The 144,179-nt window shown below is 37.6% G+C and overlaps 2 protein-coding genes and 1 long non-coding RNA gene across 3 annotated transcripts; 2 read left to right on the forward strand and 1 right to left on the reverse strand.

Moving 5' to 3' along the window:
- The first annotated feature begins 420 nt into the window (after positions 1-420).
- Positions 421-6,630, forward strand: LOC127976979 (uncharacterized). Its single transcript, XR_008158062.1, has 2 exons — positions 421-3,743; positions 6,022-6,630. It is a non-coding gene; the product is annotated as an uncharacterized LOC127976979 (long non-coding RNA).
- Positions 6,631-11,621: 4,991 nt separating this feature from the next.
- Positions 11,622-118,991, reverse strand: LOC127976983 (alpha-1,3-mannosyl-glycoprotein 4-beta-N-acetylglucosaminyltransferase C-like). The gene is made up of 5 exons (XM_052581583.1): positions 118,597-118,991; positions 72,875-72,964; positions 17,505-17,656; positions 16,563-16,710; positions 11,622-15,635 (listed from the first exon to the last, which is right to left on the reverse strand). The coding sequence occupies exons 3-5, from the start codon at positions 17,631-17,633 to the stop codon at positions 14,479-14,481; spliced, it is 1,434 nt and encodes a 477-aa protein (XP_052437543.1). The 5' UTR covers positions 17,634-17,656; positions 72,875-72,964; positions 118,597-118,991; the 3' UTR covers positions 11,622-14,478.
- On the forward strand, positions 38,328-42,731 carry eps8b (epidermal growth factor receptor pathway substrate 8b). The gene is made up of 4 exons (XM_052581774.1): positions 38,328-38,419; positions 39,512-39,674; positions 41,107-41,241; positions 42,496-42,731. The coding sequence occupies exons 1-4, from the start codon at positions 38,328-38,330 to the stop codon at positions 42,700-42,702; spliced, it is 597 nt and encodes a 198-aa protein (XP_052437734.1). The 3' UTR covers positions 42,703-42,731.
- Positions 118,992-144,179: the final 25,188 nt, after the last annotated feature.

Consider the following 144,179-nt stretch of genomic DNA (forward strand, 5'->3'; position numbering starts at 1 on the left):
TGGGGGTTAACTACACATTTATACTCAACCTCAGATGTTATTCTGAGGCAAACAAAATGGTACACTTTAGGAGTTTTGATGTTTTCATCTGATTAGTTAAATTCTACCAGATTTCCAGGTGGAAACAAAGCTGTTAGCAACTGTACATGTTATGCCCCTAAACATGTTGAACAAAATCAACTGTAACTGGCTGCTTTAAAGGTCAGTCAGATGGTCTCTTGGGTGGTCCTTGGCCAATGAAAGTCCAGACTTTCTGCTGTTAGTATACCACAACTTTGAGAGGTTTTTCTGCCCCACAATTCCAGTGAAGTCACAGTGAAGCTGAATTCAGAGATATTTTCTTATTGGTACTTGCAACCAAGTGTAACTTATTATCAAAAAAGAAAAAAGAAATTACTTGAAACTGGTTCTGTGCAGAAATGGAAGCTTTAGCCTAAGTTCTGCCAGGAAGACTCAATCACTTCGTCACTAATTACCTTCATCATTATCCAATCACGTCTTTATACTCCTGTATAAAAGATCGTACTTACACATGTTTGAGTTCGCAGATGCCAACGCGACAACAACCGCAGATTCCGACGCGATTGTACTTGCTCAAGCTGTTGTGTTTATTCATCTACTTGCTGTAATTAAGTTCGTGCCCCGCAAACTATCTAGAGTTTGACGTTCCTCTAAGATGCACACGGGATCGTTGGCTTAGCTCCGTGTCGCGGTGATTATCTGAAGTCGTTTGTGTTGGATGATTTACAAGCTTTTCTCGGCAGCGGATGTGAACATTGGCGGAGTTCCGTGTGCTTTCAGGCCAGGGTTGCCAGGTTCTCAAAACCGCCAGTTACTACTATTAAAAAAAAAAAAAAAAAAAAAAAAAAAATAGCCCAATCGCGTTCAAAAGGGATTTATCGGTAGAATTCACATTCTAGGGGCTATATATAACACTATTGGGGTCACCTCAAACCCAGGACTGAAAAGGCATCCCACAAAAAAAAAAAAAAAATACGGTCTTGGCAACGCTGGTGCTTTCCGAGATGTCGCGTCAGTGCTGCTTGGGTCTCAACACCTGAAAAGACTTTGGTCTCAATCAACAAATATTCATCTGTACGCTCACGTGAACCTGCACGAATGAAGTCTCTCCGGACCAGCAGACAGAATTAAGGCTGCCGGTCTCTTCGGCATCTCGCCTCCATCACTTCACAAGTCTACAGCATTATAAGTATCATTTCGTTCTATGCACTTGCGGCGCCTGGGCATTAATTTATTCTCTGCAAGGATTTATACTTACACGTTCAAATAAAGCACTGGGCGTTTCGTGCTTGTTTATCTAGCAGACTTGCACAGCATAATTAAGATGTTGATCATAGTGCATGCAATTTTCTGAATAACTTCTTCGTAATGAGGCACTTTAAGGCTTATCATAAACGCTACAATCTTTATACTGATAAAGCTTTTTCGCATTTCTTATTTAAAAAAAAAAAAAAAAAAAAAAAAAAGCTCTGTCTAGCACACTTGAGATTCGCTGTTTTAATCCTATGCTTTAATATTTGTTTATTCAGTCTTTCATTTGCGTTATTCCTGAAAAGTTCATACTCTAATGGGATTCTATGGTTGCAGATGCAGGGAACCGCTGCTCTCACCTCATCTTTACATGGCTTACTTTGGGCTAGCGAATTATGAACACTGGATCTACCAAGCTGATGCGTATGGACCCTTCTTTTGAGTCGTAGGTAAGATTCGGCTCAATGCTCAGTCAGCAGGCATATATTACTCCACGTGACACGAGTTGCTGCTGACCTTATTTCAGAGTAGTGGCATATCTCCAGTTTAAACCGAATATTAATTAGCAGGCATGGTTTGTTTGCACTCCTGGTCTCCGTCTCAAGGCGCGGTCTCACTAGACTTTAAACATGCGAAATTATTTCGAACGCCACTGCGAATATGGGCGGGAGCAAGATAAACAGTCTCCCCTCAATTCACAAGATGGATTATTATGTTTCTAGCACTGTGTCTTTTGCAACGGCGTCGAAAGCGTTTTATATTGTAACGTTACTCTGTATCTCTCTATAAATATATACACCCTAAGGGGAGGAGGGGGAGAAGAGAGAGAAAAAAAAAAAAAAAAAAAAAAAACCAACATTCTAAAACGTTGTAATTCCAATGTATCACCTGTTCCCGTCGACACTACAAACCATGCAGCTTCTTTCTTTTATAAATCTGTTAATGTAATATAAAATAGGACGCTGCGCAACAGCTAAAGTTATATAGCGCTTCCTTTTTGAATTTTTGTACAGCGAGGTCATGCAGCAATGTATCGCTCTTCTACTGGTCCACATCCTCACGTTATGTCAAATTCCCTGGTCAGTTCACCAAACTTGAACTTTGGAACGCAGCGAAATGCAAAATTTTTCGCATAAGCTTGCGTTTCCGGTCCGACGCATTCGCATGCGTATGAATGGAAGTCAATGGAGAGAAAAGTGCAGTGTGACCGCCCATCACTCATAACTAACTAACGGCTGTTTAATTGTTTACATCAAGATTAGCAATGTGTGCTAATAAGCTTAAGTCCCTTAGATTTATGCGTATTTTAAACTTAACCTCCGATACCTCAACTTAATATTATAATAAAAAAAAAAAAAAAAAAATTGGGGCGTGACAGTTAAGGGGTTAAGCTACAATCAAGGCTTGTTTATATTCGCGCATCTACTGGTGTTGGTTCATCACTCTTACTCGGCTGTTGCGGCTTTCACTTTACACTTTTAAACTTTCAGACAGCTGTGCCCTCAGCCAACCCGGATTCTTCAGTCTGCCTCCGTTAGCAGACATAATACTAAACGAAGTGCTTACGTCAGCTGGAAATCACATTTCTAAGGCGTTGCTCCCTCTACAATCAAGCCTACACGTTTGCATGGTCCGCTTCTAATGTTTTTCCTTCCAATTTTTGCGTTCCTATTCTAATTTCAACCGTTGCTCCCTTCTTGTTTAAATAAAAAAAAAAAAAAAAAAAAAAAAACGCAATCTTAATTTCTCTATTCGCAGACTCCTTGCCAGCATCTAATCCACGCTAAATTTTATAATCAAATTTTCAAGCCTTTTGGTTATTCAGTTCTATTACTACTTGAGGGGGTTAGCTAAATCTTCCAACAAATTAAAGACAAATGTCTGCCTATTACCCTGCCCATATTGCAAAATGAATTACTTCCATCTGCTACGGCCTTCCTTCAAAGTACCTCAATATTCTTCTGGAGGCAGTGTTTATCTGCTTTCTACAGGTTATGCTTCCAGGGGAATTCACTTCAAACCAATCAATTTGATCCTGCTCGTGGCATTTCCTTCAGATCTATGATTCGGACCAAAAATTCTTCACACTCTCCTCAAGCACTCAAAAACCAATGTGCAAGGTTCTGGAGTCACCTTAACAATTCTAAAATCAATAATCCTGTCCCTTCTCTGCATGGTGAAATTTCTTAAAAATCCGACCTAGAATTTCTAAAACGCACCAGCTCTATTTTCCTAACGGAGCCCCCTTTCCAAGGCTGTTTAGAACTCACTTAACCACTGTTCTCAAAGCTGCAGTCTCTCTACTGGCCATTCATTCAGAATTGGGGCAGCTACTTCAGCAGCTGAATGAGGGATCTCTACATCAGCTGTTAAGATCATGGGCAGATGGTCTTCCTAAGCATTTGAATCATACATCAGACCTGATTCAAAACCATTATTGAAGCTCAGCAAGCTCTCCTGTAACTAATCAGGTAAATTCATGCAATTACTGGTGGTGGTGTTACTATATCTGTTTGGTCTTTCAAGGCCTGTCTGTGTCTGCCTATCGTGACTATTTCTGTACGGTCTATCGAGACCTGTCCGTGTCCGGCTATCATGGCTATTTTTCTGTATGGTCTATCAAGGCCTGTCCCATGTCTGCCTATTGTGGCTATCTGTGTCTGGCCTATCGTGGCTATTTCTGTACGGTCTATCGAGACCTGTCCGTGTCCGGCTATCATGGCTATTTTTCTGTACGGTCTATCAAGGCCTGTCCCATGTCTGCATATTGTGGCTATCTGTGTCTGGCCTATCGTGGCTATTTCTGTACGGTCTATCGAGACCTGTCCGTGTCCGGCTATCATGGCTATTTTCTGTATGGTCTATCAAGGCCTGTCCCATGTCTGCCTATTGTGGCTGTCTGTGTCTGCCTATCGTGGCTATTTCTGTACGGTCTATCGAGACCTGTCCGTGTCCGGCTATCATGGCTATTTTCTGTATGGTCTATAAAGGCCTGTCCCATGTCTGCCTATTGTGGCTATCTGTGTCTGGCCTATCCTGGCTATTTCTGTACGGTCTATCGAGGCCTATCTGTGTCTGGCTATAATGGCTATTTCTGTACGGCCTATCGAGGCCTGTCCGTGTCTGCCTATCGTGGCTGTCTGTGTCTGGCCTATCGTGGCTATTTCTGTACGGCCTATCAAGGCCTGTCCGTGTCCGGCCATCATGGCTATTTTTCTGTATGGTCTATTGAGGCCTGTCCTGTGTCTGCCTATTGTGGCTATTTCTGTACGGCCTATTGAGGCCTGTCTGCGTCTGCCATTGTGGCTGTCTGCGTCTGGCCTATCGTGGCTATTTATGTACGGCCTATCGAGGTCTGTCTGCGTCTGCCTATCGTGGCTAATCATGGTCTATCGAGGCCTGTCTTGCGTCTGCCTATCGCGGCTGTCTGCGTCTGGCCTATTGTGGCTATTTATGTACGGTCTATCGAGGCCTGTCTGTGTTGGCTATCATGGCTATTTCTGTACGGTCTATCGAGGCCTGTCCGTGTCCGCCTATCGTGGCTGTCTGCGTCTGGCCTATTGTGGCTATTTCCGTTGGTCTATCGAGGCCTGTCCGTGTCTGGCTATCATGGCTATTTTTCTGTATGGTCTATCAAGGCCTATCTGTGTCTGGCCATCATGGCTATTTCTGTACGGTCTATCAAGGCCTGTCTGCGTCTGCCTACTGTGGCTGTCTGTGTCTGGCCTATCGTGGCTATTTATGTATGGTCTATCGAGGCCTGTCTGTGTCTGGCTATCATGGCTATTTTTCTGTACGGTCTATCGAGGCTGTCTGTGTTCTGCCTATCATGGCTATTCTGTATGGTCTATCGAGGCCTGTCTGCGTCTGCCTATCGTGGCTATTTCTGTTGGTCTATTGAGGCCTGTCTGTGTCTGCCTATCGTGGCTGTCTGCGTGAGGCCTATCGTGGCTATTTATGTTGGTCTATCGGGGCCTGTCTGTGTCTGCCTATCGTGGCTGTCTGCGTCTGGCCTATCGTGGCTATTTATGTACGGTCTATTGGGGCCTGTCTGTGTCTGCCTATCGTGGCTGTCTGCGTCTGGCCTATCGGGCTATTTATGTTCGGCCAATTGGGGCCTGTCCGCGTTTGCCTATCGTGGCTGTCTGCGTCTGGCCTATCGTGGCTATTTATGTTCGGCCTATCGAGGCCTGTCCGTGTCTGCCTATCGTGGCTATTTCTGTTGGTCTATCGAGGCCTGTCTGTGTCTGCCTATCGTGGCTATTTCTGTTGGTCTATCGAGGCCTGTCTGTGTCTGCCTATCGTGGCTATTTCTGTTGGTCTATCGAGGCCTGTCTGTGTCTGCCTATCGTGGCATTTCTGTTGGTCTATCGAGGCCTGTCTGTGTCTGCCTATCGTGGCTATTTCTGTTGGTCTATCGAGGCCTGTCTGTGTCTGCCTATCGTGGCTATTTCTGTTGGTCTATCGAGGCCTGTCTGTGTCTGCCTATCGTGGCTATTTCTGTTGGTCTATCGAGGCCTGTCTGTGTCTGCCTATCATGGCTGTTTCTGTTGGTCTATTGAGGCCTGTCTTTGTCTGCCTATCGTGGCTATTTCTGTTGGTCTAACGAGGCCTGTCCGTGCCTGCCTATCGTGGCTGTCTGTGTCCTGCTATCGTTGCTGTCTGTGTCTGGCCTATTTCTGTAAAACTTAAGAAGTTTAATCTAACGTCATTATACTGGTCATGCTAACTCTCTTCTATTTCTTCCAGGAACCTTAGGATTCACAACTGGTGGGTATACTTCATCTACTTTTTGGGGGGAAGGCTGGCCCCGTCTGGAGGTCTCATAATCCACCTAATTTTGGGGGTCTGCTGCGCCCCTGCCTTCGTCTTCAGGCAGGAAATGCAGATTCGCTACCCTCGGATTACGAACCATGGACGGGGCCTTCCGCCAAAGAAATTTATAATTGTGCTCGCTGAGCTGTCAATAAATGTATGCTTCGTACATTCCTCTATCTCCCGAGTCTTTCTGGTAGAAATGGAAGCTTTAGCCTAAGTTCTGCCAGGAAGACTCAATCACTTCGTCACTAATTACCTTCATCATTATCCAATCACGTCTTTATACTCCTGTATAAAAGATCGTACTTACACATGTTTGAGTTCGCAGATGCCAACGCGACAACAACCTCCACCCTCCCCACCACCACCAGGATGGTCCTGTCCTTACCTTCCAGGGGGGGTCTGCTGCGCCCCTGCCTTCGTCTTCAGGCAGGAAATGCAGATTCGCTACCCTCGGATTACGAACCATGGACGGGGCCTTCCGCCAAAGAAATTTATAATTGTGCTCGCTGAGCTGTCAATAAATGTATGCTTCGTACATTCCTCTATCTCCCGAGTCTTTCTGGTAGAACTAAGGTGTTGAGATGTCAACATTGCTATCAGTAGTAGAGTATGAACACAAACTTGCAGGGGTAAAGTTCAAGCAGAATAAATGTTTGGAGATGTCCTGCATGTGTCCCCAGAAAGGGATCCAAATTTGATTAAGCATTACAAGGTCAAAACAATATATAAATAAAAAATTAAACCTGCATGGATAAATTGGTTCACAAAAACACCAATAACATGCATTTGTGTATTTTCACTTCTTGCCGACTTTAACTGTGCTGAAAGACCCAGATATTATAATCATTCCTTCAAGTTTATGTAGCACATGTTTGTTCTTTAAAGCAGGAGTGCAGAGGTGGTTTGATGGAACATGGCCCTTCTGTCTCAGCGACTGTTTGTTTCACAATGACACACCCACCACCAAACACATCAACACACAGATCACATCCTTGTCATCGCAGGTTCCCCGTGAGCGTGAGAGCGTCTAATCGCAAAGGGACCTTAGATCAGTGGCCGTCAGACAGTCGCCGGCTTATTACAAGCCATTCATCACCCACATCTCTGTTTTGAGCTCCTCTGCTCCTTGGGGAACAGCTTTTTATGGCCCTTTGTTTACCCATCAATCTGTTCATGCTTTTCTTTTCCATCCTCTTCATCACGTCTTTCTCTGACATCCATATCACTAGGCCCTAAACCAATCAAAAACCTATATACACGCCAGCAACTTCCTTTGTTGTTTTGGATGTTGCACCACAAAACAAATCAAATACAATTACAATCATGCCTTGATTCCTGTTATAGGGGCAGAATAGCTGTTAAGTGGAGAATTATTTTACAGACAAGATATATAGAAGTTTATGGCTAGCACATTTCATTTTTAGGTTATGATCGTGTTTGTTTAATTGCTAGTAATGGAAGCTCTGATTTGCTGCTGCCGCCATTAATATATATATAGCTTAAAATATTCACGGATTGGTGGTAATCCAAGCCACTGGAGAGATGTGAAACAAGGTGGGTTCAATAAAATTCAATAGATACACTCATGTTTCAACGTATTTGATTTCCTCCACACTTTTAAAGTTTTATCTAAGGGTAATATTTGAAAAATTCCTGGCTGGCAACCAAGAATGGTTGGCACTGTAGGCATTTTACTTGGAAATGCTTCAATGTGGCAAAACTGTTTAAAACTCTTTATTGTCAAATTTGGTTTTATTTCGTAGCATATTACATAAAACCATCTAAAACTTGTTTAAAGGCAACTGCAGCAACACACTTAGGGCTTGTGTAATGTTTCCATGCATTTATTTCACAGAAACGTTTGGTTATCTATGCCTTGCAAAGTTACTGTCCTCCTTATAGCTCAATCACAAATGTTTAGGTGATGTGACGTACATGCTTTTATAATCCCTAAAGGGGTCAACTATTTAAAGCTTTTATTAGCTCTTCTACTTAGACATCCCTGAGGCAAATGTGGTATTATTTCTATCTTAAAGCGATATATTTATCTTTCAAGCTAAAGTTCTGCTGGAGAGACGCATTTGTTGCAAATTCAACCCCCATATTGTCAGATTAACAGTGTAATATTGAAGTTCTGATAAATCTATAGTTTCACTGTAGTGCTCTGGGGCTTAATCAGCTTGCAGTTTGAGACAGATCGAAGTGGAATTACTTTCATATGAAACTCAGCTGAACTTTTTGAGTAAAAAACAATCGATTGGTTCCCACTCCCTGCCTATTATCTTCTGCCTGCCTCTCTGAAGGTATTAACATCCATAATGATTTTTCTTGGGAATCAGATCTTGAGCACGGCAGAGCATTTGGGAATAGGATAAGAGAAGCCTCTCCGCCTCAGATTCACATCATCTGATTGTATGGTTTGCTACCTTATTTACGCAGACCGGCTGCTATGGAAACCTGGAATCGATTGGGTGATGCTCCGCGCGGGGCCAGGAGTTATTATGGCATATTGGTTTTTCTGGACCATTCTGACACCTTTTAAAATGCACATTAGCTACGGTTTCCCACATATCTCGCCTGCCATATGGACTCACCTCAGCATTAGTTCCACTCCACTTTGAAAGGCAGTGTTGCTGTGGCCTCAGCATTCTCTACCTGTGCTGAAAATGCGGAAAATGCTGGGTCTGAAATATAAAGGTCTTTCTAGTACACTCTGCATATGTGTGTTTGCCTAAAGAATGTAATGATCTTTTGAGATACAGTTGTTAAGATATACATAATTATGATGAGTGCTTTTTGTACATGTTAATGTTACCTATGACTATGTGTCGACTGTAATGCCTATACTGTATGAAATATTGCAAAGTTTAGTATTACTCTTGATCTGCTGTATTAAAAGATACATGATAAGGAAGACAACATGATTTGCTCAAAATATCAGACACTGAAAAAAAAAGATTAAGCAAATATATTTTCATACATCAAAGTTTTGCTTAAATATTACCAAAAAATAAAACAAAATACTCCTTTTTCAAGCAGAAACTGAATTTTACAAATCATCTGCTTAATAAGTTCCATCACTCTGATTTATCTGTGATTGAAGAAGTTCAGTGTGTTACAGTTGCCTGGAGTCTCTTCTGCTGTACCCATCATTTTTCATGGTAAAATTTATTTTATTAAACAAAGAAAGGAATTTGCTAAGTGCTGTAAATTTATTTTCAGTTTCGCTTTCATTTTTGTCTGTCAAAAACCTTTGTGTAAAACATTGTAGTACTTGAATAAAGTGAGAGAACGAAAAGTAATAACGTTGGTGAACTCTCTATGAAATGTGCATTACTTATTGAGAGCCAGCTTCACTGGAAGGGTGATGCACAGTAGCTTTTTAGTGATTGGCATTTTATGCTTTTCCAGAAATCCTTAAATTTATTTAATGTTTTGTGGAGGGGGTGGATAAAAGAATGAATTACTGCAGAAGAACGAGTTTCTACCATTATCTTTGAAGTGATTGTCATCTGCTTCCAAGAACCAAACTTTACATTGAACATCAAGACTCAACACAAAATCAGAATGGTCTGTCATGCAATCAATTTAGCAATCAATCAGTTTAAAAACACATACACAATATTAAATTGATCAATATCACTATGAACTGCACATGCCTAATAATTTCCAACGCTATTAGAAAGGGCTGAATAAGGAGAACTAGGAGACATACTGTAGTCTAGTAACTCACTTTGCAGAAACAGAAACAATGCTAGAAGTTTAATTTACCACAACTTTGCTTTGTCAACACTTTCATGGTCTCAGTTGTGAGAAATGTAAATATTTATAGTTGCATACAGTCATTTTGCTTTACTGCATTTTGAACTGTCAACATTTATTAACTGTAATTTATTAACTGACTGTAATACATTTATGTTGAGAAAAATCAAAACATGCACAATCAAAACAAGACTGAGACATTTTATAATGAAGGCTAATAAACCAGCACCTGTCAAATGAGCTCTGGTGAATCTGTCCAGCTCCATTAGGGATTTTAGTCCAAATTGTTTACCTTAAAGGGTTAATGGATTACTTAACATTTATAAATACTTAACAAGTTTTGCTTATCTGGTCAAACACTTTCAAATGGTTTGGGCCTTTCTTCCGCAAAGCCAGAGGATGCTCTTGAGCTGTCATGTCCAACGAAGAAGATATATACTCTACATTTTATGACATTGGTCCTAATTCAGAGATAACATTAAAGTGCCTTTTTTATATACAGACAAACATATTCAGGATTTAAGGACAAACAGAAAGGATTTAAGCCAATAAAAAATGTAAAAAGTTAAGAGAATTTTTTTATCTGTGATCTCAGATGTTTATCACAAAAAATATTAAATATTTCTATTAGGGTAATGACTCTATTGACTTTATTGATTGTACGACCAGGAAAATACGTTTAAAATAGAAAAATATTAAAATGAGCTTTGAATACAAGAAAAAAACTGTACTGTATTTTCTTCTAACTTATGTAGTTTGTTCATGGTTCTTGAAAATGTCAAGCAACCCATAAATGTTGCCATCTGTCGAATTTGTTTAACTTTTAATGTCAAAAGCAGATATGAAGATATTTTCCCCTTTTTAAAAAAGATGTGTCAGGTTATCCATGCACAGTTATATTATCAGTTTCATTATATTATTTGAATTTATCATAGCTTTTTTTTCCCACTGTCCCCCAAACAGACCTGCAATCCAATTTCTGCAATCAACTAGTTAAGGATTTCTTTAAAAACACAGCCATCCACAATCTGAAATGTATCAGCAAATGTGTTGCAAAATCCTTGACACTCATCATAAGAGCAGCACTTCAAGATTTACTCAGAGGGAAAAGATAGCAATTGCACAGCCTTGGGAAAATATTTGTTATACTGTGGCAGTGTGTGTATATTTTATATATGATTATGTTTGCAATTCTTTTTTAACTCGTGCAACAACTAGAATAATTTTAAGAGAAAATCATACATTGTTTGTTTCTACAAAATACTCTAAGCTGAAGTAATTTATTGTGGAGCAGAAACAGAAAATCCAGCCAAATAGCCTAAGCACTGTAAATTCATTATGAATGCATTAACATGACACAAAGCATATGAATAAACAAATAAATAATGCATGAGGCACTTTCTGCTTTGGGCCATGGTTTGATAGAATCCACTGACATATGTGATCATTTCAAGACTGTAAAATTACTTTACATACTTTATCACACAAGCTTATGTTTATTTCCACAGCAGTGAGGAATTTCTGAATCGGGTGGCTTATTTGAACTTGTTTTCACCCGTATATACACAAAAGCAGGCCTAAGAACTTATAAGGAAATATTCAAGTGGATCCATGCTGTCTAATACTGTGTGTCCAGACAGTTTACTACAAGAGAGATGTGTGCATCTGCATGCAAATGTATTTAGACCTCTACTAAAAAGTATTTTGTTTTCCCAAAAGTGTTTTACTTTACAATCTCTGGATTTCCAATGAAGAAATGGCATTCATTTTTGTCAACTCAGCACTTGAGTCAATGTATATTTAGGTACAATATACAAGGCAAACAGTTCTAATGATAAATGTAAAAAAATATATGTCATTTTACAATATAGTTACAGTACCATGTGACAAACAGTGTGGGAGAAATACAACAGAACTCTACATCATAACACATTCTCTTCACCTATGCAGCACAATACGTGAGATGTCCATTGCTGAAAATGTAGTATTAGTACAGTAAAATTACAAATCAATTACAGTACAATGCCAGTCAAGTTCAGAGTAGACACTTGAAAACAAGTCATAAAGCCTAAAACCGACAGGCGTACTAACACTGCGGCATTCTTTCTTAGCTCATGCATGAACAATTATTTAGTCAGTTGTTTTATTAGGAAGACAAAACCTTCCAATATTTTAATTTGTAACATTTTATTACACACCCAGCCCTAAAATGTAGCTGGCTGTTTGAAAAAAGGACCTGTGCTTTGCTCACAAGAAAGCATTACAAAACTATCGAAAACATACTGTGACATTAAATAGCCATAGAAGTCTGAAATGCATCCAAAAGACCACTCACAAATACAATTGGGCAAGAGGTATTCACTTTCAATAAACTGAAAAAAAAAAAAAAAAAAACTGACAAGGAAACTATGCAGTTCTTACCTGGGATTAAAATTAATGTATACAGATATGTAACACATTTCTAGCCTGAGAAATAGTGCTAGTAATGGCTTCTTGATAACTATGGCAAAGTCAACTTTTGACATGTGTCGGTGCAAAGCATCTTTTAATGCAACGTCGATTTTGAATTTTGGGTGTTGGCAAAGACAACTTCAAAAATCATGCAAAGTACGGATTATTGTTATGATACTATAAACTACTACACACATATATGAACTGCCGTATGATAACACAAAGAAGACCAAAGAAAACATGTTGTTTTCAATGGGAAAAAAATGCCTTGTCTTGTAATTAAGAAAGAAAAACAGGAGATAAACACATTCTGCAACATTACAGAGTCATGTAAACAGTTGTCTTATTATTGCATTTTTCATGTGACATGTCCAGTCTAACAGAGTAATTAGATGGTTGTGAAATTAAGTTTTAATGTTTTTTATAACATCTTTTGACAAAGTCATTTGGGTAAACAAATACTCATAGTGACAGATATGGTCTACACTCACACAAAGACACAAAACTGCATTTAGATGAGGCAGCCAACAATTCCACTCAGGGGTTTGCTGTGAGAATGGTCTGCAATAGGGTGGTTGTTGCTGGTGTAATTTTATGGGGGAATGAGCCAAACAAAATCCAATTTACCCTGGTAAAATTGCGCTGAGCAACAAATAGGAGGAAAATATTGAAAAGGGGAAGGAGGTTTACCTCATTTGTCACTGTACTGTCCAATCACAACACTTCAGAAGATGGGCGAATAGCCACACTGTTCCAGTCCATGCCTCTGAAGAAATGCACTAACAAAACAGAACTACACTAAAGAGACCCTTTTGGCCCAAGGTTGATTGAATAACATTTTTTGTTATCATTCAGTGGCGAGATAGTATGAAATGTTGCTGAGTAGATTCATGCCACAATACATTGTATATTGCAATAGGCAATATTGACCCTGTTTTGGCAGAAAGAAGAGCATGATAAGCAAATATTGAGAGGTATAGAAGAAAAGAGTAAACAAACCAAAAAAATAATTAATTAAATAAATAACCGAAATTAAGTGCTTAAAATTTAGCTTCAAACTACTTTTTCAATGACTATAATAGTATATGTCTGTCTGTTAAAATATGGAAAACAGCTAAAAGAAACACAGAAAAATAATTTCGTAAAACATATATTAACATAAAAAAACAGGACATATTTACTTAAAAGCAAAATTATGCAAGATATTAAGAGTTGTTTTTCAGATTTTTTTTTTTTATGTAAGTTTATTTTTCTTACTTCACTGGCAAATATTTTTTTCCTAATATTTTTTAAGCCTAACCAGACCTCTACATCAAGCAAGAAAAACTTTTAATAAAAGTGTGTGTGTGTGTGTGTGTGTGTGCGTGCATGTGTGTGTGTGTGTGTGTGTGTGTGTGTGCTCTTGTTTTTGTGACATATCAGGACTCAACTTTGTATAATGACATGGGTATGACACAGGTATTACAAGGAGAAGGTGACTTATGAGGACACAACCCACGCTTATAAATCATACAGAATGAGTTTTTTTAGAAAGTAAAAATGCACAAAGTTTCCTGTGAGGGTTAGGTTTGGGTGTAGGGTTGGTGTAGGGCGAATATTCAGTTTCTACAGTATAAAAACCATTACGCCTATGGGACCCCACTTTTCACAAAAACAAATGTGTGTGTGTGCTTGTGTGTATATATATATATACATACACACATACTTAGTTTTACTTATAAATGTGTCTGGGTTGAATATAAGGGGCAAAAAAAAAATTATTATTATTATTTGATTTTTTTTTTTTTTTTTTTTTGCAGTGTATGCCTTGGCCAAAGGAGAGTCAAAACAGTGTAGCTTCTCAGAGTTTTTTTTTGTTTAGTTTTTTTTTTTTTTTTTTGCTGAGGAGTACACATTATGTAGTAATAATGGAAAAAGAGGGTACATACTGTATACAAATATGTACCTTAAATGTCTTGATATATAAAAAAATATTTATTGTCTGAATAGTTGATGTCAGAATTAGCTGAAATGCCTCAGATGCGTGAAATCTTGTACTGCATTTAAATGAGTCTGAATGAATGAATAAATTTGAATAAATAAAGATTTCTCAGGTGAATAAATAATTTAGAAATAAATAAATAGATAAATAAACAGATACTTGTGCCTTTAGCTACGGTTGAAAAAAAGTTCTCATTGATTGGCACCTTGTGTAGTCCAGAGGCTTATGCTTCTAATGATAAGCCACTCTTTCTGACTTGCCGTTACCACAATGCGAACACACTCAATATCAAACGCTATCTTGTGGTCCACATCATGAACCTCAATGTTTCCATTTTTAAACTCCCCTAAAGTAATATAGGCGGAGCACTGCCTTCCCTTTTTGGTTCCTACTAATTTCTCCCCCACTTCCAGAGCTCCGTGATGCAAAATATCATTCTGCCGATCATCCGTTCCCGTGATGATCTTGATTTTGCTGATTTTTGTTGCCTTGTTGAACACTATTACATAAAAGTCCCCGGTGGACGGAGCCTTGCCCCAAAAGTACTCATCCACGCTACTGTAAGCTTTGGCAGCATCATAGCTCTCAAATACATTTATGTTTGTATACAAACTGGCAGGTGGGTTGTCTGGGATATCAAGGGAGTCTTCCTCAAAGTCATCATCCTTAAGTTTATTTTCTGCCCCCTTATAGGAGGAATAGTAGCCCATGTGTTGGAAAAGGGAAGGCTTGAAGCGAATCGCATCCTTCTGGGCCAGTAGGCCTCGGAAATGGATAAGAAGCCAATCGCAAGGCATCTCCTGATAGAACATGAGCAGGAAATGGGCAAGTCTAGGAAGGTCTCGCGAGTGATACATCTTCCCTATGTAGCCCAACTTAGAGAATTCAAGCATCACCCAATATGATCCCTCCCTAGATGCCACCACTTTCTTCAGGGCGGTGAGGAAGTTTCGAGAACAGCGCACATCATCCTCCAACATCATGTAGAAGTCTGACAGGTTGGTGCAGAAGTTGAGCAGGAACGCATAATCTACATTCTGTTTGGAACGGAAGCGTACTCTATCCTCTGGATCATTGTAATTTCTCTTCAGCCCATCCAGTGATGGGTAGTACTCCTCAGGTGCATGGATAACTAGCAGCCGTCCTGCAATGATATGGTGGCCGAACTTCCTTGAGATTTCCTGAACTAGGCTCTCACACCATGCCAGGTCAAAGTCTGCCAAGTGGACCACCACAACGATCTCTTTGAGCTCCTCATAGCTTGATTGGTCAAAAATGGACTTGATGGTTTCCAGCAGATAGTTTCCACGTTTTCTTTTCACAGATGACAATCCAATTGTAAGATACTCTGCAAAAGAACATGAAAAATCATGGAGTAGGAGAAAGTATGCCTTGAACTGATCTGACACCTTGTCTACGCTGTGAGTACTATATTTTTTTTTTACTTATGCAAAAATCTCACTAGACCACATTAAATGTAATCTTAAAGCAAGAAAAAGCTATTTGCTTATTCATTTTGCTTAGGAAGTAAAGTGATCAAATTTTATGGATGTTCAACTTTTTTACTTTTTACATTGTTTTGACATTTCAGAAAAGCATTTTTAAAGAGATCTAGACGTGTGAGGCCTCATTTATAAAGCATGCATATGCTCAGATTTGACCTTAGAGTGTGTCTAAGCTTAAATACATTTGTAAAAACTGCCTTTGACATGGAAAAGTGCTTAGCGTCACATCAGGGTCTGAGCAGACATACAAACACTTTTCTTGTCAGAGTACTGCAGGTTTTTGAAAATGTAAGCTATTCTTGCAGCCCGCTGTTTGGACGATGACAGGTGATCTTTTATCTTAATGACATTAATTAGGAGTCATTTTCAAAGCAGAAAGCTGAAACAGTTCAGTTGCATGCAAGTTCAAGATCATTAGCGATTCGTAGATTTCATATCTGAAAGAGAGACGTATGTGAGTTTTCTGTGCATGCGTTCATTCTGTGAATCAATATGCATATTTGAGAGATGACTGTAAGATCAAATTTAGGATGGTTTCTGTGCAACATTTTATAAATGAGGCCCATGATTTAGCATTTTTAATTGTGCATTTCTTAATTGTGTTCTGTATGTATAGTGGTATGTTTGTGTGTGTGTGTGTGTTCCTTACACATACTGTACACATACAGAAGAAGGCTAATAAAAGCACAAATAAATATATATATTATTTTACTTTGTTTAACCATGTGTGTACTGATAATACAAATGTGTATTTAAGAAAGCGATCTTACTCTTTCGGGGTAAAGGTGTTCCAGCGAGGTAACGATAAGTCACATTGATCATTCCAGAAAAATTGGTGATATCTTTAAAGGTATGAACATATCGCTCTGAGTTCAGTGGATGCATTGAGGTTTCTCGTAACTGACGTTTGTCTTCCTCCTGAAACACATGACATCCAAGACAGACAATTCGAAAGTTTGTCACAAGTCTAAAGAAGTCAATGTTTTTCACAGCATTCCTTAAGTTATAAAGAGACTCCAGAATTTAAGTCTAAATGCTGCAGGCCATTATTTTTGGATGTGGCAATATTCTTGCACGCTCTTGTATAATCTCATTAAATGTAAATGATGTCCTTTGAATAATTAATTGTACACACAATATTACTCACTCAACTTTTTAAATAAATTATCTGGTATTAAATGGTGGCATCGTTGCTAAACTTTAATGTCTTTTACCACACAGGAAATGTTCGCACAAAAAAAAAAAAAAAAAAAAAAAAAAAAAAACGGCTGTGACTGTGTTTGTATTTCAATTATATGGGTTATCTAGAAAAGTGACTTGGGTACAACTTTTGAATAATTCAACAGACAAACACACGCGACATGTTATGATCACAAAGTTTTGATCATAAAGTTGGCCTCATGAATAATAAGTGTGTCTCTTGAATTTGGACTGCCTCTACATCATCAAATTTTAAATAGGCTGCAGCGTGAGCTCTGATAATTATACATGCACAGCACAGCACCGGCAGCCTTACACGCAACATTTGGTAATTAAAGCATATAAACAAAATAACTTTTCAGCACAGAGATAATTAATGCTAAATCACATGCAACAACAGTAGTCAAGTTGTTGTGAAGCCCGCTATTGTCTTGTTATCTGCTCTACTGATGTTGTAAATAAATTGACCTCTGTAATTTACCTGCTGGATTTTAACAGGTAAACAAACTCACCAGCACATAGCCATCTTCGATGTAGAGGTTTATGAAGAGCAGGAAGGTAATGAGAGCCACCAGAAAAGGAATGGTGGAACGTTTCCGGAAACACCTCATCTTGTCCAGGTACTTCAACACCAGTCTCATGTTGGAAACACTGCCGGTGTGATCTGATAGAAAACAAAGAGAAAATACTACATTAGGATGTACAGTATCAATAATATGCTAAATTTGAAAGATAAAGGGCAAGAGCTGAAACACCGACTACATATGGTCATTTTATTGTGCTTTTTGGAACTTGACAATCATAATCGTCTCATATAAAATAAAACCAAAAGGAAAAAAGTAAAAGATAAATCAATCAATCAATCAATCGGTTAAAAATAGGAAAATCAGAACTGTGCACCATTCAGAAATGAATTGAAAATGCATTTGAAATTACAGTTAAATTCCTGAATTTTAATTGAATTTAAGCTAAGGTATAAAACTTAAAGAAGTATAAAATATAAAGGAAGTAACATCAAAGGGATGAAATTTGAATTTAAATATAAGGAAGGAAGAAATTCAAGTATGAAATTTGAATTTAAGGAAGAAGCACATTCAGCGAAATTCATATAACAAGTGTATTTATTTGTTTGTTTTAATATAAAAACAAAGTCAAATGCAAATTACAGGCTTGATAAACTGTAAACGTATTAAAATATTTTAAAAAGCCTTGAAGTCAGATGGACAGACAGATTGGATATCTGAAATATGGATATCTTATCATATTTAATAAATGTTTTGTGGACCAGGCATTTCTCAGAATGCTGTGTTGATTGAATGCATAAACCTGATAGAAGTATACAGGTGCATCTCAATAAATTAGAATGTTGTGGAAAAGTTCATTTATTTCAGTAATTCAACTCCAATTGTGAAACTCTGTATTAAATAAATTCAATGCACACAGACTGAAGTAGTTTAAGTCATTGGTTCTTTTAATATAGTTCTTAAGTATCGATTCCTGGCTATATCCACATCAGATAAGTCTATTTAAATCTAAAATGTTTTAAAAACTCTACAGTAAAAATTAAGTGCAGCTCACTAAAATGATCATGTCTTTATTATTCAGGAAAAACTGCCACCAATTTCTGGCGGTGCAGCAATCGAGAAGCACTTCTTTTTGTATATAAGACAGGGCATTCTCTATAAGGTTACACTAAAAATAAGCAGTAGACTTGTGTGCTTCTAAGCCCAGTAATTAACCGACAATGATGTATAATACATACTTCCGCTGAAGAACACGCTGTGAGGTTAATATCCCAACCTTGCTCACAAGACATTAGCAATGTATGCACTCTGTGCCTTTAAATCCTTTTGTTTTGCCCTTTCTGAGGTTTGTATGTCAAGTACAAAGTATGGTTCTTAAGAGGCTATACTGCAAATGGCATTTCAATTTTAGCTATCTCCATTTGAAGATACATAGTTGGAGTGACTGTCTTTGAAACAGAAGAAAAAACATTTCAGCTATGTGCATAAAATAGGCCCCAGGCATTCTTTTATTCCTGACCTCAAATTACATAGAGTAATCCAAGAATAGAAAGAAGGATGCAAGTGTTTTGGAAGGCTTGTGTGTATCAGCCTTTTTGATGGCTCTTGCTAAGCACCTTAGACCACTAATGGAATACAAAATAACTTTACAGCCGATTCCATGACCAGATGCGTATCGATTCTGCCTACTGCCAACTTGTTTCAACTGGGGATTGTCAAACCAATATTCTGTGAGCTCTTGCTTGTACATAAAAAGCAGAGAACACATTGAGACCACACGTGTGTGGTTTTATATACTATGCCATTTAAGGGTTTGGGGTCTTTTTTTTAATGAAATTAACACTTATAATAAATAAAGCAAAAATTCATTAAATTGATCAAATGTAACATTAAATAGACAGTGAACAGTAAATGCTACAAAAACACCAAATCAGCATATAATAATTATTTTTGAAGAATCAAGTGACACTGAAGAGAGGGGTATTGCTGCTGAAAATTCAGCTTTGTATCACAGGGATACTTCACATTTTAAAATATATTCGAAATCGAAACAGTTATTTCAATTTGTACTTACTGTATTTAAAAGATAAATAAATGCAGCTTTGGTGAGCTTATTTTATAAACATTTCATTTAAAAATGTAAAATTAATGGTAGTGTACATCATATCTTTTAAAAGCATATTTTAATAATTCACAGGATAATGACATTCTTGTCAAATAAACTTTTAATCAAGACACAAGAACATGCTATGCATTAATACACAATTTGTATAAAGACACATCGCATTCTTGGAATATGTTGTACAAATACCAACAATGCAAATACAAATGCATTTATTATAATTGAAGATTTAACCCTTCTTAAACCAAAGGATTATAAAAAAGGCAGAATGTAGACAGAAAAACATGTTGCCAAACTGATAGTTGTACTGCACATTTCATTTTCTTGGGCATTTAATTACACAAGTGGCTGGCTTTTAAATTTTCCAGTTCAAACCATTTAGCATTTTGATACATGCAGGTGGATTCATGTAATGTTAATGCAGAGTAATACCAATATTGGATTGATTCAGCCTGAAAACCTGCTTCATCCTCCACTGGCAGTGAAGTGAGGAGAACCAGAGCAGACCCCTAACGGACCACTGATGGATTTGCATAACATCAAATGGTACCTAATTTAAAACTTTACCTTGCAAACCAATTTGAAGATCATAGAAACTTCTGATTTTAACAAAAAAAAAATTGTTTGTTTTGTTATATATGGTGATATGAATGCTAAAACACATCGAGGTTGACTTAATAACATCTCAGGTTATGCATGTAACAATGGTTCCTCAAGGGAACGAGACGCTGCGTCGGAGGACGCTTTGGGAACGCCCTTTAGCGTGACCACATCTGAACCACATGTGTAATCAATAGTCATAGGCAGGTGACATCAGAGACCAGGAAGCTTAAAAGCATTTACGGCAAAGCAACCATTTAGCCTCTAGGAATGAAGCAAGTGCCGGCAGGGATGCAGGAAGTATGGCCCAAGACACAGCATCTCGTTCCCTCAGGGAACCATGGTTACATGCGTAACCTGAGACGTTTCTCTTCAGGAACTCGAGCTGCATTGGAGGATGCTTTGGAAACAACTATGCCCACGCCGCCAGACTTTCAAATCTCTGCCTTGTGTGGAAGAGCACAGCTAAAGCGAGAAAGGGAGCCAGGAGCCTGACAAGTAATCGGGGACATCCCGCCCAATGGCCAAACTTCAGAAGGAGTGAGTCTTGACCCCCAAGAGAGTGGAGATCAGAGGACTTGAGGCTTTAGGATAGCATCCTGATCCACTGCTTAGCATAAGCTTCTTATGGCCGGAGGCCTCAGCCTCAGTGCATCGTGAAGGGAACGTAAACAGAGGTTGTCTGCCCACTGAATGGCCACCGAGAGGGGCGCAATAGGCCATAATGGCCGCCACGTAGCCCTTTAGGATGGAGTGGGACAACCCTGCAGAGAGAAGGCTTGCAGGATCTCCATAACTGTACTAACCAGAGAGAGAACCAGAGGGGACAGTGCGATGTCTCTTGAGTCACAAACAGGTCCACCTGAGCCTGGCCAAACACTCTCCAATCTTCTTCATCACCTCATTCCCCAGGCCTCGGCCCCTGCTTAACAGGATGTCTGCTCCCATATACAGATGCCCAGAAATGTGAACTACTGTCAGCGAGAGGTGTATGCCCTGGGACCACACAAGGATCTGGTACGCTAGTTTGTACAAAGGGCGTTAGCGGAGACCCCCTTGGTGGTTGATATAAGAGATCACCTCAGTGTTGCGGGTGCGCACCAACACATGGTGACCTCTTAGGTCTGGGAGAAAGTGTTTTAGTGTTCGAAGCATGACCGGCATCTCCAGGCAGTTTATATGCCATGTCAGATGGCGACCACTCCACAGATCGTGGGCAGGGTGGACACTCATGACTTACCCTTCAACCAGTGAGGGACGCGTTCGTCGTTATCATTACACGGAACCAAGAACCAAGGTCTCTTCCACATGTCTAAGGCACGTCTGTTTAATGCTCCGCGTGACCTTTAGTATGCAAAGCAGTTTTGCCCTCTGGGAGAAGCCCTTGGTCTTGAGCCAACACTGTAGGTGTCTCATGTACAGCAGGCCAAGAGTTTTCACATTGGATGCAGTTGCCATCAGGCCCAGCAGTCTGGAACAACTGCAGTAAGGACCTACTCGATCCGAGCAGGAGACATATGTGCCTGCATCGTGGTCGAATCCCACACTACACCCAGATAAGTGGTTCCCTGTACTGAAGAATGCACACTTTTCTCTGCGTTAAGTCTTAACCCCAGTTCTTTCGTGTGAGCGAGAATGACACTTCGATGCCAAACCGCCATCCGCCCTGATTGAGCTAATATCAACCAATCGTCAATGTGGCTGAGTCGTGAAAGTGTAGGGTGAGAGTACAAGGCCAAAGGAAGATCTGGTATTGGTTAGCTTTTCCCCCCAAAAGGAAACCTCAGGAAGTTTCTATGATGAGGAACAGTGAAATACCAGCTGTAGTACACAGACTCTGCGACGCGAGGGGGGACCACATCGATGGACTCCGTCCTCAGAGAGTGTCTATTTCGGTTCCATTACTAGAGCCTGCTCAGGGCACACCAGGTTGGGAAAGACACTGTTGAACTGAGGTGGAGGAGAACCGAACTGGAGCCTGTATCCTCTCTGTGACCCATCGAGACACGTTTGGCATTCGTTTTCACACTGCCAAATAGTCTCCTAAGGGAATCAGCCTCTCGAGAGGCTCGAGATGATAGTTGACGACCCCTCCCACCCCAAAAAAAGAAAGACAATTACATCATCATTTACTCACCGTCATGTCTTTTTCTTCTTCCGCAGAACACAAATGAAGATATTTTGAAGAATATTGGGTCTAAACAACTGAAGAGCCCATTGACTTTCATTAAAAAAAAATTATAAAATAATCAAAATTTTCTATGTTTAACAAAATAAAGACAACCATACATTAGGGTAAATGATGACAGAATAATTTATTTTTTGGTGAATTTTCCCTAAATTCTTTAGCATACCTTGCACAACCATTTGAAGTCTTAGAGGATGAGAAAAGTGAGGTAATATAAAAAGCAAGATAGAAGATTTAATGAAAATGTTTTCTTGAACCAAGCAGACGGTTAAAATGCCATTATAAATGTTTCCAAATATCATGTTGCAAAACTGGCTGCATTTACCAGGTATTCTTCTACCCCCTCAAATCTCCAAGTGTCCAAACACTTCAGACGCACCCTGAGGCTGAAAATAAAACATCCATTATAAATGTATTAAGCTAAGCTGACATTATCCCTCCTCCTTTCATGGATGCAGAGAGAGGAGCTTGTTGACAAACACAAAAAAATCAATTCTGAGCTTAGTGATAGAAAAACAAAAGATTTTATAATGACTGCATTTCTTACCAGACATAAGCTGCAGATATTGTTTGCAAAAGGGAAAACCACCAGGCTGGTACCTTCCTCTGTTGCATAATTACACCTGACAGGGTCTGATTCTGGAAGAGTTGAAATTACAGGCAGCTGCCAAGGACCATGCTTTTGCAGAGGTCTCATTTGAGGGAGTGCTGACGTAAATAACCTGAGGTTCATTCCCACTTCCTGCTGCTCTATAGATCATCACCTCCCGGGGCGAGCAGCTCTTTTAGCAGTCAATATAAACTGTCCATTCAGAGCGATACCGTGGTGCTAAATGAAGCAGCTCAATTAGAGAACGAGTGGAGTAATCCAAAGAGTTGATTTCATAAAAACACAGGCAATCCAGATGGTCCCTCTGACTAACATCAGCTTGTTTGTGCATTACGCTGCGTTCGCTAATGCAAACCGCCACAGTTTTCCCAAACTCACAGGAAGTGTACTTATAAACACCCATTCATTTTAAAATGAGAGCATTGTGCTGGCATCATTTCGAGATACGCATTTACTGATATTTATCCACCATTCTTATCTTTTCACTCTCCTCTTGGTGACGGAGGGAGTGTCATTTCTCCCAGGGTGCCGTCTCTCTCTTTGCCTTGGTGACATGAAATAGAGAATAAACTTCAGAATGAGAAACAAGAAGCTCCCTGGTGAGAGGAAGGCAATTACAGTCATGTCTGATGTGCAGCAAGACCCCATGAATAAGAAAAACAAATCAGTTTACAAAGTTGGAAATGGATTAGATAGATGTTTGAGGAAGGATGTCTAGTAGATTGTGAGAATGCTATGCGATTTTTATTATGTAAATGCACTATGAGAGAATGTGGAATTAGAGAGCACTTGGTTTGATTTGGATTTAATTCAAACACTTCTCGACTATAAAGAGTGAACCTACAAGGCCATGTACATGATGTGGTATAAATCTGCAAGCAAGCAAGCGAGTGTTGTATATTTTTCACAAGCCTGATCCTTTAAGGCCAAAATACAAGCATGTTTGAGCCCGCTAATGTCCTAACAGCTCAGTTTTAAAGTAAATTAAGACTCTAGAGCATCTTGTCACTAAATAATTCCAGTTCTAATTCTTAGAAAGCAAGGCAAAACGCAGCTAAACCCTTTCAATTTCCCTGCCACACACAGCTGAATGCTAAGCTAATGCTGAAATCATGAGCCACCCATATTCTTTCAAATCAAAACAGCTTCCTAAAACCTCCCTCAGCTGTAGCTTTTATGCTACTTGGGACGCAGAGGCGCACCTTGCCTTAATGCGAAAACCTGCATAGAGGAGAGGGGAAAAAAGCCATTTTGACTAAGAGAGAAACAGATTAATAAAGCTGGCAGTAGAAAGCAATTCTTCCACATTTGATCTTGTTATCTGTTTTACATTATTTCCCAAGGGTATGCTGCACCTCGCTGATATACAGCTCTGCGCAAATAATCAATTAAGCCAGCAGATTCTACAGCTTTCTGCTCTTGCTTTGTGTCAGAGTTTCAGCCACTTAAATAGATTTTTCTCTTCAACAAAAGGGCTGAAAAGCAGAAAAAGAGAAACGGCTTCCGACGATAAGAAACACCGCCTCTAGATGAACACTGTGGGCCTCAGATCTGTGAATGAACTTTTGTTAATTAAATGAGTTTCTTTGTGTTAATCAATTTGTGTGCATTGCAGCCTTGTTTACTGAAATTTGCCATTAGGCTTGTTTACAAAAAAAAAAAAAAAAAAAAAATCCAATTATGTGAAGGATCATAGATCTCTATGGAAAATGTGCAATCAAAACTCTTGAGAAAAAAAAATGTCTGGTTCATCATGTTTTTGGTCGTATAAAATAAAAGGTTATGATTTATGACTAATGTATTTAACTATGCTCATATGAAAAGCATTGATTAATCATTTGCAACTGCCCAGGGTACTGACTAAACAATGCCATCAATTATTAGCAGTTGTAAATGATCAGAAAGAAGTGCAATTAAAAGCTACAATTATGATTCTATACAGCTTATAATTAACCCTTTTTACTTTTAAATAAACTACTAAATTAGAATAAAGAGAACTAAATAAATATACAAATGAATCCTGAGCATAGTATAATATTACAAGCCCAAAATACAACTTTATATATATACAGTATATATATATATATATATATATATATATATATATATATATATATATATATATACAGTATATATATATATATATATATATATATATATATATACAGTATATATATATATATATATATATATATATATATATATATATATATATATATATATATATATATATATATGTTTTTTTTAAACCAAACTGTGTATATATATATGTTTTTTTTAAACCAAACTGTGTATACAACCTAATAAACTTTAGTACAGTTTGCTTGCTTGAAATGAAAAACATTTGTTAAAAACAACAACAACAACAACAATAATAATAATTATATATATATATATATATATATATATATATATATATATATATATATATATATATATATATATATATATATATATATATATATATATGTATATATATATTGCTAATTAACAAAACCTAAATGCTGATATACAAATGTAGCAGTATGCCAGCATACTTTTGTTATATAGCACTAACCCAGCATATCTTCGTTTCTCAATAATCCAACTGCTGGTAAATGTCTGTGCGTATGCCAGCGTTTGTACGTGTCTGCTGAAATAGCACCTCCTGACATTGGTTTTGCTCATCAACACATTCTTAAGGCATTAAGATGTTCTCTGGAGAGTTTGCAAGCTTGAAACTGCAGAATCTTCACTAAAACACATGAAAAACATTGTTCAACTATTGCTGACACTGACAGACACAAAACACACAGACACTTGCACATTTCCCCCATTCCTTCAAGGAGACAAGAAATATCAAGTCATAGTTTTCTCTAAACCATGCTTAGTCAAAATAGTTCTAGTTTGTTCCTTTTGCAGCAGGCTGGGAAAGCTGAAGTAGGATTTCTGTTTCTGCGCAAGTGACAATATTTCAACACAGTGGCAACACTTGTTGTCTAGAACTTGAGGGATCTCTTTCCTCACACCCAGGTCTTGAACTTTCCTCTAAAACATCTGACATCTCTCAGTGTTGCATGAAGTTTCATACTTAAACCTTTATGTGAGATAAAAGAATATATTTTGTTTATATCCCCATCCCAAGTATTGGTGGTTATCTATTTTTAGCAACTCTTCTGCACAGAAGGTGGTGCTTTACTGTGAGGATCTGCCGAATGTCTCTCTGTTTTGATGTATGAATAAATCCAGCACCCCGCTTGGATTTGGGCGCAGTCCAGGCTGCAGCAGGCACCAGCTGCACAGGTGGCTTAGCTTCAGGTTGGAAGCTGTGGGAAGAGCTGGATTGATGCTGAATACAAAACATATTCTATAATGGTTTACACATGCCAGTTTCCTTAATTGTAACAATAAAGGAGCCAAACATGCAAGAACTGAATAGAACTGCGATAATGAGCAAATGGGAGAGATTGCATGATTCATGTTTCAATTTCCATTGCATTCCAAGCTTTTTGGTCCTCAAAGAATAAAAATAACTTTGTCAAGAAACAAATGTATGAATGAATCCATAAATCAATCAATTTCTAAAGATTTAATGGTCACACTGTAATGATGGTCCACTGAACGGCAAGTTGTAGATGAATCCAAGTGCAGGTTTATTATTCAGAGTGAAATCCAAAAATCCAAACAAAAAACAAAGACTTGACTTGACTAGACTTGACTTCAGGCATGAAACAACTCCCTAAACAGAGGTTAATACGTTCATTGTAGGTGAGCGAATTGAGAACCCAAGTGCAGCTTTTATTAAATTAAAAAGTGACAAATCAATAAAAGAAACAAACTTGAGTTGACTTAAAATAGACTTGACTTTCGTGATGTTCAGTTCTTGAAAGAATCTTTCTAAAGAGAGCAGCCTGAAAAATGGAGCGCAGCTGTAGGAAAACAAAACTAGAGGTATTTCGTATTACCTGCCGTGAAAGTAACCTATCCTACAGAAGCATTAAAAACTGCTAGATCAGATAACTTTTCTTCTCTTTTAGAAGAAAACAAACATAACCCCAGGTATTTATTCAATACAGTGGCTAAATTAACAAAAAAATTAAGCCTCAATAAGTGTTGACATTTCCCAACATCACAGCAGTAAGTATCGCATCAGACAGTTCACTATAGACCTCCTGAGGAACAGTTCCACTCATTCTCTACTATGGGAGAGGAAGTATTGTATAAACTTGTTAAACCAACAACATGTATGTTAGACCCTATACCATCTAAGCTCCTAAAAGAGGTGCTTCCAGAAGGCATAGATCCTCTTCTGACTATTATCAATTCCTCACTGTCATTAGGATATGTCCCCAAAACCTTCAAACTGGTAGTTATTAAGCCTCTCATCAAAAAAACACAACTTGACCCCAAAGAACTAGTTAATTATAGAACGATCTTGAATCTTCCTTTTCTGTCCAAGGTACTAGAAAAGGTTGTATCCTCACAATTATATTCCTTCTTAGAGAAAAATAGTATCTGTGAGGATTTCCAGTCAGGATTTAGACCGTATCATAGTACTGAGACTGCTCTCATTAGGGTTACAAATGACCTGCTCTTATCATCTGATCGTGGTTGTATCTCTCTATTGGATCTTAGTGCTGTGTTTGACACTCTTGACCACAACATTCTTTTGCATAGACTTGAACACTTTGTTGGCATAAATGAAGGGCATTAGCATGGTTTAAATCGTACTTATATGACCGCCATCAATTCGTAGCAGTGAATGAAGAGGTATCATATCGATCACAAGTGCAGTATGGAGCACCTCAAGGCTCAGTACTAGGTCTGCTACTCTTCACAATTTATATGTTACACTTGGGAGATATCATTTAGGAAACATTGTGTCAGCTTTCACTGCTATGCTGATGATACCCAGCTCTATATTTCTTCACGGCCCGGTGAAAACACGCCAATTTGAAAAACGAATTGATTGCATAGTCGATATAACAAACTGGATGATGAGTAATTTCTTACTGCTGAATTCTGAAAAAACAGAGGTGTTAATTATAGGACCTAAAAACTCTGCTTGTATTAACATAGAACACTGTTTAAGACTTGATGGCTGCTCTGTCAATTCTTCGTCATCAGTTAGGAACCTAGGTGTGCTATTTGATAGCAATCTTTCCTTAGAAAGCCACGATTCTAGCATTTGTAAAACTGCATTTTTCCGTCTGAAAAATATATCTAAATTACGGCCTATGCTCTCAATGTCAAATGCAGAAATGTTAATCCATGCATTTATGATCTCAAGGTTAGATTATTGTAATGCTTTATTGGGTGGTTGTTTTGCATGCTTAGTAAACAATCTACAGCTAGTCCAAAATGCAGCAGCAAGAGTTCTTACTAGAACCAGGAAGTATGACCATATTAGCCCAGTCCTGTCAACACTGCACTGGCTCCCTATCAAACATCCTATAGATTTTAAAATATTGCTTAATACTTATAAAGCCCTGAATGGTCTAGCACCTCAGTATTTGAATGAGCTCCTGTTACATTATTATCCTCCACTTCCGCTGCATTCTCAAAACTCAGGCATTTTGATAATATCTAGAATATCAAAATCAACTGTGGGCGGCAGATCCTTTTCCTATTTGGCACTTCACTTCACTCGCATTCCAATATCCACGTAAAACATAATGTTTTACATAACTTAGCATAACATTACATAGCGTGATGTGATATGACGACCATGTGATTCCTCATATTCTGTTGTTTGCCACTTTTTTATGTAAAATTGATCTACGGGAAAATTTTATTTTGTATTTTTTAACGGGTCAAAGACACATATCCTAATTTAAAATAATCGGTTAATAGTTAATAATCGGTAAATGAGTGTCGGTCGTCGGTTAGGAAAAATAAGCGAAATGAACATCCCTAATTACTTATTTAATTTCTATTATTAACTCCAAAACAACTCAAACATAAAATGTAATTGATGCACAAATCATTATTATACTGTTTATATTTTTTTTGTTTAGAATTTTTTTTTTCAAATATCATACATTTATATTGATTCGTTTTATTATTAAAGGAACAGTTCATCCAAAAATGTTCTGATGTTCAAAATTTCTGAAAATGTTCTCATTCTTAGGAAACTGAAAATGAGGATGACTTTGTTTCTTCATCATTTGGCAAAACATAGCAATACATCACTTACAAATACACAGCATTTTGCTTAACAAGAAATGAACTGTGGGACTAGACTCATGTGGATTAATTGTAGATTATTTTGATGCTTTCATCAGCTGTTTGAACTCTCATTCTGACGGCACCCATTCAGTGCAGGGGATCCATTGGTGAGCAAGTGATATAATGCTAAACTTCTCCAAATCTGTTATGATGGGAAAAAAAAAACTCATCTTGGATGGCCCGAGGGTGAGAACTGTAATTTTTGGGTGAACGATTTCTACAAACAGCATATTTTTTTTATTATAAATCTGATTAATGTACATATAATATTGTCTACTGTAGCTGTAGAGAATGCTTCTTGATATTTGCAAACTGGTATTTGTTATATTATTTTAATGTATTATAGTAATCATAAAAAGTTATTCACCTATAGTGGGTAATGATTCACAACTTTTGATTTGTCAACAGATTGAAACAGATCGAAAAATAAGGTGAATATGGCAGCGTAATTATACTTAATAAACAGCCTTTGCATTGAGCAGATCTGTGATGCTGTAGTTTTTGGAGCTGAGCCACTGACCTCACAATATTTGCCAACCGTTATGGTCTATGTTGTCTGACATTCACACATTTTTTAAATCACAGTATAGCTTCTTGGTTAATATGAGTGACTAATGCTTACTCAAGTCTTTACCTCTCTGTGCCTTTAGTTATGTGGGGCATCTTACAAGGTTAGCCAATTGAGCAAGTCTCTGTCATTGCCATGAGGCAGAGTTTTACCTTTAAGGTCAGTCAGAGACACGGAGGCCTTTGAAATTCTATCAGCAGAGAGTGTAATGAGGAAGAGAGGCATGAGAAATGATTCATGTGCGAGCGAGCCTCTCACAAGCGCCTCTTAGCAGTTAGCACTTTGACCCAGATTATAAAACCAACCCAAACCTCAAAGGGGAGATCTGGAGATGGACCTCAGCGATATGACTTACCCCGTTTCCACTATAAAAAGCACAAATACAGCGTACAGTCTTTCTCATTCTTTTGTTCAATATTATCATTTTCTTTTACTCACTTCCACTTTTTTCCCTGTCTTCTTTTCCACACTTCGCTTCAAATTTTCTTAAGTACACTCAAACAAAACTGCACATGTATGGGTTTTCCTTTCCTTCAAATATAAAACATCCAAGCGTCTAAAAGAGTATGTGTGTGGTGTTTCTGATATGAGAAGTTTTTTTTTGTTGTCCAATATAAATTCATATTCCAATTTTAATGCAATGTCTGTACGGCTGTTATTATTAAAGGTCACCCTCCTTTTGGTCCATTAGACAACAAATCCTCAGAAAACATCACAGGTTCCATTAAGGCCACAGATATGGAGACAAACCTTTAATTTCGCAGAGTGCTTGCTAAAAACCAGCTTAATCATAGATCATAATTTCAGGTAATTTCAAGTTCATTTCATTTCAGATGTCAAAAAGTGGCGATATTGTCACCATTTTGATCCATGCAGGCTTATTTGTCGCATGAATGTACCCACATTATGTCCATGCCACACACTAATGGACACGGGGGACACACAACAGACGGTGTTTCTCTTTGAAACATCATCTGCTTATGTCACTTTTGGACAATATTATGATGAGCCCACATTAGCAAATTTTCTCAGACAAAAATGGTTCACTATTGTCACCAGTGTAGAGACTCATAAATTATAGATCACAAAGAAGATGGACTGGATTCCAACCCCCCACCCCCCACCCCACATTTTTTTTTTTTGCCAAACAACAGTAAATATGAACGTTCCTTTACTTTTAGAAAAATATTTCACACAGTCAGTGATCTCATATTTTGTCTCTTGTTTGGGCAAAGAGCATGCGCGCAATGTCCTTGAGGGGGCAATCTGCGCGCACTGCGAGCGTTTTTCTGTGAAAAAGCTCCGATCTCGTTTGTCATCTGGATCTCGCGGCTCAGGACCCGCCGTTGCCGAGGCACGGAGGAGAATGAGCTCATGGGGATCACAGGTGGATCTCGCTGAGGAGTGTAGAGAGGGACTTTTCCTCTCACACTCTCCGGCGGCAAACGAGAGCGAACTTCGGGAGGAAGATGCGTTGTCATTAACCCATTCTGACACTGAAGTTAGTGCTCTGCTGGGTTCTACCCAGAAAGAGCAGGAGATATTTGAGAGTGGCGAAGAAGCTGAGGCTGAGCCGCTCATTTCTCCTGCTCTGCGTATGGGGAGCTGTTAGAGGTTATGGATCGCGCCGCGGCAAAAAAATAAAAAATAAATAAAAAAAATAATAATAAAAAAAAATAATAATAATAAAAAATAATAATAATAAATAAACTTGCCATGGAAGTGTGCCAGAAAGGTAACGTCGCGAGGTAGCCTCGATGAGCGTTATTTATCTGACCATCGCCCGCCAGCCCAGGTGAGCCTCCCATTCTTGCCTGACTTACATGCAGAAGTCGAAAAGGGATGGAAGAGGCCGTTTATCTCTCGCATCCATCGGTTTCAGCATACAAGTTATGAGAGGATGCCCCCTGTAGAAGAGATGCTGGCTAGCTATCTCTCAGTGGGGGAACATCCTCTCTAAAATCTCCCTCTTTGCCATCTAAGCCCTTCCAGGATACATCCCGCTTAAATGGTAAATCATAAGCAGCAGCAGAGCCCGAACAACAAAGGGGTCCTGGCCCATCTCGATCTGAGGATCGAAGATGGGCGCAGAAGGCTAGTGTCGTGGTTCGCGCTCCTCCCCCGCCTTTGGGCAGGGGCAAGAGGAATCGCGGGTCACGAAGAGGTAAGCAGGGTCTGAGGGATGTGATTCAGACGAGGCAGCGTTCTCGTCCGGATCGGAGCGATACCTAGGAGTTCGTCAATTCCTTTTTGGATGTTTTTAACTTCTGTTTTATTTCTCCCCTGCCTAATTCCCCTGTAGCCACCAGCGCTCCACCTGATCGGGGTTAGGTGGAAAGTTTCTAACATAACAGTCTCCTATTCTGGACCTGTTATGTTTTTGGTTGGTCCTATTTTGATAGTGACCACCTTACTGACAGTCCGGACCAAAAGGGGGCGCCCCGTAAAGCGAGACTCCAGTGCAGGAGGGTGGGGTGAGTATGTAACCCTTTCTGCTTATGGGTGTTATGTTGCTGGTGGTTGTATGTCTACTAAAAACTCTGTGAGTTTCCTTTACAGTGCTCAGTTCCAGCCTTGTGCTCTGGCCACGATCACAGGCTTTCGGCAGGCAGCTGTGCCGCGTGGGTTCACCCCCCAGGGCGCGACACCCACCGCGGAGCGAGTTCCGCGTGCGGGAAGCAAGCGCTCTGCGGTTGCTCGTCCCACACCCCTCCCGAGGAGCCTGGCTGATCGTCAGAACTGGCACAGCACTGCAGGGAATTTCATTGGATATCTGGCCTGGTCATCTTGAGGGGCCGCCTGGCCGCTTGGCGCATCCCTTTTCAAAAAGGGTCGCCTATGAGCATGCTGCTCGGAGCTCTGAGTCCTCCTCTCATGGGAGACTGAATTCTAGTTTTTTTCATCAGAGCGCTCCAGTACTACATACTGCTTTGAGACGCACTGTGAGAGCAGACATCCTGCTGAGGCAGAGGCTGAGGCTCAGGGAATGGCGCCCTTGCACCAAGGTGTTGAAGCAGAGTTAGAGAGGTTGGCCAGACCTGGGTGGATCGGTTTTGCGGCTCAAGAGAGCGTCGCACTATCCCCTCTGGCTTCCTCTGACTCATCCAGCTCCATTGGGGATGGACATGATGGTACAGGCGTGGCCGAGGCTTTATCTGTATGTTCCGTCCTACAATTGCTCTGCTGCCATTCCATCTACGAGCTTCTCTATCAGAGTGCCACGAGAGCCCCTCCTTTGTGACAGGCAAGACTTGGTAATAAACAGTGCTAAGTTCTTAGCCGTATCCCTTTAAAGGAATCTTTCGTGATTCCAAGCCTTCAGCTCGACTCCCGGTGAAATGGTAGAGTTGGTACATAGTGTTTGCCATGATTCTGGCCTGCACTCCCCTCAGCATGGCGGCGTGGGTATACTGTTCCCCACAGTGTCCCTTCAGAGGACGCAGTTCGAAGTTCCCTTGACCGGGAATGTCTCAGGTTATGAATGTAACCATGGTTCCCTGAGAGGGAACGAGACACTGCGTCCTCTAGCTCCCTGCCATGCTTCGGACACAAGCTTCACGAAGAAGATAAGTAACGGGTCCTACGGGCGCGTATTTATAGTCGCGCCGGTAGCGACGTCAGAGGCTGTCGCCGGCCAACACGTTGGCGTTTTTCAAAGTATGCTTCAGACAGGGGTCACGACGAGGTGTTCCCCATAGTGTCCCTTCAGAGGACGCAGTGTCTCGTTCCCTCTCAGGGAACCATGGTTACATTCGTAACCTGAGACGTTTTTTCTTTTCTTTTTTTTCTGAAGAGCCACTTCATTGCCTCCTCAGAAAACAATCCTGATGTTGGTCTTGGTAAATGAAAATAAATTCCAACATAAGTTATCGTTCATTCAGAATGACAGTGAAAGCCATACCATTGTGCAAAACTTCCCTCCCTCTCCATTTATGAGAGCGGAATGGTGGGACAGCACTCTTTCCTAAAAGCTCTGTAAAAAGCCAAGGTGACCGCTGGGTCACAAGTGAGAAATGGGAAAATGGCTGTGGGGTGTGCGTCCAGTAGCAGATAACATGAGAAAGCACTATCTCCTCTCAGCACATTTTTGTGCGAAAGAAAATCCAATGCTATAGCATTCGTAACAGAGACTGTTTCTTGCTCTCTGTCTCTCTATCTGAAATGATGGACAGTTCATTGTTTATCTACTTACAAAGGATACTGCGCATCAAAGTCAAGTGAAATGAAAGCAGACCCACTTGAAAATGTAAATTTACAGCCTTAAATAAAAAATCAACAGCAAAATAAAAACATACAAAAACATGAATGTGAAGAAAACAAAACTGACATTTACAAATACAATAAACAACAGAGTAACAAATATAAAACTGTGTAAACATCAAATGGAAATGTATTTTGAATAATGTACAGCTAATATACAGCTAATATACAATAAACCCTCATGCAGAGCAAGGTTGCCAAATAAAACAGAAAGGGATATGTTCAGATTTATTTTAGTATTTAATATTATATAAAGTTCTTAATAGCTTTTTTTTTAGCTGTTGAACCAACTGAACTGGCAAGGAAAACATCTTCACATCACAGTGGGAATTCATTAAGTATTCGTCCTCCATAAATCTGAATTATGACCTACCAAAATTATTCATACTAATCCATTACTTTTCATTATTTACATTTACATTTCATTATGACATTTTTCTCTATTACTTATTTAAATGAACTACCCTGATGTTTTTTAATTTAATTTAATTTAATCTAATTTTAATTGTGTGAGTGATGGAAATATGAGGAAATTAGAAATTATACAGTATGAAATACAAATGATTTGTGCCATTTAGCGAAACTGGGAAAATTGGGGGGAAACAAACTGCAATATGATTTTTTTTCTACTGCTGTAGAAATATAAGTCTCCTTATCTCCTTCAGTAATGCCTGCTTAGGGAAATGTTCATATGGAGTCAAATGAGGCTCTAAGCAATTTGTAATGCAATCAGTCCTTAATTAACGAGCACAACTCTGCTCATTGACATTTATGCTTGTAGCTGTGTGGAATAACTTCCTGACTTCCACACAACAGTTCATCCATTTACAATTAAATTCCCCATTCACACTTTTAAAGTGAACAGTGTCATATCACAACCTTACACGAAAAGTCACAGCCATTACAACCCAATACAATCATTAATCACTAGTCTGGTCATAAAGAAACAGTTCTTCCAGAACTGAAAATCTAACAACACTCAAGTCATCCAATATTTAGATCAGTTTGTTTCTATACTTTAAAAGATTAGGAGAAACTGAACCCTGTGCTCAGCAATGGGTTCTCTGCAGTGAATGGATGAACAGAATGAGAGTCCAAAAATCGTATAAATAATTTTGTCTACTTGAATGAATTTGCTCCTCCTAATGACTGAAATCAATCTTTGATATGCATATATTGTGGAGAGGTTGAAGTGAATGTGTTGTCAGTGATTCTCTTGTGAATCGTAACACATTGCAAGTTTTTGGGGAAAAAAAGAGAGGAATAAATAAACATTTCAGAATAAACCTGCTGCTGCAGCTGCCTCTTCTTTTGGCTTCCAGTCTCTCTGTTGGCTTTGAAGTTTCCCAGCAAGCCCGAGGTAAAATAACACGCCAAACTTTTTTTTTTACTTAACAAAGGTAAACTTTCAGCAGAGTTTCAAACCACAGGAAGAGCTTACGCTTGGCATCTTTCTGATGTTTAGCACACGCAGCACATGTTCCCTGGTTGCTCTAAGAATCAATTTTGTGTGTAGTCTTCCAGCCTTTCAGAACTGCTCTTCCACACTAATGGCGGGAAAGAAGAACAATGGCCCGTTCTAGTGCAAGCACAACAGAATATTGAATCAGATAGCTGTTAAAGCCAAGGTTCTTTAATTATTGATGATAACAGAAAGGATTTAGAAATTGGAAATAAACCCCATGTTGTATTTAGACACTCATGCACACAATACACATTTTGTTCTTTTTTGATTATTCCTCTCTAGTCTCATTTCACCATCCTTGTATAAAAATACATACATGTTCATATCTTTCAAGCTGCTATGTTCTCACGTTAGTCAAGTTTTCTTTGTAGCCAAAAGTTTATTTTTGTGTGACAATTTTCAGTCATGATTATTAGAATTACAAGATCAAGTACCATTTACAAGTGAAAAGCGTCTAAACTATTCTACACACATTTGTCAGTGGATTTTGATATGAAACAACAACAAGGGATGGACTTTTACACTGAAGGAGGCTTTGTTATGGATTATGGACTTGTATTTGGGCTGAAACGATTGCATTTCTCCAAATCTGTTCCAATGAAGAAACAAACATATCTATTGGATAGCCTGATTATGACAAACTGGATATATTTCATAAATACTCAGAGAACACATTCAGACAGAGATGTATCCTTTGCATTGTGATCACATGCTACTGTAACTTTTATTTCGCAAGAGCAAGGAAATATTCTTTTTCACGATGTGTCCCCTTTAAACATCCCAGAAAAACAACCTGCACAGGCTCTGTCTTGAGGCAAAGCCCACCATAGTTCAGGATGGAAGTTAAGGAGGCCCAGACTTCAGGGAGCAAAAGCAGCGCTCCTGTATTACACATTCTGCTTGTACCCTCACAGCAACCCAGATCCACCTTTGGCTAATTTCCCACAATTTCCAAGCTTCCTGAAAATGAATATGCATTACAGTTGCAGTGAATCCATTTGCACGGCAGAATAATAATGAAGAAAAAGTGCTCTCAAAAATGCAATTAATCTTATGTAAAACGCCTGCTCAATGCCTCTAATTAGATGCCATTTTAATAACTGCGTATGTTGTACAAGAAAGACAGTTTAGCAAAGGTGGTAAACACCATTGTTCATTTGTTTGATGACATAAGAGCAAAAGTAAATGAATTTTGTTTACTGGAATAAAACCAATCACTCTTTTATATGAAATAAACCCTCCAGAAAAGAACTGCAATATTCTAGAAACCCATACTAAATGTGGCGTATTGCTAGTAACAACACATTTTGACTGTGCATTACTATCAAACATAAGATATGCATTCAGAAATACAAAAACATATGTTAATAAATAAATTATATAAAAAATATAAATATATATAAATGCATTTTAAACGTGAAATTGGATTCACATGTTCAGGCATTCAGGCTATGCTTTCCACCAATGTGAGCGTAGCACTGTGGGAGTAGACGCTTTTGGCAAAGGATTACACTGAGCCTGCAGAATAAACCAAACACATAACCAATAGAAACACCAGTCCGTGTCCTAGAAGCATGGTGTCATCATGTTTGTGTTATCCAATTGTAGGTGAAAACAGGGTCCTCCCACGACCGTCTTTGGGATGATAACATCTTCCAACATTATTATACTATTACAGGTCACAGACTGGGTCGACAACTGAGGATTGTGGAAAGGTTACTGTTTCTTTGGACTGTGATGTGAATTGCTCTGTGCTACAGAATGCTCGATGTACGGATAAGGTCTTGGTGATAGGCTGTCAGTCAACATGCATTGAAGGTACCAAAAGGTACTGTATGAAGTAGGTTGTAAAAGAATATTCCGGATTCAGTACAGTTAAAACAATAGCTTTCCCACAAAAGGAAAATTGGCTGAAAATGTACTCACCTACAAGCCATTCAAGATGTAGATAAGTAATAATATTATGGATAATATCATGGTATGAAAGGAGGTCTCGTATTTTAGTCGGGAGCAAAGGTTTGAAGATAAAATATCTTGATCCATTGGTGATGTAATGCTATATTCCTCCAAATCTGTTAAAGAATCACCTTCAGGCCATTCAAGATGTAAATGAGTACATTCTCAGCACATTTAAATTTTGGGGTGAATTATATTTTCAGTTAGTTGACAGCATTTGGGGCAAACTGTTCAACATTTGGGTCGAACATTTGGCTTACAGTAAGGCATTTACAATGGCAGTAAATGGAGCCAACTTATACATGTTAAAATAGTCAATATTTCAGTATAACAGTATGAGTGTTAACTTGTTTTTAGCATGAAGACAAAATGCTAAATACAATTTTCTGGTTAGTTTTTTGAAATGACAATGTAAAAATCATAATTTAAACATCTTCACGACTCAACAATACACAAGCTCACTGCCACATTAACCATCTGATGGTTTTCACTATGAACGGACAAAACTTTAAACGCAATTTTTAAGAATCCTGGCTTTGATGTTACATCTATGCTGCCATTAATAATTCTTTTTCACCCTTTAATAATTTATATAGATTTAATAGTTTATTATACTGTTGTTTCACAAGTATATAAATATATAAAGTTGATAATTACATTTTTACTGTGGCAATTTATTAAGAGTGACATGCTGAATGGCTACAATTATGAGACTGTTAAAATATATGGTCAGTTATCTGGAGCGTGTAAAACAAACTGCAATTGCAGGCGAAAACAAATCTGCCTGTTGTGTAGTGGAGTGCCAGTTTCCAGCGTTCAGCATGTTTATTTATTTATGGGCTTCAAGAAAGAAGGTCTTGGCACAGGCTGGACACTGGGCTACTGCGGTTATCATCAACGCTCTACGACTGGGCGAGGAGGAGGGAGGTAGGCCAGCACATTAATGATGCATGGGGACCAGTACGTTCAGTTTAAAGTTCTCCATGCTCTGTGCAGACCTGCTGAAATATGCATGAGCTACACCGCATGTGCAGGCTGCAGCACGTCAAGTTACTTTCCACCTTGGCGACTCACGGCGCGCTTGCAGCAAAGCAACCGAAGGCTCTTCTGAAAAAGGATGCTTGAGTTGTAAGTTGACTATTATTAATAAACCGGTTTTGCATGCCTGTGTTTATCATGTATAGTTATTTAGTGCTTTAAAGCTTCTTTGTCTCAGAAAGTAGATTTACAAGGCAAGGAACAATACAAAGCAATGCTACCTGTTTATTATGATATATGTTCTTTCCATATAGATGTTTCTTTAAAGTTTGCAACTTTTTGAAAAAGCTGTAAGAATTCAGATTTGTCAACACATCATTAAAACAGAAAGTTTGGTTTATTTCTAACCGATTTAAAGGATTTTCAGCGTAGTTTGTTATCTCGACTTGTTAGTTATAATGAGTTGTTTGTTCATAGACTGGCCTCTAGACAAAGTTGTTTGGTCTGCTGGATTTCCAAGAAAATCAACATGAACCCAAATGTGACCCTGTTTAATTTTTTATTTTTTTGCATTGGCCTTGCCTTATTTTGAACAATTCACTGGTGCACGATTTTCCAGATAAATTCAAAATGAAATAAATCTTCCCCTGAAAAGACGGCTGGATAATGTTAATCAACAGCCAAGTAGCTATTTAGGCACTGTTTTATTAAACTAAAACAACCCTGACTCCATTCTGGCATAAAATTTTATCCAGATGCAGAGGTAACACTTGTGTACTAGTGTAGGGACTAATTCTCACTATTACCTAGTTTCTTATTAGCATGCCTATTATTAATATATTGGCCTTTGATTAGTTTAAAGAACTTAATATTATAAGCATATGACCATATGCATGAGGTGCAGAGATTAGAAGGCTAAAAATATTGTATCTAACTTCTAAAAATAATGTCAAGTGTTGACTACGTAACTGTAGTCAGATGTAGTCTCACCTATGAATGAACTTCAAAGTATTGTGCTGTGTTGCTATTTCTATCACACAGGTCTAACAGCGACCTCCAACATGTCAGGATACGCTATCACTTCGTGGCGCGTAATGCCAATGAGCTCTCTGTACAGCCGGGTGAAGTGCTGGAGGTACGGATGACCCTCAGTGAGGAGGTGGAGGAGGATGGGGAACAGGGCAGAACAGGTCTGAGGTACACTGTGTGGGAGGCAGAAGAAGAGAAAACGTGACTACAGCTCTCATGCAGTGCTCGAGATCTAGAAGACTTTGTGACTTTGTGACTTTTTTTGGCCGATGTTTGAACATAAAAAAAAGTTTGTGGGAAATCTGAGGGAAACTATTAAACACAACTTATCTAGATGATAAAAATACATACATCTAGTTCTGTCTACTTTATGGTGCCTTATTGACACACTGTTTGCAAATGCACGTTATCATAGTATGCACTTAAAGAAGTAGTTCACCCCAAAATGAAAATTTTACTCATCTTCAGCCACTCCAAAATATAGAGGAGTTATTTCTTCACTGGAACAGATTTATGTTTTATTAAAATATTGACATGGCTCCAGTCCATCGATTAAAGTCTCATTAAGAGAAAAAAATGCATGTTTGTAAGAGACAGATTCATCAAGATGTTTTTCATTTCAATTCTTTGTTTTCCAGCTATAATGCGTCCTATACATAATATTGCTAATGTTGCTAATCAGAAGAGAAATATGTACTGCCAAGCACTGTTTATACAGTCTGACAGGTGTGGACTTTTTCACTGGAGGTAATGTTATTATGGATTATGGACCATTATAAGATTATAAGTACAATAAATATTTTGGCCAGAATTGAGAGTTAAAATGCACCATTGATGCATTTGTTTCTTACAAATGTGCAGCTTTTCACTTCAAAAGACATTAATTAATGGAGTCATTTTGATAGGCTCATGTGTATCTTGGATGGCCTGAGGGTGAGTACATTTTAAGCAAATTAAAATTTTTGGGTGAACTATTTTACTTTTATATTTTTTAAGTGAACATTTCCTAAAAAAAAAAAAAATAATTCCCTTAGTGTGAAAAACATTTTTATCCACTATAAAGAACCTTATTGTAGAATGGAAAGGTTCCATGGATGCTGTTCTTCATGGAACCATAAATGCCATTAAAAAGCCTTTTATGAGTGTAAGCCCTTGCAAATGCACAATACCCATAACAATTTAGAAAGCTGAAGTCAAGCATGTAGGAAGGCATCCTTTCAACCTGTCACTTTCAGATGCCTGCCATTTCTCTCAAAACAGCCTCCAACCCTGAGGCACTCTATTTACATGAGAACTACTGAAGTGATCAAGAGGGATTAACCCGATTGGCTAATCCATCTGGAAACATGGATAATCATGTTTCTAGACATGCCCGGCCTGAGCCTGGTATCACTGGGATTTCATTCTAGGACCCCAATAGCAGGATGCATCACTGGGAAATAGTATGACACAACCACTGCACCAAAACCTTTTAGTTAAAATTAGACAACAAGTTGAATGAACAAGGAAAAGTACCAAGAATAGATTCGACCCAGAAAAATACTGATCCATGCAGAGTCATGCAGTTTACAGTACTAATAGTAGACATAAATCTTGTGTGCTTCTAGGTCTTGGAAAACAATAAACAGTGGCGGCTGCTGAGGAACCGCAGCGGTCAGTCGGGCTACGTGCCGTGTAATGTGCTGGAAGAGGTCAAACCAGGAGAGCAGCAGTACAACCGTGCTGCTCTCTTCAACAGTCAGGTTAGCATGCAGTCCAAAAAACCTCACAGTAACTGTTTGTCACACAGTCTGGTTTATTATTTGCATTCTACAAGGCACATCTCATGAATATGGTACACTTTCGTGTCTTATTACATTTTGTGTAAGTATTATTCCTAGAAAATTACATAGAAAATAAAGTTACATTGAGAGTCACTGAGAATGGTATGAGATCTATCTATGAATGAAGCTGTTGACACTTCTGTATTCTATTGCTATTTTCTTAACTTGTTATGAAATAAAAAGTCTCTCACCTCAGAAAAGAAAACTATCCTGTTCTGCCAGATGTTATGCCGTGCTAGTAGCGTGCATTCTTCTGTAGCAAGCGCAAATGCAGTGGTGCGCTGTGTTTCACTTCACTAAAACGCAGAAGCTACGAGCTTGCAATGCATGAAATAAAAGTACAGTACCGATAAATCACATAACTGGTGTTAGCTGGGAAGGATTTTTTTTTTTTTACAAATTATATATATTTATTTTTTTATATATAAGTGGGTCATGCCTTGATGACCATGGGAAATGTGGGTCCCAAGCCCAAACCAGTTGACAACCACTGGCTTACAGATTAGAAAAATTCCACACCTCATGGGAAGTGAATAGAAATAGGTTAATGTTATATGTGACCCTGACCAGTCTAAAGTGTAATTTTTTTTTTTAAAGTGAGGTTTATACATAATCAGAAAGTTAAATAAATATGCTTTCCACTGATGTATGGTTTGTTAGGATATGACAATATTTGGTTGAAAATCTGGAATCTGAGGGTGTAGAAAAATCTAAATATAAAGAAAATCACTTTTAAAGTTGTCCATATGAAGTCCTTAGCAATGCATATTACTAATAAAAAATATGTTTTTATATATTTACGGTATGAAATGTACAAAATATATTCATGGACCATGATCTTTACTTAATATACTAATGATTTTTTGTACAATGTACTTTTGGTTATTGCTACAAATATACCCTAGCGACTTAAAACTGTTTTTTTGGTCCATGGTCACATATATCAGACCATTTTCTGAAGGTTAAGCACTTTCTTTAACTAACCACTTGTGGAAAAGGAGAAAATACTTCATTTAAAAAAATCTATATATATATTTTCAGACTCTTTTTTTTTTTGTACCCTATTCATGGAAAGTGCACACATATGTTCTCCCAATCTAAATGGCAGGTAGGTATTGACTCTTTCTTTCTCTGCCTCTCTGTTTTACCCTGGCTTTTGTTCTATCTCTACAGGCTGTGAATCCATACAAAGTTACCTCCGCTGGCCCTGTAAATCACGCTGAGGTTGTGGAGATGAATAAATCCTCCAGGGATAAAGATAGTACGTACCTCTTATCTGTTCGCTGTATTTGCTGTGATATGGAGAGTGTGGCGAGTCTGCTGAAAAAATGCAGAGAAGTGAGAAATGAATTTGGTGTGAGAGTGCTCTTATGTACATAGATTGCAGATTCCCACCAGAACTCATTGCTCCTGTCTTGGGCAATCTTATTCACTGTGTCTCTGTCCCAGTGCTTGTTTCTCTATCTCTCGCTTCTTCTGTCTATTTCTCTAGACCGCAACCAACAGAAGGAGGTAAATGATGAACTGCTGAAGAGGATAACTGACAATAAGGCCCAGCCCCCAGCTCGAAACTTTCGGGTGGACCGCTCAACTACATCCATGCCCCTTACATCTGATTCCCAGCCCTTTGAGGTCCATGCTTGGCTCAATGCAAAGGGCTTCTCTAGACCGTGAGTGACACGTGAGCTGTGTCATCTGACACTTTCACTGATATATATTGGTGGTGTAACCTAGTGGTTAAACATATTGGCTATTAGCTGAGGTTACAAGTTCAAACCCCACAGGCATTTGAACCATGTACCCTTGAGGAATACACTTACCCCCAGGTTGCTCCAGGGGGACTATGATAAAGATGTACTGTAAACATACATAATAATATGTACATTATAAAAATGTTGTAGAGAGTTACATTATCTTACCACTGGCTATATCCTAAACTACAGCTGGCAAATAACTTAATGAATACGTTGCTTTTCTCTAATGAGCTCAATTTACACATACTATCAAAAATAATTTGTTGACAAAAGTTGAATCCAAGGTAACTTAATGCATCTCGACCAATAATCATTGTACTCAATAATACTACTATGATTTGTCAATTTGAATATTAGCAAATAAAAAAAATATCATTTTAATAAATTAATTTCACTCAATATGCTATCATTGTTTGTGAAGGAACAACGATCCTACAAAGTGAAGATATCTATAGATTTACAGGGGTCATGAACTGAGAAATAAAAATTAAAAATCCCTATAGATCTTATGACATAAAGAGCTCATTGTGCTATAAAATTATTCTGTACGTTTCAGAACTCAAAACTTTATTGTTAGTCTTTATTTGATGAACTTAATGAAGTTACAGGCTGCGTCAGTAAGAACTTGGTGCTTTGTTCACTTAATTTCACCACAGACTGGTTTATAAACAGAGCACAGATATTGGATCTATAATGTCGCTGCACACAAGTGTGAGTAACTGTTTTACAGTAATTAGGTGATCACTACTGCTTTGTCTGTTATTACAGATATTTTGATATGTATTGAGTTATTTATGTTTTTAACCTAAATCAGAGCAGCGTCTATTTGTGAAGACTGTCAAACATACACAACTCTTAGCCAATCAAAGCAGTGGGCGTTTACTTCCGAACCTACAATCCGCCACATCTACAAAGCATGCTGGGAACTCAAATCCTCAACATTTCGGCAGTATGAACTTCTGTTTTTTTGAAACTCGAAAGGGTTTAAAAACAGGAAAAGTTGCTTTTTTTTTACAACTTTATTTACTTTAATTATTCACACCATTATTTCAGCTCATTTAGTGCCTGGAATCTGTATCAAAAAAAGCTGCACACCTGTTTAGTGAATTTCCACAGTATATTTTCATAGCATATGAAGCAGTACTGTATAACTCAAACGATTAAAAAAAGTACTCTTTATGAAATGACTCCTTTAAAAAAAAGAAGAAGAATATGATGTAATATTCTCTCCACGTTCCAGGGTGGTGGAATGTCTTGGTATTCTGAACGGGGCTCAACTATTTTCCCTCAGTAAGGATGAGCTGAAAGCCGTGTGCGGAGATGAGGGTTCCCGTGTGTTCAGTCAGATCACTGTGCAGAAAGCTCAAACAGAGGTATGTCACAGAGCTATATTACTGAATTTGTGCAGATTAACCATTCAAATACAGTCCAAAAGTGGGTTTTAAAGTATTTCTTTTTTTCAGAGGGGTCGTGGGGATACAGAACTGCAGGAGATCATGAGGCGACGACAACAGGAGGTGGAGGGCTCAACCTGGGAATGATTACAGTTAATCAGGCCGTCACTCATTGCATTATTTCATCACATTTTCTTCAATGCTCTTGTTCACCCTACAATCAACACCCACCCAGAGGAATTCAGAACAGATGGACTAAACAACTCCAGTCATTAGTGAAGCCCAGTCCAGCCTATTTCCTTTATGACCCATACAATGTAGTGCTTAACGCTCGTGCTTAAACTGATGAACATGAATGCATTGGGAGTGAAGTCTTTAACCTCCATTTATAGAGAGGAAAATGATTTTGATAGAAGGCATTGACTCGTGATTGGTGTTCTTAAAGGAACAGCTCATCTAAAAAAAAAGAGAACATTCTGGCATTATTTATTCAATATCATATCGTTTCCAAACCCATTTGCAGTTATTTTTACATAGAACCTACGTTTTTTCCATAAAAGGCCAAATGTAGCAATGCATGTCAAGTGTAAGTCATTATTTACTAGCTTTCAAATTAACCATGGAGTTGTTCAGTAAATAATGACATTGATTAATTTTCATTTTGGAGTAACCTATTCCTTTAATCTGACATTCAAAACAAGTCCCATCTGTTTCTGCATAAATAATAAATGGTGAATTAAAAATAAAAAAATATATATTAAGTAATGCAGTGAAGTATTGTAATCTATTATCATATACTTAATTTGGCTAAATGACTACTTGAATGATAATTTGAAACAATGTGTTGTTATTTATTTTTACGATTTTATTCAGTACACTCATGCTTCACACTTCATTAAAGCAAATCAGATCATGTTTATTCATGTTTATGGATGATTAGTGCAGTCTATCATTTTTTTCTTTCTCTCTCATACTTCATAATAAGAGAAATGAGAGCACATAGATGTATTGTGAAACATTACTTGTCTGTATTTTTTGAATTGTGGTTCTGAAAAGGGTTTGTCATTAAATAACAAAAATAAACGATGCACGCACATTGGTGTATTATTAGTATGTGTGCAAGTTATAGGTCTGTACTTCTGTAATTGATAAAAAAATAAAAAATGTTGACATGAATTGTGTATTGTTTCCCCAAGTGCCAGATGATATTGTACTATTGCTTTTCACTTTTCACAATTTTTGGTGCTCTTCTTACCCAGTGTTGTCTCTAAAGCGTCCTTTCAGCCCTGTGGAAACCATAAGGCTGAATCTCTAACCCCCTCACTGACTGACAGCTTTGCCACTTGCCCTCACAGGGGGCACATAACACTGGCTTTCAGTTTGTCATGTTGCTTTATTTCTGGAAAAGATTGTGAACGCATCAGCGAGTACTGTGCTGTGTTCAGGATGAGTGAGAATGACCTCCATCTTTCCCTTTGTATGCACTGTCATAACGCCTCCCAGCCTTAAGAGAGGGTGGATGTGGCTGCATGTTGTCACTATGATTCATGGCATGAATCAATGCCTAATGATGGGATTTACAGAGAGGAACATCAAAGAAAAGATACTGGATATTTGCAGTGCAGTGGAACTATTGTTATACGCATCCATTTTTGTGAGGATTTTCTATAGGCCTCTCTGTCTTCCATATATCATGGATTTTGGTCAGGTACATTCAAATATAAAAATTATGTCAGACTGAGGAGATATAAAAAGTATAATAACCATAGTCTCAAACTGACATACGATGTACAGTACAGAGCACTGGAAATTGAAGGTTAGAGAATGGATTCCAATGTGACAAATATACCAGTAATAGCAATAATAAATAAATAACAAAAACATGAACTATAAACAAGTACTAATGCATTTTTATAAATAAAGAAAATGCCCTCCTTTGCCTTCCTAACTAGAACATTGTAGTCTAACAAGAAGAACAGAAACCTTTCTTTATTAAACAATTTATTAGTACTTGTTAAATTTGTAGCTTGTTCCCAAAGGTTTAATGGGCTTTTTGTCTTTTAGCAGGTTTTTGAAATATATTTAATGTCTTCATTCATTTATTTTTTAATGATATTACTGGTATAAAAATTGGGACACACACACACACACACACACACACACACACACACACACACACACACACACTTAACTCTTAATGGACACATTTCTTGTTTTTCATATATAGCTTGTTATAAAGACTACTTAATCCTAGTTTATACTCTAAAGGCTGGAACACACTGGCCACTTTTGCCAGATTATTGTCAGAGCCAGTTTGCAGTTACTCTCCAAATTGACAGATGTCACAGAAAATCACATAATGTCTGATTTGCACAGTGTTATTAATTTTTTTTTTTTTTTTTTTTGCTTTAAACTGGGATTTTATCCAGTCAGATGATATCAAACATGTTTGTTATTTTGAGACGATTTTAGAACATATTGTTTTCATTTGTCACATGGCACCTAGCAATGAAATACATGTTTCTGCAGTCATTTGTTGTGTTCGGAATGACTTTAAAAGTCTGTGATCCTCAGTCATTCAGTGTATGCCCAGTTTTATTTACAAAGTTGGCAAATGTATGATGCCTAATGTTTTCAAATCTGCTCAGATTTTAAAACGCATGTGTTGTATTCCAGACTTAACCGTAATATGAATCTTTCTGCATTAAAAAAAAAAAAACATTTGTAATTTTTTAAATTTTTTTAATACATTCAAAACTTTGGGTATATTTACCTTACCTATGATTAATATCAACATATAACAATATCAAGATTAAAAATAAATAAATCATTAATGGAACCTTCAGGGAACTGGAATAATATATGTTACAATTCTTACATACAACCCAGAATTAGCTGTGAAATTAGAAATTAGACACAAAATAGCCACTGACAAAGACTTCACACATCACTTGCTGAAGTGCATATCTGACGACTTGAAGTCACTTACAAACCAGTAGAGAAGATGATAACAAGCCTGAAGATGAGAAACCTGAATCGAATCATGCATAATTCATGAAATTTATGAATTCTAAGAAAAATAAGTCTAACACAGCCCTGATCTGTTCATTTACAGCCAATTATAACTAACTATCATGAAAGAAGCTGTCACGATTACTTTGGTATTTTTACTCTGGTGGAGAGAACTGCCATAACTTCTGACAGATTGGGTATGTTAGTCGGTAGTGTTTGTGTGCGAGTGGGATGGAGAAAAGTTTTCCTGGACAGACAGATAATACACAATATCAGTCACACCCTGCACTGTCAGCGCTGCAGGAGCCTGACGACTCCAAACTTCTCATTTCACTCTCTGCACCACCCAGTGGGCAGTCACTTAAAATAGAAGACAGTAACATGCATGGAGGCCCCTTTGAGGTTGCAATCAAAGGGTGGCTGATGGAGCCTCATGCCTGCAGATAAAAGCCGTCTAAAATGGGTTCTGCTTTGCAGAACATACGTCTGCGTAATCAATAAGCTATTGAAGTGCATATCTAATGTATAGTTATCTGAACATCCTCTGGAATTTTGCAGGATACTAAGGTAGTGTAATTTAGCTGCAGTGCATCATCCAGAACATAAATCTTAATCTAAACTGAGATGTTATAAGTGATCTGCCACTTTAAGATGCCTGAAGTGACACGGATGATTAGGCGTAAAGGGAACAACATGACAATGCGCATATAGCATCTCTCTAAGCTCTTGCCAAGATTCCTAATTCCCTGTGTTTGTTCACCAGGATTAGTGGGTGCTCGGCGCTCTGTACCGACTCATCGAGTGCTCCCACTAATTCTTATCCAACCATGACAAAAGGCGGACAAATTTCTGGAATGACTCTACTGTTAGTCTTGCATGATTTAGATTCACTCCGTGCCGCCTGGTTACTCAAAGGTGAGGGGAACCACGTTATTAGCCAGTTATTCCGCAAATGACATTTTCCCCTGCCTTACAGACATTTGAGATTTACACTCTAATTGCGACTAACTAGACAAGTGCCCTTTCTTTTGGCTTGACCTCACTGGCATTAATAGTTCAGATTAAATCAAATGTCATTCCACACTTAGGTAATTGAATTATATCTCTGTGTTCCCACTGACATCTGTAGTGATTCATTTTCTTTCCCCCTTTTGTAAATCACCCGAGACTTCAATTTAGATTTGTGTCTCCCTGTTTTCATTGAGCAGAGGGAGAGGGATCGGGATCGATCCGGTCGCCCCCCTCAGCATCTGAGAGGGTCTTACCGCTTGCACGGCGCGATCGATTTACAGTGTGGAAAGCTGTTTCTTTTTTAATCAGTCGAGAAACAAACCATGAACGGTCACCGGGCGTAGAGTTCATGTGCGTGTGTGATGCTGACAGTGAGGACTGAACAATATGTGAGAGGGTTGATGGCCATTTAGCTCAAGGCTAATGTATAAGGATAGCCATTTAATCCTTTAGAACAGAGACAGATCAAGTTAATGCACCCTGTCACATCCTCTCTGCCTCAAGACAACTCTGCTCAATGCAAAAAAAGGCCCTCAGCAAACTCCATTCAGAGGATATCAAAAGAATGCCGGCCCTCTATTGCACCGGTGGCCAGTTCATGCATGTTTAACATTTTAGTACACACACACACACACGCACACACACACACACACACACACACACACACACACACACACACACACACACACACACACACACACACACACATATTTGTTTCTGTGAATTGTGGGGACTTTCCATAGAATTCTATTACTTTTATACTGACCAAACAATATTTTTTTTTATTATTTTTTTCTAGACCTACCCCTTACAGAAAACCTGTTTGAATTGTTACACTTTCAGATAAACATCACTACTATTTTTATAATTTTTTCCCTCATGTGGATAAAAAATTTCAGGTTTTACTACCCATGTGGGGAAATTTGGTCCTCAATATGTAGTATAAACAAGTACACACACACACACACGCACACACACACACACACACACACACACACACACACACACACACACACACACACACACACACACACACACACACACACACACACACACACACACACACACACACACATATATTAACATATGCATCTATAGAGGGAGAAAATGTGTGACTTACTGTCTGCATTACTTCTGTCTAGCATAGTTGTGAATATGCCATTGCTATAGTGCATATTAGTGCATATACTTAATGCAATATCCTAAGAGGTCTCTAAGCCATGGAACAAAATCTAAAAATTAAACCATTTAAATTATAGATTTAAAGCATAAATTCTAAATAGACTCTTGTGTCCTTTCTACAAAGAAAACATGTCTGACCCAAGCCAATGCTTGTGATAACAGCTCTAGGATGTGTCACTGCCGCAAGTCCCTCAGATCCTTACAAAGGTTTGAGTAAGGGCTGCATTGAGTGGCTGTTGTAATTCTCAGAAAGACAGGCCTGCAATCTCCAGTTTCCCAGACACAAATCCTACTTATCTGCCGAGGGGAATCCTCCCCTCCAGTCCCTCTCTGCGCTCCAATCCCACGAGTTCCACCAGCTAAGCGCAACCATCCAAGGGGACAAAAAGCATACAGTTAACTCACACAGTTGCCAAATCTGACCAGTGAAAATACATGTTTTAGAAATTATCTTTGGATTTCAGTCTTCAGTAAGTTACTGTATGAAGAAGATGACGATGCATACATAACAGTGTCGACTTCATAGCTTCCAGCTTGTTCCACGAGAGCTTCTTAAAAACCTTACATGGGCAGAATTTGTAATTTATGGTGTCAGCCGCTACCGGTTTCAGAAAGCATACATGCCATATCTTTGGTACAAAAGATCTAAGCCACATTAAAAAAGACAAAGCTTGGTCTGCCCAAACTCCTTCCCCATCCCAGAGGACTAACGGAGGGTGCCAAGAGATGAGAATCTGGATTTTGTTCAGCACTTGCAGATGGTGTCCCATAACGAGTTTCTGGCCAAACAGGACATGGTAGATTTAAACAGCTCAGAAAAGCGTTCCCTAAGCAGGACAGCCTGCCAGATTGCAAAGATGTTGAGTGGGAGCTCTTAGCCATTGCATGGTGGCACAACAGGAATTAGCATTTTGTCACAAAAACATATTATAATTGTGTAAATATCAGATACCGCTGACAGCAACATCCATCTTATACTCATGTTATATATATATATATATGGGTATAAGATATATTTTTATTTTTTTTTATGGTAGATGATTTAATTCCTCCTCTTATAGCTTTCTCACACTGAATACCGTTAGTGATATTTCCGTAAATGTGAGGTAATAATTTGCCAGAACATGCCCTGATGACGTCCATTGAAAGCTCATTCATTTTATTTGCTATGACAACGTGAAACTGCATTGTTGTCTCTCTGAATCATTCCATTATCGAATTAATTGAAATGCACATCACTCAACAACTTGACATACACCGATTATTGACTCTACACGTCTGTTCTGCATGAAGGACTGTCTTCAAATGAACTAGATCTCAAAACATATATCATCCTCCAGTCCGTTTGAATTTATTGCACCTTACTTAATCCAAATCAGGTTTCTCAATTTGTTCTCGGGCACTGATGGATTTTTAAAAATGAACAGGCATAAATTATAAAAACGGTTCATGGATTTTCATGGGATAGGCTTTGATGACAAATGTTCTAGTGTGTGATGATTATGACGAACTGGCAAAATATCATAATTCACACCACCTCCTCAAATCTCACCTCTAATCATTTAAGTGATGATATGTCATCTTAAAGCACTGAGGTGGCTGACGCACATGACAGCCCTTGTTCATTAGGTCTGATAAAATGTCCCACACCGGGTGAAAATTAAGCTCATTTCAAGGATAATACAGGTCCATGATTGCTTCGCCATATCAGTGTTTTCATTTTCCACATCTCGCTCTGAAATACAACACGGAGTTGGTGTAACGGCGAGAGTCTTTTTTTCACAAGTATTATTTTCATATGATTTCATGTTGATGTCAAAAGAAATATGAGGTTTATTAGTTTCCTGGTGCTTTGTGTGCTTCATTATTTTGCCGTGACAGCTTAGTCTGGAGGAGGGAGGGGGGTGTTTTTCATTAAATGCTTGTATCGTCTCAGATGCTAATGGCAAACGTGGGGAGAGCAGGAAATTAAAACCTACATCAATATGTGAGAGGCCTTCCACAGCAACACATTTTCAGCCAGACTCTCAATTCATTATATGCTACAGCGCAAAACATAAACTGCCGTATGTTTTTCATATTCTGTTTTTATCGATAAGCGACAAAATCCACCATCCGCAAGCCTAGTGTCTTGGTGTCCGTCACTGAGGATATTTCAGCAAGAAGTCTGATGGTATTCGGTGGTAATGTAAAGCTTTCACAAACTATTCGCAATCCAAACATTCATCAACTCACCTCTTTTTTTTTTTTCCTTTTTCATTACAGCTGATAGGAGAAGGAACACAAAACACATTTGGGCTCTCTGCACTCCATAAAGAATATAATCAATTCTTTATTATTGCATTCGGGAGGCTTGAGGGCTGTCAAGCTGGGGAAAATGATATTGCTGGAAACTAAGAGAAGATAAATTCACGCGTGGAGCTTTGCTAATAGCGAATGGGATCAGGCACTGTCCGGTTTGTCTGAGTCACGTTACTGATGATAAATGACAGGCCGACGATGACCCGCGGTGCGCCCGAGATGACAACGTGACAATGTTCAACCGCGGCATGATAGCAAGAACAGATATCAAACCGTTTCCTCTGTCAGGATCCCCTGGGATCTCAGAAAGCGCACATTAACCAGCCCTACAGACAGGTGGTAAATCCTCTTGACGTGTTTATACTTATTTTATAGCCACAACAACCACATTAAAGGATGGCAGCTGGAGAGCCAGTATTTCAGCAGGTCTGCCTATATTTGTGTGATGACGGTCTCCATAGTGACCTGAGAGGTAGCATCTATAAGAGGAAGTTGCCAGAGACAATGAAGCAACAAACATCAAAGGAAACTAGCATTTGCACATCATGTAGGAAATAATCAAGCAGTGTCTGGAGACATGTTCACACTGCTATCAATAATTCATCGAACTCGGCTTTATAATAACTGACAGCTCCTCTGTTCTCCGGCATGCTTTCTGGTAATATCCCCCTTTTTCATCTGCAAAGCTGAGCGATGGCTCAGCACAAAAGAATCAATATAGCAGAAAACAAGGAATACTGACAATTTTATAGCTGCGCTAAACTAATCTCGGACTGGGAGTCATTCCATTAAACTCCAGTATGACTCCTCCAGGCCCAACTTCTGTCATCAAACACTAAACATTAATTGGTTTATCAAAGGTTAATTGCTCAATAGATATAGGCAGTTGGAGTTTAATTGTGCCATTAAATGTTCATGCTAGAGCCCCGGGTTTGGGTAATGGATTTTGTCATTTGAATGAAAAAATTATTTGGTGGCAGCTGGACTGATAACAGTGTTGAGCATTGACAGGTCCATGCCCTCTCACACAGTGTCTGTCACACAGGGACAATACACAGAAGCGCATGAGTACACATGCTCGCTGCAAACAGTGATCATATTTAGGTATGCTTTGTAAATCTAAATGACTCATTCTTCACTGTGGCAGACTTGTCTTTCAGTGCTGGATTTTATGAATGCATTTGCGTCTGCCATTAGGATGTAACATCAAAAATGGGATGAGGAAATTGCATAAGCCATGCTTGGGCAAAATTCAGAATTGAGCTAGTGCCATTTTCGATTCATGAGTGTGAATTTGAATTACAGTGGCCATGCTGACAGGAAGTTGAATTGGAATGACAGGAAAGGGATTTACTGAACTGCAATTCAAAGAAATTCAATACAAGTAAGGCATTTGTTTTTCTAGGTAACTTTGTAAACGTTGAATTTCTGTCTCGACCAATATTCAGATAAAAATTTTACATTTGAATTGAAATTCTGCATCCTTTTGCTCCTTTAATTTAAATTAAAGAATTTTGTAGAAATTTAAAAGTCATTTACAATTCAGTTCTGAGTATAGCACTGTCCTTGTGCGCCACTGAAATGGGGGGGGGGGACTAAAAAATAAGAAACAAGAAAGATAATGTGAGTTTCACCATTTAGAAGTATTACCCTGTATTCACTTTAAAGGTGGGCGTACACTGTGCAATTTTTGCTGTCGTACGAGTTTGCATGTGATTTTTTTCAATCATGTGGAAATCATGTATGCTCGTATGGTCGCGGCTCATATCATGTGCGAGGAATTACGAGCCGAGCAGAGTGCCTTACAAACACTTCCCGACCTCCTGATAATTTTTACAAATGTCTTAAAAGTTTGTGAGCAATCGTTTTGAATTCGTGGTGTGTGTGCGGTTGAGCGAGCCGATTTGTTGATCTATCTGAAGTTGACCAATTACGAACTAGGAAAACCACAGAAAAAGAAAGACGAAAAAGGCAGCGCCACGGCGAATGTGGACTATTTACCAGGAGGATAAACTCGCTGAACTCTGACAGGAACAGCGAGCGCTGTATGAGATTTCTAGCAGTGTATACCATGCTTTTTAATTCTCTCTCTCTCTCTCTCTCTCACACACACACACACACGCATATGTAGTTTACGGGGACTGTCCATAGACGTAACAGTTTTCTATACTGTACAAACTGTATATTCTATCCATCATGGATAAATGCATGTTTAAAATTTCTATTAAACACCGTATAGTATTTTTTAAAGCCATTTGGTTTACGAGGGCACAGGAATTGTCCACATAAACCATGTTTACATTGTAATACCCATGTCATTATAGATATTTGTGTCCCCATAAACCATATACAAGAACACACACACACAAACACACACACTAGGGTGACCAGACGTCCCGGTTTCCTGTTGCTGAAAAAGGACCTGTATGTGTAGGAAACGGCTCGTATCAATATTTTATATTCAGTTATGAGAGAGGGAGAGCAGTTATATAAGGCGCATTAGACTTGAAGCAGCGCTGCACAGAATGATCACTTGCATGACATTAAAGTACTGCGAGAGCGATTCGAATGCATTGGATCTCTTATTGCTCTCACGGTACTTTAATGTCATACAGTGATCCTTCTGTGCAGCGCTGCTTCAAGTCGAACGCGCCTATCAACTTCGCGCGATTGCTTCGGAAATTGGCAGGTCATAAAATTATATCACCTCGCCCGTACGATTTTCAGTTAAACTCACTCGTGACGTGTGTGTGGACATACGATCTTTCAACCATCCGTATTTGACCCGTGTAGCCCACTTTAAGAGATATTCAGAATGTCTTGTGCAACGTATATGCATTTTTTGTGTGTTTAACCTAACAGTATATACAATTCCAAACCTATTTTGTCTCAGTATGTACCTTCTCTGGGAATTTAACTACTAACTGTGTCTTTGACACCACAATGCTTTTCCCGTTGAGCTACATAAACCCTCATGGATCATTGTTGTACCAACAATATCTCTCATCCCCCCCCCCCCACCCCCAGTTTCTTTAACGATCACTGGGTCATTCTCAGCACAATTATTTCAAATAATTGACCTTAAATTGTTGCTCCCCAACAACCATTCTTCCCTTACATGCTTAATTAATCAGGACATCCAAAGTAATTAATCTCAGAGGAGAACTGATTATGTGGCATAAAGCGATGGGTTTGTATTACACCGCTCTGTGGGCATCAGTAATAACCAAATGTTAAATGAGTGGATATGCAAAAAAAAAAAAAAAGAAACAATGCTTTCATGATTCCTAATGGCTTTGGCTGGAGTCCCGGACAAATAAAGCTTCCTAGATAAATGAATAACTGCATGATGTTTTTATTACATGCAAGTTAAAAATTGTGGTCATTCCCTCAGGCAAAACTAAAATCTATAGAAATGATTCCTGACATGCAGTACTTTATATATTCATCATAATGCTTATATCTTGATGTAATATACACAATTTTTGTGATAAAATCATATTATACTTCTTTCATAAAAAAAAAAAAAATAGAGTTAAACTAATAATCCTGTTTTCAAGTTGTGGCCATAAAACCTGATGTACTAAAATTGGCTCATATCGAAATATGTTATCACTTTAGAGAAACGGATAATATTTCAGAAATGTACCCGTGCATTTTCCATTTTCAGACATTTCAAAATGCACAACACAACAAAATGCAATAGTAATTCACTAAAACGTGAAAAACCAATACAATACAATACACTTCATATTAACATTCAGGCTGTATTTGACAGACTTCTGTTATTTTGTCTAGTTAAAGCCAACATATAACAAAAAATTGCTAGTAATTTTAAAGATTAATTAAATATTATTTAAAAATAGGTCAAGAGGTATTTTAAAAAGTGCCTAAATTCGATCTGAACAAGTCTTATATAGGGTTTTCTACTCCCTTTAGCTACAACACAAAACTTTTCAATGCCTTTTTTTTAAGTAACAGAGCTCAAAAGGTACTGTGTAACAGGAAAGACAAACTATACGAAATTAATGTAGAAAGCCATAAGTGTTTTCTGCGATGCCTGTTTGTGAATGCAGTAGTAAAAGTGGTTGCAATTCCACCCTGCCATTTGGTGTTCAAGTCAAACATGCCATCCAAATAAAAACAAACACTGAGAACAAAGGACCTGCGTTTGCAAGAATTAGCATCCTGTGCGATGTGCCAGCTGTGTTTGCTCTCGCCACAGAGGTGTAGCGAAATGCTTGACAGTGTGTCACTTCTAACCGCTGCCATTCTGCCGACGTTGCAACGTTCTACTCTTGACCCTCGCTGTCAAAAAAGAAGTACACGCACTTTCCATCTCCGCAGAGCTCACTGTCTGTCAATTTACCTATTCAAAAGTTTCCTCTCCCTGTGAGAGACCGTTCCTCCATCTCTCCATTCGGCCTCGCCTATAAGTGTCACTTTGGTTTAGATTCCACCACAGCTCCAGAACCGTAAAAAAAGAGCTCCCATGGAGGGTTTGGCGGGGTGGAGCAGACCTGCTGTTTCATTAGCACTCCAGGGAAGTGCTGGTTCAAAAAGAGGCCTTGCGTCACACTGTTGATCCCTTTAGCTACATCAAAGAACAGTTGTGATGATTGCATGGGGAGACTGAATGCCACATTGGGCACTCTTAGTGTGGAGACAAGTTGTCGGCTTGTGTGAGCATTTAGCATGCTAATTGGAGTTATGGCCATCTGTACAGTACAATATCTGAAGTCCAAGAGATTTTTTGCTTTAAGTGCCAGTTTTTATTATTCAGAAGTACTGGGAGGGAGGTTGAAGAAATGATGAATCTTTGGCAAGGGGAAGGGGTATGAACTGCAGCATCTGTTGGGAAATAAACCAATGTTTGTCAAGGACTTCAGGAAAACAACATCAGTGAAATATAACCCGGCAATGGTATAGATAAGAAATAGAGGGGAATAGACAGGTTGGCAAATGAAAGAAGCAACCTTAGCAAGACCAAAATTGCAGACTGTATGAAATGCTAGCTGTCTGTAGCCGAACACAGCATGGCACAGTCTGAAAGAGAAATGTGAGATCCACACACACATACACTTTCCCACTACTGCTGCATTTGAAATTCATTTCCAACTCCCTCTCTTCACAAAGTCTCACATTTATTTTTAGCTCTTTGCCTGGGAAGCATAAAAACGTTGAATGAAAATTCATTTCAACCCCCAATAGTGGTGAAAATCTATTTCTCTGAATATGTTTACCCCTGTACAACACTGATATAGTTACGTTTATCATTTACCTCCACTTACCCCAGCCAGTGTTGAGGAAAAATATCCTATCCCAATAATCCAAACAGTCTAATACTTCAGCTTGATAGCTGAGATTCTGTAAAAAGGAATGCTTGTCTTCATGTCCAGGGTAATTTAACATAGATCACTATGGGCAGCTTGCGCATTTAACATGGTGCTTGCTGTTATACACTTGATTGCATTCTGCTGACTGAGCTGCGAGCGGTTCCTTACCCTATTGCCTCCGCTGCAGCCTCCTTAAAAGACACCGTGACCATGAAGGTCAAAAATACATAGAGAAAACTTTTAGTTAACATTTTTCATTCATCTCAAAGGCAGCTGCTCACTGACGCATGATCATCAGAAATACACAACCAAGAACATCATGACTCACTTTACCCTGTGGTGATCTACTTGCACCTGCTTTATGAACACAAAAAAATAACTGTGGACATATTTGGAAAAGGCTTAATGGAATTGTCACATCTTTCACATCTTAGATCTTTGTGGTCAGATATGAGTCCCATAGGAAATTGAGCAACTGTTGAGGTACAATGCAGCCACAATGAAGCAGTCTTTGATCATGTTTAAACATATACCCTAGTAAAAAAGTAATATATTTAAAATACATTTATTTCATAACAAATATATTTAAAATCTATTAATATTTTATATATCACTTGATACTTACTGATATAAAAATTATATTTAATCTTTCTTTGGAGATGTGCATAATGCACATTTCTTAATATTAAGCCTAAAATGTGTTTTAATATCACTATTAATGAGTATGATCTTTGAATAATGTTCTTTAAGTGCAGGATATTTAAAGTGTACCTAAAGAATACTTGCAATAGTTTCCCTTTAAAAAAATCTAATATTCTTCAGTATATCTTTAGTTGGACTTCAGCACTACTTCCAGACAATCAAGCTGCATTATACAAAATTATTCCAAAAGTCATTCCAATTTAGCAGACTTTAAAGGGGGGGGGGGGTGGAATGCTATTTCATGCATACTGAGTTTTTTACACTGTTAAAGAGTTGGATTCCCATGCTAAACATGGACAAAGTTTCAAAAATTAATTTGTACGTTTGAAGGAGTATTTCTGTTCCAAAAATACTCCTTCCGGTTTGTCACAAGTTTCGGAAAGTTTTTTTCGAGTATGGCTCTGTGTAACGTTAGATGGAGCAGAATTTCCTTATATGGGTCATGAGGGCAATTTTGCCGGAAGAGCGCGCGCTCCCGTATAGCAGAGCACTGAGAGGCTGAGCACAGACTCATTGATCAGAGCGAGAGAGTCGCGAAATGTCACAGAAGTGTGTTTTTGGTTGCCAGGGCAAGACAACCCTGCACAGATTACCAAAAAAAAAACAGCATTAAGGGACCAGTGGATGGAGTTTATTTTTACAGAGCATCAACGGAGTTGTGCAAGTGTTTTTGTTTGTTCCCCTGCATTTCGAAAATGCTTGTTTTACAAACAAGGCCCAGTTTGACGCTGGATTTGCACATCGTTTATTTTTTAAGGATAATGCAGTCCCAACGAAAAAGGGTCACGATCGTGTGTTGGAACCGCAGGCGGTGAGTAAAACTGCTTCAAATATCTCTGTGTTGTTAACTTAGCTATCGGCGCGTAAGCACATCAAGTAAACAACATGCGATGTTGTCATCAAACTGCACTTTCCACATGTACAGCTTAAAAAAATAAAAAATAAATAAATAAAGTGGAACTTAGTCATTTTCCAAAACCGCTAAGCAAATATATCCAGTTTCAGTACATACCACATAGAGACGTCGTTTGCTGATGCTGCTCTTGTTAAATTTCAGCCTCTGGATCTGTGTCACAGCTTCCAAACGCTCTCAACGTAAAAACTTACTCGCGCTCGTGATTCTTTAGCTCCGCCCACACGTCACGCCTCCAGCCTGTCGTGTTTTTCCGGGAAAAATCGGTACAGACTATCTTTCTCTTATGAATATAATAAAACTAAAGACTTTTTGGAGTTATGAAGGATGCAGTACTACTCTATATGTACTCAAGATTAACAGGATATTGAGTGAAAACGAGCATTTCACCCCCCATTTAAGTATACCAGTTTAGTATACTAAATTAAGATTGGAAGGTATTTTTTAGTACACTTAGCATGAAACAAATGTATTTCAAGTATAATTTAGCATATTTATTCTTTCACTAGGGTATCCAAATTAAATATATAAACATATAATTATGTCTGAAAATACTCTTATAAGCAACTAGGAAATGCACAGCTTTATTAAATATATATACAACATTTTGTATACTCATTTTACAGATAGATTATTTTTGAATGGCCATCAACAGGCAAGTCATGACGGCATAGTTAAGGAATCTACCAGCAGAGGCACTAATCAGCCTGACCCCTGTCTGTGAATGACCAGCCTTTGGGATTTTACTCTATTCTCACACTCTCTCCTCATCAATGTCACGCTTTTAGTAACCTAGGTGAGAACATACATGTTATCTATGCATAGCATTGCCTAAGGCAGTGTTTCAAAAATGGGTCACAGGCCTACCTAGTCCATGTGCAGCCATCTGATACATGAGCTGGTTTGCAATTTGAGTGGAGAGGACACATGATAAGCCAATGACGAAAGGCCGAAAACCCCTTTAAACTCATCCTTTTTGGCTGCTACTCTTAAAAGAGGTGATTTGCACATCTCTCAACACTCGATTTTAGGAAAGGCGCTTAGGATGTTTTTCTAATATGGTTGCACAGAAGATGGTGCTAATATGGTGAATCTTAAATGTATAAGCCAGATACCAAACAGTCATTAAATACCATCACTCACATTAACCATTCCTTCAGAACAAAAGCAGTATGTGCTTATAGGCTGGCATATGAACAATCGGATAATGTTAAGCCATAATAACAGTGTAAAAATAGTGGGAGACATAAATGGGAGCTGCTTTTTTGCTAGGAACACACATAATAATGCATAGCTTGGATCAGCGGAGTTCGTCTCCGCCGCCAAACTCTTTATTATAAGATGTGGGCTCCCTGGGAGCTGCTGTACGTTATCAGCGCTCATCAAAGGCACTGTCAAGAAAATGTAAAACTGGGACTTTCAGAGGCTGTCTCAGACGCTGTGCACATTTAAATGAGACAGCCTTATTAATTCTTCAAAAGCTAGGCTGCTTCCTTTTTCTCCCTCCGACTAATTTTGGCACATTTAGGAACGATAAAAGCGCCGTCACCCTCAAAAACACATGCGGATGGTCTTGGTCGTACTTGGAGGTCCAGCCTAGTGAACGCTGACTATTTGTGTATGTACACTTGGAACATCTTGAACAGTATGTCATGGCTGCCTTTTCGTCACATCAGTGTATTTTAAAAGAGATACATTTACTTAATATTCTAATATTTGTATACACATTTTTTTGGAGAGATTTCTAAAGGATCATTTGACACTGATGAAGGGTATATTTGTTGCAATAGCCAACACTACTTAATTGCATCAGTCAAAATTATAAATTTTTCTTTTATGCCAAAAATCATTAGGATATTAAGTAAAGATCATGATCCATGAAGATATTTTGTACATTTCCTACTGCAAACATATCAAAACTTATTTTTTGATTAGTAATATGCATTGCTAAGGAGTTAATTTGGACAACTTTAAAGGCAATTTTCTCAATAGTTAGTTTTTTTGCACCCTTAGATTCCAGATTTTCAAATAGCGGTATCTCAGACAAATATTGTCCTATCGTAACAAACCATACATCAAAGTAAAGCTTGTTTATTCAGCTTTCGGATTAAGTATACACCTTATGACTGGTTTTGTGGTCCAGGGTCACATATTAATGGGAAACCATGAGAAAAGTGCAACATCAAGGTAAGGCATTCCAGGGTTTTTACTGTTAGTACTGTAAAAGAATGTTTGTAATCTTTTTCTAAATGATGTATAAATGTAGTAATTTCACGGTTAAAGCTAAGTGTTTAATTCTCTTCCAGCATTTCAGTTGCTGATAACTGTAAATAAGCCATTTGAAGATTAATTTACCATAAAAAGCATACTGTAAACACTGAAGGCAACATATAGCAACAGCGATTAAACCAATGGCATGAGTTTGGAGCGGGGCTATCTATTTGTCTTGACCAATGGAAGAAGGGTTAACCTGCTTGAAAACAGTCATTTGGCTATGCCAATGATTCTGAAATTACACACTTTAACAGTAATGATGCACATGACAGTCAAAACTGTCACACTTGATTTCCAAGACACTAATGAAAATATGTCATCACATAGACCAGAAATTCCAATTCAGCTCATTGAAAACACATTAACCCTCCCGGATTACAAAGCAAATAGAAAAAGTGTGGCGCCAGCATTTCTTCTGAACTCCCAAAGATGCTGAGATTTGTTCAAGCCATCACGGCTATTTAAAAAAATATCTGTCACATTAAGACGTGTGTCCTGTTCAATTTAAATGGAAATGGGACAGCTTGGAAAAAAGAAAAAAAAAAACAGTTGAAAGTAGGCTGACTTTGAGGAAAGCTACAAATGAGAAAATAAGGTGATTAAATTGGAGAAATCTCTTGTCAATACAAATGTAAATGAGTTTCTGCAATCTGTTTATTATCCATGAAGGACAGTGCAGCGTGTGAGATAGGGCTATTGCATGTTCATTGTACAGGGGCAGAACTCTTCCAGTCGGATCTAAAGAAAGAAGGGTCAAATGAATATGGAGAGGAGCTGTAGTCATGACCTCTTTCTCTGAAACAAACCATTCTCATTATCCCTGAAGAAACTTAGTTGACGGTGGGGGAAAAGAGCTGCACAAGGACTTGTTTTCATGGGGAGATGGATCGGCTGCTTTTTTGTGTATACAGTTGCTCAGATGTGGAGTTGTACTCTTTGACATGGGACATCGAAGCTCTCATTATCTTAATTAGATATACTTCAGAATCTATTAGCATCAGCTGCTTTGCACATCTGAGGAAGATTTTAAATGTACTATCGAAAACAGATTTTGAAATGCAAATTTAGAGTCTGTAATTGATATAATTTATAGATTGATAGGCTTTCGCGTTTTAATGTGGTCTGGGTAGCTCATTAAAAATCCCTAAGGAGTCTCAAGCTAATACTTTCTAGAGGGCCCTTTTTTTTTACCTTTCTGCAAAACTAAGTACATTTAATCTAAATTAAATATTAATATTTTGTTCAAAACTAATTAAAATACAATTTTACCTCCAAATCTGAATAAACTCATCACTCCTGACCAGCAAACCTAGACATAAAAATTACCGGGATTTATTTATTCCCACAAAGTAGCTTCTTTGAAGGAATATTTTCCCAAAAATGAATAAACTGTCATCACTTATTCACCCTAATTTTGTTCCAAACCTGCTTGACTTTCTTTCTTATGCAGAACATAAAAAACATCTTAAACTGTTTTTGATCGCTATGGAAAACAACACTGCTATATAAAAATATCTCCTTTTGTTTTCCACAGCATAAAGAAAGTCATACAGGTTTAAAACCAAATGAAGGTGAGAAAGTCATGATATAATTTTCATTTTAGGGTTATTTCATTTAAAGGGTCAGCCCCAGGAGCACTTCATTTTAATAATCAATCCCCTAATACTGGCCCATAGCAAGAAAGGCTGTTTTTTCAGTCAGTGCATCTGAAGGGCTGGCTGGCGCTTGAGCTTTGGTGGATAATCCATTGGATCGAGCCTCCTTGGGCAAGGGCCAGCCAGCAGCCGGATGGTTTTGGGCATCCCGCCCGGTCAATCCCCACACTCAGGAGGTCAACATCCAGTAGATGCCAGAGGTCAGAGTAGAGACAGACTCACTGTGACTGTGTGCTATGGCCTAGCAAGACCAGAATCCTCTTCTAAAATGATCATAACAACAAAGAAAAGTTTTCAGCTAATAAAAGGCCATTCAGTGTTCATGATATTATTCAAAGCCATTTGTACTACAGACAAATTTAGTCATCATACACTATGTAGCTCTTTAATTAAATGATTCTGAACATTTTTCAAAGAAATGCTGTACGCCCATCTTATTTAATTGATTAATTAATTAATTAATTCATTCATAAAATATGTTTAGTAATGTCATGAAGCCAATTTGAAGATAACCAAATCCAACTGTACTGCAAAATCTGTGCAAAACATCCCACTATTTGGCTACATGGTCAATTATGGTGCATTTTGTCATACGTCATAGTGCATATGGCCCAAAAGTATTAGTATATTACAACATTTTTGGACACCTCAGGTGGTCAACTTAAAATATATATATTAAAGAAATCTGATATTTCTATTGGTTGGCTTTCCTGTCAGCATGACTAAGGCTTTGCAGATGATCCAGAACACAGCAGCATGTCTGGTCTTCAATCAGTCAAAGGGGGACCCATGTCACACCTCTCCTGATTTACTCCACGGTCGCTGCCAGAATCAGATTTAAGGCTTTGACACTTTTGCACCCCCTTACCTCAATACAATTCTATAAGTGTATGCTCCCTCCAGTTGCAGTCACTTAATGAGTGGCACCTTGCTGGGCCTTCACAATGAGGCACCAAGTCACTTTCCAAAACCTTCACCCTCAGTGATCCTCTCTGACATAATGAACTGCCAAACTCTTCTCAATCTGCTGTGACCATCACAACTTCCAAAAAGCTTCTGAAGACCAGTCTCTCTGCAAGCACTTAACCACTCCACAATCTTAACTAAGGGACCTTTGTTTTTTGTTTTTGCATTTCCCTTCTGCTCTAGCTTTTTTCATACTATGAATATTGCTCATTTTATGATTCATTTCTTACCTCCATTGTAAATTATGTAGGATAAAACCCATTTGCTTAATGCATAAATGTAAATGTAATATTTTAAATGCATGTTTTTTTTTTTTTGTTTATCTGATTTCTAGTATACGCCATCAAAGTGTTAAATGACCCCTTGCAATTATAACACAAACCACTAGGATGATTTAGGACCACCATTTAACTGTGATTCATTTAATGATTCCAGATGTGGAACTATTTTCTTCATTAAAAACAACAGATATTGATGGGAGAAAATTAAAATAATAAATATGATGTCAATGTTCATGGTATGCAGGTTTTTGGGGATTACTTTTAATTATATATTAATAATATATATATTTTATAAATTAAAATGTATTATATTAAAATAGATTTAAGTCATCTTACAGCTCCCTTGGAAGTTTGCTGAGGTCCCCAGGTTGAGAACTACTAAACTAATACTTTATGACATATATGGTATCATATATGGTATCATATATATATATATATATATATATATATATATATATATATATATATATATATATATATATATATATATATATATATATATATATATATATTTATTTTTTTTTTATTTTTTTATTTTTTTTGACAGACCCCTTGCAATTGCATCACAGAACACTAGGTGTCTGTGGACCCCCAGGGTTGAGAAACACAGCTTTGATCAAGTAGTAAAATGAAAATAGGAAACTCCATATTAACTCATCTAAATTAAATCACTGTTCTGATTAAACAATCATTATTATAATTTGTAGGGCTACAAGTTCCATTGCAGAATATACCCATACAGCTTTTGCTCCACCAAAACCTGACAGTTTGTCTCTTTTCTTGGTTCTAACACACAAAAAAATACACAGTCTCTTTTACACTTTCACCCTCTCCCTTTCTCACCTCTCACTTAGTTCCATGCTCTTTCCACAATGTCTCAGCAACCTTCCTCTCACCCCATGATCCTCGCTGAAGCTCTGTCTCTCGCTTCATGTCATGTCTCATCTCAGGGGAATTTTAGGGTTTTGTGCAGAGGAACAGCATCTGCTGGGGGACAGGCGAGGTAAAGGAGAATTCCTGGCCTTGAGCATCAGCACTCCACTGGAAACTGTACCCTCTCCTCCATAACAAGAGAGATGTGTTTATTTTCATGACCTTTATTGGCATCCTTCTCGCCAATCCAGTGTGCTGTCGCTCAGTGGTTTGCCATAATTACTTTCGCAGATAGAGGTGAGAAAGGGTGCAGTCGCATCATAAGAGGCACTCTCGCTGGTCAGGTGTCTGCACTTTCCAGCATACAGATTTGAATGTCAGTGTAAGGTTGGGCCAAATGACTTAAAACAGTGTTTCCTCTGAGGTGGCTCGATTTGTAGAATAAACGCATTAAGCAAATACGCTCCAAAGAAAGAAAAGGGCAAATATTCGAACTGTGCCAAAATGAGATAAAGAAACATTTCAACCAAAAATGTCAAAAATGTAGAAAATTTTGCTCTATTTAATTATTTTTTTCCAATATTTCTGGGCTCACTTTAGTTTGGGGACCAATTTCAATATTAAATGACTATTAACAATGACTTTTGCCACACTAAACTTGTTGAATCACCTCTCAAAATGTCGTCTGTGATGCAGGTTGGACATCAATGACTTCATTTGGTTTTCAAACCAAACCTCACATTCTAAAAGCTGTGCCAAATTTGAATTCTGAGTCACAGCCAAGGCGTTTTCAAATGAATACAGACTTAAATTTCATTTAGTTCCTCACACAAAGCTGCAATTGCTTCAGAAGTGTTAAAATACAACAAGAGCTGTATGGACTATTTTTTTATGGTGCTTTTCTTAGTCCCTTTTGGAGCTGCTTTTAAGGTACAGTACCATTCTGGTTTTGAACAACATGATGACAGAATTATTATTTCTGGGGGAACTATTCCTACTGGGAATTTCTTGGCATATGCAAACTGACTAGGTTTACTGTAACAGTTGTATACATAATGCTGCTGTATTTGAGTATGCTGCTTAGCATTAGTTTCCTAAAACCAAACATTTAAGCACGCCAGAGATGATTTCTGAATTGACAATTATGTTAAATACCTACCTGTCAAAAGATTCACTGAACTGTGAAAATATTTTAATTGTGACCTGAAAAAATGCTTTCGCAATTCTCTTCGCAAGGTGAAAAAAAGAGAAGAAAATTTAAAATAAATGCATAACAAGACAAAAAGGAGTGAAAATGCAGCAGCACAACGCAACAACACAGGGACCTGCTTCCTCTCCATCAGCACAGCAACAAGCCTTGGGGTGCAGCTCTCACAACAAAGAACAAGAATCTCTCTCTCGCTTTTCTGAAGAATACAATTTTCTCCCCTTCTTCTCCCCTCCCTTGTACCCTGCTCAAATTCTGCCCAAATCCCCTGCTCTGGGATCTGCATTCTGCACGCCACAAACCATACTCCCTGATGTTTCAAAACATAAGTGTGTCTCAACATCACTCTCTTTTTGCTTTTAATTTACCAAGGAATGCTAGTGCCATTTCACGCCTCTTTCCCTTCTCCCTACATGCCTAGAGCCAATACCCAGTTCATGTGTGTCTGAGAAACTGCCTCTACAGCTCCAAGTGAGAAAAAAGAAGCTCCAGTGGATTTTCGAATGCTGTCTGCCAATGAGATCTTTTGATCAGCTGCCAGGTGATGACAGACGATCTGCATTAATCTCGCTCTTTCTCTGACTCTTTTCAAGCAGAGGGCAGTGAGCAAGGCTCATCAGTTTGAAAAGTGAAATGACGCCACGTGGGATTTCTTTGTTTCTTATTTTCTCTGCTGTCTCCTCCTGTCTTCTTCGTGCCACACTGTATGAGAAAAACACGATGACATCAGCAGAGCTGAGTCAAAACAACAGGGGAAGGGAACGAGGTCAGACAAAGCTCTTGTTAGGATGTTTGTGCTAAAACTGGCCTATAGTGGGATGGAGGTTGTTTAAGAACGGGCCTACGCTGCTGCTTGCAAGCTGAAGGAGCACCGTTTGGATTCTTGCATTGCACTGCATTACATCAAACCTCACAGTGCAATCATTTATGAGAGCTCGCTCTGGCTTGACTTCACAAGCACCCCATCGATAAAACACTAAAACAAATTTGCTTATTAACTTTTTTCCAAGTTTTAATTGTGCAGGCAACACCCTGCGGCTTCTCAAATTAACCATAGAGGAAAGCAAACTTCCTTGCAGACTGTTAGCTAGTACTTTCAAGCTAATAAAAAAAGCTAATAAAAAAAACAAAAAAAATCCTCATAAAGAAGCATTTCTGTCAATATTTTTGAAAACATTTCCAGTTAGAATTTTCTGATTTGTCAAAAGGTAGGGGAGGGCAATATACCATTAGATATGACTAACCGGTAGAAATTTGTCAACCGATAGAGATTTTGGGCTATCATCTCTATCACGGTTATACACTTACATGATGTTACTCTGGTACATGGTAACGAATTCTTATCATTTGCCTGCGTTTTTAAGCAATGCAGTTTAAAAACAAGTAATTTTAAAACACTGAAATGCAAACTCATTTGCATGAAATTAAACGGGAGAAAATCACTCCAGTGCATATCAATAATGTATATTGGAGCCAGGCAGCTCTTAAAGTGACAACAGTCTAATATTTGTGACGATCGCGACCCAGTGAGACAAAGGGAGAGAGAGATCCAATTGCAGGTATGTTTATTTAGGATAATCCAAATCGTAGTCCAAACAATCCAGGTCAAAACCAGAAAACAATCCAAAAAGAAAACAAACAGGGAAGGAACAGGAAGGGAACAGGAACTCGGAATGCGAGGAATCTCGGAAGATGAGAAAACAGGATCACGAAAGGAAAGGACTCCATCCAGACAACAGGAAAGGTCTGGTAAATATAGGGAGGCTAATGACAAATAAGTGAAGGCAACTGGTGCAATTAGCAGGAGTGCAATTGATGAAGGGACAAGGCTAGTGGGAATTGTAGTGCCTACGGTGAGGTGCCTAAGGGGAAGTGAGCCCACTAGTGGACACCCAGGGAAACAGAGACCAGACAGCGTGACAATATTCATATGACAAGAATAATGAAATTTCTATTGCATCAATATATTTTATATAATAAAGACCTAATTTAGAGCAAAAATAATTATATTGTCATACTGTATATATCGTGATATCAGATTTTGGTCATATCGCCCACCTCTAGTCAATGGTATGGAAGATGGTTTCCTCCACATGATTAAAATATCAAGGTAACTGATAAATTTCACAAATCTGTGTTTATATCTCTAAAAAATAAAATGTATGACTCAGTATTCTGAAGTGTGAGATATAAAATCAGAATTGTAAGATTAAAAATTGACAATAATCTTTTTCTTTTATTCCGTGGCAGAAACAAAAAGACAAAATTCTAACTGTAGACTATATGTCATAATTAAAACTTTTTTCTCACAACTGTGAGAAAGAAATACCAAATTGTGAGATGAAAAGTAGAAAATGAGCTTTTTATATCATGGCAGAAACAAGACTCTTCAAAATATAATATAAAAGAAAGTCATGTTTGGCACTATAAGGGTGAGCAAATGATGACAGAATCTTCATTCTTTGGTGAATTACACCTTGAACACATTCAGTGACATTTAGAAATGCATCGCTGCTGAAGACAAAAATAACAACACAACAGCATATATTATCGTCTGAGCTGCGAGAAATGACAGAAGAGAATATGTCTGTCTTCCATCAGTCCCAAATTAGCCTGAGGGGTGCAAGCGCTCGGTCTGACACATGCAGACTCACGTTGATGTTTCAAACAGGCCCTGTCAGGGCAGACTGACCCCTTGGCAGATGGTGTATATCACATGTATCACCTCAGAATCATCAGCAGGTGAGTTGTCACTATTAAGCCGACCCCGACCCCTTGCCCTCGTCTCAAAATCCAGGTGTGAGGGTGACGAGACAGGAGCTTAATTTCTGCAGGGTCACGGCCCTAACTCTATACAGCTCTCGTTTGTAGAAGATCTGGTTCTGCACGCAGCACACAAATATTAGGCCGATTTCTCTCAGCACCTCCAGTCACAGCTAACAGCTGCTGATGAACGAGAAGCGACGGCTTGTGATGGCGCTTCTCCATTAGAAAAACATAACCAGCTGTTACTTCGATAGGGGACGGTGGGCTTATTACCGTGATTTCCAGCGGGAGTAGTTCTCCTGTTTGGCTGATTATTTTGCATGGCTGAGATTCTGCAAGGGAGATACGTGTTTTGTGTTGCTGACAGACAACAGCCTTTTCCTTTCACCAAGGTCTAGGGATAAAGGACTAAATATTTCATCCTGGAAATTATTATATCCGGTAAAGTCTGAGAAAAGCCATCAGCGAGCCCGTTTTATGCTGGCAAAAAGGAGAATATTGTTTCAGATGACACTCAATGCTAAATTTGTCAATTTGTAATTTTGTGAGGGTAAATGTTACTCTGCAAGACCATTAAAGGAATAGATCACCCAAAAAGGAAAATGTCTACTCACTCTTGTGTTGCTCAAAAGGGCAGAAGGCAAGATTTTCTGTGAATAATGACACTGTGAATAACATTTAATTTGGTAGCTTTCATTTCATTCAAACCAGAAGTTCAAGCATTGTGAAATGACTCATTTTGTGTATAAATAATAAAAAAAAAACTTTCAAATGACATGATTTAGATGATAAGATGAAAAGATAAGATGATTAATTTTACACAGTTTGTGACAAGTGATCTCTGTTTGCAGTCTTGCCACCTTTTCTGAGTCCAAGCTTTTTCCATACACTACTTTGGTCACATTTTATTTTAAGGTCCAATTATTGCTATTAACAAACTATTAACTATGACTTTTGCCTCCTAATTTGTTACTTATTAATAGTAAGGTAATAGTAAGGATAAGTGTAGGTATTTTATATGATTTGGGAAGTAGAATATGGTCATGCAGAATAAGTGCTTTACAACTACTAATAAACAGGTAATGTGTTACTGATAGACATGCTAACAAGCAACTAGTTAAAAGTGAGAATTGGTCCCTAGACTAAAGTGTTACAACTACATCTACTGCATTAGCTAACTGCTAGGAAATGGAAACATGCTGCTCTGGATGAGAAGATCAATGTAAATATCTGTTCTATGTACAGTAAATTAAAGCTAATAAAAGTAATGAAACATTTATTTGCAAATTGCTTGCTCATTCATTGTAGTGAATGCCTCATAGAGCACTACAGAGAGCAATCTTAGATTACTCTGAAAATAAGTAACCACTTAAAAGATGTTTGATTTGTTAGATAAAAAACACATTGAATGTTAGCTATTTTCAAGTTAGCGCATACTTTCAACCACACTGAAGAAAATCAAGAAACCACTCTTTCCAATCCAATCACACACACAAAATCTTTCCAATCATGGTATTAATAGAAAATTGTCATATTTACTGACCTCATATCTTTCCAAACCTGTATGAATTTCTTCAGTGGGAGAAAAATATATTTTGACCGCACTTTATTTTAAGCTCCAGCTCTTGCTATTAACAAACTATTAATTATGACTTCTTTTTCTATAAACTCCTAATTTGCTGTTTTTAGTAGTTAGTAAGTTAGTTGTTAATTTTAGTTATAGGTCGGAATATGTACAATGAAAAAAATGTTTTCATTCATCCAATTAAATTAAATTGGGATGGTTATTTGCATCTGTATTTTTTTACTTGAGCCAATGAAAAATAAATTATTTGCCCTTAGGCAAAGTTATTTGTTTTTCATTGGCTACAGCTGAAAAATGTGTGTGAATCATTACCCTGAATTTTTTGGTTGGATGAATGAAACACTTTTTTTCAGTGTAGAATTTGGTGTTGGAGAATATGTGCTTTAATAAACAGCCAATATATTAATAATAAGCAAACAGAACCTATACTGAAGTGTTACCGTTATTTTGAGGAATTGTTCAACTGATATTTTCCAGTTCACTGAAACTCAAAGGGGTCCAAAACAACATTAAATGAATAATAATAATATAAAAAAATATTCAAAACATCTCTTTTTATAACTTGCATCTCTATGTTCCGCTGGCAAGCTTTTATTGCCGCCTCTGTACTGTCGTCTTTCTCCCACTGACAATGAACTGAGAACTTTTGGTAACAGTTTACCATGCAAAACAGCCTTTACTCACCTAAATGAAGCCAGGACCACGTACCTAAGGCAATTGATACTGGCTGGTAAATTACTGAAGAACAGCACTTTAAAAGAACACACTAATAACACACTTGAGCATTTAGAAGAAAAGGCATCAGAGAATTAGTCCTGAGAGTTGTTGGCATTACACAATGATAATTAAGGAGCTGAATTTTACTGGTCTTTTTCCAAAGCAAATATCTGGCTAAATACAAACAGACACAAATATGTTCATCCTCAGTTCACTCTAACTTTTAGCCTGAACTTTACTGTGTGTCAGATTCAACCACAAACTCTTGAAACGCAGCTGTCATAGTTTTCAACTCTCAATCCATGGATTTCATGTTCTTCAGTATGAGGTAAAGCCTTCAATCGCTGAAGATCTCTCGGCTGACTCTGCTGCTTGTGTGATACCCTGAGCTTTAGTAAAAATTTCACCCCTGCTTCATGCACTCTTCTGTTTCAGAATCAGAGCACATGGTGCTGGATCGTGCTGTCCTGGATAAGGAACAGCTGTTTGAATGAATCTTTAATGTTCACTCACATCGGCGTTTGCCTCTGCCAGCTGTACATCTGTACCATCGTTCTTCACAGTTTCAAGTGCCTATCATTCATTAGCCCCACCACAGCTCGATCTCATTACAGCCTGCTGTATGCATGTATGCATGTTTTGAAATCTTTCTTTATTCCCTAAAAGTATAGTGGAATTATGCATCACATGGAAATGGACTGTTAATGTCTAGAGGTGTAAAATCTATTCAAACTGAAGTTTTTTTTGTTTTGTTTTGATTTTTAAGTCTAGTGTACATGTGTTACGCATCTGGCACATACTTTTAAATTATATTGTTATTTGTACCACTTTTTATCAACCACCAAGGAAATACTAAGCTGTAAAACACTTTTTATTTCTTCAATTCTTTGATTTTAATGCCTTTTCTAAACCAGGACTGCCACAGGGCCCCTCAAAAATAAAAAAAGGAATAGTAACAGTCATTGCGTTCAACTTAATATTTCATCTTTTAGTTCCCAGCATAAACTAGATTATTTAAGCAACTTCCTTTAAAACGCAGGCTATAACTGCACATTTACTGCTAATGAATAGCTCCGGGTATTGAGCCGTTTACTGCACCATTGAACTTGATGCAAAGTTTTGAAATAATGCTGTGAGACAAGATCTCACAAAACTGCTTTTATGGAAAACCTAATGGCTGCAATACATAGAGATTTCTTACTTTAATGCTAATACCTTATCTGGAAACCGCTGCATATCTGTAGAGTCCATCACTTAACCCGACCTCGGAGTTTATAAAGTGTATCAGAATGAAGAGCCTCTTTTCCCTGCATTTACCTCTCTGTTACCTTTTAGCATAATTACTGCACCATGTTTAATGTCAACTCAAATACCACGCTAATCAGCATCAGAAAAGAGGTCAGACTGTCTTACAATTGTTGTCGGCGTTTGAAAGGATAAAAGCCTGTGCTTGATTCTGCATAACAGCATATCCTCTGGTCTCTTCTCACCCCTCCTTTTGTAAATCACAATGGCAGATTAAAGCAGGAAGGTTGTGGTGTGATTAACAGCAAATGCTGCCTGAACAAGTTTGGACTCAAATTCAAAATGAAAAAGCGAGGACAAAAATTAAACACAAATTACCTGCTTGCAGGACTCAGATGTGCTTGTAGGAACGAGCCTTGTGGTTTGAGAAGATGACGATCAGTGGATCCATAGAAAATGGCTTGTTATCTATGTGAGACAAACAGACGAGAAGAACATTGCTCATTTACTCTTGCTGTGACAGGTGAATAAACATGAGCTACCAAATCCTCCTGTTGAGAATTCTATTTCCTGTTCTTTATTCCTTCTAGGAGGCAGCGGTGGGTGCTCTGGAGAGTAGTGCATTATGGGATTCCATAAACACAGAGGAGGCCTAATTGGCTCTCAATGAATGGCCACAACCATATATCACAAACCCCATGCCCAGGCTAACAGCCAGCTGAACTATTGCTGCCGCAGTTGCCTTTCTCTCATGTGCGCACACTTGTATCCCAGCTCATTCGGAGACAAATATTAACACAAACAACATGTTTACACAGGAGAAAGAAATGAACAGCTGCATTCACGAGTCACAGACGCAAAAGCAAATTCGCATTTGAACACACTCAGACATCTGTACACGCAGTCCAATACGAACACAGTGAGGAAAAAACACCCAAGGCGGTTTATTGGTTCCTCTCCGGCTGTGAATTCACGCTGCCTGCACAGCAGACGGGTCCTCACGTCATTTTATTAGCACTCAAGGGTAGGGGAAGAGGTGTCTGCAGGGAACACAGCCACTTTGAGAATATAGGATCTGACTAATGCCCTTTTCTTTCTGTTAGTGTGTGTTTGTGTGCTTTAACTTGTGTATTTTAACCTTTGTAGTGCTTATATACTTGCTAAAGTCCATCATTACACTCAGACAATAACAATGCTCATTCACTAAATGGAAATCTTTCATTTCATTTGAAGTATCATCTTCATCCAAGATGTTTCTCGTTATATGCCTAAGGAGAATGATTCAGTTGTTGATATTTATTATGAAGTCACAATAAGGATTCACTTAAGCTGAAGTAAGAAATTATTTGTCATGTTATGGCTGATAACCAATAAATGTCTGATAATAATAATAAAAAAATACTATTTTAATAAAAAAAAAAAAAAATATATATATATATATATATATATATGATATGTTGAATACAAAAAAGATATTAGTTTTGTGGTTTGTGAAATTAAATGAATAGTAATTAAATTATTGAACAATAATAATTGTTTTTAAAGATGACTAATTGTTATGTGATAACAAAGATTGGTGGAAAAAAAAAATTCAATTAAATATCCAATACTAGTTTATATATTTAATATATTTTATACAGATTTTTTCTATATATAAACATATACATACATAATCACACATATATTTAACTATAAATTAATGTGCATTGCATAATGCATGTAATTTGCTCTTCAAAGAATTTGATTTAAAAAAAAAATAATACTGAATTTGACAGACTTTAAAGGCATTGCAAATTGTTGTTGAGATGCCTTCTGAATCTGACACACATTGGTGTGGGATTTCTTTAAAACTCCTACTGTTCTCAATTTAATGTCATTGGTGTCTATAAGAAATACTTGAGATATTGAAGATTTCTGACATTTGTTTCCCATTGGAAAACAACACAATGCACTAATATTTTGTAAGACACCGCCTTTGATTCTAGTATGAATGTTTGTGACATTCTGGATGCAAAATATCTGATCCTCAAATCCATAAATCAGACAACACTAGACATTTGTCTAATTCACCTCTCAAAGATCTTGAATGTTATGTGCAGACACAGTCTGTTTCTGCCCTGGTTTCCTAGGAAAAAAGTCACAGATCAGGGCACAGGAAGAGAGAGCGAGATGAAAAAAAGGGGGGAAGAGACAGAAACACTCTTCTCTGACTGGGTCTTCACAAGGAGGAGTGAATCCGTGGAGGGGGAAGAGAGAAAGAATGTCTGCTCATTATTCAGCCTGGCACTCGAGGCCACAGAAAATAGCTCTCTTCATTTTTCTTGTCAAGCTGTGGCTCTGTTAATGGTGTATTCTCAGTCAGTGGTGAGACAAAAGGGTGGCTTTAGCCGGCACCAGGCATGCAAAAAGTCAGGATAAGCACTACAACCCTATCCGATGACCGCTTGCTCTGTCGGTAGACGACCGCCCGCAAAGGACTTGAGAAAAAACACCTTAAAGAAAGCTGGCATCCTTTTAAAGGGGCTGTATTCCTACACTGGAAATAAAAGGCTTTCTGCCTTGGAGACCATTGCCAGTTTTCCCACTTTTCCTCAGTAAATCTTACCTTAAATTTCTGTGAAAATCTTCACGGTGGCAGCATCATCTGGGTAATAAGAAGAGCTGAAATAGCCATTTAATATTAGAGAGTAAGACTGATTTATAAGCATTGCATGCTACTGTGTCCGGTCTTTCCTCCATTTGGCTCATGATTGGTCTAATTCAATGAGCTAATAAGCTGAGCAGCTGTGACTCCACTGTTGGGCTTCATGTGCTGAGATGAAAGTGGACCGGCCATCATTATGCACATATATTACCACACTAGTGACGGGAGCTTGTCCATTTGCATGCATGGACAAGAATGAGATGCATAAATTCCAGGGACAACTCATAGATTATGCATCTGTATTGACAAATACATTGTGAGATTACTTTTTAATGATGGATAATGGATCCTACCAACCATGTGAACAGCTTATATGCAACATTGTCTTACAGGGAAAATTTATCATAAATATTATATTATATTAAATTATATAATTTATTAGGTTAAACGATCACAATAATCAGGATTGACAGCAAATCAAGTCCTCTATATTTGTTGAATGAAGTTGGGACAACCACCAGTGTTACAGGGAGATATTGTTAGGCATTCTCAGAGCATCTGTCTTCCGACATTCTCTAAATCCTGAATTAAGCATTTGACAACACTGCTGTTTGAGAACCTACTCTGAATTCTAATATACCTACTTCCCAACTATATAAATGGAAAAAGCAATGTGTCAAATGAAAACAGCTTACAAAAACCTTCAGAGGCAGCATTTCAAGGTATGAAGGGATCAAGGCACGTCCAAATGCAAATTCTGCTTCACTTCCTGTCTGCGGAGGTAACTTCTTCTGATCGAATTTTGAAGGCAGCATAGACGTATCCTTTGCTGCCTTTGATATCCCACAATCCTGTCCGTTCCATTCCATGACAGTTGATCTAAAAAATCAAAGATGGTGTGTGAAAGTTGCGTTTGGTGGACAGTTTGTTTGTAAATGTATGTTTCTGACTAAATCTTTGCACTTTTGATGTTATTTCTAGTGAGAAAAGTATTGTAATAATTAAATATTTGTTAATTTATCGTCAAAACTCATTCTATTTTGTCGTAGATTGTTGAACTCTTACACTGCCTTAGAACCCTGTCCAAAATTAGTTGCATGAGGTGCTTTCGTGCAAAACGCTGCCTGCACTGTCATTGCCTCATGAGGCAGCGAGGCAGCAAATCAGGAATGTCACGGTTTTACGCTGCCTGAAGGAATACGGAGTCGAGGATAAACAGAATAAGGCTTTTAATATATCCAACACAGGGGATATCCAACATGGAGCACAGAGGTAGACACACGTAAGTAGCAAGTGAAGAGACCCGACAAAACAGAACTGAAAGGACAAGGCTTATGTACAGAGGATAATGGGGAAACACAGGTGGATGGAATCACTAAATTAACACACGAGGAAGAGAATAGACACACCTGGGAACTAATCAAACCAAAACACGGAAAGACAGAAACTGGGTCACGGGCAAAAACACACTAAATGAGTCCAGGTGTGACAGTACTCCCCCCTCCCGGTAGGTGCGTCCTCGCACCGTAGAAACAACAGAGGGAGGCGTGGCTGGGAACTTGGGAGGAGGTTCCGGTGGAGGACGGACTCCCAGGAGGGGGCCAGCAGACAGGGACCACAGAAGGAGGAGCCAGGGAGGAGACGACGGAGGAAGGAGCCAGGGAGGAGACAGGAGCAGGAGGAGCCAGATGGTCCACCAGAGACCAGCCAGGACGGAGATCCAAGGTGGGGTCGACGGCGGGAGGAGCCATGGTGAAGGAAGGGTCGACGACACCAGGGGGCCGACAGGCGGAGACTGCACCGGTGGGTGAGGAGCCCAAGATGGAGCAGCACAGCCGCAGAGCCAGGGGGACGTCGAGGTTCCGGAGGGCCTAGGTGGAGCAGAAGGCTCAGGCGACCAAGGCGGAGGTGGGGTCCTGGCAGACCGCTGTGGAGCCGGAGCGACCGAGGATGGAGGTGGAACCGGAGGGAAGGAGGAGCCTGACAGAGCCGGAGGGATGGAAAGACGAGGTGGAACTGGAGGAGTGGAGTCCCGAGGCGGCGGATGGTCGACGACTGACCAAGGTGGAGCCGGAGGGACGAGGGAGCCCGGTGGAGCAGGTGGGATGACAGGCCACGGTGGAGACGAGGGAGCTAAGAGCCAAGGCGGAGCCGCTGGGTCGAAGGACCGAGGAGGAGTCCAGGGCTCGGAGGCTGGAGGCGGAGACAGGGCCTTAACGCGCCAAGGCGGAGCTGGAGACTGGCAGTCCAGCGGCGAACCACCGCGCCCCGATGGCGCGGACTGAGGGTGAGCTGCGGGACTGACTGGCACCAGCAGGGATGGCGAGGAACTGGCTGGTCTAGGAGGAGGAGAGAGGAGAAGGATGGGAGGAAGGACAGGAGGATCAGGACTGGACGGAACCAGCGAAAGAGGAGTAGAGGGACCAGCAGGTTTGGGAGGAGGCGGGAGAGGGAGGCTGGGAGGGAATACAGGAGACACAGAAGATTCAGGGCTGGGTGGAACCAGCGGAGACACAGATGATTCAGGGCTGGGCGGAACCAGTGGTGGAACAGAAAAATCATGGCTGGGCGGAACCAGCGGAGACACAGAAGATTCAGGGCTGGGCGGAACCAGCGGAGACACAGAAGATTCAGAGCTGGGCGGAACCAGCGGAGACACAGAAAACTCAGGGCTGGGCGGAACCAGCGGAGAAACAGAAAACTCAGGGCTGGGCGGAACCAGCGGAGAAACAGAAAACTCAGGGCTGGGCGGAACCAGCGGAAATGGAGCAGAGGAAATGACTGGAGGAGGTAGGAGTGGGAGACTGAGAGGGTATACAGGGGAATCAGGGCTGGACGGAACCAGCGGGGAAACAGGAAAATTGGGGATTACCTCCATAGACCAGTCCATCAGATCCAGAACTTGCTCCATACGATCTTCAGAGACTGCATATAGCTCACCCTCAGTCGCAGGAGTGTGGGCAGGGCTTTCCTCCACGCCCTCGATCTCCACGAGGACTCCCACGATGCACGGTGTGGCCGGCTCACACACCTGGTCAGTCGCGCTCTCGAGATCCTGTTCCCTGTCAATGGATTGCTCGGGCTCTGCGGCTGCGGTGGGCTCTGGCTCCGTGTAGCGAGTTGGTGGCTGGCTGGTCTCTGGGTAGGGAGTGGGACTGGCGAGATCCTCTATGGGGCTGACGGTGAAAGATGAGCCATTTCTCGCCAGAGTCCACTCCACGTATGCGGCGAAATCCTCTCGTGGACCATCTTCGGACGACAACGCTCTGCACTTGGAGTTCAGGCTGGTGTTGTAGAAGGTGCAGAGCGCGTCGTCCGGGTAGCTGGTGGCATTAGCTAATAGCAAAAACCGTCTGGTGTGGTCCTCGAGAGAGCGTCCTTCCTGCTCCAGCATGAGGAGGAGGAATCCGGGGCTAGAGAGGGGATCCATCAAACACTACAAAACAAAAAGACTGAGAAAAAACGAAAGCAAAACGGAGGGAAAGACGCAGTTTTAAACTTTCTTTTTTATGGTCGGGTCTTCTGTCACGGTTTTACGCTGCCTGAAGGAATACGGAGTCGAGGATAAACAGAATAAGGCTTTTAATATATCCAACACAGGGGATATCCAACATGGAGCACAGAGGTAGACACACGTAAGTAGCAAGTGAAGAGACCCGACAAAACAGAACTGAAAGGACAAGGCTTATGTACAGAGGATAATGGGGAAACACAGGTGGATGGAATCACTAAATTAACACACGAGGAAGAGAATAGACACACCTGGGAACTAATCAAACCAAAACACGGAAAGACAGAAACTGGGTCACGGGCAAAAACACACTAAATGAGTCCAGGTGTGACAAGGAATGCATAGTTTTTTACAAAGCTCATTGGTCTGAAAAGAGAGGTTTGCTCTGATTGGCCTGCTATCCATTGCGTTGTGACTGGCCAAATGCCTCAAGCAAGCATGTGACCTAATTGTTACACCCCTCACCATACTGTTATGCTTGTCCCAGTAAGAACACTGGTATGACCAGACACAAACAATAAAACCCATTACAAACAGGGCATTTGTTGCATCCAGTGGGGATGTAATTACTGAGGAACGGCAGGGGGTTAGAGTGTGGAACGGCCGGGGGCTAGAGAGAGGAACGGCCGGGGGCTAGAGAGAGGAACGGCCGGGGGCTAGAGAGAGGAACGGAAGGGGGCTAGAGTGAGGAACGGCCGGTGGCTAGAGTGAGGAACGGCCGGGGGCTAGAGAGAGGAACGGAAGGGGGCTAGAGTGAGGAACGGCCGGGGGCTAGAGAGAGGAACGGAAGGGGGCTAGAGTGAGGAACGGCCGGGGCTAGAGTGAGGAACGGCCGGTGGCTAGAGTGAGGAACGGCCGGGGGCTAGAGAGAGGAACGGCCGGGGGCTAGAGTGAGGAACGGCCGGGGGCTAGAGAGAGGAACGGAAGGGGGCTAGAGTGAGGAACGGCCGGGGCTAGAGTGAAGAACGGCCGGGGGCTAGAGTGAGGAACGGCCGGTGGCTAGAGTGAGGAACGGCCGGGGCTAGAGAGAGGAACGGCCGGGGGCTAGAGAGAGGAACGGCCGGGGGCTAGAGTGAGGAACGGCCGGAGGCTAGAGAGAGGAACGGAAGGGGGCTAGAGTGAGGAACGGCCGGGGCTAGAGTGAAGAACGGCCGGGGCTAGAGAGAGGAACGGCCGGGGGCTAGAGAGAGGAACGGCCGGGGGCTAGAGTGAGGAACGGCCGGGGCTAGAGAGAGGAACGGCCGGGGGCTAGAGAGAGGAATGGCCGAGGGCTAGAGTGAGGAACGGCCGGTGGGTAGAGAGAGGAACGGCCGATGGCTAGAGAGAGGAACGGCCAGGGGCTAGAGTGAGGAACGGCCGGTGGCTAGAGAGAGGAACGGCCGGGGGATAGAGTGAGGAACGGCTGGGGGCTAGAGTGAGGAACGGCCAGGGCTAGAGAGAGGAACGGCCGGCGGCTAGAGAGAGGAACGGCCGGGGGCTAGAGAGAGGAACGGCCGGGGGCTAGAGAGGGGAACGGCCGAGGCTAGAGAGAGGAAAGGCCGGGGGCTAGAGAGAAGAACGGCCGGTGGCTAGAGTGAGGAACGGCCGGGGGCTAGAGAGAGGAACGGCCGGGGGCTAGAGTGAGGAACAGTCGGGGGCTAGAGTTAGGAACGGCAGGGGTTAGAGTGTGGAACACCCGGGGGCTTGTGTGACCACTCCGAGCTTGGACTACGCTTCGACAATGGTAAAAGCTGATCCGGTAAACCACAGAGCGAAGTTGATGTATTTCTTCAGCAACCAGCAAGGATCAGTTCTAGGCATGACGAAGCGGATATCATCCTTTTGTATGGCCAAACAAAGTAGTTTTGCTTTCACAATGAAACACACATCATCTCCACGACATGGCGCCGACGGCAACAGCAAGAATAAAAGGTACGTCTTCTTTCTTTGCGTGAACATTTGGGCTGTGTTATGCAACTCTTCCCACACAGTGATGTAGACATGTGGGGGCATGTTAGTACAAGGCGTTTTAGGATGGGGTGGACAAGTCTTAACTTTTATAAAGAATATCTCTTTGGGTTTGAGACTTTAGTCTTTGCAACTTTACAGTTTTTCTTTATGCACCAACAGCTTGTAAAACTCCAAAGAGAAAGGAAAAATTAAAATCGCATCACATGACCCCTCTAAAATCTGTGGACAGAAATAGCTTAGTGTATTTAAAAAAAAAAAAATATATTATGATTGTGTGCTAAAGTATATGCTTATACCTTCCCACTCACTTTTTTTAGGCATGGCTATTTTTCATGAATATTTTTTAAAATGGTAAAAAATATTATTTGTACAAACATACACACATATATATTTATATATTAATGGCTTCAACAAAATCATATATACAATCAAATCACACCTTTGTAACTCAAAGTAGGTGCATCTATTTTTAATGGTTTATAATTTATTATTAAAAATCCTTTCTCCAATGGAGAAAATGGGATTTTTACATTTGTTACCCCGGCTGTTGTACTCTATTAGGGTATATCACTGTTAGTTTAGAAACATGCTTAAATCAAACTCCATTGGAATTAACTACTATGGAAGTACTGTCACTTATTAGGTTCCATGACATTTACGATGCTGTCTTACAAAATAACTTCTACTGTATGCAGCAGGCAGCAAGACAGCTCACCATGTTTTGTAACAAAGCCCATGTGTTTTTCTAGTCTGTGAAAAAAAAAATCCATTCATGGCCTTTTGATCCATGTTTAAATCTCTATGTGACAGATCTCTACAAAAACAACATAAACCTCACATGCTGTATCCCTACATGCCAATCAGAAAAGAAGCATACCCAACACGACCTTCAGGGTTTGATCTAAAAAAGAACTCCTGCACGTTAGCAGAAAAACACAACAACATATGTTGGGCTATAATAGAGATTGAGGAAGTCTATACAATTGTGATGGTGAGAGTAAATGTGTGCCAACACTGGGAAATAAGGTCGCGGAGCTGATTGCTGAGAGGCACAGATAACCCTGAGCTGCACGGTCAGAGTTCCTCATTTAAAGTTCTACTGCTGGCTCCACAGACGAGCCCAACTGTGAATAAGAGCACGAGGAGTGAGCAGTTATTTTAAACAATGATGGCTCATCCAGGTAAATGTACAGCACCCTCCTACCAGTTAGGACATAAAGCTGAACTTGAGAATGTGATAATGTTGTGAAGAGAGTAACACATTTGTTTAAGACAAAGGAAAAAAATATTCTTACTTATTTTTCCTAAGAGGAATTGGTGGATGCTATGTATATTTATAATTTAATGTGTGTGAGAGCTTATAAAATGTATTATATCAGTAAAACCTATCATAATGTAAAACAATGAATATTAAAGAGCAGGGAGCTGTCCGTGGTGCTTATCATTAAGCAGCAATTTACAGTATGTTCTGAATTAGTCTATTGCTAAGTGATTAATAAAAGACAGAGAAAGGCTTTAGACATGAATGAAATGATGAATACTTGACTGTATGTAAGTGGATATGAAGAGCCATTCATTTTACTCTTAGCCACTGAAATTTGTGATTAGAAGAGCTCTGTTCCAAAACATAGTGAGCTGTCATCTAACACTACATCATAACTTAGCAATTTTTTCATGGTTCTGCATAAAAATGCTGCTCTTTTGAACTTTCTATTCATTGAAGAATGCTGAAAAATGTATCACACTTTAAACAAATATTCTACATGTTTTCAACATTGATAATAGTAAGAATAAATATTTCAAATACAATTTTTTTTTAACTGTAATAACATTTATCACTACTTTTTAATTGTATTTTTAATTAAATAAATGCAGCCTTGATGGGTATATGGGACTTCTATCAAATACTGTATATTAAAACAATCTTACAGAGCAGGTTTATTTATTATCTGCCTTTCTATTCACTCATGTATTATCTAGGGTGTATTTTTTTTCAGTGGGCATTCTGAGATTATCTTCTCCATGAAAGATGCATGCTATGGAGTTTGGCTAAAACAAATCTTAGGAGGTAACATTAAGTCGCTTACCTTTGGAACAGACTATGCATCAGAAGTGCACCTTTCGCACAATGCCGAAAAATGCTTCTGGTTTTGAAAGAGAAAATGTTCTTGATAGTAATTGGCTTTAGGATATTTCCACAACAGGTACAGTGTGGTCTATTTTTAAAACATGCTGCTGTACATAAGAAATGCTTTTAGTTCTCATTGCACTGTCTCAAAATGAGTCCAAGGAGAGAAAAACTTGTGTGACTTGTTAGCAGAACAGTTCTGACCCAATTAACTGTCTTTGTTTGATAAAGCAACAATGACCTCTGTTTACACACTCATCTTCCCCTGATTTGATTTCACACCGTATGGCTTTAATTAGCTTTGGACCTTGCTTCAAGGAATTTGTAAATACATATGGATATTTGCCCAGTGTGTAGTAAGGACAATATCATCCCATCCATTCCTTTTCAGGAAGCCAGATAGCTGAAATCACTTTGCAATTTGTTATGAGCTCTCTGTTTGTATTGCCCTGGAGGGAGATGGTATTATTATTTTCAGCCGACTAAGAAAAACTGCAACCTTTAAAAAAACCTTTCTATTATATGTACAGTATACTTGCTCAAAGCATCCATTGTGTTTACAATTTTTACAGCATTTAGTTCTCCTGATATCTGTGTAAATTTGCAATTCCATATTCACACATGATAGCACTATTCCATGTAGGATGTTTGCATCTACAGAACAGTGGCAAACTATAACCAAGATACAAATTTCACTACAGTAAAACTACTCTTTTGAAAATTATGATGGCGAAACAACAGGCGGCTAACAAAAGTAGTTAACCACCCAAAACTGAAAATATGAAAAACAATTTACAAACCCTCAAACCATCCAATATATAGATGAGTTTGTTTCTTCATCAGAACAGATTTGGTGAAATGTAGCATTAAATCACTTACCCACCAATGGATCCTCTGCAGTCAATGGGTGCCGTCAGAATGAAAGTCCAACAGTATTGTGGATTATTGTGTTGGTTTTATTGGCTGTTTGGACTCTCATTCTAATGGCACCCATTCCCATTCCATTGGTGACCAAGTGAACAAACTCATCTACATCCAACACAACACATACACAAACACACAAACTAACTAACTAAATAAATAAACACTGCGATTCTTCAAGCTGTCTTCTTATGTGTTCCACATAAGAAAGAATGTCATACAGGTTTGGAATGACATGAGGTTGAATAAATCTATTTAAGTGAGCATTATTGTTTGTAAATGTCATCAGAGCTGAACAAATTATTTTCCACATTTAAGGACTACACACTGAACAGCTATATAGCCTACAGTCCAATGTGACTATAAAAACAACAACAACAATTTAGCATTTGGTTGCTCTACTTTTTGGAAAAGGTAGCTTGTTAACGGAAAGGTTTCACCATTTTGAAAATATCTGAGATACTGTCACTCTACTGAAAAATGTAGTTAAGTTAGCAGAGCTAATGCACTGGTACTCCTCAATAGTACTTCAGACTAAGCCAAATACTGTACTTATGTTTGTTTTAGGTCTTTTCTGAGTTCCAATTTGCAGGTGAGCATTGCAGGAACTGCACTGTTTTTGTGACACAACTAGGACTGTATATCTGCCACACAGTATATAATCAAAACTTTGTTTCATTTTCAATTTTCTTTTCTGAAAACTCTATAATGGAAGGATGTTTGAAATATTACAGATGAACAGAGAATCCTTTCTTGAGTCCTCTGCTGTTGTTTTAGATAGGAAATAGCATTTTCACATGTCACACTCTACTTTCTCTCTCTGTCTGTGATGGATACCTGTTTTAGCCTGTAGATTTCCTTATGACAGCATGCTCTCCCACCACTGATGAAACTGAAGGAACTTTCTCAAGCTGTCAAAGATTTCCCTCTATCTCACATAACTGACAGGCAAACCGTCATTACCGACTCTCACTCTCTCTTTCAATTCTCTTGTGTGCGCACACAAATAAAAAAATCTGAGATAGGTCTGCTGTCAAATTGGGTCTAAGGCTGATTTCCTTTGGAGGGAAGAAAAGAAAAATGCTTTTACAGAACACTGAACTTTAATAAAGTACCGTACAAAAGAAAAAGGTGCATAATTTTATCTTCTATCTTCTCAGAACCATTATTTGTCAGCTTCAAACCACACTGACCCTTGCTTTTGTCTCTAATAAAAATATCTCATCCATAAACTAAATGTGCATGCTGTCAAGATGTTTTTAAAACAGGCAAGCTAAAATAAATTACCATAATGTGTCTTCATTTGAGTTGCAATCACATTAGTACACAGAATTAGCAAACATGTTAATCTATAATGAAGTCAATAACATATTCCTGTTAGACTGAGGTTGGGGTTAGAGGGTTATGCATGAATTAATAATGATATGAAAAGAGATTCTGGAGATCTTAGCACACTGTGGGAATGTTTTATGGATTCTGTTAATAAAGGCTTGCCCACAGAGATACAACATACTGCATATAGCAGATCAATAGAATTCCAAGACATGCAGCCAATAAGCGAGTGTCACACAAAGCAAGACAGATAAAGGCAGGCAAAGTCAATATGACTGTAAATACATCCAGCTGCACTCACTTATATCTTATCATGTGTGCTATTACTGATGGGGGCTTTCTGCACAAATCAAATTGGCATGCATTTAAGTTTGAAGGAGAATTATAAGAGGTGACCAACACTGTGGTTAAAATTCATAATTTGAGAAAAGATATAGGGTGAGTTAAGGCAAACTAGAGCTCCCACTAAGTCACAGGCATATGTCAGACCTGTGGAGAGAGAAGCCATTGATTTTTCACAGAAGTGCTAGTTCATCATTCTGGGAGACACTTGCGATCGATCCCACCTTTCATTTGTTTGTGATTTTGTTCATTTCAAAGCTAGTCGCCATGATAGATTTGACTCCTCGCCGTACATCTAAAAAATAAGGAATGCCCAGACGAAGAGAAAGAGGGATGAATGTATGTAAATATGGAAGAATGACATACATAGTCTTTGGGTGCATAAAAGTGACTGATGGTTTAAAAAACTGATGCAAGATTTTAAGTTAACTACATCAGGTTTGAAAACCTTTTTTTTTTTTTTTGAAGAAGAAGAAGCAATTAGCATTTTTATATAGCAAGGGTTTCATTACACAAAATTTGTATTTGTACTGTTTCTCACTTTTTAGATATAATAAATGCAGCCTTAGCGAGTGTAAGAGACTTTAAAAAATAATTGTAAAGGGACGCAAAAGTTACAGTTCATTTTACTTGCTTGCATTCAAATTTATAATGCATTTCTGCATCCTGCTTGCTACATCAATTCAAATTCAGCTATTTAAAAAGCATTTTCAGTTCAATACTGACTGGCACACAAGCCTGCTATATACATTCAACCATTGTGATACATTCCATTAACATCAAACAAAACCGAAAACTGTTGTAAAGCACTTCCCACAGTGAGGCCAGTGTACAGTCTATTACCTTCAGTGGGCACTTTCATCTGAATCCCGTCTTTAATCATTTCCCAGCATCCTTTGAGCCTTGTGGGAAGTAAAAGAGGGGGATGTATCCAGAAACCCCTCTTTCCCCTTCTACAGCAAAGAAAGAGCCAAACCTATGACCTCGACCCACCGCTCCAGCTGCTATAAAAAAACCTCCAGTATCTTGGGTTAAAGCTAATGCAGCTTCAAAGGATATAGGCAGTATGGAAGACTAAAAGAGACCACTGACTGTGACACCTTTCTGAGAGAAACACCGCTTCATGCTGTCTGATTAATTTGGATTTAGATGAATCAACCTTAAAAGGTGGATTTCATCTCGGAATGATAATGGAGAAGCAATTTGATTGCGTGTGTTCTGTGGTATTAAGATAAATCAGGTCAAATCGAAAACATTTAATCCGGAATGGACAAAAGCTATATCTAATATTTACTTTTACTCTAATTACACTTCATACCCTTTCATAATTTTAAATAACCCCTCAAAAATGTGCATTAGCTCCTGTCTGGTATCCAATAGGCAAGGCTTGCCGATCCCTCCTGATCCCTCTCCCCAGGCCTTTAAAATACTATTAATACCTAATGGCTTTCCTCATTAGATGCCCTTCCAAACATGTTCTGGCCATTATGAGCTCCATTTACTGTCGGGCCTCATGCCTGCATGAACAAATGTGAGTTGTCTGCCTTTTCTGGTTCCCTCTGTGCGTAACAAACATCTAATATGGTCACGAAATGCCCCAGTCGTGAGAGACTTCCTGTTTGAGTGCCTGTTTGTAAATGCTTGTCTATCTGTAGCCCAACTACTTGTTGTTTTTAGTGTAGAAAACAGAGAAGTCTTCACATCTATCAAGTCTTTGCTCCCCAGGAAAGCTCAGGGAATCCCCTGTAACTGTTACTGCAAGTAAAGAGCAGCCTCAGATTCTCATATTACACACCGCTTGGCCTTGAAATACATTAGCAGTACATACAGACACACAGATATATGCAGAGAGACCCTGTGAAAGGCTTAAAAAATGACAAGGCTATTTTTTTTACATACTGTACTTGATTGCTATAAAGTGTCAAAGGTGTGTAATAATGCATTCAAATCTCTTATGCTTACCAATGCTGAACTGATACAGAAGATACAGTAAATATATATATTACATATATTAGTGTTGGGCATAGATAAAAAAAAAAAATAATTATCTAGATTAATCTCAATGTAATCTTTGAATTAATCTAGATTAATCTATATTAAAATGGGTCATTTCAATTCCGTCTGAAGGGATTCTGAAAATGTGTGCTACCCAAATAAAATAATGACTAAAAGTAACGTTAAGTCTTTGAGAACGGGTTTCTCAAGACAGGTGGTGCAAACAACCTTACGCCCATTTCACACATACTCCGTCTGCAGTGCGTATGCGAATGTGTATGCGTATGATATTTTTTTACGCACCCATGTTAACGGATTCCAGCGTTCACGCGGTTGCGGTCTGTCGATGTGTTCCAGGAGTGGTGCATCTTCAGCAGTGCAGCGATCGTTCACGTACCGAGTAGTGGACTGCAAATGCGTCCTGTGTGAATTAAGCACAATGAGTATGAGTCTGTGCTGCTTCTGCACCACATTCGTAACGCACATGGACTGCATACACACTGCAGACGGATTGTGTATGAAACAGGCATCTCGTCAAGGTTTCCATTGGGAAGCTTCTTTACAAAAAAAATAAAAATTCCCTGAAGCAAACCCGGCGGCGGCGGTTGTTAGCACGTCACGGTGATGTGGTAATTTGACAGTAGGCATACACACAGGTTTAAAGACTCATTCTCACCCCCTACAGATTCGGCTAGGTATACATCCGCGCTAAAATATCAAGGTGAAAGTCATCATAGCTCGCGTACTATAGACCCAGCTCCCAACATAACTTTGAGAATAGATTAACGACGATATTTTTTTTTTCGCCCAACTAACGCAGCACGTTAACGCCGATAACGGCCCACCACTAATATATATACACACACAGACATATACATATATATATATATTTGCAATGTAAACTATATTTACACATTATTTGTGTGAAATTTTGTGGAAAAAAGCCAATGTTAAATACGTACTACAACTCTTACCAATAATGGGAAACTCGACTGGCTTCATAAACACTCACATATGAAGATTGCTTTGACTGAACTGAGGTGAAACTGAACAGTTACGGCCCACAAACACACCAACTAAAACTGGTCAATCGCTGTAATCCATTTAATGACCCTTTCCATTAATCCCCTATCCAAGGAAAATAGCAAGTAATTTACATAGTGAGTGGATTACACGACTGCACTGACTTGTGGATTAATATGAACTGTTATTCCTAACATCGCAGCGCTACAATGACTGGGGTTCTTTTAAATAGCCAGTTTCCACTCGGCAAGCAGACAGAACGAGACAGAAAATTGCTGAGTGATAAATTTACTAATCATAAAGCTAACTATTAGAGCAGATGAGCCTCTTCCTGAAATGGCTTTTGATTTTTGAGGATTGAAAAGACAGATCGATGCCTAATTGACAACAACAATGGATCAGCATGAGAACTACTGTGAACGCCACTTCACTAAAGCTGATCAGCTTGTACAGCCGCTCGTCCAAAACTGCTCTGAGAGAACACGCACACACACACAAACAAGCACGCTCGCTTTCCTTACGGCACTGTTCCCTCTGGTGACAACTACATCAGCGTAGTGTGAGAGGGACGAGTGCCAGGCTAAAAGGTTCTGGCAGGCCTCCTCCGTGCAGACGTGCTGTTTCAACCCTCATTTCCCTCTCACATTTCATCTCCAGCTTTCTGAGAGGGAGTGCATATGATAATGTCCAGTCCTTGACATCTCACTGTGTCAAACAGTGAAAGGCACAATCAATTAGCACTTTCGAATGACTGTAAAATGGCAAAAAGCTGCTTCATTTGATCTTTGATCATGAATAATTTAGAGTTAAAAATATTTTAAAAGATGAAGATTTCCTATTAAAGATTAAAAAGCATCTTGCCTGTAAACTGACATTAAAAAAAGCACCGTAGGCCCTAATATTTATTTTGTATTATTTTATTTATTTTTTTTTGAGGAGGAGGTGCCAGTGACTGATGTCCAAGATAAGAAAACATCATAAAATATAAACATAATATACAAAATAAAACAAACACCATCCTTCAATAAGCATATATCCTTGCATTTATTATTTAATGAAGCATGCTAAATTTCTGACATGACAGCCAGTGAATCCTATGTAAATAATAAATATAAAATTATAGTAAAATAAAAATAAAAAGTATATCCTTAAATAAGGGTAACTTCTGATGTTACAGCCTCGTGCATAAGAAAATGCTAAGAGTGTAAATTAAATAAAAAATAAATAAAATGAAATATAATGAAATTAAATGATTAAAATTTCAAAAGTGATAGAATTTCCTAATGAATGAACAAAGTAAATTTTCAGTTGACATGATAGCCACTGAATCATATTGTTGTTGCTTTAAAAATATGTCACATGACTGGTGCTCCAAAAATATACTGTTTTTGACTCAACATGAACAGACCTGATGTTTTTGATTCCAGGAACCTGTCAGTTACCCACCTTGCTCCTGTGCTCACACATGTTGCTTTGCTCCATTATAAACTGTTCTAGACTCCCTATCTCTGGCTGGAAAGGCATCATCAGCTATCTGGCCAATCATTTTTTATGCTTTGCCTCTGATGGTGATACGATCTTTAATCCAGTGCTGGCCAACTCGTCCACGTATCGCTCATGTGCTCCGGCAGGGGCCGAATGAGCAGAGCGCCTATCTCTGTACCTTAATAATCATCCCTCGTCCGAGTCCCTCTCATATCACAACACAACTTTATCTAGTCGTGAGAGTTGAATCTGAACCGCAAAGTGTGTGGCTGCATATACAGTTTGGAATAGACATGATTAAAATGTAGCTACTTCATGCCAGTCGATCCTTGATGTGGAAACACACAAAAGCCTTAATACTAGTTTAATAATAGCACAGAAATTGTAAAATATACATATGTATGGTATATATATGGTATAGTTATTTATGGTATATACAGTATAAGGTATAATTATATAGTTAGTAATTTTTTGTTTGTTTGTTTGTTTTTTAATTAATACTTTTATTCAACAAGGACATATTAAAATGATAAAAACTGACAGTAAAGGCTCAAATTTCATATAAATGCTGTTCATTTTCCATTTGTCAAAAGGGATACGGAATTTTTCCACAAAAATAATAAGGAGCACAAGTGTTTTCAACATTATACTAGTAAGAAACATTTCTTGAGCACCAAATAAGCATAATTTGTGAATGATCACACTAAAGACTGAAGTAATAGCTGCTGTGAAAGTTCAGCTTTCCCATCACATGAGTACATTTTATTATACAGTATAGAATATATATTTTTAATTGCAATACATTTTCTTCAAATCTTATATTTTAATTATATACATACAATTACATAATAATACATTGAAAATAATGACATACATGTCTATTTTTTGCTATTTAAACGATGCAAGATTATATGACCAGTTCCATTTTATTCCTGTCAACTGCAACCCCCAAGGAAGAAACCAGTTGAGAACCAGCAGCAAGAAATGCTACATTGAAATGACCAACATTCAATCTTTAACATAATGCTTCTGTGTTTTCTGATGCACAGGTTGTACTACAAGAAACCTATGAAAAATGTGCTTTGAAAATCAATCAAAGGTCTCAGCAGAGCATGAAAAAGCAAAAACACTATAACCTTACATTAATTTGTTCATTGCTTTACATGGCAATTCCAGTAAACTAATGAACTTCAATTTAGCATTCAGGCCCCATGCAACTCTTCCTATAAAACAATGGGGTCCATGCTCTTCAGAACAACTTTTCCCTGACTCTGCTCAGAGATAAAATTGTTCTTGACTAAACCAGCTGTGGACGCTCGAAGGAAACTAGAGGTGGCCGCAGCTGTATTGGTCTGTGGTTGATCTATTTCGTAGGGCTCCTGATGCGGGACATGCACCTGTGCAGGGTGCTTTACAACAAAGCGCTCGGTTACTCCATCACATATTTCTACGATCAGCAGAGCGCATAACAGATGCTGCGCGGAATAACAATTACGCTTCAGTTTGTTACAGTTCAGCACAATTCTTTTGGCCCATTTATCAAGCCAGCACATATGTACAACCAGAGTCAGCTACATCAATATTTCCAATCCTCGTCCTTGACAGCTACACCATTGCGACAGTTAGTATTTTTCTTAAACATAAAAAAATACTAATTCGATTTTGTGTGGGAAACATCCTCTTGGAGGTCCCCGATTAACATTGCAAGGTCATAATGGGGGTGAATTTTGTAAGCAGGTGGGGGATTTATATATGGGAGGGCATTAGTAAATGCGGCTGACTCATTGGAAATGGAAGAAATAGTACAATAGGGCCAAGAGCGATTTCGCTGATTGAGCTCCCTTGCCACAGTTGGGGGCAACTCACTGTACTCCATATTCAAGTGTTCGCACACCTACCGCAGAGCATCCGCTAAACATGTCACTGCTCATCTTGCTAATTACCGTCATTACGCACCAACTCGGGCTGCGCACTTGCCTGACTAACCGCACACAGCTGTCAACCTCCATTTAGGTGCGAAGGGAAAGGAAACAATGCAGGTTTAAGCTGGAATAGTATCAGGCATTATATAACAAAGATTCTTTAACAATCAGAATATATTTCTATTATTGCGTGCAAGAAGTTTAAAAACTTTAAAGGAGTCATAGCATGAAAATTTCATCTATTGTAATAAAAGAGCTCTCTGTCCTATAAAAATAGACTGTCTCTTTCAGAGAAACTAAGCTGTGAAAATGGCTCATTAACTTTCGAAACTTTCACAACTTTCATACCACTGTACATGTCAGCGATGTCTTTGAGGTTTTTTTTCGAAAATTGGCCCACCCAGTCACAGTGAAGTAACAGAAGACAGATACTATTATTACTATACATAAAAAAAATATATTATTCCCAAATAACCTTGTGCTGTTCCAGGCTATGTGTAGTTTTGCATATCCTTTTGAAGGATCTCAAAATAAAGAACAAACAAACATCATTGGTTATTTTTTATTTTTATTTTTTTAAGAAAGTCCCTGATTATTTCAGATTGATGTTAACAGTGTAAACTTTGCTGGAGCCAACAGCAAATCAAAATGGTTATTTTCTTACATTGAAGTCTTAAAGGCACAGCATCTAAAATGGCATGTTGAACTACAAAAAAAAAAAGTATTAATGACTTGATTGTAATGGAGAACCATTATCTGGTTTATTTTTATGTAAGCAGGTATGGCCAACTTGAATAGTGTGAGGTTCCGGTGTTATTTACTTCCATTTACTTTAACTACAGTATAAAAAACAATAAAACAACAACCACAACAACAAAACAGTCCATTATGCTGCTTGATATTGCAAACAGGTATTTGTTAATTGCAAATAGTTTCTATGTCCTGCACTCTGTCATACTGCTAATTATTTACACTTAGCCGCTAATGACGTTTTCTCAGAAGTCTTATGCATTTAAAGACAATAACTTACTTAATTAAGTGTGGCGCTCAAACGAAAAAAGTATGATATGACACATTTAACTCTGATAATGTAAAAATGTTGAGTATGCATTTAAACTGTTGACATAAAGAAAATTGACTTCTGCGAACACAGTAAGTTTGTCTGAAAGAAACCATGCAAGTGCACATTTTGGATGCACCTTTAAGGGGCTCAAAGCAAACCAGTCAGCATCTTTACTGCTGGCACTACAAACCAAAGAACCAGAGCCGGCTGTAAATTCTCCTCTTCGCATTCACATTCCACTCTTCCTCAAGGGCCACAAAATGCTGTATCCATTTAATAAATTCCAGTGTTGCTCATGAAACAATGTGGACTATATATAATCTGCAGAGAGAGCACCATACCGCTCGAGCCACGTGGTGTTGTTTGTTTGAAATCCACCAATGTCAGTGAGAGTTTGTCTTCACTAATGCGCCATCTGCTTCTTAAGGGACCCCTTCATTAAAATGGAGGAGATACATAAAATATGTCTTGTGTTTTCTCAAATGAACCCGATTCATCCTGGGAAAGGGAAAAACCCAGGGATCCCAGACTGGCCTTATTCCAGTCCCCGATCCATAAGGTGTCCATTCACAGCATGAAGGCTGATCTATTGTGATGAGCAGTGGGCAAAACAGAGCCTATACGGTTACCCTAATAAAATGCACAACAGAACAGTTTTTGATCAGCACTCTGAATAATTTTCAGCTAACCTCTATATTAATGATTATTGTACAGTTTAGGAAAATTGAGAAGAGAATTACTCTGTGTGTACTGGAAATCTGCTCAGATTGTCTTTGCTTGTAATAAACACTATGTATAAAATATTATTACAATTCAAAATAACACTTTTCTGTTTTATACACTTTAACATGTCATGGCAAAGCTGAATTTTCATTAATGGCAGATTTTGAAACGCAAAGTTTGCACTTTTGGATACACTCACTTTCTGTTCCACTCCCACAATCCTCTATTGCTTCGCTCTCCATAAAGAGTGAATAGAAAATGCCTTCTCATCTCCGTGCCATTGGACATGTACGGTTAGGTATTTGAGCCTCGAGGAAGAAAAATATGCGCTCTTTACCAGGGCAGTTGAAAAAGCCATGTTGTTTGCATATCAATAGGATGGGAAAAGCATTAAGGAATGGGATGTTCCTCTTACCCAGAGAAAAGGTACTTTCTGTCTTATGGACTCGTCTTAATTTACCACAAACTCAATACATGGATGTTCCACCTTTAGTCCTAATGTTACCCAATACAAGAAGAAATGTTCTGGATATAACGAACAAGCCCTTTGGGAAATAAAGATTAAGCCATCAAAATGAAATCAAGCTTTGTAGTTTGTCTCATGTATTGATTCACATCTAGTTCTAAATGAATGTATTCAAATGCATTTATCTCATCTGAATATATTCTAAAGCACATAAACAGCAGATAACCACTTCCATACTGGATGAATTTGCTGACTAGAGCCTGCATTTTCCTTTTTCCCTTTTAGCACTGAATACTGGTGTTTACACAGATGTACATGATGTTGTTTCCATCACCAGTGTGAATCAATCTTTTATCTGCCTGCCATCGTTCGGCCCTGCTGAAGGTCACTCCAGAATGAACACTGGCTCCTTTACAAGCTGACATATGATACACTCTAATGGCTTGGCTTCAACCCTAATGCCAAGACAATTAAACTTTCCATTACACTCGTGGTCTGAAAATATAGTCAATCACTCTCATGACCTAAATGAAGTCTTAAATTACACCAAGCAAGTCTTTTTCATTCGCCTTTCATTTCGCTGGATCGTTTCAGGCTGCGCTTGGGTACCACAGTGTGCCGCCGGAGACCTTGTTTTCCCTTCTGCTACTGTTTTGCTGTTGTTCCAGCCACACGCATTCTGACGTTGAATCAGAAGGATCACCTAGTAAGCTCGATGTTTACAGTTCTCTGGACTCAGCTCTGCTTTTTTTGGAGAGTTTGGAGAGCTCTTAGGGGAAGAACACATACAGCACTATGAAAACTCTACAGGCTATGTAGGGGAAAGGGGGAGCAGCTTAGCCTAAAAACCCCAGAGGCACCAACTTCAGTCAGCCTTTGCAGGTCTAAGACAAGTATAGCTGACTATTTCTTCTTTTGAAGCCCTTTCTTTACTTTCTTACATTTTTCTGTGTTGGTGGTTTCACCTGTCTCTGCACGTGTGATGGAGATTTAATTTGGCAGCTTAAAGAACTACCAATGAGAGATTTATGTTGTTGAGCATCGCTGTAATATCAGTATATTCTCTGATCTTGTATTCAATTATACTATTCAATTAGGTTCATACTTGTCTATTGATCCCTACATATTAATATGGGGCTCCCAAAGCAATCAGACCACTCAACATAAAAATAAATGGAGGAATGAAAAAATAAAAAAGCACTGTTGGGAAGTAAATAACTAAAACATAGTGATGCTACTTTATATCAGTTTTTGAAATAGTTGCTTTCATAGTGTTATTTTTAAGAGAAACATATGCACTAGCATTCATAGTATTTATTTACAAATAATAATAAATAAATAATAATAATTAAAAAAGAAAGAAAGAAATCAATTTTTTTTTTAAATAAATGCTGCTCTTTTTTCATAGTTTATCAAAGAATCTTGAAATAAATAATGTGTCACAGTTTCCACAAAAACATAATTTCCATAAAATATTTTTTATATTGATAATAATAAGAAATATTTCTTTAAGGCTGGAGAAATGGCAGCTGAAAATTCAGCTTTTCCATCACAGGAATAATTTTTTTTTTTATATTTTAAAATAGAAAACAGTTCTTTTAAATTGTAATAATATTTCACAATATTACTGCTTTTACAGTATTTTTGTTCAGTCTTGGTGACCAGAGACTGGTTTAAAAAAAATTTATGAAAGAAATAAAAATAAAAAAAACTTACTGAACCCAAACTTTTGAACAGTAGTGTATTTTGTATATATAAAAAATTTGTAAAAAAAACAAACAAAAAAAAAACCTAGATTAAAGTTGATCTTTCACTTCAAAAGCCAGCCAGAAAATATGTTTGATGTAATTATACATTGCATAACTGGATAGTTTTACTTTTACTTTAGTGACGTATCATTCAATTATTCTTTAAAGCTTTAGCTTTTAGCTTGACAAGCTACAATTTCAAAGTACCTGTTAAAACGATAGAATGTGATTTCTTTATTCGTTCAGCTTATTCCATCCAATCAGCAGTGACACTATATATTTTACTGAAAGGCTGTTCCCGTGCAGTAGAAAGTCTCTCGCTCATTCACTCTCGCTTCTGCTCGATCCCTTTTACATTCCTATTACCTCTTACTAGTGAGTGTGTGTTTTCTGAATGCAGGTAGCTATCTGTATTTATGTCATTTTCTCTCATCGGGCTCACACTCCATTACTCCTCCACGAGTCTCATTTTGAGAAGCGAGAGTGGTTCCCATCTCCCTGTGATGACCCACTCCCCCCTTTATTATGACCTTTGAGAGCTCACCGTGTCCCCCGCGACCCGCTGTACTGCTCCTGCAATTACCCGTCCTAATTACAGCATATCTGCCATTGCGATGAGTTCTCAAAGAAATATTCTCTTGCTCCTAAATGTGTGTAGAGAGAGAGAGACAGAGAGGACAAGGACTAGAGAAAGGGCAATAGAGAAAGGAGAAGTGATAGAGAGAGAAATCTCTCTGTCGACCCCTCAATGCAACCTGCTCCCAGGGGAAAGCAATTTAACGCTCGACTGCTTCCAGAGCAGTATATCTGAATCACAAAATAACCTTAGATAAATTACAGACGGCTACTTTTTCAGCTTGAGTCTGGAGATCTGTAGACTCACCTCGGCGAAGACACAAAAACCACATAGCAGGGGGCCAGCGGCACACTGTCACTAAGCAACGGTCGCCAAATTGAACATGTAGAGACATGGTGGGTGGGAGGAAGTCGGAACGCATTCCTACAGCGTGCTGTCTGAAGCAGACTGTCAGACTTCTGCTTAACCCTGACTTCTGTTTGTCTGTGCTTCTGCTTATATGAACGCAAACCCTCTACGCTCTGAATTATGTTTGAAAAAGGAAATGCTGTAATCTCCACAGAACTTTCACCATCAGAAAAAATGTCTGTCCAGACAAGTGCCTTCTCACAATCTTTGCTTAGTTTTCCACAAACAGCCGCAAGTCTAGATTAGCTGTGTAAACGGAGGACCAAAGGTTTATCTATTTACCTTCTTTTCTACCACTTTGGTCAGCTCCCAGAAACACAGAAGAATTCAATTACATGGTGACTGGGGCCCTGACACAGCCCCGCTTCTGTTTCAATCACCCCACAGTCAGATATAAAGAGGTGCAGGGGAGGTTGTGTTACATGTGCATCTGTGCACTGAGTGGCCAATGAGCCATGCAGTGTCACCAACAGGTCCAGTGGGAGCGGGACAGAGAGATACTGATCCTTGCTGATTTGTATGAGAACTTGGGACACACAAGCAGATAAGACTAGCTCGGTAAATTTTCCAATTAACATATAGCAAGGTTGCAAAAAGGTGGAAAATTTCCAGGAAATTTAGTAAACATTCCAGAAATGTCCCACCCCTTTGCAACCCTTATACATAATAATAATAATAATAATAATAATAATAATAATAATAATAATAATAAATGTAAAAGTAATAATAATAATAATTACTATTATAATTATTATTATTATAAAAAATAACCATATAACTAGTAATATTCAACATCTTATAATATCATTATAATTTACAATAAAATAAATTAAAATATTAATAATTATTATTTACATAATAATTTACTTATTAATAAATGAAATATATAAATGAAATAAATGAAAAATATTATTATTAAATAAAAATGTTTTATTATTATGTGTAATACAGTATTATACCATTATTAAAAAATAATTATAATAATAAACAATTGTTAATATTATCATGAATAATGAAATATTACACCATTATTAAATAATAATAATTATAATAATAATAATAATAATAATAATAATAAACAAGTATTAATATTATTTTGAATAATAAAATGTTAAACTATTATTAAATGATAATAATAATAATAAATGTATTATTACTACTATTATAGCATAATTAGGATTAGTATTGGTGGTAAGTAAAAAAATAAACAGAGCAGTTCATCTTCTTTTAGTAGTGGTGTGAAACTCTATCTAAAAAAAATCATAATTTCCTTAAATAAATAAATAATAAATTATTTAACACATGAGATACAAATGCTATGCATTCCCTCTGGAGCTGCAGGAAAATGACATTACGACATCATTGATTGGCTGATGGTATCAAAAGAACACAATTGAAAATGAGCTATTGCTAAAGTAGAGTGTTAATATAAACATCTTAAGTAACTTATGTGAGAAGTGCAGAGTTTAGTCAAGGTGATGACTAAACTGAAAAATGACTCAAGTTTTGTGTGGGAGAGCTGAATGGAAACTCAGTTATGAGCCAATAACAGTTTGTGGATGAGGTTGCAGATAGAGTGTGTGTTAAGTAGCTGATCGACTGACTGCCCACTGTTTGACAGAAGGAAGGGAGACAGCGTTTTAGCTCTGCTGTGGGGTCAAGATTTGATTATAACCTGTACTATAAGTTTATAAAATTCATAGCTAGCAAGTACAGAAAATTGTCATGAAGTATATTCTGATTTCATATCATACTTTGATTTGTTATTTAAACTTTTTATACTGAGGTCCACTTGTAATGTAAAAAATAAATAAATAAAAAAATTAATTCTGTGCCAAAAACATACTATAATTTTATTTACTGTGAATTTACATTTTCAACATCCGCTCTGATTCTTTATCTTTTTTTTCTTGTGTTTAAGTCCTCTGTAAACACCCACTTTGTATACGAAAGAAAAACCAAGGGGTCAAGGTTTGATGTTTAGCACAGTCAAGTAGAGCTGAAACAACGAATCGATTTAATCGATTAAAATCGATTATTAAAATAGTTGTCAACTAATTTAGTAATCGATTCGTCGCTAAATAAATTTTATTTGCCATAAGCGGCTCATTTCGTGCATATTTCAAATCTGCGGTGACCAAAAGTGTGGCAGTAATGAGCCACCGGAGGTTTTACTCAGCCAGTACAGCAGGTGAAGTAGCGAATAGCCAATAGCTGGCCTCGTTTTATGTCACGTGCTTCCCGAACAGCGTCTCTGCAGCATTCAGCGGGAAGTGGGAGTACTTTACTTTGAGCCTTTAAAATGAAGAGTAACCTGTAAACTCTGCACTACTGAACTGTTAAAGGGGTCGTTCACATATCGTGTCTTTTGCGTGCTCAAGTTCGTTATTTCCTATGTAGGCGCGCAGTATGCACTCTCATAATGGAAGCGACGCGGTCGCGACACGCACGCGGTGCGATGCGCCCGTTTTTCCAGGCGCGTCCACACCGCATCCATTTATCCTTTGCTAAAATTTCCGGGTCTTCATGGAGAGGGCACGTCATGGAGAGAGCACGTCATGGTTGCTTAGCAAAGGCAGACGCCTCAGGGGCGCTTCTGCCCGAGCGCTTTGGAAAGAAGGAGAAAGCGGCGCGACTAGCGTTTTCCACGCGTTTTTAGGTGCGATATGTGAACGGCCCCTAAGAATTTTATTTGTGCAGATTCTCCAGTAACGTTACAAGGTTGTTTGCAAATGTTTAGTCGTAAAAGCTGATAACATTGCTTTTTAACAGTTAACATTTAAAGCTTTACAAACATGTTATGTGATCAGTTTGTCGTTTACCAGTTCATAATTCAGACTTGCAGCCTAATTATGACTGAATGAGAGAGGTAAATGTTTGAGTATATTTAAAATGCACTTCTTTTCTAAGTATTCACTGCTCTTTTTCACACAGCAGGTTTTTTGTGTGTGTCCCAATTTTTTTTTTCTGGACAACCTTCTGATGGATTTTACTTTAAATTGTGAGTTCCATTCAGGTTTCATGCCATTGGCACTTTTTTTTTCGAAGGATTGTTTACAATTTCACAGCATAAGCTATAAAGCTTTTTCCCAGTAAATAATAAAATACAATGCACTGCAATTTTATTCTGTTTTATCCTTATACTTCGTGAAAATATGTTCTCAAAGATTCCTTAAGCTTTGTTTGGGATGTTAAACTACTTTAGGAGCTCTAAGGACTGCCATGGTGAAAACAATATTTGAAATCTCCTTGTGAATTTTGCTAGAGTATGGATCAGTGTTTTGATTGCAGAAGAGTTCGACAAAGGATTACTAACATAATAAAACAACTCCAGGTATATTTTTGATGAGGATATGACAATGCAAAATGGTTAAAATCTCTTAAAAATCTATGCTGAATGATAAAGACCCTTTATTAATAATTTACTTGGGGAAAAAATGGAAAAAACTAAAATATAAGTACATAAACCGATTAATCGATTAATCGTAAAAATAATCGACAGATTAATCGATTATCAAAATAATCGTTAGTTGCAGCCCTACAGTCAAGTCATCTCTATCTATTATTTTGTCTGTCCATAAGTTCTAAAACTTTCTAACGTTGGAACTTCTCTGGACTTCTCAAAACTTTCAAGACTTTCCAAACAAAACTTTCAAGAAAAGTCTTTCTCAAGCCAACATTCACTTTATTTATTTATTTGACGAATCTCGATTTTCTAGTTGAATTGGAATTTACAAGACATTTTAAATGGTACACAACCTTGGTATTTAGCATTGTGAACAAAACCAAAATAAAATAATGAAATAATACATTTAGAATAAATATTAAAACAAATGCACCTTTGAGCCTCCCATCACCCCAGCTAACAGTGTACAATAACAGAACGTTGTCTAAAAAAAAGTTTCTCCAAATGTTATAAAAAAAAGTTGATTTACATTTATATACATTGCTTATGGAAGATTTTATTTCAGAAATGTTTTAGATGGACATTTGTCTAATGTTTTTTAATGTTACTATTTGTTTCAGAATGTCTGAATATTCCTAATGGGAATCTTAGCTAAATATTCTTTTGTTACTTGTTGGTCACCATTGACATCAAAAGTAGGGAAATAAATACTATGGAAGTCAATGGGGACCATCAACTGTTTAAAAACCAGCATTCGTCAAAATATCTTCTTTTATGTTCAACATTAGAAAGAAAGTTGTACAGGTTTGGAACAACATGAGGGTGAGCACATGATGACAACAATTTTCATTTTTCTGCAAATTATCCCTTTAAATGGGACACCACTGATAGCGTATTTAATGTGCAAAGACAGAACGGTTCAATATTTTAAAATTAAAATGAATACTTTAAATCAATACCAATCTGTTGAAGGAATTTACATGTCCCAACAGTTCCTGACCTTGCTGTGAAACGCATTTTAACGCATCCCTGTGTGTAATTAACAATCACACTGTTGAGGTGCTCGTATGAGCACTCAATAAGCCCTTTCAGAAAGTGAGCTGATAAACACCACAAATGATTTACAGGAGGCCCTGGTGGGTTGACAAATTATACCAACAGCACAGAGAAGCACCACACTGTCAGGAAGACAAAGAAAAAGAGGTTGTTGTGTCAAGAAAACTGACTGACAACAAAAAGTATCGCGACAATAATTTATGCAGCGCGAACTACAGAAGGTTTGTGATATCTGCCATATTACCGTGGAAATAACAGACCCAGTTAATGTATTCCATCTCAGGCATTGCCTGGGGACAATGTTTTCATGTCACCAGCCAGGAACTGCTGGTGCCACTGCAATTGAGCAGACTGTCTAGTGCGCGCAGAGACTGAGAGCCATGCATAAGCCCTCCTGGTGCTTCAGAGCTTGTGTAGATTCTCTATATCCATCAACAGAGCTCTCTAGAGCTGGGCGAAGTGTTAAACCAGGCAGCGCCAGTGTGGACACTGCATTCCCATGCGGCTATAATATGCATCACATTTCTTTATTCCCCTGAGGGTCCGCTGTCCTGGATGACTGAGCAGCAGTTTGTCTAAAAAGAGGCCATCATTTAACAGCCATTCCTTTAAGTTCCTCTAGGGACTCTCTTCTTTTCCCTACATATATGCCACCTAATTTTTCTCCAACACTCATTTACTTAAGAGCTTCTTATACTAATACTGTCGATTTGAGAAGTGCAAATTCACTTTATAACTATAATTTTTATAGTTTTATAGTATAGACTATAATTTATAGTCTGTTATATTCCCCCAGGCTGCATTTATTCATTTAAAACAGTAAAATGCGGAATATTTAATATGGTGCCTATTTTAATATATTTTCCTTTGATGTAAAAGCAAAATTTTCAGCAGCCATTGCTCTAGTCTTCAGTGCCATAAAGGACTTTAATGTCACTTTTAATTAATTTAATGTGTCATTGGTGAATTAAAGTATTAATTTCCATCTAACTATACAAGCACACACGCAGTGGAGACCCTATTGAAATCCTGGGATTAAAATCCCATTTAAACCTGCAAATAATTTAAAAAGTTTTGAGGAAATGTGAAACAAAAAACCTTACAAGGTAAAACGTAAATTTTTAAAAGAATTCTGGGTCAAATAGGTACATTTGTGACATTGACCATGTGAATGTCTTTGTACAAAAGGAGTGCAGAAGCAATTTTCTTGTTCCACTGAAGCACATTTCCTTAGTAACTTTCTTAAATAATGCTGTATAACATGGATCATTAGGTTTAACTTGTGGAGTTCTTGTCACCTCAAGTGCTGCAATCGTTGGCCTTTTCAGTTCAAATTTCACTCAAATTACTATACCTATCATGTAATTTGTAATAATGACAGAAAAATGCTCAATTAGAAAACTGCTAAACTAAAGCATATCACTAGAGGCCTCAAACTTCGGACCCAACAGTACTGAACAAGAGGAAGTGTTAAACAGTGGAGTTCAAATTCAGGGCTGTTTTTATGTTGAATGGGACAGCAAAGCTATGAAAGCTTCAAAATCAACTCTCCCTCTCTGACCCACAGTTATTTCATCCAGTGCCAGACCTTTAGCAAGATTCCAAACTGTGGGCTCCTCATTTCAGAGCTCATTTAGCCTGCCAGACTTCATGTTCACGCCGGCCTTTCACAGAGCTTCTGCCTGCTCACACACACACACACACACGCATACACATATAGTTTCTCTGTTTTATTGCAAAGATAAATATGTGGCCAGGTGTAAAAGATACAGTAAGTGTTATACGTTAAGTTGCCAATGGAATATTTGGAATATCTCTACATGAGTGTCTGGACCGTGATTTGTTAACCCTAATCCCATTAACATCGACTTTAAAATATCCGTAATTTTTCATCATCTGTCTCATCAATGACATCTTCACTTTGTTCACTTCTTCAGATAGAGGAGTTTTATTGGAATGAATCACATTGAATTAGCACATGCAGTCACTAATTGTTTAAGCATATCAAATAATGGAAGCACATCACTTTTATGCCTGACATCTCATCTTTAAATCAAGCTTACACCATTAAAAGGTTTTTTCTTTTATGAAAAAAAGTCTCATGCTCACCAAAAGAGCTGTTTTTAAGTTTAATATATTTGAAAATTTCATTTATTCCTGTCATTACAGAGCAGAATTTTTAGCAGCCATTACTTTAGTCTTCAAGTGTCATATAATTCTTCAGAAATCATTCCATTATACTGATTAAGGGCTCAGAAACCCCCAAAACATTCATTTTTATCAATGTTGCTCAATTTAATGCATCCTTGCTGAAAATAATCTTTCTGACTTTTACACGAGTGTATTACGGATGTCATACACGGACATATTTAATTGATGTTTGTAGATAAATCTCACAAAGTGAAAATCAAGACGGTATGTATCTCAAACATGAATATAGTGCAATGCGACACTTAATAGTTAGCTTGGCAAAAATCCTACTTCACGAACCTCAGAAGGGTGCGAAACTGAGCTGAGAAACTTCGGAGATGCCAGGAGTGATAATGAGTTATATTTTAAGAACATTACATTTGTCAAGAATACTTAACAGCACATGTTGTTGATGAACCATTAAGAGCGTTATCCTATTAATGGTCCATGGAAAAGGGTGTTATCCATCATTATCACAAAGACTTCAGAACAGGAATGTACCATCATTTACTAGACCACACAAAACAGGAAGATAACGAGTAATGGTGAACCCACACTCTGTAATTGGGAGCATCATAAGAAAACACAAGCTTTCAATCAAATTAGCAATGTAGATGAATATGGGGGTTGGGCAGGAACACATCTGAACCGCAATTATGTAAAATTCTCATCAGATGGGACAATCATAAGTCTTTTTCTCATCAGCTGAGCATAAGGAGCCCAAGGCATGAAAAACACACACACGGAGATGAGAGCGGCAACCATTAACAGAGTTTATTTCATTGGGTAAATTCAAGACCCTGCTGCATCTAATCCATCTCCTGCTCATGAAATGGCAATAATTATGTGCCGCATCAATTAAGTTTCATATAGTCTACGTGCTGGATCTATCAAAGCTTCGGCAACAGGGCTCAAATCAATAAGCGGATAATTATAAGCATTTTTTTTTTAAAACCTGCGAGGTAATACCCTACGGCTATGACCTCAGAAATGCAGAATATATCTCCATTCATTAGAGACAGAATTCTTATTGGAGTACCAGCGTAAGGCAGCAACATGCAGGTCAATAGGGTTGACTGGGTAATGTATTGAATATTCATGATTTATTTGCAAAGATTTTCTGAAACATGGTGAATACCATTATGATTTTAATGCACTCATTACTTATCATAAGACAAGGTTTCATGGCCCATCTTTCAATCATGAGTATGAATGTGTTTCATAGGGTCTCACATCTAATTCCCATTATTCATTTTTGTGAGTCATTTCAAACTGTCAGTAAAATGAATTATTTGCTCAAAATCATTCATCATTACTGCTTTTTATTCTAATACATATTGAAGTATTGAATGATGCAATTTATATACAGTGTATTATTCTGGAAATAACTGGAAAAATAACCTTTTAATGATTAAGATTTTCATATATTGTATGTATGTACTGTCTATTATTGAATATTTGTTATTTTGTTAGCTATATCACCAAACTCCATTACATTCCCAGGGCACACACACACACACACACACACACACACACAAAAACAATATAACTGTCCAGATGACTTGTATAAAATGCCACAAGTAAATAAACTTCTGACTCCAGACATGACCTTACAAATCATACCACTTTTATACTTAGTCCAGGATTCCACTGCAAATTTATGGTGTTTTTATTTGCTTTCTACTAAAGAACTACTTAATAGCTTGCAGCTTCTATGGATTTTATGGGCTCGAAAGCAATCGAGTTTAAACAAAACCCTGAATGCTGAAATGAGTTCAGTCACATAGGCTATTGCTCATACCCCATTTTCACCATTAATTTCAATAATTGAATAATTTGAGCTTTAAAACACCCTCTGCAAACATCAAACACCAAAGACCAATTTAGAGAACGCAATAAGAAGATTTGAAATCCCAAACAGGCTGGTTTAAAATAATAAGCACAAACAGGAGAAAAACAGAAGCCAAATCCATGGAGAAACAAAACACTTTCGCCAATTTGCTTTATTTAGCAGCCGTGACTCATATGAATAATGCTGCCTTGTTTTCATAAAGCTGTGTACCTGGGAAACCACAACATTATTTGCCATGAATGTGACTCAGAGCTGAAAGGAACTGAGAAAAGAGAAAACGTGAACTTCTGTGATTGCGGTACAGAATATTTGGAGTGGCGAGGTTCAGTGTGTGCCACCACAAAACCGGCTGTTAATAAAGGACACTTTAGGCCTTTTACAGAGTGATTCGCTTTTTCCCCTCAATTCCTCCAACACTTCCTGTGGCGATGGCTGCCTCCCATGAAGCTATAATGTATGAGATTTGTCAGTGTCAATTTTACAGCTAATCTCTCTGGTCCACCTAGACCCTCCCTTTCCCCGCCTATTCATTCTGTAGCCTTGTACACCAGATAGTAGAGCGGAAGAAACCGCTACACCTTCTGTAGAGAAGTTTGTAGCCAAATGTAGTGGTGTTTTGTGGATTGTGATCCTGCAGCCTCAGGAAAACACTCTGTAGGGTAAAATTAAGAATACAAATATGCGAAGAAAGAAAGATTTTTCACAACACTAGATTCTCACTAGGTGCAAAAACTTCTACCAAGCACCAAACAGATCTATAGATAAAAAATTTTCCTTTGCAAATGGCCAAAAAAGTGGGATCAATATCAGTAATATTCCTCTCATGAAGACTGTGTTTGCTGAGAATGAAATTGGCTGGTTGTTTCAGCTGATATATTACACATCAGCAAATGCATTGTACAACCTGATAAAAATCCAGGTCTATTGATCTGCAAGCTTGGTGAACGTAAAAGCTTAAAAACACACAATTTTTCATTTCCTACCACTTTTAACCCGCGAGTGCAATTCAGCAGACACGTACAAAGCATGTCCTCACATACACAAACCTCTGTGATAACTTGTGTAGACAGGGTGAACTGGGGTTATCCAGCTGGGAGTTATGCTGCTATGTACTTGCCCCAAAAGAATCACCTAACAAATACAACGAGACTTGTTTCAAAGAAACTGAGCCTTATTCATGCATAAAATAGAGCTGTAGAATGGCTGTTCACACAATAATTAAATTCATGCAATGATGAGTTTCAATATATTAATGTTGCGCTTTGATTTCAATCAGTGCACCATGCCGATCTAGCCTTTATCCATACAGAAAAAAAGAAGAGAAAAAATTGCTAACCAATTCACAAAAATACCAAAATAGAAATGTAAAGGAACAGTTCACCAAAAATATTGTATGTTGTAAATGTATTGCTAAATTTGAATTAAGGCAGCAAACATGATTTAGAAATCAAATGTGAATGTAAGAAAGTAGCCTTACAAAAACAAAAACAAAACTTATACAATTTATAAAAACCTTTATATTTGGATGGATGGATAGTCATTTTGTATGCAATATAAATGTCATAAACATGTTAAAGAGACAGACAGACAGACACACAGACAGATAGACAGATAGACAGATAGATAGATAGATAGATAGATAGATAGATAGATAGATAGATAGATAGATAGATAGATAGATAGATAGATAGATAGATAGATAGATAGATAGACAGACACAGATAGATAGATAGATAGATAGATAGATAGATAGATAGATAGATAGATAGATAGATAGATAGATAGATAGATAGACAGATAGATGCACAGATGTAAATAACTGCATGAATAGGATATAAAACAAGATGTAATAAAAAAAAGACCACCGCAGTGTATAGATAAGGCTTATAAATGCTATATGAATATGAGTGGATAAAAAGGCATTTTCAGGAAGCAGATATCCTGACCCAAGGAGTTTATGTGCAATTTATATTCTGTAGCCACCAATAAATGAAAAATAACACCAGAGGCTGAGGCAAATATGCGCTTAGTGGCCACTGAACTGTACCTAATCCACATGTAAACAGCCGCAGTCAGTGGGAACCACTAACATTTACATGTTCAGCATTCAGCAACCGTACAAGCTTTTTATACCGCAGATAAATTAGCATTTGACTCTGAAAGGTCATTGCTCTCTTCACTCTCTGTGCTGTTTTCTGTTATACAAAAAGACAAATATCAACCTGTCTATGAGATGCTTTAGACCCCCATACGCCGCACCCACCCACACAACAGTTACACCACAGATGTACACAGCCTGGAAAATACACATTAGTTAGCGCTCAATGCTGAAAAGCCATTTGCACAGGAGCGTATAGAAAAGTGTGTCCATTAAAATTAGACGTGATGGATGGCCGATGGTGCATGAAATTGTAGTTAAGTCATTTCCCTGAAAGCTCCAGATACAGTTAGTATGAAGATTTCCAAATCTATAAAGTCCAATAACAGATGAGTTAGTATAATTATAATGCACATTAGTACAGAGTGGCACAGTACATTGTGGCACTGCATATTTTAAGAGATGTGGTTTTGTACAAATTTAGGATTCCCGGGACAACCATCAGGATAACTACTTAAGAGCATGTTAGCAAAATAGACCAGAAGAGGGTTCCTGTGCCTTTAATATATAATGAATGTGAAGTCCTGCATCGCCTAACAGCACTAGAGAAAGCAAACTATCGGCTACACTGGACCTCACAAACCCCAGGGATCAGCACTATTCCTCACATATCTAGCAAAGACATGCTGTCTGCTGTCCAATTAAGGGAAAACAAGACTCCCTGCACTCCCTTCTGCAAAACGTCTTTGCACAGAGGAAAAACAGCAACCTATACTTAATGTATAGAGATGTTTAATAATATATATATGTGTCTCAAAATATCTATGGCCAAAAGAATGATGTAGAAAACCCATTTCAAAAGTATGTAGTGGTGGCAATATAACAATATAAGCAATATAATTTTTTTTTTCAACAAATGTTCATCAATCAGTTTAAACTTTCCATTTCAATAAATAGATGAATGGCTTTTTCATATTAACCAATTTTAGCAAAAAATATAAGTTGCTGTCTATTGTTACTGCATATTGGTGTACATAAATTAAAATGTTTAAACATTCTTCTTTGTGTTAATTATTTAAGTTTTACTAGGAAAACGTGCCTTGATATTTTTAAAGCAGTTTTTACTGAATTTCAGTGCATTCATTTTGAAATGACATTGAAAACGGGAGAAATAATCCTTCTATGCAACTTCAGAAGAAAAAAAAATACAAATATAGACATAAATACTTGAAACAAAATTCACATATCCACCTTACTTTTATGTTAAATTGTGCTATTTGTAGCTTAAAGTCTTCTGTTGTCATTTGCTTCAGGTTATTTTTAGCTGTATAAAGCAGTTCATTATGCTGCCTGATATATTGCAAACTAGTATTTCTTCATATTAATTTATTTCATTATCATAATCATAAACACACTGGTCTGTAGCACAAATGGTGTTACTGTTTACTGCTGTTTACTGCTTTACTGTTTACTTATTTCTCTTGTTATTAACAGAATGAATTGTGCAACGAATCAAAAGTCTCACACATTCGCAGAAAAATAAGGTAGACACTGTACGTATATGTTTTTGCTTTATCGTCCATCCATACACTTACTGTATGATATCAGACTGTGTAAAATAGAGATGTGTGAAAATTGTGGCAGGTGGAGAAAAGCTGACCTGGCGTAACCCACTTCTCACTGATTTATGGTGGTGGCCTGCCCCGCAGACAGCACTTTGCCCTGGGTGTCATCAATCTCTCCAGATTTCCGATAACAGCCATCAGCTACACCCTGATCCAGCATCAGACCACCACACACCTAAAAACGTCCAACCTAAAGCGAAAAAGTACCTAAACAGTAAGTAAAGCTCAAACTTTCCAAAGATAATTATCAAAATGATGATGATTCCACATGTGTTACAGCATGTATACACACCTAAATGAAGCAGAACTGTATAAGCACAGGGCTAATAGTTACCTAAAATTGAAACTAAAATTTAGTAAAGAATTAGCATTTACTAAAGAAACAAAAACTTAATCTGAAAAAAAAAGAAAACTATATACAGTAGACACACACACACAAACTACTTAAAGGGATAGTTCGGGATCAAATTTTAATTTGATGTTAATCTGCTTACCCCCAGGGCATCCAAGATGTAGGTGACTTTGTTTCTTCAGTAGAACACAAAATGAGATTTTTTCCTATAACTGTTGCAGTCTGTCAGTCTTATAATGGAGGTGATTAGGAATCATGGCTAAAACGTACAATAAAACTAAAAAATATACACAAGCAAAACCAAATGAACCCCTGCAGCTTGTGACGATATATTGACGTGTAAAGACACAAAACGATCGGCTTGTGCAAGAAACTGAACAGTATTTAAATCATCTTTTACCTCTGATTAATGTAGTGTCAGAACAGCGTTAGAACTCTCCAGAGCATGTTCTCAGCAGAAGGCGCACTTTGCAGATTTGGTCAAAATTGTGTTACAGTACATGGAAAATAACTGCATGGTGATTCTTCAGAATTTTGTTTTTGTATCCAACAGAAAAACAGAGTATGGGTCTGAAACGAACATTATAAATTATAACAATTTTAATTTTGGGTGTACTGTTCGTTTAAGCCTACAGTACAGAGAAAGAGAACAAAAGAGAGGCTGTACAAAGCGAGAAGGGGAAACTGTGAACACACAGAAAACCCATAACATTCCCCCCATCACTGAGAACAAGAGACAGACAAGTGTTTCCAAGAGCTGTGGTTAGTGTATCAAAAAGACTGATGGAGTAAAAGAGTGAGGGTAATATGTGAAAAATGGTCGGAATGCAGGAACATGAATGCATACAGTCTATTTCCTCTCCTGTATGAGTGTGTGTAAGTGTGTGTGTGTGTGTTTGTGTGTGTGTGTGTGTGTGTGTGTGTGTGTGTGTGTGTGTGTGTGTGTGGAGCTTCCCACCTGCCTAAATGATCTCCATGACTCACACAGGAGCAGATAATTGGCTCACAAAAAAGTGCAGCAAACATTCATCATAATGGCAATGGCCTGCTGAAGCGAGCAGACACTCTTCTCTCGGTCTCTCTCCCCCTGTCTTTCTCTCTAATATGCACTCTTTCTGTCTTTCTGACATGTGTGTAAACCCTGCTCTTCACTGGCTTTCCTCTTATAGCACATCATGTGGTCTTAAAGATACAGTGCTCATCTGGCCCCTGTGGATTTTATAATTAACCCTGATGGGGCTCTGAACACCAGCGCTTAATTGGTATCAATAATTCACAGGATTCATTTAAGCACCAGCAAATGTGTGTCTAGAACAGGGGTCAGCAACCTTTTTGAGATGAAGGGCCAATTTGAACAAGAAATATTAAAGATTTGCAAAAACGAGACTAAACTACGTTTAGAAGATAATCAGAATGTGTGTGTGAAGTTTACTTCCACTGAGTTTAAGTATATCTGCACTGAATGTTTTGTGCCCATAAAACTCATAAAGACATAAAAAGAGAAGGATAGTTAAGATGGAAACATAAATCAGTCAAAACAATCAATCAATTAAATAAGTTAAACAAAAAATATATACACTCTTGGTGGTACACATGCCTAAAAAGTTGCTGACCCCGACCTATAATTGTGTTTTTTTTCCAAGAGAAAATTTTTATTTTCACAATACTATATGTTATTACTATAGGTCAAATTGAAAAATAGTATTTTTGCTGTTTAATATTTTTGTGGAAACACATTTTTTGGGGTTCTTTAATGAAAAGAAAATACATTGATAAAGAACATAAAAGACTTTTATTTGAAATATAAATATAAAAAATTGTATTTACAATTTTATATCAATTTTATATAAATTTAATGTATAAATTCTGAATAAAAGTATTTATTTCTTAAAAAAGAAAAGAAAAAAAAACTGACCCCAAACTTTTGAACAGTGGTGTAAATTTGCATTAAAAAAATAAATAAATAATTCTGCCTTGAAGGAGAAACATGGATCAGTGCCATTTCAGGTTACATGCATCCTGCCTCTTATCTGTTGTTCCACCAGTGTGGATGATTATGCGTTTATTTCCGAAACATTGCAATCTGAACAGCTGTTGCCAGAGAGTTGGCTCTACAATAAATAACCGTTTCCAATATCCCACCCACCACAACAAACACACAGTTTTGCCTTTGTTCTTTCTTTCACATCGATTGATGCATATTTCATGGAGAACTTTTGCGTGCTTCCTTTGAGTTGAGAAGACGGCTCCGAACTGACAGGCTGCCTATTACCAGACATTACAATCTTCACTGTCCCCGTCTATCTGCTCCAGATCCGTGTGCATCAACTTGTTTTTGTGAAGGTAATGAAATAGCAGTGAAATAGTAATGAAATGTCTCTGTGCAAAAAATCAGAAACTAGCATTTTTCATTACATTAGCTTACATAATATGGCTTCTGATTTAGCACTGGCAAGATAAGAATTATTACTGGAAAAGAAAGGACATCTTGGAGATATGTTGTGTCTCTTCTGCTGACTGTTACCTAAAGGCACACATGTTAGGATCCGGGAGAGTTGGAAATGAGAGAGCTCTTCTGAGCATGCTCGTCTCTTCCTTTCATGTGAGTGCCAATACCCAAAACCCCTGAAGGCTGGAAAGAGTAATGCATGGAATTAATGTGCTCTGTAATGGGCTACCTTTTGTAGTCTGAATAAATTTTTTCCTGATCATGCAAATAAAAGCCTTTCACATGACGCAGACTGTATTGAAAGTAAAGTCATCTTGAAACAGGAACAACATAAACAGACAGTAGCAAGCAGTATGCACAAGTGACACAAAGTGAAATGCTTTTTCTAAGTTTTGGACATGTTTGAGATGAAAACAAGATATATAAGGTCAGTTTTGTGAGGCATTTTATTCTCCCTCAAGACATCTGAGATGTAGATGAATTAGTTTTTTCATTATAATAGACTTGGAGAAACTTAGCCTTTTTTTTGCCTCTGCAGTGAATTGGTGCCGTCAGAATTAGAGTTCAAACAGCTGATAAAAACACAATAATTCACAAGACATTCACATTATAGTCTATCAATTAACATCTTGTTAAGTGAAAAGCTGTGTGTTTTTAATAAACACATCCATCATGCTTTTAACTTTAAACCATTGCTCCCGGCGAAAAAACTTCTATCTGTAATGTTCTCTTCAGTGAAAAAGTCATCTCATCTCAAGTACCATTTACAAGTGAGAACACTTCTCAACAAGTATATCAGTGGATTTCAATTTGAGAGGACAAAAGAGGAAGATCTTTTTCACTAGAGAAAACATTATTATGGATTATTAATGGTATTTTGGCTCTAATTCCGACGGCACCCATTCACTTCAGGTAATCCATTGATGAGCAAGTGATGTCATGCTGTCATTCCAATAAAGAAACAAATTTATCTACACCTTTGATGGCCTGAAGGCAAGTACGTTTTCAGCAAATGTTCATTTTTAATTGAACTACTCCTTTAAGAATATAAAAATGTATTTTGTAACAGTGTTAACAAAATTACATATTTTTCCCCTGATCCATATGTAAAAAAAAAAAAAACTGAGAGTTACAAAATTCTACAAACAGTAGTATATCAATGCCACCAAACAGTTGCATGCATATGACCAGCCAACTAAGTTGATTGTTGATTTGATATTATTATGCTGGAGCAAATGAGCCAAAAACAGAGGGATGTCATGTCTTGTCACTCAAATGAGCAGCACAAAATAAGTCACACTGATGAGTCAGATACAATGAGTCACCAAAAACACAACACTACAGCGCTTGACCAAAACAACTGGCAGTCTTTTTCCTCTGCAGCACATACTACAAACCACATACGATCACCATTTATATGCTAATGAAAAATAAAGCATACATTTTAATGAAACATTTTCCTGCCATATTTCTGTAACAACGAGCCTCGCATAAAATATTATAATCTATTATCAGTGAACATGTGGTTTAAAAAAATCATGTTATAATTCTACCACCCACCTCACTTCTCCATTACAGTCGAGTGTATGTGACTTCTAATCTAACTCATATAATCTCATTTTATCAAATCAAGAACTCTTAATGTGCAAAACGATTAATTATCTTACACTAATAAAATAAACATTACCATCTCTTAATAACTGCCAATTGTGTTGGCATTCAACTCTGAAAACAACATAATTATGATTAACGAAACAATCAAGGTTTTATTATTACCCATGCTCAAGAAGCAATAACAATGTATAACATGATAACAAAGAACAGATTTTTTATACTACAACAAAACAACTTAAGAAATGAACACTTGTAAAGGCATCATCACTTTACAATACTGCTTTCGTAACAGCTAGTTAATTTGCAGCTAACCATGTACATAATTTGCCTACACCATTTGTTCCTACAGCAAGACCTATTTATTAGGTCATAACCTTTATTTAAACAGTAACAGGTAGATGCATAGTTTGATGTTTACCTTTATTCGTCCAATAAGCAGCCTTCAAATCTGCAAACAAAAGTAGCGTTGAAAAGTCCGTTTAAATATTGATGCTGTTAAATATGTAAATAATAAATATTCAGGAGCTGTATCTAAAATTAAACCGGGCGATAAACAGATACTGGGGAAACTGAAGTCTATTTGTTTTAATTTAAAGAAGAAAGTGCACTGTTTAGATTGGTATCACAGAAGTCAGCTATTCATTCACGGTGCTGTCTAATGAAATGTAAACGTTAACATGATCAAATACTGTATGTCTAAATAATTTAAATCAATCGCATTTAATCCAATCGTCTATCGACCAGTATTACTGGTATTGCTTGAGTTTAATGGTGCAGCTAGAACTAGGCTAACTTATGCATGGCTGGTACAACCGTCCCCAGATTTTCAGAGATCCCATATCTATTAAAATGAGGACTTATTTATTCAAAAGCAATAGTTATCCATCTGTCATACATTATAATGTTAGCATATAAAGCTTCTCATTTTATGCTTGAATTTTTAGACAGAAAATGTTACTGGGCACTTTACTTGGCTTAAATATGAGCTTTGTCTTAAATATCTAAAGCAGAGAGAAAGCCATAGCACCTCTCTGACACTAACAAATCAGGCTTTGGCGTCAAGTTTCACAACAAAGCCTGTTTGTGCGGTTGAACGACGTCATTTTGTTGCCCACAAAATATCTCTTGCTAACTCTAACAGATGGCCTAGATTCCTCCCACTTTCCTCCTCTTATGACTATTCAGTGACTCTGCCTGTTCCTCGCCCTCTCTCAGCCTGCATTCATCAAAACCACCGAGCCAAAACCCTGCTTCTTCCTCCCCATGTGAGGAAAATTAAATTCACCTGTCCTGAGAGTAATTTCACCTTTCACAGAGTGGAAGACAGACACAATTAGCGCCTGCACATACATCACATCAGTAGTCTTTCAACTGAACTCAATGCACCCAAGCAACACCTTAACCTTGTTAAATCACACTCTTAAACAGAAAACAGGTCAAATCCAGGTTTTTAGACAGGCCTTATTGAATAATAACCAGCATTTGTGGTCTGTAAGGGGAAAGTTGCAGTCACACTGGACTTCTGTTCTCTTTATTTTATATGCGTGCAAATGCTGGAGAGCATAAATGCAAGCTCATGTGGAGTATTGTATTTTGCTGAGTTTGGTGAACTCTGATCTGGGAATTCGTATAGAGAAAAAGCTTGACCATAAAAGAGGATGTAAACATGGAAAACATTGTAAATGTAAAACAGCGGCCTCTTGGCTCAATCCAAAGAATACAAATAAAGATGGCATGCAACATTGTGGAAAAGTGGAAGAGGTGCTCTATTTTCCCATTTTAAATGATCAATAAAATAAATTATTAGTAGTAGTAGTAGTAAAAGAAATGTAGATTAAAAATAATAACCATCACAAATATTATATAACTAATATTAATAACAATAATGATAATAATTGCATTGTTACATTTATATAATATTGTTATAATATTTGATAAAATCACATAACATCATATCCTGTTGCTTATAATTCTGGTAAGAAATTGGAGCAGATGCTATATTTTACCATTTTGAATCACCATTAAGTCATTTAAATAATGAATTATTGTTAGTAATAGTCATATAAATTTATATATTATAATTATTATTGTTGTTGTTGTTAATCACATATTATATATTATACAATTAATAAAATATATCATTAATAATAATATCAATAATGATAACAATAATTGCATACTTACAGTTTTTTGTTATGTATTATTTATTTATTATTATCTGCTGATAATTGCAGCAGAAAAAAATGCAATCGGATGCATTTTGTCATATAAATTGATTTTTAGTATTATTATACTAATCGGAAATATTATTACAAATATTATGCCTATTATTAAATCATAGATAGGCCTATAACTAATGTAATATTAATAACAATAATGTTAATAAAAATGTTATAACATAGTGACCGCACCTTTATTCGCAGGATAACAGCTGTTCAGGCTGAGCGTTCTTAGCACTGAAGTGCCCAATCAAAGGTCAGTGCTAGAACAGCAATGGAAACTGTGGATACACACGAGAGCGGGGTGAGACACCGTTGACACACCTTTCCCACCTGCTACACTTATTCACGGGCACCTTAATCCTCTGCCACAGTCAAAGCCTAGCATCCTCATGTCAGAGCACATCTATAGTGGATTAAAATAGGACAACTAATTACCATTTACCTCAGCAGGATCACGGCTGGATGTTGGGATTCTAGCTTTCGGAATGCGTGTAATTGTCTGTTGAATAATGCCGACCCACGCTCCTTATATCTGACTTGGCTCACTCGCTCACGAAAAGACACTCATGAGTTGATAAGCGGGATGCTGCAGCTTAAGCCTTTGGAGAAACACTAATGCCAAGTGCTGCTGTGGGTCCCCCTTACTGTGTGAAAAGCAGTTTATTAAAACTCCCTCAGGATTCCCAACGGTACAATTAGTTTTGAACTTTGCTATAAGGTAATCATACACAATTTCTGGAATCTGCAGCTTTTCCTCTTAGCAAAAATAAGCAGCAGTAGCAATATAAAAGCATCCTGATAACTTAGTTTGCTGATTAGAGGATGATTAAAGGTTTAAATTCAAAACTTACAAACGAAGTCCTGGGTTTAACACAGACGTGTGTATGAAATATAAATGGTATATTTTTCCTCAAAAGGCTTTGAATGTTACATTCCCATGAATAACATACAAGTTCCTGCAACCTCTAATACTTCTAGTTTTCCAAATACTGGACAAAAAAGACTGTCAGTTACACATCTAAAATCATTTGCTAATAATGTCGTCCTCAATAATTTTCCTTCTAACTGTTATCCAACTGAGAAAAAAATTAAGATACAATTGGGTACAGAAAATCACTATATACATTTAATGAAGGCTTTGTAGATTTGATAGTCAAAAGTGAACTGTATTGAGCTATGTAAAATATACAGAGGGATTTGCTCCCTCAGTAAACCCTTCTTTTATTTAATCTCAGTCTCTCTGAGACTTTTCCTCTCACAAAAGGGCTTTGCTGCATCTAAAATACTATTCTCATTAGAAATGTTCTCTCTCTCTGAGACACTTCTCCACATTCAACAGTCTAGGAGCATAGAGATGCATTAAACATGGGTGCTGGTTCCCAATCTAAAGTGCATGGAGTGCTACTTTATGTCTGACTCGGAGATACTGCCCACAGGTCAAAAATACTGAGGACAGAATAGGGAGACGGTAGAAGACATGTCTCACATGCCCCATCTGTTCCTTTAATGATATGCATTTATCACAGTGCTGTGGTTTTCTAACTAATCATAACATCTTAATAAACATTTCAGCTTTTTATGATAAGATAAAAAAGTCAAAATTCATCAAAAAAAAATTACAATAACTACTTACCTTGCATCTTGTAGAGTAATTTTATATAAAAGTGTAGAATGCAGACTATAAAAACACTGAACTTTTAATCAAATGAATACCAGACACCTGATATGAGATCTCTTGAATTTTGATCAAATATAGAAAGCCTTCACAGTATGATAGTATCTGTTGCAATGAATGATTTACCCCACTAGGGGAGGAGCTACTGGTCCAAATGGCTCAAAGTATTACAGATGCTGCTCTGAGGTTATGACAGGGCATTAACTACAAACTGTGAAAGCTGGGTTTATCATTTAAAAATGCTCATATTCTTTTGAGACTGTAACTGGATGGCTCACATATAAAATCTCAATATATTTATTTTTATTCAGCATCAAGATTTTAAGTTAAAATGTATATACACGTACATTTTAACTTAAAATCTTGATGCTGCATAAAAATAAATATATTGAAATTTATATATATATCAAAGAGATCTCAAAGAGTGACCATTAGTTGGCACAAAGGTAAAAAATTTTAATTTGATGATGATAAATAAAAAAATAGATAAAAAAAAATTATTTATTTATTTATTTATCATCATCATCATCAAATTTACATTTTTTACCTTTGTGCCAACTAATGGTCACTCTTTGAGACTGAAACTATAAGAGAATAGGATATCATTAAATATATAAAAATACTCTTGCCCCATATTATAAATGTTTAGGGCATTTGTGACTTTTGGTATTTTTTTTCATTGATCATTTCTGACCCTGTCCACACTACAAGACACTTCTAAAACTGCATAAAGATTCAGCTTTCCAAATTACAGTAATTTTAACTGCGATTCATCCAGATCTTAAAATAACCCATGTGAAAGTTAAGCCCATTTTAAGCCACATGCACATCATTCCCTACCAGATGTTTGTCTGAAATCGCCTAAAACATCCATGACTGAAATAAGTGCTTCTTTGACTTTTCCAGGATTTAAGACTACACAAGAATGCAAATAAACAGTAGGTAGGATACAAAGCCACAACGTTCTATAAAGTTAACATTCTCTAAATAAATCTCACCCATTACAGCCATACCAAGCTTTCAGTGCCTTAAGGGCGATATGACACATGTAGGTTATATTTGTCCTTACTCTATGCCAGTTGAGTCACCAATTATTTCTCTTAAAATAACCTATGTCAACAGCGGGCAGAGGAAAAGACAACAGACAACTTTGAGGCTTTGGGCATGAAACACAACACAGACCCGTGCAAAACGACGGAGAATGTGGAAGATTGTTTTGATAGGAAGAGGCTGAATGCACAGGTGCGAGTCCCTGTATGCTCCTTAACGAAATCAAGTTGGTAACAGTATTTGAATTCCCCAATAATAAATACGTGCTCTTACCGTCGAACCAAGCGCCCAGACGACTCAGAGTGGCATCTTCAACTTCTCCGGACGTTCACACATACTGTACATGTGTGTGTGTGGACAGCGACAGTGAATGAATGCTGCCCGGAGCGCGCACGAATGCGGTGTGATGTCCACAAAGCTGTCTATGTAGGCAGTTCACTAGATAGTCTGACGTCTTTGCAGACTCTCTTTCCGGCCACGTTGTCTGCCCCGTGTTAATTTTAAACAAACAACCCGGATCCCGGTGCTGCTGATTACATTCGTATAAATCTGATCGTAATTATCGCGGCGCAGTCGGTTCTCCGCAGCCGCCGTGTCCCTCCTCTCATGCCGACTGAGGATGTGAGCGCAGCCGCTGAGATGCTCGATCGTGGTGCGACCCGAGGCAGCCTAGAGCACTCACCCAATGTGATAAGCCTGCTAGAAAGACGGCGAAACGATGAAAACAACAGGCTGTTAGATCGACGCAGCCAGTGACATGATAGCATGCTCGCTATTAATTACAAAGGTGAGGCAAGAGTTCACATAGGCTACAACGGTATTTCAAAGTATTTTAGAAACATCACATATATTTACATGTATTAATGGTATATTTTACACATATGCATTTGTCTACACATGTATCTTTTTCATATTTATCTTTTTTCTTAAAGTTTTTTTTGTTGTTGTTTTTCTGGTCAGAATCCTGGTTGGCAGCGGTTAGTGGACTCCAGATGTCTAATGGTCAAGGCTTCAAAAGGAGTTCGTTGCATTAGTCCACATGCTCGTGATGATTGCGTGAATTCGTTTTTTTCATTCTTAATTCTTAATTGTGTTATATTTTTTCAGTTGAGTTTCAGGACTCATTCCAAAATGACACCAAGATTCAAGACTTGAAGGAATTCAACTAAGGATTTCATGTTTTCTGCCAAATGCAAATATAGCCTAGCTTAGCTAAAGGAATAATTTACCAAAAAAAAAATATATATATACAGTAGACTACTCATCCAAGATGCAAATAACCAAATTAATGTTACATCACTTGCAGTGAATGGGTGCCATCAGAATGAGAGTCTAAATAGCTAATAGAAGCATCACAACAATTCAGAAATAATCAACACAACTCCAGTCAATCAGTTAATGTATTGTGAAGCAGCTGTGTGTTTGTTAGAAGCAAATCCATCATTAATTTGTTTTAACTTCAAGCTGTTGCTTCTGGACAACATATGAGTCATTGTAATGCTTTCTCCAGTGAAAAAGTCCATCCCCTGTTGCCCCTTATATTAACATCCAACTGTTTTGGGTTGTTTTCACTTATAAACAGTGTTTAATGTGTTCTCTCTTGATTCAGACGAGAAACTTTTTTTATGAGAGAAAACTGTATTATGAATAGAGGACTCATGATATTTTTGCAACGATTTAAAGTCAAAAACATCATAATTATATATTTGTTTATTACAAATATGCAGCTTTCGCTACATGAGACTTTCATTGATGGACTGAAGTCATGTAAATTTCTTTGTGGAATAATGTGGTGTTTTTATCAGCTGTTGGGTCTCTGATGGCACCCATTCTCTGCAGATGATACATTGTTGAGCAAGTATGACAAATCTGTTCGGATGGAGAGGCAATATAATTTACATCTTGGAAGGTCTGGGGGTGAGAAAAGTTTCAAGAAATTTTAATTTCTTGTGAACCATTCATTTAACACAGCAAGCACAGAATAAAATTATCATTGCATTTGCCAAAGTTTGCAAGGTTAGTGACATTAAATCTTAAAAAAAAAAAAAAAGTTTGAAGCTGTTGAAGCTTTTATTTAAATGAGTTTTCCCACACTACTGTAGTATAAAATATCTCTATCTCAGATAATCTCACCCTTAAATGACATCCATGAACAATGCAAACCACTTGTCCTGTCTATATGGCCAGTTCATGGTCAAAAGATGGACCAGACCTTTGCAGTAGTCAGATATCTTGCTACAAGAGACTACTGTGCATCTAGTAATTAATCTCATTAATGCACTTCCATAAACAATTAGCAAATAAAATGGTTTTATTTAGTACAACTGGGTTTTGTCAACTCATAACATTTTAAAATATTACAGTACATTGTGACAATTCATTTGCATAATGACCTCATTGTGATAATGCATTATAAGATCTCAGTGATAACCTTCTCTGTAATATAATAAACATTGCACTCTGAAATCATAATAGGAATAATATAAAGAAACTGAAAACTAATTTGATTACACAGATTGAGTTTCAATTTACTCCCTGTCTCACCCTCGGCCTTGGGACTATTGCCTATCAACAGGTGAATCACAAGATGTACTGGCCACCCTTGCAAAGTCCTGTATTTTTCCCCCTTACAGCCTCATTTGGAATGCGTCCACCAAAATATCTAATCAACAGATCAGTTTTATTCTTGGCCCGAACTATTCATTTCCACAGGCTATCACATTGTCATCAGTGTGAATCAAAGATCTCTCTGAATGAGGAACCTCAATCATGCTCCCTCAAACCTAAAACTTCAGCTGAATTGAATGTCTCTACAGTCTGGGCACATCAAGGACACAGTCAGCTACAAAAAATGTACTGCATGTGTGTATGATTCAACCGCCATAGATATTTCCTTCCTATATAATATGCAAAAAGATAACACCAGATGAGTAGATTATGCAGTATTTATGAAACAAACAAAGAATACCTGGTTGACACACAGCATCTGTTGAGATTCTGAAGTGTGCAACCACTGCTCTCCCATAAGGCCACAGGTGCTGAGAAGCTGTCAGATTCTAATTTTATTTTTATTTTATTTTTAAATGCGAGAAAATTATAAGCCAAGCTATAAAAATGTACCTTGTTGCTTAATTGTACTTATAACAACACCAGAGTAAATTGCTTTCATACTACACACCTAAAGAACGTATTACAACAGTGAACGGTGAAGTTCAAATTCAAGTACATAATCTGAAAGTAGGGGAATTCAGAAACAACCTTAGTCGTTTTAAAATTGAAATATGCTTTGCCCAAAATAATTTCTTTCATTTTAGGAACCTTTTATCAGTTCATGAAAATAAACAAACAGTCTTTTTATGACAATCTTTTATCAGCTTCAAAGCCACATTCCAACTCCACGTTCCCTTTCCAAGAGTTTTTTAGCCAAACTTTGCTGTTTGTTTGTTTGTTTAATGTTGTCTTATTTGGTTTATATTCATCCAGAAAGCTACAGAAAAAAAACTGTTTCAACCAACTACTTGCTTGAGAACAGTCAGGGAAGTAAAAATGGTAGTATTCTCCCACAAGACTATGTTCAAAGTATCTTTGTCCCATGAGTATATAAACCCAATTCTGATTAAACCCAGTGGGGTTTAAAGTAGAGAAGAAAGTTTGTTCAATTATTTGTATTCTGGAGAACTATGTGCTATTGGTAGGGTGGTTTGATCACTATTTTTATTTTTGGCACAGGTATGTTTTGTTCACTTTTGCAATATCTAAATACTTAATGATCTGTAACCACTGTACTGTCTAGATATTGTATTTTCCATTATCACACTGAATTTGCAATTTGTTTTCCAATTATGTAAACCAAATACTAAAATGGTTGAAATTAAGTTTAATTTGGAAAAGCACATTCATCATCTGCTTGTGCAGATCATTTCCTTCATTTACTCCATGCACTCCAAATTAGCTTCAATGTGGATAAAGACAAAAAAGGATGTCCTGCTCCTTTTCCACCCTGTATTTTTGTGAGCATCACCCACAGCAGGGAATGGATGTCGGTAAGGTTGGGGTCAAAGGTTGTGATGGAATCATGGGTATGAAGATAATTGGCCTATTTGTGCAATGCTTACAAATTGCAGACTGAGTGGAAGGCAAAGGACAAATTCTTCGGCATCCAATAACCATGCTGCTGTCAAAACCAGACCTGTGCAAAACTGCTTTGGAATTATTATAATAAGTAAAAGCTGATATTATAATCAGTATATAAAAATAAAAACAAACAAACAAAAACATTAAAATTAAAACTGATTCATATTAAATTATCTCGATGGCACTTGTGAATGGTACTGTTTTCGAACAAAACAGTTTAGAAGTGTTAATTTTCTTTAAAAAGTGTTTGTCCCCTAATTTTTACAGATTTACTGAACAAATGTGAGTACAGCTGTCTATATGAAATTAATATCATCTATGACAACTCATGTTAACATGAGTGATGTTTACATTCTATTCTCTTACATAATTTGTAGCTATCTGTCTATAGCAAATCAAGTACAGTGTCAGTGTAAAATGTATTCAATTTACTCCATTTGTCCTGTAATACAGCTGAAAATATCTGCACATCATGAAGTATGACAGTGCTTTATTTTCTGATGAGCTCATAGTTTGTGTTTTTGTATAAAAAAGATTCACTTTATACTCCAGAATGTTCTACAAGACATTGTAGCTATAAAGTTCAGGTACAGATATGTCTACAACTCAAAAGAAAAATACAAACTAGTACTAAAATTAACAAGAAGCAGAGGTTGAAAAGCCCTTTCAACACATCACTGGCAACCTTGACAGAGTCAAAGAACCAGAAAGGATTGATCCCAGAGGGAAACCATTGAAAAGAGTGTGAATATGTGCTATAACAGGACCATCCAAAAGGTTTTACTACTCAACTGTACTTCATCTAGGAGTTTGTCATTGATGCTCTGTAGTCCACACATTCCCTGACAGCAAACCCAATGAGCTCATGGTCCCAAGGGTATTTGTGTGTGTATACACTTGTCTGGGCAGGACTTCTCAGCATATTTAGAAAGCTAATGAATACATTATAAATCTCTAAGAGCTTAAAATCTACAGTGGTGAGCGTATCCCACTAGAGGGCTATTTTATTTGAGATATGCAGCTCGTATTGATTTCTCACAGCCATCGCTGTGCACAGAAGCACAGCTGGATCGAGGAAATATAATGTTACCATGTGCAACATAATTACACTGTAAATAAATGGGTGTATTTTAAAACATTTTTCATTCAGAAATTCCTAGTAAAATTCACAAATAATTAAAAAGAAAGGGCAATAACAAATTAAATATAAAACTGAAAAAAAAGAGAAAAAAAAACTGAAATGGTATTTTGTTGTAAACTCCAATAATCTGTTTTATTTACACAGGTATGTGCAACCAAGGCTCATGAAAAATAAGGTGACATTTTTGCAAAAATCATTTGATCTTGCTTTTTGCACAATTTATGGCAGTTTCAAAATGAAATGTCAAGTAGGTGGCGCTAAAAAGAAAGTGCATTTGTCCTAGCAACAGGTATTCACTACCATGCCAATATTTTATTACATTGGTTCATGCACATATCATGGCAGTTCAGTAAATGCCCGATGAGTGGCACTAAAAAGTTAATGCTTTTCGCATTTTAAAATAACATAAAACCTACACTAAACCTTACCCTTAAAATAATCAATAATGAGATCAAAATTAATTTTCTCTTGTAACCACACCATTTTACCTTGTGTTTACACGGCACTTTGAGCACTTTTTTTTAGCACTCATGTGTTTTAGAGGACTCAGCATCATTAGTGCAGTGCTGTACCAGGTGAGCTACCGAGCAAGTTTACACTAGAAAAGCCATACAATTGAAGATGGATATGTGATGCAAATTTTAAAATGTATTACTTTACGAATCATGAAATATGGTAAAAGTGTTTATGGGGAAATACCAGCGCTATCTCACGACCAATTCGTACGTATTTTACGAGTTGGCTTATTCATACGAATTTGTACGACCTCACTCGTACGATTTTATACGACCCCAGTGACGGTTAGGTTTAGGGGCGGGGTTAGGTTTAGGTCATTCGTACAAATTCATACGAATTGTGCAACTCGTAAAATACGTACGATTTGGCAACAATCGTATGAATTTGTGCAACTGTGGTCGTACGAATAAGCCACCTTGTTCACGAATTGCCGTGAGATCGGGTTGGAAATAACAGTACTGTGCAGGGAACCACACAGAATTTAGTCTTCATTACTTGATAATCTACTTGTAACCATAAATTGCATGAAACGTTATCAGAAAACTGCAGCGAATTGTTTAACAGCATGGTTTCGGAGTTTGCAAACATTTTGCCAGATGCATGTTTTTCCAATGAGCTTGTGTTGTGCATGCAGTCATACATTATTTCCTGACAATTGGGGTAGTTCATTTGACAAGCAGATAGGTGATGCGGATCTTCATTTTCACCTAGTCAGGGAAGCTGTGAGGCTTTAAATTAGTAATGCAGTGAAAACACACCTTTTATAGGGAGTGAGAGAGAGGGTTTTTACCAACTTTACAAGAAAAACCTTGTTTTCTAATCACAGTTATACAGCAATCAAGACACTTCACTGATGTTATTTTCTGTCAGTGTGTGTTCTCTAAAAATGTCACAGAGTGTGAAAAAGATCTCATGCTGGATTTAATTGGGGGAGCTGTAACACATCCTTATTGGATGTTTTAGCTTGTGAACAACCGCAGTACATTTATAGGCACTTAACTGCTTTAAAGAGGTTATAGTTTTTACTGCGAATCACTTCAAAGAGTTCACAGAATCATCATCGATATCTACTGTAGGTCTAAAAAAAATTTGAGTGTGCTAGGTCACATCGATTTGGGTTTATCTAACCCTGCCCTCGGCGGGCTTGAAGATGAAGGTAGAAATGTTCAGGATTTGGTCAGAAACACAAAGCCTATTAAATCCAGTGACACGGGGAGATCGATACGCTCTTAAAGTGTTTACGCTTGTCCTTTGAGGTTGATATGCTCTCTGAATGCATTTGCATTGAATTCGTGGTGGAGAGACTTGGAACTGTCATTTGCTTGTCATTATATGGATCACTCCCAACCCCTGAGTTCAAACGCATGTTAAGTGCCAAGTAGGCGCACTTCGAGCTTTATTCGCTGGCATTAATTAAACAGGGATGTTATATGGTGAGATTTTTGGGTGATTCTATATGGTGAAGAAGATAGGGGTTGTCTCTAATGGGATAGACTGCTGCTTTGTACATTTTGAAGTGAACTCACTTAACATTCTCACTTATTACAACAAGCTAACTATCAAAATTATTTTGTCTCACTTTATCTCTCCTGCCAGCAGGGACAGGATTTCATGCCAGATATTTGTTTGTCTGAGTTCCTTGACTCAACTCCACGTTGCCCAAGCCAATTCAGCATGCCCATCTGTGCACTGCAGTAATCCACACTCTGCAGCAATGTAAATCAAATGAACTAATTGTCTTAACTGCCAGAAATCCCTGTTGTCATTAAGTTTCTACTCTCTTGGAGAGACCTTTTGCAATTTTATCTAACCGGTTGGTATGCTGAAAACAGTATTCTGAATTGTACTTGCATATCACTATTTTTCGTTGTAAGGAAAAAAAGTTGTCATTGTAAATGTAACAGTATTCTGTGTTCTAGAACAATTTTCATCATTCTGGTATGTGTGGTGGAAATTTGACTTGCAAGTTACATAAGAAGAGTGACTGCCTTTATGAGTGAATTACTTTATCTTTCATTAAACAGATTAATTTAAAAACTAATTCGTCCAAAAGCACTTATTCATTCAGAAATAAAAATGACATTGTTTTTGTTCAATCCCTATGCCCTAATCCCTTCAAAGGTTTTACCCTCCTGAGTGAGAGCTTCGAATGGTTGAAGGGTGTAGGGGACCAGACAACTGTTTCTTGAAGTGCCCTTATGCATTATCATCATGTGTCACCACACTGAGGTGCCGTCATCATGCCAAGAATCTGTGCAAAGGATCATGGGAGGCTGAGGTGTCCATCAGTTGTACCTTTAGTAATCTTTCATTTCGAGGGGACATAATTGTTTTAACTCTGAAAGTGCCATTCGGAGGGCGATATATCCCGTTTGGAACGCACCGATCGTTATGAAGAGTGACTGTCTTCATGTGTGAATTATTTAATCTTTCATTCAACAGATTCATTTAAAAATAATGATACATAAAAAAAAATGAGTCACTGAATCATTCATTCAACCGATTCATCCAAAAAAGCTTATTCAGAAAAAAAAAAAAACTAACAAAAATTACATTGTATTTGTTCAATCGGGGAAAAAAGTGAGTGATTCACTAAATAATTCATTTAACCAAGGTCTAAACACACAAGAAACGAGTGAAGGAGTCATTTTCTAATTTAACTGATTAGATCAAAAATATGCAAGAAAAAGTTACTAAATCACTAATTAACTGATTCATTTAAAAACACTGATTTGTTTCAGGAAAGAAATTCAGAAACTAATCAATATATTATTGTTTTTGGAGTGAAAACAGTCAACATAACTGCAGTAATGTGACAAAACGTTACTCAACATTAACGTCTTGCATTTTGAACTGCTATTATGAAAACAGTATCATACTCACAGGCATGCTGTTTTGATTTCTTAATAATGCTCTGCAAGTTATTGGTTTTTCCCCACTTGTGAAATTAAATGTGTACAACAACAATGTGGCTGTTCTGGGGATTGGCCATTATTTACATAACATTATGCACCGTCTTAAGTTATTTTGCTATCTTCCTCAAATTCCAAAGAATATTACAGATATCAAAACAAAAACTCTCTATTTTTCACATGACATACTTACTGAGACTAAGAAAAGAGATGTGTATCAGCATCTTTACAAAAATAAACTGAAATGACATTTTTTCCTTTCACTCCTTCTCTTTTTGAAGCAAGGTGTTTTGAAGTTAAAAGGAAGAGACAGTGTTGCCTCTGCCTGCTGTGTATGCGGCCTGCTAAACGGACAGTGAGGAGACAAACAGACATGGGAAACTGGGTATGTTTGTCTGTGATTCACATATAAGTCCTTCTGTCCTAATCAACAGATTAGGATTTCATTAATCTGATTTCTTCAGGTCTCATTCAAGGTTGTTGTGCTTTGTCATAGGATTTACACCATCTCTTTTGTTTAAACGATCCTTATTCCTTACTAGTATGCATATTATGCATTACCCTATCTTGCATCTATTTCTGTCTGATGTTGATGATATGGACTGACACCAAATGAAATAAATCCTATAAAAGACTTTCACTGCTGCATTACTGTGCTACTCAACTATGTAAAAAATATATATGTAAAAAAAAAGCAACTGTGAAGATATAAAAATTAATATAAGCTCACCAACTTCTGATATCTTTTGTGTTGACTTCAAATTCATCTGTCACTTTTGTAATAAGTATAATACTAATGCAGTGTTTGTCAAGTGTGCTAGGCTGATAAAAAAAATCACACTTCTGCTGTTATTTATGCATTAATTATGGCAAAATTATAATAATTTATCATATTATTGGGCCTATTCTGTTCATGGAAGTACATTTCAGCATCTGATTTAAACTTGATTTTGTGTTCTTGTGAATGCTAAATAAATGTTGGTACTATGTTGGGGCGCAATTTGCAAAATCTGAGTCCTAAAGAAAAACTCGGTTCAGAAGCACTGCTGTAACAAGGTCTTGATCTAATGAAAACCAGTGCACAGACAGAGCTCAGTCAAGAGGAAATGGAGTAAAGTGGACGTCACATGTGTTCTTGCATGATGGATGGGACTCACCCAGGATGATAGCTGACTTTGAACTCTATTGTTTTCTTCCATGCAGAGTTAGGTAGCAAGATGACGATGGGAGTTTTGCCCTTGAAAGGTTGATGGCGATAGGCAGAAAGTCTGATAGAAATTTCCTTCATGTTATTCCAAAGCCACTATACCCATTTCCCCCCCAAACATGAAAAATTGCATTTCTTTCTGGTGAATTCCAGCACTATCTTTTGTTTCGTCTTCTCAAAGCTGGATCCAAACAAACAGACCTAATTAAACACACGCAAAGCAATTAAAATCCCTCTATCAGCTATGAACAGCTTTGAGAGCTTTGTGAGACATGACCTGCACAAAGACTCTGTATAGTGTTCAAAGCCTGATTGAATATTTGTGTCACATTTTAGTATTTTTCATGAAGACAAAATATTCTGTGAAAGTAATGTGGGGTAGCATTTACTGCATTTACTTTTCTTATTTAGTTTAATAATTATTATTTAGTTAATAGTTAATATTAGATAATTGCAGATTTCTTCATTATTCAGGATAACCTACAGGTCACTTGGGATAAACAAATCCCAGCTGTCATGCAATCTTTGCAGAATATGTTAAATACATTTATAATAATCTTTAATGTGATTTATTTATTTATTTTTGTAAAAAAAAAAAGTTATTAATGTAAAATGCTACATCAAATATTTTAAATACATTCATGCATTTTGATGACTTGGTAAAGAATTTGGTTTCAATATTTTTTTTAATGATGTCAGACGAATCCCAGTCAAAGAGTCACATCTAAATTACATATAATTCAATGAACTGCACATACATATCTGTTTTTATTGGAAGGTGTGGTCACAATAGCAACAGACTAAGAATTCAGAGTTAAGAATTCAGACAAAGATTCCAAAGGTTCATGATGAATAATACAGATGATTAAAATGTGCATCTCATAGATATATTAAATAATAACTCCATGAATTATGATAATTATTCAACTAAATAATAAAATACCAGTAACAATATAATAAATAAAGATAACATATCAAAATTATTACTGTCTACAAATTAACAGACATAAAAAAAATATCAAACATAAAAGAAAATGTACAGATCACCATTATACAATGACAATAAATAAATAACCAGAAAATGTTGGTTCAGATGGAAGAAATCTCACATATTTTATTGTTCAGATTAATTACTGGGATGGGGGTCATCTTACATCTTACATCATCTTACCCTCACAGAGTTCTAAGATAATTTATTTTTATTTTCTTCAGTGGATTTTTATCTTCATGACCTCAGGACATTATGCAGTCCTGATTCAAACTTGCATTCCCATGAGCAAATGCACTACCCAATGAACCACTGCTCCAACATTAACCGCCATTGTTGAATTATTATATACGAACAGATTAAGTATGGCCAGCATTTTATAGCGTAACTTGACATGAAATGTCAACATGATGAATGTGGTATAGCACTGAGCTATGGCTGTGGCGGTCAAGTAAGCATTAGCTATGGAAGGCAGCCATATGAAACACTCTATAGCAGCAATCTAAATGTTCATTTACCCACTCAGAGTGTTTCTCTCTCTCTCTCTCTCTCTCTCTCTCTCTCTCTCTCTCTCTCTCTCTGTCACTGCTGTGATGAACTTACAAAGTAAAGGGGTTTGTTTTACTTGAGGGTGGTAGGCCTATCTTCTACAGTCCTCAAGTTAGTATATTTACTCTTACATTTTCTAAAAAGAGAGGTGCTGTGAACAAATTCAAGTTTGTTGGACAAAAGTAAGACATCTGTAGTCAGAATAGCAGCATTAACAGCAACAGTTTTGTTAATATTCAGTGTTGGAAGATGTCCTTGGAGTTGTCTCACCATCTTTGCTGCCTTACTTATGAGCCCTGCTTTTATATAAATCTTGCCTGGGGGTTTAGCCTGAAGAATGAAGAAAACATTTACTCAGTTCACTACTTGCATAGACTGGGATTCAAAACAATGGCAATGGTAGGCTTACAGTATGTTCTATTTGTGTCATTGGCTACTGTAAATTCCCCTGATCTTTGAGGACTGATTTGCATATTACTATGCCATTGGGAGTTCTAATGTCATTGTTGTTCAAGTCTCTCAGCTCAACCACACTTATGTAATATCATAAACAAAAAAAAAAGACCATTAACAAAACATATACCTTATTTGATCAAGGATATCTGTCGTCAGCTCAACTTCAGACACTAGAAAAAGTAATGCATGAACATTAGTTGGGTTAGCTAGACCTTCAGACTGCACATCAACTTTCATCAGATTAGAAGCTTTTCTAAAGGAGGCTTGTCTAAATGTCAACAAACATAGATGCAGAGTTTTAATAAAACCCAGTGACCTTTTGAATTGAAGTTTTAAGAAGACTTTCAGTGACATGTATACTGGCATCATTTTATGCCAAAATAAAAACACTTTTGGGGAATTTTATTTATATATTTATTTATTTTTTACGTTTCATCCCCCACCAATCACATTTGCTACTATATACAAAACCATTCTGCATTGAACTATCTTTAAGGAAACACACTTTCTGATTTGCTTCAGATGCACTGGGGTACATTTTAGTTATAATGTGCATTTGTTTTACTTACAAAAAGTATGTATTATTTCTCTGAATTAACAATGAAGCGATTCAAACTCAATAACAACAACTGAACTTGATTAAAAACGGATGATTTTTACACTGTTATTGAACTGAACAGAACCAACACTTAACTGATTTGAGTCAGATAATGACACTGTTGTCTTTTAGAGCTGCTTTACAGCGGAATTTATATTGTCTCTATTATTGAGATTCCATAACTGATTGTACTCTGTTCTTGATTATTACTGAAATGCTGCTTTGAAACAATTTGTATTGCATTGCTTGCTATAAAAAATAAAGGTCACTTGATAATACAGTAAATTATTTAAAAAAAAAAAATGTTTCAGTCTGATTCAAATTAAACTACTTAAAAGTCTGGCTCATTCAAGTAATTTGTTCGAGGAAAAAGGCTAAATTAACTTTTACTAAAAATAACCTCCTCATAAGAGTCATTTGTCTGTGAATTGTACTACAGCGTTTGGATTGTTATTGCTTATAGCTGGTACACAGGGTTTTTATTACAGCACACTTAATGCAAACAGCAAATTCACATTCACAGCTCATGAAAATATGATTTCTTTGGTGATGAAGATTTAGTGGAGTGCTGATACTGAAGAGACAGAACTTTTTACCACAGTACAAGCAACAGGCCCTAAACTATGAATGCAATGAGATCTCCAGTATGGAAATTCACTGTACAAATATGTTTTCAGTAGGCATGGAGTAAAAGATCAATTTATATTAAGGAATCAGTATGGGATAAAGATCTCAGTTAATTGGAAAATCAATATCAATACCCATTTCTAAGGCTGGACATTCCATCCAGTGGTATCCAGTTGCAGAATTGCCCATAAGACAGCATTTAGGGTTTGAGTTTTCACAGCATCTTGTTGTAGGAACATTGACAAGGCACTGTGTTTTTGTGAAAAAAGCTTGGTGTGAGACACCTATTTTACAGTGGCTTCATGCAGTAATCACTTCTCTCTTTGGAATAAGGCTTAAGGCCATTTCCTCCAGATTCATTAAACAGTATGTCTCCATCAATGGAAAACCGCACTTCAGAGGTAAATTGAGTGAAATAACAAAGGCATTTCAAAGAAATTCAACGGGTATAATGCAGAGAAATATATTTTCTCAATAAAATTTAATCCCCCCAAAATTAAAATAAATAAAAATGTAACTTTGATTCTAGAAATAATAATATTATTTAAAGCTCAGTATTTTACTCAACCGCTTAGATTCAGAGTTCATTCCCAGCACTGAAGTGAGATGCTGAGATATTCAAGATCACAGCGGACATTCTAATCTTCCAGTGAACACTACACTAGCACCCCAGAATTTAAAAAATAAAATAAAATCTCTGATTATTTGTTTGCTCCTGGCGGCATTCTGTCGCAGTTTTCATTTTTATTTTTACTAACATCTCCTCACAAAACGCTGGCAGCAGCTCCACAAAGACCCGACAGCATGCTGGCACAATCGCTAATATCATAAAAGCACTGCGGAGGGGGTTGTCTTTTTGGACTTAGGATGGCTCTGGGGGGTGACGGGGCTGAAGTAATGTGAGCTCGTAGACAGGACGCAAATACCTGACACATCAGTTAACACGTCTCTCAGCAGGGCGCTGTTCCAACTCTGACACGGCCAATCACGTCTCCATACATGCTGACTTCCGGCACTGGCACCATCGCACCCATCATCTATCATTTACTGAACTTTTCTCTGAATCAGCAGCAGCACCAAGCCTGGATGAGTTCACCAGACCTCATCAAAGAGTTGGAGGCCGTATGTGTGCCAAAGAGAAAAGGAGATAAGTTGTCATGGTAGCCCAGTAATGTAATCAGACCAAACCTTGTCTAATTGTATGGTAGGCTTTTAATGACTTCTTGGACTTTCAAACTTACTTAATAATGAAAAGCATTTCACTAAGTTTTAGCTAATAATCTGACCTCATATTGAAGTTACAATTAGTGATGTGACCAGCAATCATACTGAAAGAGGGAAAATGTGCTCCATTTAACTAGGCTACTGTGTAGAAAGTGTTGAACCTTACATCTTACATATTGTATAATGATGAAACTCTTGTTCATGCGTGTGGGATATATGATGTTATTGTGGTGTTGCTGAAAGCATGTTTTGAGTGCACGCAAACTCATTTCGGGTGGCGGTGTGCATGCCTTATTTATTTTTTCCGCAAAGCTCTGCATTTCGAAGATGCACAAGTTCGGGATGATTCTAGCCTAACATTCACTACTGTACTGGCATGCGAGAGTTATGGGCCCTGTTTAGGGTGCCATTTGGGTAAGGGACACCCTGATTAGTCCCCTGACAACTGAATAAGGGAACTGATTGAGACGCACCCATCATCTTCTGCTTTTCTTGGAACTTGCATAATTACCCATCATACATTGTGATATAGCCTGGTTTGTTGGTCCATTGGATCAGATTGCTTTCTCACACTAAAACCGAACAGCCTACAGAGTTTGTTTTCAATTGAGCCGAGACCATCTCATTCAGGTGACCTTGGACTGATTGTTTAGGCAAGGATCCAAGCACATTTGCCATGTTCACATATGCACAAACGTAGCAAGCTAAGAGGGGAAACGTGCCAGGTTCTGAAACAACGGGAGTGAAAGCACCCTACTGTATGTTTGTGTTGTATGTAATGTCTGATATACGGTATGTGTTGAAAAAAAACAAGTGAAAAAAGACACTATGTAGAAAGAGTTTATTGATAAATGTGGATAGAACAGCTTTGGACTTGAGCGAGAATGACCAAACAACTGAGATTGTGTTTGCATGGTGTTAATCCCTGTCCTGTCTTTGCAGATGTGGTCCACTGAAGCCAGTGGTGTCGCGGGGCTCTTTGTGTCGAGAGACAAAGTACACTACAAACCTACTTTCAAAAATTTAAATAAAATGTATTCCTGGGGGCCTTGTAATAATACTTTTACACTTTTTGTATATTGGTATAGGCCTATACAGCTAATTATTATTTTGACTATCGGTCATTTAATATAGGAATGCCCAGGTTTCATTATTGTTATGCTGCCCATGTTTCCCAACATGAAGTGTGTGGAGGTCTAGACCTCCTGACGGTTCATTTGCTTTGCCCTGTACTCTGATTTGGACTCAAAAAGTATTATCTGCAAATCAGCATCTTAATTAAACTGGCATTTAATTAAAGGAGCCAAGGTGTTTACATTATCTCTCTCCTTCCTATGATAATGAGGAAAAGCAATTTAAAGGAGGATGAATGTTGGTGTGTAGTTAAATGGTTGAATGCAAATCACTACATGATTCTCTACTCAATATTGTTCACTATTGGCTGGCATTACATTCTGAGATGATAGATAGATTGGATGAATGTTCGCTGAAAGAAACCTTGGCAGTCTGTCAGGTTGTAGCCTTTCTGTTTTCCTGCACATATTAATGTACGGTTACTGTAATTAGTGTAAATGTAATTTGACATGTCTCAATAAAATATTATTTGCAGGCAAAGGGGACTAATGCAACTTGCATTACCAATTTTTGCCTACAGTGTCTTTAATAGGGGTCAATGAGCTAACATTAGCTGCATATGTAAAGTCACTCAGAACATACTGGAACTCAAGTGGCAGCTATAGGTAAATGATAAAATCCCCATCAAGATAATGTACCTCACTGTTGCCAAATCCGTGTCCGAAAAAAAAGGTTGGGCTATTTTTGGGCTCGTTTTGAATAGTTGGCTTTATCTCGCAGACTTGGCAACCCTGATGTACCTACTTTACCAGTCATGAAATGAAGAAGATGAATTTTTTTTTTAAGCATAGCAAGGCATCAGTTAACCTCAAATCGTTTTTTATGCACTGTATGTACATGTTGTTACCCAGAGGGGGTTATTTCCACTCTTATATGGCCCATAAAAATGAGTTTTGTTGGTTTAACTTAAAGTGTGGTTAAATATTCAGGTATTCAGGTTAAAGAGATAAATTCAGGTATTTTTGATGTTACTACATGAATCACAATTTCAGGTTTCAAGTGTGTATATCTTTCCAATACAGAACACAAAAGAAAAATAACTGACTTTAAAAAGACTCTTTTCCATACAATCATGATGAATAGGGACTAAGGCCTTTCAAGCCTGAAAACAGACATAAAAGCACTATGAAAGTATCGTCAAAGTAGTTCATACAACTTACGTGCTATGTAGGTCTCCTGAAGCCATATGACAGCTGTGTGAGAAACATGATGAAATTCTTCCACTCTAGCGCTCCTTGGTGTGTTTATGACAGTTCATGTCTGATTCATCTTACTCCTACTTTTACATTGGATCCTTTAAATGAATGATTCAGTCCACTGAAAATGGTTCAAATGATTCATTCATGAATCAGACTGCTCTGGTTCAACTCACTGACTCAATGGTCTGGTTTCAGCTATTAAGACAAGGGAAAATTATCAGTAAAACAAATTTGGTTGATTTCACAGGCTTATCTCTTTTATACAACCAGAATATAGGGCCTGTCACAAAACGTGCAGTCTTGGCAGTGTGCAATACTGTCCAAAAAGACAGTTTAAGGTACAGGTATGAGTTTGTGTACTGTATTTTAAAAAGCTTTTGCAACTGATTGTAACACTTAATTTTACTCTGTTCTTGTCACATGTGCTTACTATAGTAATAACAGTAAATTATGCATAATTACAAGTAACTAACCCTAAACTAAACCTCAACCTTAATTTACGTTGTTACTTAATATTAATCAATATTTAACTGTATACTTAAACTGTATAAGACCTTAAAATGAAGAGTAACCAAGCTGATTTTAATCATGTAAATAAATGCACCACAAATAAATAACCTGTTACGACTACTGAACTGATATTTAAAGGTTCATTTTGAAGTGCATAGTTTAGAAAAGTAAAATGTGTAAATACATCTCTGTAAAAATTTTGCTTGCATTTTTACAACACTAAGTGTGTCTTATCAGGTAATGAAAAGTTCTACAGTTGCGGATTCAAGGCCAACTTTAACACCAAATACAAAAAAAACAAGACTACAAGGGTGAGTATTGGGACAAATCTATAGCTTAAGACCATTTGTTACATAAAATAACAGCTAAAAGACCAGATCCGGCTCACTGATACTCTTTAGAATGGATAGTACATCAGAAAATTGGTGCTACAGAATGTTATAGTCAGGTATACTTCAGTGATGCCAGAGATTTGCATGTGTGCAACTCCACGAAAAGGAAGAGAAAATGCTAATTAGATTCTAATAAGAATGGCAAGGTATTGAATGGAGAAAATGCTTTTGTTCTGGGTGTTTTATGTAGCCAAAAGCAATGTCAAGGAAAGTTGATGTCGAAATTCTGAGAAAGCTGGTATTCTGACGCAGTGCCACTGCCTCAAGCTCAGAGCAAAGAGAACAACAACAGCATGCCACATTACGCATGGCTTCGGGTCAACTGCCGGGTGTTCTACATCTCATCATCATGAGTGGGTGTGATCAGCCCCACCAAAGGGCAAAGGCACCCAGCCATGAAACTAATACTTCACAATTAGTGGGAGTGCCCCTTCCTAAAACTGCAGTAAGAGACTTTAAACTGCACATCATGATGCAGCTGATGTGTGTGAGTGCATTTAATATGGGCTGTATGACCAAATCTTATACACTACTGAGTTTTAAATAATTCAAATTTTAAATAACTGTTTTCTATTTTTTTAGTAAGTAATTTATTCCTGTGATGACTGCTAAATTTTTCAGCAGCCAGTAATCAAGAAACATTCCTTATTATCAATGTTAAAACAGGTTTTTTGCCTTAATATTTTTTTGTGGGAACTGTGATACACAATTAAAAATAAGAAAATAAATTAATACCCATATTCAAGCATGCATTAAACTGATCAAAATTACAGTAAATTCACTTAGAATTTTACAAAATATTTCAAATAAATGCTGAGAAATATTTCTGTTTTTACTGTATCAAATAATTGCAGCCTTGGTGAGCATAAGAGACTTTTAAATAAAAATGTTACTTATTCCAGTATTTTGACGGTCAAAGTGTATCACTAAATAATTTTCTCTCATTTTGATATTTGTTTTTGCAAGAAATTAAACTCCATAATAAAATAAAAGGATAGGGTTGGCAGTTCTGCAAAATCAGCTTCACATTATGTGACTCTGAAGGTTGTAAACAAGCTTCAAAAGAGTAACACATTATAAATCCAACTGGATAAGCTTCTTTGATGTTATATACCACAGAATCTTTACACATTTTTTGACACATTGACAGCACGTTACATACAGACAGTCATGCTGTCTAGCCCTAGTGTGCGGTTATGTCTGAGTGCACCTTCTGTCAGTTAATGTGTGTCAAAGACATTTACCTCTGCCCTTCACAGTTCACTCCCTCATCCATCTGTTTTTCATCTTGTGTCCTAGTGCTAAGGACTGATTATATTCTTTAACAAAGTGAGAGGCGCACATAATGCACACTTCAGACTGCCCACTGAGAATCATTATCTGAATCCCCATGATAATGTAAAAGGTCAGATGGATTCCACCAGACTGACACACCGCTCTGGTGGGTCACTAAATCGTCAACATTAATCTCTCTACTTTGTTGTCAACCACTGAGGTTCTTTTGTACCGGCCTACAAAAGTGTATGCATTAAAAGCATATCTCTCTCTCTTTCTGTCTCTTTGAAATTTTTTTACTGATGGCTAAAAGCATCTCTTTATTTGCAGTCATAATGGATTCCCTTGAGGGCAAAAAAGAAATTTGATATTTTATATTATCAGAGGATGAAATATACATAAGCATATATGAGGTAAGAATTAGCTGAAATTCCACCCACTAACATTTATGCACAAAAATACCATTAATTGTCATTAAAACCTTGGTCAAAACTGTGAACAAAAACCGTAAACCATTACACAGCATCTTAAATGATCCAGGATTAATTAAATCTAATAGAAATCAAAATGATGATGGATGATATATTGACATGAGACATGAGAGCAGACTCAACCTGCTACCTTTCCTTTAACAATGGAAAATTTGCCTTTTGACATTTTTTTATTTTTAAAGCACTTTTACTGGTGAAAGCGACTCAAAACAAATCAAATGCTACACTTAATACCATACCTTGTGTTCTCCTTACTATCAGGGAGGCTAGCCTATCTCAGAAATGAATGCTTGGTTGTCTTGCTCTTCTGTGTTGTTGAAAACTCAGTATGAAGGCATAAACAGCCAACTGAAGGCATAAATTGTGAGGGAGAGGACTAAAAACACATCACATCTGAAAAACACAAAACATGGAAGAGATACCATCATAATTGTTGGTTGAGTCTGATCGGACAGAAAAAATATATCTTAGTTTGAAAACATCAATAATGAATTCAGTCCTAGCGTTGTAAATATCAGAGTCAAAGGGTGTTATTCACCAAACACAAGCACAGTTATTTTTTGTGTAAACTTCTCTCATGTAAATTGTCCCATTCGGTTTAATGCAGTTTATGTGCGAATGGAATTATCAATTATTTATATGGTTCAAGTTTCATATATATTATGAAGTTTTTCACTGAAACATCTGTTTTAAAAATGCTGATATTTATGCATTAGATTAAATCTAGATTAAATCTAATTAAAGATTTAAAAGGTCAAATAAAAACTGCAGATTAACTGAAAGTTATCCTTTTGTGCGAATTATCTCTAAAAACATCAAGTGCAAGCAAGATCTCTCTTCCAGTTTCCAGCTTTTGTTTACATATGAATTTAATTTTCACGATTTAATGGTTTCAAAGCAGCCTGTCATTATCTCTAAGAGAACAGTGTGCAAGATTTGACCAAATGTATCAGACCTGTAATTTGCATTTGTCATTGTTGGTATCTTTGTCTTTTTATTTTTTAATAGATGTTTTTGAGTTTCTTCTCAAAGGAAAATGTAATTGTTATAATTGTTCTGACTTCATTTGTAGCATCTGTTTTCAGTTTACTATAACAAAACAAACAAGGGCATCACCTGCACTGTAAATCTATAAATACTTACAGCTACAATTGAACCTTTACAGCATATGGACCTTGAAATAACAAATGGGATTCTCTAACTGTCTAATTTCCCACATAAACCATTTACTGTACAGTGATACAATGAATCATCTTGGTTTCTACATGAACTATTAACAAGTTCTTGCTTTAACTCACAGGTGCTTTGTTGTTCACCTCTGTGAAGATAGAATAATGCAATTCTTTAAGAAAACGTTCACCAAAATGAATGAGTCAGTAGAACAGGAATCAAAGGATGAGACAAGTGAATGTTAATTTGCAATAATGAAGAATATTGTTCAAAGCATCCAGAGCTTAAAATCCTCAATAATTCAGGACTCTGCTCTCTTCTAATTCCATATTGATTTCTCGGCTTTCTCTGTTAAAGAGATAAAAGGCCAGAATGTATAATGAGAGCAGTGTTTCACTGTGTTCAAAGGCGAGCTCTGTTCACCTCCCACTAACTTCCTTTAGTTCAAATCACTTAATTGGATTAAATACTATGGCCTAAACAGTGTCATACTATCCTCAATGTCTCATCCCATTCAAGTTACGCACAATTTTCTAAAGCTCTACATTGCCCAGTAGCAGTAGTGTTGCCAAAGGACGAAAATTGCAGTAGTCAGTAACAGTACCAGTAAAATTTCACCCATACAATTTCGATAAAATAGCAAAACTGTTGTAAATGTAAAAATTTTATTATTACTTTTTTTAATAGTGGCAGGGTTATTACACATACACTGAAAGACCTACAAAGATCTATTGACATCAGCTTTTTTGTCGCGCCCATTGCTATTGTTATCACTAGGTCAGACATTTCAGATTCACATCCTAATTTTTATATGATTGTCACTTCCGAAATTTTGCAGTGTGTACTTAGAAGCATGAAAAATGACTTTCATTCAAATTATTAATGGGTTATGTACAGAAAGCAAGGAAAGTTATAGGCTAAAAAAAAAAAACCAAGCAAATAGTATTCCCTCTATAATCAGTAAAGTTAAAATCCCTTCGTGTCAGCCAAAGCACAAACTCATGAGTGAGAACTCCCATTATAATCAAAATAATCTGTTTCTACTCAAGAGTTGTCTTTTGCAATTCAGATAAATAAACAGTGGTGACATTTGCAATTGTGCTGATATTTGGGAAAACTGCACTATTGCTCAGATGCTTAACTAACTAGGTCTGTTATAAAAAATAAAAATAATAACTTTTTGCCCAATATCTGGAATTTTGAGCCTATTTATTAATTTTGATGGCATTTCTGCTTGACTTATACCAAAGTTACAAGGTGCCAGCGACAAAACTCTGATCTGAACAGTCAGCATCAACATTGCATAACAGGTCATGAATACAACAGCAGACTTGTGACCTGTATGAATATGCTCCTTCAGGCAAATGTGGGAAGAACAGCTCCTTGAAGGACTGAATTAGTCTTTCTGATCTCTTAATCAATTTTTAAAGTTTAGATAAGTAACAGAATTCTACTTTCATACTCGAAGAAAATAAATCAGCTTGGCTGCAGGCAACTGGATGTCAGTGAGAACATTAATTTGCTTCTGAGTTTATCAGGTGCACACTTACACCACATCTATATGCTTTTGATCTGCACTGCCACACAATATGCTCATAACGCAAGCTGTAAGATTAATAATCTATAACTTCAGGAGACCTTAATGTGGCAGGTGATCTCGTTCAGCCTGGAGGATTTGTTCACAAGTAGAAATATGTGTGTGGAGGTCTGTTGCAAACCCATATAAATCATAACCTAGGGCAGAGTCAGAGCATTTGCATATAGGTAATGGAATATTCAAATGTGCCAGAGCACTCGTAGATGGAGCAGGTGAGTGTGTAATGATGACATGAAGCCCTGCGAGGAACAGAAGTGATTAATGAGGACTGAACGCAACTCACACCAAACTTACACACACAGGCCAGAAAACTGGGTCAGACTCACAGGTTAACGCTCAGTCAAGCAGCGGAGCAGAGACTTCTGCGGTCTTTACGTTCCACAAGTGAACAACGATAATGGCATCAATCGATGTCTACTCAAGGCATAAAAAAAATGAAGTAGAAAAAACAGAGAGAAAAGATAAAAGATCAAGAGGAGAAAACCGTTTGCTATGTAGGTGAGGGTAAGATCAGACAAGAGTAAGAGTTATGTTGTAAAAAGAACACTGAAATGTTTTGTCAATTAACCTAAAAGGCTGAATTTATTTGATAACAAATTACACACAAAAATAGTAATATTGGGAAATATTATTATAATATAACATATCTGTGTTTTATTTTAATATATTGTAAAATGTTGATGGCAAAGCAATTACTCCAGTCTTCAGTCCCTTGTAAATAAGTAATATATCTAAAATACATTTATTTCATACTAAGTATAGTTCAAATCTATTAACATATGACAGTGATATATTAATTGAGACTTATTGATATAAAATTATAATCAAACTTTATTTGGTGCATCATTTGTGCACAATGCACATTCACATTTCTTAACTAAAATGTGACACTGGACCACAAAACAAGTATTAAGTCACTGGGGTATATTTTTAGCAATAGCCAAAAAAAAAAAAACATTGTATGGGTCAAAATTATTGATTTTTCTTTTATGCCAAAAATAATTTGAATATTAATTAAAGATCATGTACCATGAAGATATTTTGTAAATTTCTCACCATTAAAAATATATAAAAACGTAATTTTTGATTAGTAATAAACATTGCTAAAAACTTCATTTGGACAACTTTAAAGGTGATTTTCTCAGTATTTTGATTTTTTGCTCCCTCGGATTCCAGATTTTCAAATAGTTGTATCTCGGCCAAATATTGTCTGATCCTAATAAAACACATCAATGGAAAGCTTATTTATTCATCTTACAGATGATGTAGAAATCAGAAACGGACAAGTAAGACTGATTTTGTGGTAATGGCTCACAAATGTGTTTTGATGTAACTATTGATGAGGGTTGTATGTTCTTTGAAGTCTATCTAAAGTATACTTGCAATAGTTCCAATTTAGCACAATTAAATATACTTCAGTTTATCTTTAGTTGGCTTCAGCACTACTTCCACACAATTAAAGTGAATTCAGCCCAAAAATAGTTGTTCCAATTTAGCAGACTTTAAGAAAACCATGTTTAGAATACCAACGGTAAAATTTTAAACTATTTTAATATTAATATTAGTATTTTAAGTACATCTTAAATGTATCTGTAATGTACTTATCATGAAATAAATGTATTTCAAATACATTTTAGTAAATTTATTTTTTACTAGGGGTGTAATCCTTCAGAATCCTTCTGATATTGATGAATTGTTAAGAAACAATTGGGAGACATTTCTTATTATTGCGAGTGTCAAAACTGTTGTGCCACTTACTATTTTTGTGGAAACCGAGGTTCCCTGTTGAATGAATGTATTAATCTCTTTCACTGTGCTGATATTACTGACTGCAGACAGTAGTATATATTTCACAAATGCAAATTTATTTCTCAAAATTCCAACTTTGTATCTCACAAAATTACTTTACTTCACAATTACCCCTTTTGATTTATTACTGTAAGGAAGGAAAGAGGCTTCCATAACATCGGGTAACACACATCGTGTATAGTGTTTACCAAATAGTAACTAAAATAGGCTATTCATATACCTTAGAATTGAATTACAACCATATTCATGCACCTCAATATTTACATGGTACTTCAGAGAATACAATGGTACAAAGCATGGTACTACCATGGAATCATGCCATTTCCTCAGTCAAGAGACATTTATGCTTGCTTTCATTAAGTGCAGCTATCTTACAACATAGAGCTGATTTTCCAAGTCACTGAATTAGACTATGAATTAAACTGCAGGGAACATGATAGATTAATGAACCTTCTCTATCTTTTGAGATGAAAAACGTTCATTGTATTTTGAAAACATACTGTATCTTTCAGAACTGCAAACTTTGCGTACTTAAACTCAGCTCAAAAAAGCATTACATCTACTTTTTTAGAGAAGGTTTACAGCAGGATTCATTTACAACACTACCATCTCATTATTGGGCCTCTGCCAAACAGTGACAGCTGTCATGAAACTCTGACAACACATCTAAATGTCTTGAAGTACAGCCTAGACACAAGCACACCTTGCTGCATTTACAGATCTTGCACTTTTCAAACTTCTGAAAATTTTCCGAAAAGCACTGAAAAGAAGAAATCACTCACACATACTAGCCCGTTCCCTGCACAAAAACAAGAAATATTTATTTACATAATATCTACGCTACATAAAGAGGTAAAAAATGAAAAGGCCTTGGCTAAGCTGCTTATATGCTTTATTGGCTAGCTTGATTAGACAGGAATTAATTTTTACCAAGACGGCAGGTCTCTGCAGAACGTCTTAGTGGTTTTCCCTTTTAAAACTGTCGAGGATCTCCAGACAGCAATTTAGCGCTTTAGCTCTTCTAGCCCCGCTGTCTGAGATATAACTGGAGTCAGTCGCTGGAGACACTGACATTAAAGCCCAGCTCTTCCAGAGAGTCTCATTGGCTGCCGGTGTACCAGCATGCAGATGAGGCCAGATGGCAGGAGGCCCCTGCTGAGGCCCTGTCAGGTGAGCACCAGAATCCTCAATGAGGGCAGGGAGGGACGAAACTGAGGGGGAGACAGGTACCAATGCTGCCCAGCTCAACCAACCTGACAGTTCCAAGAAAAAAAGAAAAAAACGCCTGCTGCCAGAAAGGATGTGGGGCCCATGGACGATGCAATGTGTCTCCCTCTATTTCGCCTCACGGCAGAACTAACATGGCATGACTGGAGAAGGTGTGTGTCAGAGACCTCCCCACAGCCCTGTGAGCCAAGGTGCCTCATCAGTTCACTTCACCTGCTTTCAAGCAAATACAGCTAATGGTAAAGCAACACACATTTCATAAGGGTCACTGATGACATAGAAAATTTGCTTTGTTTTTCTTCTTTAATATGACAAAGTAAAAAAAAAAAAATGCATTATAGCATTTTCAAGTGTGCTTTTGTGTTCTGGCAAAAAAAAAAAAAAAAATCTTAAAAGTGATTCACATTTGCACATACTTTAACTTAAAAACTAAGCTCAGTTGTTACAGAAAAGTATTTATCAATATTTCAATTGAAATTATTGAAAGTCATTTTTTTAAATGTAGTTTAAATCTTGTATAACCTTAAATGCAGTTGAAATTGGTTAAATTAATTTGATGAGCTGAAGTGATATAATTATAGTTTTATGATACAGTTTATGTTATTCATGTTTATTGGATTGTTCTGATGGCATCTGTTTTATCCATTTCACCAAATTTGTTACAAACTGATGGTGTTTTGTATACAAGTATTGTCCGTGT

This window comes from Carassius gibelio, chromosome B18, assembly GCF_023724105.1.
Source record: "Carassius gibelio isolate Cgi1373 ecotype wild population from Czech Republic chromosome B18, carGib1.2-hapl.c, whole genome shotgun sequence".
NCBI classification, from domain to species: domain Eukaryota; kingdom Metazoa; phylum Chordata; class Actinopteri; order Cypriniformes; family Cyprinidae; genus Carassius; species Carassius gibelio.

Bases quoted from the DNA above. Each gene is read 5' to 3' on its own strand.
- LOC127976983 (XM_052581583.1), bottom strand. From the start codon at position 17,633: ATGAGACTGGTGTTGAAGTACCTGGACAAGATGAGGTGTTTCCGGAAA. The intron at 16,711-17,504 runs GTGAGTTTGTTT...CATGTGTTTCAG, and splicing joins TCGAAGATGGCTATGTGCTG to GAGGAAGACAAACGTCAGTT. The intron at 15,636-16,562 runs GTAAGATCGCTT...GTTCTTTTGCAG, and splicing joins AACACCTTTACCCCGAAAGA to AGTATCTTACAATTGGATTG.
- eps8b (XM_052581774.1), top strand. From the start codon at position 38,328: ATGGGCTTCAAGAAAGAAGGTCTTGGCACAGGCTGGACACTGGGCTAC. The intron at 38,420-39,511 runs GTAGGCCAGCAC...TCTATCACACAG, and splicing joins ACTGGGCGAGGAGGAGGGAG to GTCTAACAGCGACCTCCAAC. The intron at 41,242-42,495 runs GTTAGCATGCAG...CTATCTCTACAG, and splicing joins CTGCTCTCTTCAACAGTCAG to GCTGTGAATCCATACAAAGT.